At 32.0% G+C, this 125,115-nt stretch overlaps 6 protein-coding genes across 8 annotated transcripts in view; 3 read left to right on the top strand and 3 right to left on the bottom strand.

Annotated features, from left to right (window-relative positions):
- LOC139513587 (bcl-2-like protein 1) overlaps positions 1-17,671 on the bottom strand; it is a 23,333-nt gene extending 5,662 nt beyond the window's left edge. Inside the window, exons 1-2 of one of the 2 annotated variants that reach the window (XM_071302223.1) lie at positions 17,416-17,671; positions 13,413-13,877 (exon numbers count right to left, since the gene is read on the bottom strand). In XM_071302223.1, coding sequence (XP_071158324.1) covers positions 13,413-13,877; positions 17,416-17,439 — 489 coding nt within the window. In that variant the 5' untranslated portion in view covers positions 17,440-17,671. Of the gene's footprint in view, positions 1-6,265; positions 7,349-13,412; positions 13,878-17,415 lie in introns of those variants that run through there. The other variant, XM_071302224.1, reaches the window with a different exon arrangement.
- Positions 17,672-46,519: 28,848 nt separating this feature from the next.
- On the bottom strand, positions 46,520-57,863 carry LOC139513586 (ribonuclease P protein subunit p25-like protein). 2 transcript variants are annotated; one of them, XM_071302221.1, is made up of 7 exons: positions 57,747-57,863; positions 55,199-55,348; positions 54,550-54,642; positions 52,315-52,349; positions 48,914-48,955; positions 47,894-47,968; positions 46,520-47,136 (listed from the first exon to the last, which is right to left on the bottom strand). In XM_071302221.1, the coding sequence occupies exons 2-7, from the start codon at positions 55,337-55,339 to the stop codon at positions 46,908-46,910; spliced, it is 615 nt and encodes a 204-aa protein (XP_071158322.1). In that variant the 5' UTR covers positions 55,340-55,348; positions 57,747-57,863; the 3' UTR covers positions 46,520-46,907. The 2 variants fall into 2 exon arrangements, with proteins under 2 accessions (XP_071158322.1, XP_071158323.1); XM_071302222.1 differs by lacking the exon at positions 48,914-48,955 and having other exon boundaries at positions 46,786-47,136.
- Positions 57,864-58,181: 318 nt separating this feature from the next.
- LOC139511100 (uncharacterized) lies at positions 58,182-61,628 on the top strand. The gene has a single exon (XM_071297672.1). It carries the CDS (start codon positions 58,182-58,184, stop codon positions 61,626-61,628), a length of 3,447 nt encoding a protein of 1,148 aa, XP_071153773.1.
- A 5,499-nt stretch (positions 61,629-67,127) lies between these two features.
- On the bottom strand, positions 67,128-89,426 carry LOC139513585 (general transcription and DNA repair factor IIH helicase/translocase subunit XPB-like). Its single transcript, XM_071302220.1, has 21 exons — positions 89,225-89,426; positions 84,769-84,864; positions 84,197-84,318; positions 82,447-82,527; positions 81,863-82,018; positions 80,581-80,655; positions 79,971-80,090; positions 79,421-79,623; positions 78,798-78,869; positions 77,884-77,990; positions 77,649-77,752; positions 77,123-77,195; positions 76,345-76,464; positions 75,932-76,134; positions 74,577-74,642; positions 73,616-73,752; positions 71,800-71,896; positions 71,350-71,467; positions 70,797-70,945; positions 70,190-70,300; positions 67,128-67,565 (listed from the first exon to the last, which is right to left on the bottom strand). Exons 1-21 carry the CDS (start codon positions 89,250-89,252, stop codon positions 67,446-67,448), a joined length of 2,358 nt encoding a protein of 785 aa, XP_071158321.1. The 5' UTR covers positions 89,253-89,426; the 3' UTR covers positions 67,128-67,445.
- A 159-nt stretch (positions 89,427-89,585) lies between these two features.
- LOC139513584 (protein Loquacious-like) lies at positions 89,586-108,698 on the top strand. Its single transcript, XM_071302219.1, has 7 exons — positions 89,586-89,649; positions 95,580-95,742; positions 97,027-97,126; positions 97,692-97,864; positions 102,838-102,971; positions 103,963-104,218; positions 106,358-108,698. Exons 2-7 carry the CDS (start codon positions 95,580-95,582, stop codon positions 106,492-106,494), a joined length of 963 nt encoding a protein of 320 aa, XP_071158320.1. The 5' UTR covers positions 89,586-89,649; the 3' UTR covers positions 106,495-108,698.
- Positions 108,699-112,230: 3,532 nt separating this feature from the next.
- LOC139511099 (protein Loquacious-like) lies at positions 112,231-120,628 on the top strand. The gene is made up of 4 exons (XM_071297671.1): positions 112,231-112,557; positions 115,124-115,294; positions 116,288-116,543; positions 118,296-120,628. The coding sequence occupies exons 1-4, from the start codon at positions 112,231-112,233 to the stop codon at positions 118,430-118,432; spliced, it is 891 nt and encodes a 296-aa protein (XP_071153772.1). The 3' UTR covers positions 118,433-120,628.
- The last annotated feature ends 4,487 nt before the right edge of the window (positions 120,629-125,115 follow it).

Below are 125,115 nucleotides of genomic sequence, written 5' to 3'. Positions count from 1 at the left end.
TTTTGATTGATGTGAAGATTACAATTATGATACTGGAACTAAAGTTGTCAGTATTTTTAGATACCAACAGTATCATGGTGCCAGGATTCTGATTGATTGTTGATGTTTTACCTCTCTTATTGTCTACACAGTATCATGGTGTCAATGTTGGATATGGTGTATGTTGCAGGAGAACAATTAACTTTGGCAGGGAAACTTACAATCCTAGGTAATTAAGAATGGAGTCAAAAATTAAAGCAGCTGTCACATAAGAGTTCTAACTCACAGCTTCACTGTTGACAGGCTTGTGGAACATCAGATGAACATAATCGGACTACTTTAAAATAGAACACTTGGTCACTGCTGATGGGAAGCCAATGAGAACCCAAAGGGAACTAAATATAAATATACTCTTGTTGTTGTCACAATTTTTGCATATTCTATTTACTGTAAACCAACTTATTTTTGCGGATACTATATTTAGCGTTAAGTCCTTTCATGCCAATTTTGAAATTTTTCAAATTTACTTGATGTACTTCAATAAGAAAAGACCAAAGTTTTACAAGTTTGCCACGATTTATATTCTATTCGCGAAAGACATGAAAATAAATCGCTCGTAAAAATTTGTTGGTTTACAGTATACACAATTTGTATGTTCATAAACCATTAAAAATTAAAAAAAAAAATCTATTTCAATTGTTTTCAATTTGATAAACATATTCTGAAAATTAAAAAAGGCAACTAAAATGGTTTTTATCCAGATAGAATCATGATAAAATGAGCAAAATAATTGTTTGTATTTAATATCAATCAGGAAAAAGAACTACTGTTTGTTTACATATCTTTAATCAGAAAATGAAAACCATGGCATATCTCCAATATAAAAATAGTGTGCACTAAAATCAATTTTTCAGTTAAAGAGTTTTCACAGGAAGGATAATTCTGACGCCCACACTCACCAAATAACACATCAGGAATATTATTGACTCAAAGCTAATGCTTGATAATTTTCCCTACAGTCTATTGAACTGTTATTGATTTTAGATTTTAAAAACATTCAATATTATACACAAGTATATTAATCAAAATCTGAATCTCTTTCCATTTAATTTGGTCAACAAGTTTTAATAGCTACCCTTATAAGATTGTAAACATGAAGATGAAATGTACAATCATCAGATTCCTGACAGGCTACACTTGGTAATACATGTAGCATGATACATGTATGACTAATTAAGGTATGCTGTAATTTCTGGTGTTTGTCACAATTTTTACAATCCAATATAAAAAAGAAGATGTGGTATGATTGCCAATGAGACAACTCTCCACAAGAGACCAAATGACACAGAAATTAACTATGGGTCACTGTATGGCCTTCAACAATGAGCAATGCCCATACCACATCCTTAATTGACTTCCATGTGCAACAGTTTATTTGTACATGTATATAAAAGATGCATTAACAAAAAAGTGTTACAGTATTCATTTACTAGTACATGTAACAAATTGTACTTTGAACTTGAAAGTTAGAATTTGCATTAGATAGATACATTGTATTTGTCCCTTTTATACATATACTTGTATAATGATGTACTGTAGCTTTATACATTGTTATATATAGCTATATATAGTGTAAACTACAATATTAATAATGTACCGTGAGTCTGCAAATTAAAAATAAGTTTGTGACCTTGACCTTCAAACTAAAGTATACCCTAATGACCTGACATTAAAAGCAACATCAAACTAAATGTTGTGACCTTGCACTTTAGGCTATATATTCCATTATCATTGATGATGACAAGCCTAGTGATGGTTAGTAACCAGGGAAAGAATCATTTTAACTAGTCCTCTAGATATGGAGTTGACATGATTTGTAAGGTATCAGTTTATATAACCTTGACTTCAAGCTAGATTTCATCTTACTTCAGAGGTACTCATGATATACATGTACAGCATGCATGATTCATGAGGGCAGAAGCAGAATTTGGTCACTTTAAAAATTCCTTGTAGATGGGTCCTTGTAATATATCCAGTTCATACATTATGCAGTGACAACAATGAAACGTGAGACAAATATGTTATATGATATCTACAGGCTGTGTACAGATCTTTATATTACTTTTATCTTCAGAAAAAAACTAAGGGTAGTTTGTATAATTCAATGACATGATGACATCCCCAACAGTGGATAAAATTACATCCAGATAATAATTACATCATACATAATTAATGTCAGATCAGAATTTCCCTTTGTCCAACTATGTAAATAAGCTGGGATATTGATTCTTTACTATTTTGCACAGACATGCACAATAGGGATTGTCTTCAAAAATATATATATACATGTACAAAGTATTCCAAAGATCATAGATGCCCACCTTAATATCAGTTGATCCATGTAGAACTGGTAAAACACAACTACTGGTACATGTATGCATGTATTTACATCAGTGTTCCAGCTTGCATCTCAGGGCAGAAGGGTGCTAGTTGTTTGAAAGGGCACAAATTAGCGGATCTTAAGTGTTTTCATGTAGATGGTCTTTAGTCTTTTTCTTAACATCAAATTTATACAAGAGACCAAAGAGCTTACACCTATCTACATTTATTATTCCTATAGGGCACACAACCATTAAATCGCTTAAACATTGGCAGCCATGTTTGGTTGCCTTTTGAGTCATCAAACATGATCGAAAAGGGAATCATACATTTCTCATGTACAATAATAAATTTTAAAAGACCAAATCAAAGCATAACACTTAATGTTGGTCATTGATTGAGAAATTCAACCTGAAAAGTTTATATTATTAAGGTCAATTTGACTTCAGTCAGCTGGAGAGGAAATTAACACATTCAAATCAAAGTAAGAAGCTGAAAACTTAGAAAGTGTGAGAAAGATGTTGATTACTGAACTGTGACAAAGTCGAGGTCGGGTGTTTTCTGCCAAAAATATATTTATGAACACAAGAACACCTTAAACCATCATTCTGTAAATCAAATATAGTATGCATGTATTTTTCTCGGATTGTAAATGAAAATTTAGTTGAAATTCAACTTCAGACTTAAGCTTGTAAACATCTGCCTCACATTGTGTGACTTATACTAGAGGTTAGTGAATAAAACAGGCAGATTTTCAATTAGATCTTGTATGTGCATAGACAGGCCCTTCAATAAAATGGTATCTGGTAGTTTACCCTTCTACACTACCAATAAGTAATACCTATATACTCCGGAATATCAAGATAATTTATATAATAGAGTGAATTGTTCCTAAATTATGATAAATTTTGGTCATAAAATTTTAGGTGAAAAAAGACCAGAATATTTCTCGTTTTAGTCCTAAATACATGTACAATGTTATTGTATTTTTCTTTTCTTTTTTCTGACCGGTACCAGAATCAAATTTTTGGGAGCTTAAGATCCATCAATTTAAGCATAAACATGATAAATGTAAGCATAGTTGTTTCAATACTAGATACATGCATGTACATGTATCTTAGGATAGTCACATTGCACACATGAAGACATCCCTTGCTTAATGTTGGAAATGGATGGTTATATTATATTAGAATATAATACTTCAAATGAAATGACTTTTAACCAACTTTATTTTCCAAGTTCCACCCTCTATATACATAATCTGGAAAAACCTTGTACATAGATATTTTATTTGATCTTTAATCAGGAATATATTTAGAAGTTAAGAAAGTGTACTAAACATACATCAAACTTAGATAGGTAAGACTAAATAATTATGTGAATGCCAATGTCATCAATTTAAATCAAATAGAATGAATGGAATTTAAACCACAAGTCAGACTTAGGCCTGCCATAGTTTTTGAGCTTTTGCCAAAAAAATAACCTTTTCATATTTAGAAGTATATACAAATTTTACATTTCATGTATACCAGTATATCATGGTATATAGTATATTGTGACTCATTGAAGCATAAATAAAAGAAGCGAAATTGTAAGATTAAATATCTTCACCACCCACTCAGTACTGAATTATACCAATACACTTATGTGTGTAGTTAATAGTGATGTGTATCAGTTTCTATCAATGAACTTTCAAGTATTTTTTGGGGGTCAATATGGACAAAGTTTTGCGTATATAGAATAACCTTATAATGGACCAACCTTTTTGAACAGAATTTGCATATAGGTGCTTAATTTTTTCAAATTTATTACATACATTTTAAACTTTGTACATTGAAACTACTTGTTGACCCATGTTATGTTTTAAATGTTTAAACTGGATCAAGTTTCATATGTTTTATATTTTAAGCATATTAAATTTCCATACAATATAATATATGTAATGAATGGAACATATACTTATAAAGATAAGAATGCTAGCTAGCTGACCACAGGTATTCTGAAGGCCCTACCTTAAATACTATATATATCATGTATATACAGCTACATACCATAATACAAAGGACAAATTTATAAAGGGAGAAAATTTTGAGGGTTACATGTAGTATACATGTACATGTAAACTTGTAAAATCACTATGAAATTAATTAGAATTATATATATGTACAAATGTATAATGCAAAGGATCAACAGAAAGGCTGCTAATGGTATACATGTACATTTGTACATGTTGATAAAAAGAATTGAAATATAAATTAACAGGTATATTTAATTTTCCATTTAAACTCTAAATGTAAACAGAAAGTAACCTATTTCCGCTTGTGAAGCCAATCCTTATTTTTTGGCCTTGCCATATCCACTGATGTCTTTAAAAAAAAAAACAGCTGACGTCACAACCCTCTTCATTAAGTGTTTTGTGTGACCAGCAACAAGATAATATGATGCAATTCTAAATTTAGTAGAAATGTCATATGAATGTTCCATGCATGTATAAACTGAAATTACCCAAGGCAATTAAACAAATTCTTTTTTGATGATTAATTTATATTTGTTGATGAATTAACATGTTTGTTACACTGTCATAAATCACATGTTATTAAATATGTTTGTACCTTTGATCCATGATTATTAGTTACCCAGTTTCATATTTACAGAAAGTCCATATGGACATACAGTATCACTGTATTTTGTATGCATATACATGTACCTGTATCAAGAGTGAAACCATTCTGGTTTTTTAAAACTATTTGAATTGATTTTAGAAAATGAATTATTTATCTAAATAAAAGAATGTCTTTGGAAAACAGACCCCCTTGTAAATAGGCAGGTCACATATATATATATAGCTTGCATAGTGTTAATGACAGTTCTAATTCAAACCTACATGTATAGACCTTTTGTTTTCCTTTGAAAAATTAATGACATTTGTTTATTGATTGATCAGAGGTCTGTGGTGTGGTGGGGGATGTTTGAGAGCTCTCATTGTTCAATAACAAACAGTTATGGAATTACTCCAGAAAGGTGAAAGTAAAAAATATGCCTACTAATAATACAGCTTTAGCTAGCTGCTTATAAATTTGATACATGATTTAGAATGATACAAGTCAGTTTCAAACTAACTAAAACTAGATGTATTAAGCCACTATTTGATTTCAGAGTTTTAATATGATGTTTGAGGAAAGAGATGGTAGATATGAACAGTACATGAATGTAGAAGTTAAAATTAATCTGCAATAAATATTGATGACCATGGCCAGCTATATTGGAGAACTGCCAGGTACAATGTAGCAATTGATGCTGATTAGGCAAGTTGCCAAATATTGATTGTAATTTACTACATTATAGTGTTTGATAAGTTTAGGCATGCAATGATCAGAAAAAAAAGAAGACAAAAAGCCATTTGTTGAAGGCTGTATACATACATGTAGAGTAACCTACACATTTTACTAGTATTTTTAGACTTCTCTGTCATTTTGTCTCTGGTGAAATGTCATCTCAACTGCTCAATGGCAATCATACCATATCTTCTTATTTCTATATATAGCTGGACACCTGTGATCTTTTTCCATGATGATAATAAATTCTTTAAAGCATTTCTTTTAGTCTGTTCTTATCATTCTTACACACTATTACCATGACCAGGGATTGTGAAATATAATTACTCTGGTCATCTATACCCCTAAGCAGTAAATTATAAAATAAAACGTACTGTTGTATGACATGTTCCATATATTAATGTCAATAAATCTAAATCATTTATTTTAGATGTTTTAAAAGATGTTCAATTTATTGTTTACAAGGAAGCATGTTATTGAATGGTCGATCAACCGTGATGACAAAGGTGACAAAGGAAATAAGTGGGGTCTTTGTTGTACATAGTAGGTTAATCAAAGGTGCTAATACCTACCCAACCACCGTTATCTGTAATCCATTGCTCTAAACTATTACACAAATAGGTAGATACCCAGTCAACAATTGAATCCACAAGTTGTGGCATTCCTCTTTGTACACATTTCACTGACAAAGACCCACCAAAACCAAAAAGAGCCACAATCCTTCCCCAGTTAATATTTCCATCAATAAATAATTCCTGAACAACTCTTTGAAACGTTGGATATGCAGTAGCCTCAGTTATGTGTAACTGATTGACCATATCGTCAAACTGAGTCTGAAATCTTTCTTGGAATTCATCTCCAAGTGATCGTAATTTGAGCTGAATTTGTGATGGTGGCAAGTCTAACGTAGGACAGTTGTCCCATCGCATTCCATGTTTACGAAGTCGGTCATTAATAAAGTCTGCCACTAAATATCGTGAACTAAACTGGTTCATTTCAATGTTATAGTTTAAACTCGTCGTTTACATCCTTCATCTTGATTTAATCCATCCTTCTATAGATACAACCCGATATAACAACACTACGTCTGCCGACACGTTCGGATCCTCTCGTTCTTATCAATGAAAACTGTTACCGGCAGTAACAATTGATGTACGTCACAATCAACTAATTATCTCTCTTATATCTGTCGATAATGTTGCAGTTCTCATTGCACGTTTGAATCCTTTCTACATAAAATCAAACATTCGCCCTAACAATAGTCAGTGTATTAAATTGTTTGATCACATTCCAGACATTCCCACTCAGGCTTAATCTATGTTAAAGTTCAAAGTTCATTTTTCATTCATTGATTTCTACGTAAATAATCAGCTGACTATCAGCATTTTTCGCGGTTTTAATACGAATTTAAAATTTGAAGAGAAATAAAACTGTAAATACACTATCAATCAACTACTCTTTGATATTGATCATTATAATAAGTAATGACAGATACCAGAGACATATGTATGTCTCTGCAGATACATAATCATTATATATATACATATGTCTCTGGTATAAAGTCACAGCCTCCGGTAATGGTATAATTACAGATATTACCATGTACAATATTACATAGAAAGTTTACTTTCTAATGGACCAGGTAATATAGTAGTAAAAACTATTTATTTTTAAAACGCAATTTATATGACTGTCTCGCCATCCTTCTTTTCTTTTTTTTAAATTCTGAATGAATATGATTATCATCAGAGGCGGATTTAGAGGGGGGCCCAGGGGGCCCGGGCCCCCCTTTTTGGGAAAAAATTTGGTTGCTTATATAGGGAATCATTGAAGCGTGACTGGAGCGGGCCCCCTCTTAGGTCAGTCAGTGGGCCCCCACTTATGAAAATTTCTGGATCCGCCACTGATCATCATATATATATATAATATGACCAGACCGGGCAGTCTTGAACTGAGATCCGCGGCGCGTCGATTACGTTTAGCAAAATACAAAATAGTTCGAGGTTTGTAAAACTTTCATGAACTCAATTTCAGTTCGGATGCCCGTTCAAGTACTACCTACATTGATAAAATAACTCGCCCAAATTAGAATTATGCACCTTGCTCCTTATTTACTAGTATATTATGAATGCTCAGCTGTTTGACGCCAGCAGCTATTGAAAGTTAAAACAACGGCGAAACTGGCGGAATAAGCGCTGATATTGGAATGTGTTAGGAAAATAACACTGAAACCATGGAAAAGGAAATTACCTACGTTTCACCGAGACTGCAATGATCACATGTTAAATGTTGGTCTCTAATTTTGTTTTTGCTACACATTTCTGACGACAAATTTTTGCGTACATTATAGTAAAAAGGAAGTCTTGTCCAATTTATAATAGTGGTTTTTTTTTTGTTGCTTTAATCACTGACACACATTGAATATCTCTTATTCACATAGACATTAGACATTAGACATTAGACATTATTTTATTTTTCCAATCATGGGCCCTTGTCAGGCAAGATACAAAAACATCATAATACAATGATTATATAAACATTAGTGAAATACACAATAAGTAATACACAAATAATAAATTGATAATATGAGTAATGTAGGATATAATTATAGTAAGAGACATTGAGTGCAATGAGGCCAATTTAATATTAAGAGGATATGATATTAAGTTTATTTTAAAATACGGAAACTAAAAAATAGCAAAAATAGAACCGGGAATATAGTATCTCAATCTGCAGTAGTTCTCCTCATGACCAGTGCACAGTAGTGAGGGACTTCATCACAACAATGCAAAGGTCATCAAGGGGGGGATCCTTCAGAACTAGCTACAGATACATGAGATTACTCCAATAGTGATTCTCCTCATGACTAATGCACAATAGCAAGGGTTAACATTGCTACTGGACAATATTCATCAAGGGACGGTGCTCTAGAACTCACTATGGAGAAAATATAAAGTTCAAATTACAAGTAGTAGAGGGAAATAAATCCCATTAAAACTTTTCATATTTCTTAATGAACATGCATAATTCTGATAATAAATTCTCATCTTCATTATTCATTAACCATATCAGTTTTTGTTTAGGGTCAAGATATTGAAAATTCTTGCAGCAATTATTTATCATTGTTATCATGTCTTTCCTTTGATCTGATAAACTATCACAGTTAAAAAGAAAATGTGTTTCATCTTCGACCTCATTACTACAACATCTCTTACATACTCTATTGTGTCGGGGAGTATTACTATATCTACCTCTCTCTATAAGTAAATGGTGAGCAGATATGCGAAATCTTGTTAGACTCCGTCTATCTTCAAATTTTTTAACAATATCAAGATATTTTTCACAACCAAAATTTGCTTTAAACGTAACATATGTGCAAAGTTTTCCTTCTGAGTGAGTTTTGAGATTCTTTTCCCAATCTTTTAACATGGCAATTCTTAGTTTTCTGTTGTCAATTGGTTTAGCCATGTCTGAGGATATTTGATAATTATTAATCAGTGAAAGAAGTTTTTCAGATGACATATACCATGATGGTTTCTTTGACTCATACAATTTCTTTGATTCTATAAATGCATTATATAACAATGGAAAGTTAGTGTCTGACTTTTCTAATCTGTAATAGTATTTAGTCATTGCTTTAATCATGTTAAAATATATTGGTAGTCTTCCCAACTCAGTTAATACTGCAAAATTGGTGCTTTTTTTTGGAGCTCCAAGAATAAATTTACAGAATTTAGTATGAAGTTTTTCAGCAGGTAATTTAGAATAAATATGGTCAAATGAAAAAATTCCATTTCTATATTTAGACGACATAGGATTAAAGGCACCCCATATCTCACAGCTGTATAGCAAGATGGGTTTGATGGTATGATCAAAAACATGCATGCTTGTTTTGACTGAAGGATGCAAGGATAAAAAATCTTTAGATAACTTAAAATAGGCTTTTAGAGCCTTTTTATACAATTCATCCTGGGCTACTGTAAAGGAGCCAGATGCACAAAAATGTATACCCAAATATTTATATGTTTTAACACACTCTAGTTTTACACCATTTAGCATAAAATCATATTTGTTAATCAATCTACCTGCCTTGTTGAATATAAGAACCTTTGTTTTGTTTGTATTCACACTTAAGCACCAATCATTGCAGTAATTTTGCAAAATGTCCAATTTTTTTTGCAAACCATTCGGAGATGTTGACAATAAAACAATATCGTCAGCATACATAAGGCAGTGTAAATCTTGATCATTTATTGAAACTGGGTCTTCAGAGTGTTTTAAATAGTTTGTCAAATTATTAATAAAGATCTTGAAGAGGTTTGGACTCAGATTGTCTCCTTGTTTCACCCCCAGGTGCGTTGAAAAGGAATTTGTTAAGTTTTCATTTACCTTTACACATGATTTACTTACTTCATACATGCTTTTGATGATGTTGTAAAAAGAAGATCCCACCCCAATATCTAGTAGTTTCAATTTGATTCCAGTGTGAATAACAGTATCAAAGGCCTTTTTGAAGTCAACAAAGCAGGCATATAGTCTACCACCAGGGTTATTACAATATTTATCAATAATTGTCTTGATTACAAACATGTGGTCAGAGGTCCTAGCTTTTTTTGTGAAGCCAATTTGGCAGCCATCAATTATTTTGTGTTCGACTAGAAATTTGTCTAGTCGGGAATTTAAAATAGAATTAAACAATTTTCCTATTGAACTAGTTATGGTCAAACCACGATAGTTATTAGGATCAAGAATATCATTAGCCTTATGTAAGGGTGCTATATATCCTTCTGCCCATTTTTCAGGATAAATGCCATTACTCAAACAAGAGTTGAATATTTTTTTGAAGCAACCAACTAAAATACTTTGGCTGCATTTAATCATATTATTTGTAATATTGTCCAAACCAGGGGATTTATTCCACTTTAATTTTGAGATGGCAGTGATAATTTCATTATCAGTTATTACAAAATCTAATTCATTAAAACATTTCGGGGATATCTCTGCAGATTCTAAACTCTCCTCAAGATGTTTAACCCTATCTAAAAAATTATCATTAATCTTATTTAAATCTTGAAAGTGATGAAGCCAATCAGATGGTGATATATTGTTAACTGAAGAATCATGATTTTTGTCCTGTAACTTATTAATCAATCCCCAGTATAATTTTGGATTGTCCTCATGAAGAGTTTCTAACTGTTCTAAAATATCTGCCTTAAAAACTTTCTTTTTGTTTTTTCTGCATTTGTTATATTCCCTATATAATTTGTAATAATGATTTTTAACCATTGGATCTTTCGGGTTAGAAGAGTAAATTTTTCCATAATTTATAAGATTCTTTCTCATTGAGTGCAAATCAGAGTCAAAGAAATTTTTGTGTTTCTTTTTGTTTTTCCTATATTTAGGTGTTTTTTTCAAAGATTGTTCAGCAGCCTCAATGAAAATGTTAGTTAGTTTAACTGAGGCTTCATTTATCTCTATTTTGGAAGTAAAATGCCCTTTAAGTATGAAATCTGATATTTTTTCAAGTACAGATGGAGAAGTTAGAGCCTCCTGAAACACTGTAACTGAGTTCTCTGACCACATGTATCGAGAAGGCATAGTATGCAAATCATGATCAATACAATCATCTCTTAAATTAGCACTAAATTGGGCTGACATTTCCCATTCAATTTTACAATGACAATCAGATAATGTAGGTACAAATTCAGCAACTCTGAAGTACAAAATATAATCAAGGGCACTCTCCGACACAATAGAATAGTCTACAACACTTGCTCCATTAGGAGTATAACAGGTAAAATTACCATTTAAATCACCAAGTGTACGCCCATTTAAAATTCTAAGCTGATGAGAAATACAAAATTCACATAAATCTTTCCCTCTACAATCAAGCTTTTTGTCTCTGTTTTTACGCAACATAATATTTTTATCCAAAGGATATGTATTGTATAAAGGAAGAAAATCTATTTCATCTTGTATAATTAAATCAGGGTGTGATCCAGCTCTGGCATTAAAATCACCACAAAGAAGTATATCTGCATCTTTACAAAATAATGTGATATCATTTTCTAGACATTCAAAAAGTTCTATGCCCCCTTTCTTTGTGTAAGTTGATGTTACAGGTGGGTAATAAATAACACAAATATATAGGTCTCTGTGAAAGCCAAAGAATTTTTTTTCTAATTTAACCCATTGATAATCAGTGTTAGAATTTTTCAAAATTTTCACATGATCTTTTATGTGAGGTTTTCTCAAAATGGCTATTCCACCATAATATCTATTGTTAGCCTTAGTGATAGGTCTACATACAGGATAGTAGTTAAAAGGGCCCACATTTTTAATATTGCTATTATAACCAACATGGGTTTCTACAAGGAATGCTAGGTCATATTTTGAAATTGAGTCTATAAAGGTTTTATCCTGAGTTTTATCAATGTCACCAGAAAAGAGCCCTCCAACATTCCAAGTACACATTTTCAATGTTGAAAATAACATAGTCATGTCTTAGTCTGTAAAAAATATGTATAACAAATAAAACAAAATAAGATACAGAAAAAAACCTTCAAGTAGTTGTCTGCTACTATAAAAAACTAATATTTATAATATTACTTAAAATTATCACCAGTAGTTTTTAGAGTACAAAAATATTGGTATTGATAAACCAAAAAGAGTCAATGTTCAGTTAAAGAGGAATAACTCCAGTATATTAATGAGTCTCATAGATTTCACAGCACACTAAAAGTAACATATGACTGATGGCCACTTAGTTTCCTAAAAGTTATTATGCATGATTGACCTGTATCCTTACACCAAATTCTTTCAGTGTATTTGAGGCTATTCATAACCTTCCTTATCCTGACATTGTTATTTACGTATATGTAACTTAGTACTGAACACAAAAACTTGATAAATACAACGAATCGTATTAAATAGACCAACACATATAATTATAGGATTGTTTGTCAAATCGTATGATCTATCTGCGATAAATGGAGCATATATAAACCAATAATTGAAATGACCTACATTTTTTCTCGACACTAACTGGACACATCTTTAACGCTATATCATTGTCAATCACTAAATATCCCGGATGATTAAATTCGAATTTCAATATGTCTTCGTACCATGGAATGTAGGTCACAGTGACCAATTGTTTTTTTTTTCTGGGGATATGTAATGCCCTCAAGATGCATCTTCATGTCTATATAAAAAAAGAAAATGTTGTATGATTGCCAATGAGACAACTCTCCACAAGAGACCAAAATGACACAGAAATTAACAACTATAGGTCACAGTACGGCCTTCAACAATGAGCAAAGCCCATACCGCATAGTCAGCTATAAAAGACCCCGAGTTTTTAAAAATCTTTATTTAGTTGTAGTGTAATCGGCATTTGAGAACGGTTCAGTGATACTTGAATTAATATAAAGAAGTGAACCCTCTGACCCTCACACCAAGTAAGATATTCGTAGGTCACCTATATAAACAACAGACTTAATAATAAATGAAAATCATATCGGAATGTCAAATCAAATGCAAATCAATGAAGCGTAAATTGTAAGTCACAGAACCTAGTTGTGGTATTTGGTATTATTCTCGTAGAAGAGAACACTAAGGGTATACCATAACCCCCATTTGAATTCCATACGAAGTTAAACCGTACCCACGAAATACAAAATTTAAAATAAGATAAACATTCAATAAGATAAAACTTACCCATCCACCGTGTGTTTGTATCCAGTGGGATAGATTTTTTTCTATATAAAGTGTTATCCATTCTATTACAGAATCTATAAGTTGTGGTAAATCCCGTTTCATACACTGTGTGGCTAATGATCCTCCAAACGAAAATAAGGCTACAATCCTCCCCCAGTTAATACCCCCCTTAAATAGTTCCTCCAATACTTTACAGAACATTGGATATGCAGTGTTTTCTGTTATATGTAACTCGTCTATAAGATTTTGGAACTCATTTTTGAATCTTTCTTCGAATTCGTCTCCTTTTTTTCTAAGAGTCCTATGCACATCGAGTGGTTGGGGGAGGAGTGAAGGACATTGATCCCATTGAACCCCGTTATTATTAAGTCTGTAGTTTATATAATCCACAACTAAATACCGGGTCCCGGTTTGGTCTGTATTATTTTCCATAGCAAATGACGTCCGTTCACCGAATATGTATTCCTGTGAAACAAAATATAGTTACATAAATCCACCGTTAAAAAAACTTCACTGAAATTTCATTGAATATTCACATGTTTACACAATAAGCAGGAAAATGTTTACACACCTTCTAATATCATAAACAAGATATTGAATCACCTGACTGGTTTTAACTATAAAGTTTAACTATGTATATACGTGTGTGCTTGACATTTAAGTTAATATATATACATACAGTAAAACTTATGTTGTATATTGATATACATTAACCTTCATAGCAAATGAGAAGGAACGAACTCTCATCATCATATTTGATTTTTAGCCAACTTTGCAGCTTTACATAATTATATTCTGGACAATAATTCTGGATATCCGACAAAAGGTTTAATAAAACTTTAGTATAACAAATTGTACATGTATACATACAAAATTGCAAAAACATATTTAATAATTGTCAGTAAAAGAACAAAAATTTACCAATTATCCTAAACAAAATACAAATAGTAGTTGATAAAGACTTGGTTGCAAATTTGCGGGTTTTCAATTAAAAATCTGCAGATAAGTTCGCGAGTTTAAACGATTTGTAAAAGGTGCAACAATTAAGCAGTTCCCTTTTATTGCTGACATCGTATTTATTTACTACATAAGTATGGATAGGGGTGCCATATTTTACATAAAATAGTTGCCACTTATTGAATGCTAAAATCTTTCTGTAGAATATATTTTCAAACGACCCTATAAATCCTTGAAAACGATTAATATCACCTTATAGACGAATGCATACACTTCAATTTTACCCTTATATTTCTTCACATTTTGATATATATTACCCTTTTTGTTTTACAAATTATTTTTTGTTTCAACAGTTAATAACGATAGTTTTTTTGTTTCTATTGCTTTACAATTCTCATTTCAGAGTTTTTTTAGTGAGAAAAATTTAATCTTATCAGAACCTAACTGAAAGACCGGTTACTCTTTGCATCATAAAATTGTCATGGATAAAGAGCAATGTTCTGTTAAAACATCAATGAGACAGTAATTCAGCAATGAAAGAACATAAAACATAGACGGTCTAGAAGTTAAAATATAAAATTGAGAATGGAAATGGGGAATGTGCCAAAGAGACAACCATATACAAGCTTAGAAACAATAGGTTTCAACTCCGTGAGGTAGATTGCTCAACCCGTATGTAACATATCATTTCGATTTTTTTTTTTATGTTCTTTGACTTCGCATTTTATTTGACTATTCCATTTGTATTAATTTGAATGCCACCGATGACACTTGACTATTCGAAACAAACATTTGCGGAACAATTACTTAAAAATAAAGATGTAAGTCTGGTATCTCAGTTGATGAATTTTTAGACGATGGATGGATTTCGGGTTTTAAATAAAGACAATGTATGGGCACTAGTTCGCAGGAAAATACGGCGATTCCAATTTGTTAATGTCTTTTAATCATTTTAAGCGAGGGTATGTGTCAACAAGGATTTATATGGCAATAATTACATTAGATGTATGTTTCATTATAATATTTTATTCTGATTGGCTAACTGCACATCACGTGTTATTCAGTAAGCAGTTGCATTGCTCAATACAACTTTTCATTCATGATAACACGTGCTCCAACAATAAAGTGCACAGGTGAATTAAATAATAAAATATATAAAATTCGTGTTTTCATGATCATAGCTAAAAAATGTAATTATAAGTATTGAATGCTTCTTTTTGTAACTTTATAGGGTTGTAAAAGCGTTGACCGTGCGTACATTTTAGAATGAAGCGCTTCCGCGCTTCATACAAAATGTACTTCGGTCAACGTTTTTACACCCCAATAAATTTACAAAAAGAAGCATTCAATTCTTAAAATGAACTTTTAAACATTGGTCACACTGACATATAAACAAGGATAAACCGAGAAATGACGTGCAGGAAATAAAATAAAATAAAATTTTTAATTAAAACAATGGTTTTATAAGATTAAATAATTAGATATATACGAGTAATCGAAAGTGTGACTTTTAATTCAAGTGTATTTCAAAGAAAAGGACAAGGAAATGACTTGTCTGTACTCTTATCAATCAAATGACTATCGTGGTCATCCATATCTCATGTTAAGAATTCTTTATTATACGTATTTAATGTTTTAAACTGAAGATAGATATGATGAAACTCACATCATCTATTTTTTGGCGACCACCAGAAAAAGAAACATGTTTACTAAAGAGCAACATAGATAACTAGACGATGACATAAAATGTATAAATATATCTTGTCACTAAATAATAAACAATTTTAAAAGCTTAAACATAAAATTTGAAAAGTGGTTTAAATATGTAATTAGTTCCAGCTATATTCATTTAAAAATGTTGTACTGACGTAATTTGTCGAATCAAACAACGTAAAAACTTTAAACTTCTTGGAATATATCCATGTATATTTTTATAAACATTTCATTAAAAGGTATATTGACTCCGTTTAGACAGCGGTATAGATCGTCTTATAAAAACTATATAGTTATACTGTAGCGTTTGTACTAATGTACTAAACAGAAAGCTTAATCTTTCCTTAAAACCTTGGCGTCGTTTAAAATTTTCAATATATCTCATATATACGCACTGAAATCTCTAAAACATAGTGGGTTTATTTATATTTTGCCTTATTAGTTTTTTTTATCGAGAAAGGTGTACTATATACGGTATGTAAGTTATCAACTATACAAAAACTTTTTATCGGCATCTTTGTCAATCTACAACCAACGTCAATACTTTTTTGTTGGTGTCTATGTTTGTTTAATTTACATAATTTGTTTCAGTCTATTTTAGTCAGTTGAGTTGCATGTCTGTGATGTATGTTTACATAGTTTTGGCTGCCGGATCTAAACTATTGTTACATTAATATGACTTAAGAGGTTAAATTGAAGTTCACATGCATACGGATTCAATGAGGTCGAATTATTCACTTGCAAGTGAACAATTTATCATCAATGTTTCTTAGCTTATTTTGACATAATTGGACCATACTGGCGGCTTAATGCGATAAATGTTTTCACTATTTCACTTTCATTAACAATTGAAAAAAAAAACTATTTTATATTTTTTTATATATCTCGTAGCTAGTGACCCTTTAAATATTACAATGCGATGCACAAAACTGGCATCTCATCCTCGTGCATGATGCAGCCGGTCAGGGACGGATTCAGAATTTTAAGTTATAGGGCGCAAGATTAAATTTCACGGAGCGGAGCGAGGCGAAAACATTTTTGTGGTAATTTAGAATAGTTTTGAGTGTTGTAGCGATACCATTTGGGCACATATAGTTAAATGGAATAAGTATACACGTTTCTCGCTTTTCTTCCACGGTCAATGGCCCGTTTCGCCAAACCTGATCAAGCCTAGTATTATGCATGTATACCAATCCACCGGTTTAGATATATGCAAATATATTTTATAAATACTAAGATTCACACAGCAATATCATCATACTTATAATTTGGGAGATGTATACCCCATTATAACCAGTTACTAAGAGATAAATATAATTGCAGACTAACTTACCAGTAAAATGTTAAAACAAAACATCTGTTTCCCGTTTATGTCGATATCTTCAATTTAACTTTATTATTCAATCTACAAGGTCAAGGTTGAAAACGAATTTATTTATGCAGACAGAATAGATCAGAATAAGTATTATAGATTGTGGTTTTATAATCCAAGGGTGGATCCATAACGTCATCCGTCAAGGGACACAGAGAAAGTTATTAAAACCACCATCTTCGGCACTTCAGCTGCGGAAGTCGGAACATTTTTTTAACTTGATGGGAGTGTATCGAGATTTTGCCGTCTTTTCTGCGTTCGAAGAAAACATCGATTGAGATGGTAATTTTTTGTGTCGTTTTTTAAACTGATTTGATTCTTATGGTTACAAGGTTAATATTTCGTGCATCGATGTCCGGTTACGAAACAGATAGGTACACATTTTGGACGTGAATGGCTTATGCTTTTATGTTAAAGTTTTATTTTCTTGTTATTTTTTCAAAGTTATTGTCTATGCTTTTTTCCCAAACGTCTTAAGAACTTTGCTATTTATTTTCGCTACCTTACTACTTTGAAATGGATTAAGCTGCTCGCGAAATACTTTTTTATTTCTTTTACAGCGGCATGTTTTTTTATGTTGCCTAAGGATTGATTATTGTTGTTGCTCCTGTTTCAGACAACGATAAATAGAAAATTAGGAGATGTGGCAATTAGATAACTAACTACCCACACAAATTCAAATGACTGAGTGGATATTAGCCACTATAGGCAACTGTACAGCCTTCAACAATGAGAAACAACCCATACCGTATAGTCGACTATAAAAGGCCCGACATTAAAAATATGAAATATTATTTAGAAAAACTAATGGCCTTATTTATATATTTTTTTAACGAAAAACAAATATAACAGACATTGAACCAGTGACAACCACTGAACCACAGGCTTTTTGACAAACACACAAAGAATAAGGCGGGGTTAAACATGTCTGTAAGCAATCAATCCTTTCTCAAACCTACAGGAACAGTAGTGTCACAGCACAACCTAAGATAAAACTATAAAAATCAGTTGAAAAAGACTTAAATCATCAGATCTATACTAAAGTTAGTTTCACGATGACTCTTTTCTGCTTCAGTCGTGTTCATCAGTCTTATTGGGATTTTGAGCTATTTGTGCTGCTTCTATTTCAACAACACACTTCCTATATTCCATGGATTGGTTCCTTAGACATCTTGCAGTGGCGTTGATCATCTTGTGCATTGAATTGCTGGCAATTTGTTGCACGTTTTAACTAATCTGTTTCCAATTTCGAATTTTGTTTTCAAAATGTATCTGGCTGCTCTCGATATTTTCAGATTCTCCAGGCTTCTCACAATCTTTAAAACAATGAAAGAACAGCAAACCAGGTAACAAACATCCAGAACAAGGATCATGGTAGCAAAAGATCCTTTTTTACCGGATTTCAGAAATTGAACGATAGGAAAGTAAAAAGAGTATTTTGGAGAGTAAAGCAGGAAAATCGGACAAGCGAAGCACAAACCATAAACTGACCCAACACTCTGACCGACCACGCATCATTTTTGAGCGAAACCTGAATATATATACTATATCTATTGTCTGACATATGTATATATATATATATATATCTATTAGTCAGTTAAAGTATTGAAGTCCTTGTTTACAAATTAATTAATACAAGTATGATGTAATTGAGGCGATTAAAACAAGAAGAAAAAGAACGTAATTGGTTTGTTTTTTTGGTATAAATAATGAAAATTTGCCATTTAATTTATCGATATATAACGAAAAAACAGAAATAGGTCCGGAATCTTTAAGAGGAAAAGATTAATTCATTCTCTAATACAATATAGTACAGGTTTAATCAAACTTTCTAATCCGACTGATGTGACCAGTCAGTACATCACAAGAAATGATTACGTGTACACTTCAATCTGTCTCATTGACAAGTACAGTAAGGCGGAGAATAAATCATTCACCACACATCTTGTTCTTACCTCCTTAGACTTTTAGTCTAGTGGATTTTGGTCTTTAAAATTGAAATAAAGAAACGATTAACGCGTGTGTTAATAAAATTCATTGATAGACTTACTGAAATAGGGTTGGCATTCACTTAAATGGGATCGTTTTGTATCTTTTGTATTTTCCAGTTTGTTTACACTCTGGATGGCACTTCGATCTGTTCCAACGGTACAACACAAGTACAAACAGTACGTTGATATACATTTCACGTAGTAATTTGTATTTTGTGGAGCTTTTTATAATCACGTCTTTTATTTTTTATTTTTCATTATTGTAAAATACAAAAATACCCATGCATAAACTTTTTGACCAAACCGTCTTGCGTCCTGTATTATTGGTAAAAAGAAGATATACTTAAGTTTACATGTTACCCGTTCCGTCTGATCGTTTGACCAGATTGTGTTTGACTATATTAATCAATATCACAAGGATCGTTCATAGGAATTACAGAATCGTACATATTCACTGATGGTGTTATTCAAAGAATCATTATGTTCCACAGCTTGTTGCTTCCATCTATGCAAATCCTATTTTTTTTTATACTAATTTGTATCATTTTGTCAAGTAACACAAAAGTGATGAAGGTGTAAAAATAGCTTTTGCTGGACATCGTGTCAACAAAGATAGTATATAGCGATCAAAAGTTATTAACGTTTAAGTCATCCACGTAATGTCAGTGAACGTCTAAAGCAAAGTCAACAACCTATATTAGATATAACATTATACATTTAAAAATTCGACATTTTTTTTATTGTTTGTTTGTATTAGATAGACATAAAGTTTTCCTTTCAAGGTTGTAAACCAGTGTACTGAGATAACTATTAAAAGAATACAAATTTTATTCCGTGGAAAAAGATAATTTTAGAGATTTCAGCTACATGGATATAAACTTACCGTATACTTCGTGACGACAAATGAAACACGTTAAATATTTTAAGTTCGATTACACCCTACTAGTTAGTTGGGTTACCCACGTTTATTTTAACTGTCACTCCTGTAAGAAGTATACGAACAATACAACGCAACACTTCCTTAAATAGAAAATCAAATTATTGAAATGGTATTGCTAAAAATAGTAGAGTCTCTGAACAACATAGAAAACTAAAGAATAAACAACACGAACCCCACCAAAAACTAGGGGTGATCTCAGGTGCTCCGGAAGGGTAAGCAGATCCTGCTCCACATGTGGCACCCATCGTGTTGCTTAAGTGATTACAAATCCGGTAAATAGTCTAATTCGGTAGGTCATATTCATGAAAGGGAAGGGGATTGTAGTTACGACGTAAGGAACATATCCGATATCATTTGTGAAACGGTTATTCCATAACGGTCAACCAACTCGTGATGGCGTCCGTAAAATTTACGAAGGGATGATTTCAACTTCACCATTTGGAACTCTTGGTTTAATAGCTTCCTTGTGAGCAGCAAACCTGTATCAAGAAAATCATGATAGGAAATGCAAGCACGGTAATATCGTATCAATTGGGAGATATATACCCCGTATGCAGGTGCTGCTGGAATGTTGCTACTTAGAAATGGAAAGTTCACAATTGGAAAGCTGAAATCATCTCTTTTGTCGTAAAGTTTTGTTTTCAACCGACCCTCATTGTCAATTTCTAGATGTAAGTCAAGATATGAAGCCGACTTAACTGTATCTGTAGTATCCTTTATCTCTAGTTCGATTGGATAGATGCGTTCCACATAGTCACCAAATTTTGAATTATTTAGTGAAACAACCTTTCGGGTTACTTTTTGTGGGAAATATTATATTGCTATGCAATAAAATCGATTGGTCGATACAATTACGTAGTAGAGGGGCTGATGACTTCGGACGAACAGGTACAACAGTAACATACATGTACAGTGTGTCGGGGTTGATTGTAATTTTGAGCACTCTACTGTCAAGATGACAATAGATCTGTAATTGTTCTACTTCACCATAGACATTTAAAAAAAACCCAGATATCTTGAAATCTGGAAATTTTTACATTATCTTTTAGAACATCGTTACATATTTCCCGTACAATTGAATGTATTGTTCTATGAAACGCCTATCTGTGCGAAGTGTGACGACGAAAGCATGATGGAATTTACGTCTAGGTTTTCTTCCTCATGAATAAAAATAGATGAAAATTCACCTATATTTGTATTTCCAATTAAAGTATTCGTATTTTTACTACTGCTGTTATCTTGTTTTATGTTTTAAATTTTTTAATACAGTTCTTAAATACAAGAACTTATACTTTTTATTACATGTTTATTGTATCAACTTCTGATTTTCTTAAAACCATATTTTCAGAAATAATATTAGGTTGTATTGACTATTATTTCTAATTGACTAGCCATTAACATGAACTTGTTTATTATGATATGAAGAACTTTGATATATTCAATTTCTGATATCAAACCTTGATAAATTTTCGCTGGATTTAGTAAAAGATTTTTACTTTACAAATGACGATATATAGAAAAACACTTTTGGGGAAATTATTAAACATAATAATAATGACTTGGTAATACTTTGGTGTAAAACTGATTCACCTGTTTACGCAGTGTTTTGCTCTTGGTGCAAATCAAGTGCTGTTAAAAAACACAGTTTTTAAGGAAAAACTGACCGTCGAACACAGGGAATTAAGATATAGCATCTGAATTAAATCTAAACGAAGATTGGTTCACAGTCAAAAACATATGTATGTGAAATGGTTATAAGCAACAATAACTATCAAGCTATCAAAACTCCCTATCAGAGGAACTATAAGCATCAATGTAATACGTTGAGTTTATAAACAGTCAATAAAAATCAAATGTCTACAATACCTTTATATCGTAAAATCGTTTTCTTACACAAGCAAACAGTTATGTAATATTTGTAATTTACGATTTGTTCTATTTATACATTTCACCATATATATGTCAAGGGGTAAGCTATTCATCTTTTCAAAGAAACCGAAATAAGTCATTTGCAGTCTGGCCTTGATTTTCCTTACAGGAAATCCCAATAGATTGTAACGTATATGACTATTTGAACAGTTTTGTTATACTGAAACTGAACATTTATTTTATATAACGAGAGTTTGGAATATTTACTAAATAAATAGCATCGAGTCATAATAAAGTTAGTTTTAAACTAAAAATATAAATCCGAGTGTGTCAAATAAAGTCTGGATGAATGGTTAAAGTAACCTATTTCTAGATGCAAACAAGTGCAACCTAAATTGTTAACACTATGTACTAGTAACCGTTCTCCAGAGTGTTTTCTCGTTTGATGGTCATTTCGCCAGATAGTAGTTATATTAGATCAACAGTTCTCCAAAGACTAACAAATCAAATCAAAAGGTCTCCATGGGTAGTTTTGGATTAACAGTTCTCCAGAGGGTGGTAGAAATAGATCAACAGTTCTCCAGAGGTTGGTTGAATTAGATCAACAGTTCTCTAGCGGGAGGTTGAATTAGACCAACAGTTCTCCATAGGTTGGTTGAATTAGATCAACAGTTCCCCAGAGGTTGGTTGAATTAGATCAACAGTTCTCTAGTGGGAGGTTAAATCAGATCAACAGTTCTCAAGATGGTGGTTGAATTAGATCAACAGTTCCCCACAGGATAGCTAAAGTAGATCAACAGATCTCCAGCTTGATGTTAAATTAGATCAACAGATCTCCAGCTTGATGTTAAATTAAATCAACAGTTCTCCAGAGGGTGGTTGAATTAGATTAACAGTTCTCCAGAGGGTGGTTGAATTAGATAAACAATTCTCCAGCTGGATGCTAAATTATATCAACAGTTCTCCAGATGGAGGTTAAACTTTACCAACAGTTCTCTAGTTGGAGGTTAAACTTTACCAGAGACATATATACACATGTGTACATATGTCTCTTACTTTACAAACAGTTCTCCAGATGGAGGTTAAACTTTACCAACAGTTCTCCAGAGGGTGGTTAAACTTTACCAACAGTTCTCCAGATGGAGGTTAAACTTTACCAACAGTTCTCCAGAGGGTGGTTAAACATTATCAACAGTTTTCCAGATGGAGGTTAAACTTTACCAACAGTTCTCCAGAGGGTGATTAAACTTTACCAACAGTTCTCCAGATGGAGGTTAAACTTTACCAACAGTTCTCCAGAGGTTGGCTGAATTAGATCAACAGTTCTCCAGAGGGTGGTTAAACTAGATTAACAGTTCTCTAGGAGATGGTTAAACCACTGGCACTTGTCTCAGAAAAAATGTCCTATATACCTTAACATGTTATATTAAGGTATATAAGGTGGGGGGGGGGGGGATCTGAGACAAGTGCCTGTGGGTTAAACTATACCAACAGTTCTCAAGCGGGAGGTTAAATTATATCAAAAGTTCTTCAGAGGGTGGTTAGCTTACTTAATTGATTCTTACTTAATATAATTGTCTATGTGGTAGATATCACATAAGAACATCTTGAAATGTGCACTATTAAACTGCGCATCTTTGGTACCTTTAATGATATCACTACCACTGGGTGGATACCTCTGCTGTTGGACTGTTATTCCCCTCGAGTAACACAGCCCTGTAGCCAGTACTTCATTACGAGCATAAACATAAGGATATAATGTTTTATTTAAATTGGCTGTTTTCGAAATAATTTTAGATTAAGGAATGTATCTCTCTGATGTATTTTATTTAACCTACTCTTCATCGTTTGTTTGAGTTTTAGACTTAAATATGTTGGCCTCGGACATCACTAAAGAGTTGCGATTGGTATCATTGGTGTAATTGGAGGGTGCAACGGAAAGGTAGTGTAAAGAATGAATTCTACTAAATATCGTAATACTGAAAGGCCAGTGGACATTTCTATTCAAGCATTTAGTTTTTATTTTAATTTTGTATACAATATTAACATTTCCTTTTAAAGTAAAGTTTATTAGTTTTTAAAGCTTTTATTTTGAAATCTATTATTAGACATTGTGTAAGATTACATCCTGGGTAGGATATAGTTTACACGACTTTTGGATAGATGACATACCAAAATTTAAATTTTAGAATGCCTAAGCAGATAATATTTCTAAATCTGTGGCAGTAAAACCAGTAATTGATGTTTATACCTTGAGGTATTGACCGGACATTGAATCTTTTCTTTGTTTATGTGGAGTAAACCAATTTAAAAAAGTTTATTTTTAATGTCATATGTTCGTTACATACTAACGGTAAACGCACAACCTCGAAGCAACCAATGGTAGTTTTACTCAATTAGATGTTATTACTGTATTTTTCGAAATCAGTCATGGTATCACCCAATACCAAGTCGAAAAGCTTATACAATTAACTTCGTCAAAGGTACGGAAGTAAATAGCGCCATACATTTTTTTTCTTCCTAACGCAAACCTTTGCGATTATCGCAAACCCTCGCGATATTACGCAAATATCTTGATTTCAATTATTTATTAAGTTTTGTATATATGTCCGTCTGTCATTCATTTCGGATGTGATTTACTAGTAGATAAAAAAAACAAAAAACATATATTTCACACCACATCTTCCTATATCTATATCATTATAATAAATATGCATAGGAATAATGGAATACTTGAAGTGCAATTATACATAAATTAAGACTGATTTGTGCATCAGAAAAGTATATAATTTAACAAGAAAATAGATATAGTTTAGTATATAGTCATATTTAAATTGAAAGATCAAAAATAATGTCATACCATTGTGAAACCTCCAAGTCAAATAGACAAAATGATCTTTCTGCTTTAAAATGAATTATTAATAAGGAAACATTTTTTAAATCTCAGAATATGATAAAGATTCTTTGATAGATAGTCATTGAATTTTCATTTCAATATAATGAAGTATTTTTAAGATGTTTGGGTAGCAATTTGAATAGAGAGAACATAATTTTATTATTAAAACATCTTCATTATGGTTATAGCTATATTAGCAGGGTTGATTTTTTTTCTTCGGTATAACCTCAACTTACTCAATTTTCTTTGTAATATATATACTAGTAGTAACATGGATATCGTTTTTGGGGGCCTTTATAGTTTGTTGTTCAGTGTGATCCAATGCTCCGTGTTGAAGACCGTACTTTGGCCTTTGATGGTTTACTTTTACGAATAGTGACTTCGATGGAAAGTTTTCTTATTGGCACTCATACCACATCTTCTTATATTATTCTGCTCATTATTAGTCAATAATATGATCTAATTATTCACGCATTTTACTTTGCAATGACTACCAAGGTGATAAATTTTAATATATACAGCCTCCTCCATTAATAACTACTGTTTCCTTTGAATCTTAAATAAGAAATAGGACACAAAAAGGTTTGCGTTATATCGCAAAGGTTTGCGTTGTAACGCAAAGGTTTGCGTTTTAACGCAAACATAGTGGAAAAAATGTGTGGCGCTAATACGCTGCCGTTCAAAGGTTTCTTCTGTCGAACACATTTTAATATCGCATTATAGAAAAGTCACGCACATATCTGAACAAGTAGGGTTGTGAATATATCGTGCGCAGATTTGTTTTCTTAAAACACGTTAGATAACAGCAGACGTATTTTACATAGGATAGACAGCAGATAACTATGCAGTTGACCCAAAATAAATAAAATCAGTCAGTAAATACATGAAAAGTCCCCGTAAGTAACCTTTAACTTTGGGATCGATCTAGATGACAATCCTTCTCAGTCAGTTTACGTAATCCTTCTCAGTCAGTTTACGTAGATCTGTTAATATTATACAATTCGATGGGATGTTACCGGTTTTGTTAGGGGTAGGGATGGGTTGTATTCGATGGGATGTTACCGGTTTTTTTAGGGGTAGGGATGGGTTGTATTCGATTGGATGTTACCGGTTTTTTTAGGCGTAGGGATGGGTTGTATTCGATGGGATGTTACCGGTTTTTTTAGGGGTAGGGATGGGTTGTATTCGATGGGATGTTACCGGTTTTTTTAGGGGTAGCGATGGGTTGTATTCGATGGGATGTTACCGGTTTTTTTAGGGGTATGGATGGGTTGTATTCGATGGGATGTTACCGGTTTTTTTAGGGGTAGGGATGGGTTGTATTCGATGGGATGTTACCGGTTTTTTTAGGGGTAGGGATGGGTTGTATTCGATGGGATGTTACCGGTTTTTTTAGGGGTAGGGATGGGTTGTATTCGATGGGATGTTACCGGTTTTTTTAGGGGTAGGGATGGGTTGTATTCGATGGGATGTTACCGGTTTTTTTAGGGGTAGGGATGGGTTGTATTCGATGGGATGTTACCGGTTTTTTTAGGGGTAGGGATGGGTTGTATTCGATTGGATGTTACCGGTTTTTTTAGGCGTAGGGATGGGTTGTATTCGATGGGATGTTACCGGTTTTTTTAGGGGTAGGGATTGGTTGTATTCGATGGGATGTTACCGGTTTTTTTAGGGGTAGGGATGGGTTGTATTCGATGGGATGTTACCGGTTTTTTTAGGGGTAGGGATGGGTTGTATTCGATGGGATGTTACCGGTTTTTTAGGGGTAGGGATGGGTTGTATTCGATGGGATGTTACCGGTTTTTTTAGGGGTAGGGATGGGTTGTATTCGATGGGATGTTACCGGTTTTTTAGGGGTAGGGATGGGTTGTATTCGATGGGATGTTACCGGTTTTTTTAGGGGTAGGGATGGGTTGTATTCGATGGGATGTTACCGGTTTTTTTAGGGGTAGGGATGGGTTGTTTTAATTATCATTTGTGTTTTGTATGATATCTTTCATTCAACTTGGTAACTTATCAACAAGAAGCTCTATTTGTTTACTATGAACTCCAAATTGTACAAGTGCTGATTTATCATAACATTTGATGTGCGTTTGTTTTACTATAGTCTTCTTTTATTTATCTGTGAAAATATTTTTTTATTATTTTTTTTAAATGATACCACCCATGATGTTATTTCGTAAACTCTTGAATTAGATTTAATGTACCTGTGTTAGTTACTGTGAGTATTATAAATAAATACTGTTTGACAAAATTTGTCAGTAATGCTTATCACGCATAAAGTAGGGTTTTCTAGCTAAATCATATTTTCAAATAAATAAATTTAACACGTCAGACCAAAATGTAAGGAGATGAAACTTCACTTTGCCTGTGGAAGTTGGGCTTTCAGCTCTAAGTTCACATCCCTAATAAATACAATAATAATAAGAAAAAATAATAAGGGGTTCCACGGAACACCGTTTCCCGCCTGCGATTGCTGCTGTCAGTGTAAAAGTGTAATGTTGACTTAAAACGTGAGTCAATGCATCGGCAAAATACAAATAAAAAAAAAAAAAAAAAAACAAGAGTGCACTCGCTGAAATGTCTCGCATGTTTTACTGACAATTTAAAGTATGTTGAAAGTTTCCAATAACTTCAAGATAAAGGTTTTACTAAGCAGTTACAAGTACTGTTTCACGTAAACTTAACATTTCTAAGGATCCATAGAAATGACGTCAAGGACAAATAAAAACTGTCACTGAAACAGACGTGCTCACCTTACAATCATTCCACACACCTCATATAGTTGACCCATTGCTTATGGTATTGGTTAAACAGATTACAACACAAAAATATTAGTGTTAATCAATAAACCATGAAAATGAGGTGAAGGTCAGATGGACTATATTTATATATATATATATATATTAGCGGCAATAAGTGAAATTAGGCATTAAGCTTAAATCCTAGGCAATAAGCTAACGCCTAGGCAGTAAGTATATTGCCTAAATGATGTTAGGCATTAGTCTTAAATCCTGCAAAATTTGTGCAGGCTGGCATTAAGCTTAATGCCTAAAATAGAAATGCGAGTTAATAAAAGACATTTATTCATTTAAATAAAAATATATTTGTTACATAATAACATTATGAGAAATGGAGCCTGTTTATCGAAACTATCCTTAGATTGGTCCTACAACATATTCTTAGGACAGAAATTAGAATAAGTTGGGACCGACTTACGACATGTCTCAGCATGCACATCGAAGCTATCTGAAGATTATTTTTGCTAGGATGTTCTAACCGTTCTATACCTAAAGTATTGACGTAAAAGAAAATAGCAAATGAAAAATTGAAATATTGTATCCAATTTAACCAACAACTATAATTCAAAAAACAATTCATTATTAGAAGGGTAATAATAATAATTTTGATATAATTATATTTGTACATTTTTAAACCTTTTGAAACAAGAAAATTAGTCAAAAATATAACTTTTTTTATATTAGAATTGAACAAACTAATCGTAAATAGTTAAAATTAAATTTATAATCGTGCATCTTTCATATAAATACTTCAAGTACTTCAAATATTTTATTTTATTTTATTACTGCAATTAACATACGTTTGAATATGAGCAAAAGAAAACAATCTAATTTTACTGATGCAAAACTACAGAGCTCAGTTTCATCCTGAATATGAAAAAAGAAGATGTGGTATGATTGTAAATGAGACACTGAACTGTCCACAAGAGACCGGAAATAAAATCGCTAATAAAATATGTGATTTATATTAAAATGCATCAATTAATAATTTAAAATATGAAAACTTTAATGATAGAAATTGTGTTCGAATCATTTTGTTGTAACAAGTTGTGAAACTGTTATCAAAGAAAATTTACTTATCCAAAATAGTGTGAGCAAAACATCATATCTTAATTTTGTCTACTTTTGACCAGTTCAAACCAGCTCGACTAGTGAAGTGTTCAAATTTTTAAATAAATATTATGATTATGCTATAGAATCCCCCCCCCCCCCCCCCCCCCTTATTTTTTGTATTACCTTAAAAACATGAAAAAAGTATGAGTTAATTCTGTTTTTACTTTTAAAATGACTAAATAAACTTACTTTTGAAGTATATTTATACATGCATTATTAGAAATATAATAAAGAAAGGTCTTTAAATCAAGAATAAATCACCAAATATGCATAAATTCCAGAGTTAACGTATTGCCTAAAATTATGTTCGGCAATAGGATAAATAATCATCATCAAATATCAGGAAATAAGCCTAATGCCTGAAATTTCAAGCAATAACTTAATGCCTAGGCGTTAGCTTATTGCATAGGATTTAAGCTTAATGCCTAATTTCACTTATTGCCGCTAACATATATAACACAGTCATGTATCACCATCATTGATGGCGATCCGATGGATACATCTGTTGTAAAGTTGTCACTGACTCAGACGTACTTATAATATAATCATTTTCTGTGACTGTATATTACATTAATTTGTAGGATCCTTTACTATAGATAATTTAGCTGATCTGTAACAATAACATCTTCATGCCTTATATATCATGTACTGTAGTACGCCGCTAGATTAAAACTGACGTGGAAAGGTAACACATGCCCACCGAAAGCTCTTTTATTTGAGAGCCCAGGTGGTCGTGTGGTCTAGCGGGACGGCTGCAGTGCAGGCGATTTGGTGTCACGATATCACAGTAGCATGGGTTCGAATCCCGGCGAGGGAAGAACCAAAAATTTGCGAAAGCAAATTTACAGATCTAACATTGTTGGGTTGATGTTTAGACGAGTTGTATATATATATATATATATAAGGAGTAAGAAAGAGACTGATCCACAATCATGGTGATGTGTCCGGGTGGGTGACATATATATATAGTGCCTAGAAATATATATATATATATATTCCAGTGGTCTGTTATATGGTGAAATAGCACGTTAAATATATTGCTCAGTGTGGTAATTTAGTACAAAGTAAAGTTCATATTCTCATCATATTTTAAACCTGTTCTCAAACAAAAATGCGTAAACTAGTTGTTACTGAACATAAAACACAAATCCATACTAACTTTTGACTTTGTTGTGATGGAATTAAAATTATTTGTTTTGGGGATAATGAGTCATATTGCAGAACATTGCCTTTCGTTCTTCTACATCTTACAGTTTATTCACCAGTAGGATAATTGTACTGAACAGTCATGTAATACACCAGTAAGATAATTGTACCGAACAGTCATGTAATACACCAGTAAGATAATTGTACTGAGTCATGTAATAGTATACACCAGAAATAATTGTACTGAACAGTCATGTAATACACCAGTAAGATAATTGCCCTGAACAGTCATGTAATACACCAGAAATAATTGTACTGAACAGTCATGTAATACACCAGTAAGATAATTGTACTGAGCAGTCATGTAATACACCAGTAAGATAATTGTACTAAACAGTCATGTAATAGTATACACCAGAAATAATTGTACTGAACAGTCATGTAATACACTAGTAAGATAATTGTACTGAACAGTCATGTAATACACCAGAAATAATTGTACTGAACAGTCATGTAATACACCAGTAAGATAATTGTACTGAACAGTCATGTAATACACCAGTAAGATACTTGTACTGAACAGTCATGTAATACACCAGAGGCGAAGTTGGTCTTCATATTAGATTTGATCTGAAACTTCTACCAGCAACTACTATGTCAATTTCTATAGTAGTTGTTGCTTCATCGTTTAGCATTTGACATTTATGATTAAGAGCAAAGACTGGTCGGCTTCTGAATAAGTCATATGTCAGGGTATGGGCATGATTGGTGATATGTCCTCATGTGGACTTTTTCATTGTGAAATAGCACGTTGAGAAGCCGGATGAACGTGTTGGTCTAACCTGTCTCATATAATCATATCACATTAACATCTGATTGTTCTGATAAGCATGTACTATTTGCCACTGGACGTTGAATACCAACCAATCCATCGTGATCAAGCACTGGTTGCTGGCAATTGACTTTTAAAGAGTTGCAGGTTTTAATTGGGGTGCTTTTCCAGCACTCGTATTAGTTTCTGTATTGATAAAATTGAGAATGGAAATGGGGAATGTGTCAAAGAGACAACAACCCGACCAAATAAAAAACAACAGCAGAGGGTCACCAACAGGTCTTCAATGTAGCGAGAAATTCCCGCACCCGGAGGCGTCCTTCAGCTGGCCCCTAAACAAATATATACTAGTCCAGTGATAATGAACGCCATACTAATTTCCAAATTGTACACAAGAAACTAAAATTAAAATAATACAAGACTAACAAAGGCCAGAGGCTCCTGACTTGGGACAGGCGCAAAAATGCGGCGGGGTTAAACATGTTTGTGAGATCTCAACCCTCCCCCTATACCTCTAACCAATGTAGAAAAGTAAACGCATAACAATACGCACATTAAAATTCAGTTCAAGAGAAGTCCGAGTCTGATGTCAGAAGATGTAACCAAAGAAAATAAACAAAATGACAATAATACATAAATAACAACAGACTACTAGCAGTTAACTGACATGCCAGCTCCAGACTTCAATTAAACTGACTGAAAGATTATGATTTCATCATATGAACATCAGGCACAATCCTTCCCGTTAGGGGTTTAGTATCATACCATCATAACATATATGAGAAGAACATAACCCGTGTCATGCCAACAACTGTTTTTAGAATAAATGTGTTTAGTTCCGATGCAAAGACCTTATCAGTGACTCAATATTAACGCCAAAATATGCAATCTTTAATGACTTGACAACAGTATCGTAATTATATCCCTTCTTAATAAGTCTATTCAAAGGTTTTGTAAGTTTCTGAGGTGAATACTGACACCTTTGTGCTTTATAAAGAATATTTCCATAAAAAAATGGATGTGAAATACCTGAACGTATTAGAAGTCTGCATGTTGAGCTATATTTACGAATGATGTCTTTATACCGATGATAAAATTTAGTAAATGTTTTGACTAGTTTGTGATATCGAAAACCCTGGTGTAATAATTTTTCAGTAATACATAAATTTCTCTCGTTAAAATCTAAAACATTGTTACATACACGAGCGAATCGTACAAGTTGAGATATATAAACACCGTAAGATGGTGACAAGGGAACGTCACCATCTAAAAACGGATAATTAACGATAGGAAATGAAAAATCATCCCTTTTATCATAAATTTTAGTATTCAGCTTTCCATTAGTGATATAGATATCAAGATCGAGAAAAGGGCAGTGGTCATTGTTAGTATTAGCTTTATTTAAAGTAAGTTCAACAGGATAAATTTCATTAATATACATACTGAAGTCGTCATTATTGAGAGCCAAAATATCATCCAAATATCTAAAAGTATTATTAAATTTGTTTATCAGATGTTGTTTCGATGGGTCTTTGCTTATTTTTGTAATAAATTGTAACTCATAACAATACAAAAACAGGTCCGCAATAAGTGGTGCACAGTTAGTCCCCATTGGAATTCCGATAATCTGACGATATACGGAATCCCCAAAGCGAACAAAAATGTTATCTAGTAAAAATTCTAGGGCATATATAGTATCAAAGCATGTCCAATTAACATAGTTTTTTTGTTTATTGCTACTAAAAAATGACCTAAAAGAGTTTGAACATATATATTCACATTCTGATTTTTTGAATGCCCATTTAATTAGGTGTGTGAATTTGTTCTTAATGATAATGTGAGGCAATGTGGTATACAGGGTAGAAAAATCAAAACTTTGAACAGATTCAAAATCACCAATATAAGCATGCAATTTATCAAGTACTTCCAACGAGTTCTTGACACTCCAAAAGTAATTTATTCCACTATTTTCGAAGGCCTTATTTGAACAATTTATTATCAGGTTTTTAATTGTACCAAGTATAGTATATATTTTTAGTATTACATTTTTGTGAAGAAAAATTTGTAAGGGTTCCGTGGAACCCAGTGTCCCGCCTATCTTTGCTGTTAAACGCAGGCTCAACAAAAATGAGGAAAAAATTTGATAAAAATATTCCTCTCGATACCATTATTTTATTGTAAGAAGCTTCTGTCCGAGTTTGGTAAAAATCTAGGATAGTTTATGAATCTAACAAATGATTTTAAAACTTTAACTGCACTGTTTGTTATTGCTAATTGGAAGAAAAAATTAAGTCCATTTTTAAGTAATAATACCGAAAACAAGGAACAAAATTTTTAATACGTTTCCTTCTAGATAATAGCTTTTGATCATAAACAAGCTTCTGTCCAAGTTTGGTACAAACCCAGGATAGTTTAAGAAAGTTATTAAAATTTTACAAACTGTCACCACAGAGTGAATGTAACGTTTCATGGCAGAAAAACTGGTAAGGGTAAGATGAATGGTTTAGGCGAACGTCTATTTTTTTTGGCAAATCAATATTGTTGTATCCCTTAAGGCTTTCTCGTATAATTGTATACACACATGAACAGCACCTAGGGTTGTGAAGAATTTATCAAAAATGGGGATCCTCAAATACCTAAAAAAAAATTAAAAGAACTGCAATTGAAACAAAGTACAAGTTAGTTATAAAACAAATCTATATAAAATAATATCAATATTACAAAACACTTATGCTCACAATTAACATTACAAAAGACAATTAAAACATGGTGTCCTCAAATACCTTAAAAAAAATTAAAAGAACTGCAATTGAAACAAAGTACAAGTTAGTTATAAAACAAATCTATATAAAATAAAATCAATATTACAAAACACTTATGCTCACAATTAACATTACAAAAGACAATTAAAACATGGTCATCTGATTGTGAGTGGATTATATGACAGTCACTCCCGTCACAAGAGCTAGCGGATCATGGGATTATTACAAGTCATTGCATCTTATGTGTGTGTATTAATATATAAAAAAATGTTCCTTCTGTGTGGAAAGTGCATGCCATACATGCATGCATATCCCTGTCAGTCTAAGTTGTGGAGCAAATGAGCATCACTGGCCGTCAAAGCCCTTTCAATTGTCCGATTTTTTTTCTTTTGAAAGTGACAAACAGCTAACCTTCATAATTTTTTTTTTTATAAGAAAGACATATATTATTCACATTTCTTTACCTATACACTATAATAAGGGTTTAAGGATAGGTCGATCAGCATATGGTGTTTATTTTTGATCGAACTTTTCTGCTGTCAAGTAATACCTTTAAATAAAACTATAAATTTATCAATGGAGACTTTCCCACTAACTACTTTCTTATTCATAAAAATATAACATATTGATTGTATAAGAATTGCAATCTTGACTTTTAAAACGAAAATTTCCAAAAAGTTATGGAGTCTAAAATGTTCGTAGAGATGTAATTAGTAGGTTGGTTTATTGGTGTATTTTGGGAACATCATTTGGCTGGGCTTAAAATCTCATGTACAGTAAGAACCAGACAATACAAACACCAACTGCAGAAACTGCTCTTTCTGTACATCACTTTCCTATGCCTTTGATCATCCTGTCCGACATTTCACCCAAAATAAACGTTTAACAACCAAATATTTGTGCACACCGGTCTACTCAATGTATGAGAATCTAGGATATAAATGTGAATATAACGAATCTGGACACATTCCCCTTTTCCATTCTCAATTTTATCTTCATGTTTTAGTTAAAGAAAAGTCACGTACTTTTAATGGTCCATTCCATTATATTCACAACAAACTGTCCTTTCCGAGACTTAGATATTTTTTATTAGGGACGACATCAAAAGTTCAATGAAGGATAAAAAACTTAATTCACATAGTTTTTTCAATGAGAAAAAGCCTAACTAAATGATTTGAGATTTCCCCTATTTTACTCAATCTACGACTTTCTTACGAATAGACGTCTCTTTCAAACATATTCAAACTTTTAAAATAATTGAAAGGTTCAAATTTAAGTTAACGAATTTCTTAATCGTGGTACCTATAATGTCGATGTTTACAAATTTCTAAATTGTGCATTACTAGTAAGCATTCGTGGTATTCAGACAACAGTTTGGCCACAATATGTTTTAAAAGTTAAGTTATCTGACCCATATTTTGATTTTTCTTTCTTTGTCGATCGAGTTTGTTATGAGGTTAATCAGGTTTAAAGGATACGTTGATGATCTCTTATCGTCCAGTGGCGAATATTTGTGACAATCAGTATACATGTGCAGTCTTTCCCCCCGTTTTTATTTAGTATTTTTAGTTATTTAGTAATTAAATTTAGCAAGAAAGCATTCAGATTGATTTTTTTCGATTGGATCGAGAAACGATCTTCAAGAAATGGTATTTTCTCAAATATATATAGCAGAATATTGATTAAGTTTATATGAGTCTTAAATAGACTTAATCAATATATATAAAGATTAACAACAAAGCTATTTTCAAAGTTGAAACTGGTGCGTTCTGGTATGCAGTTTATGAATGAAACAGGATTGTCGTATTCATTTAAAACAACAATGATAAGCTTGCAAGACAAGGTCGTCATGTCTATACAAATGTGTAAAAGCTATATCTGAAGCTTATGTTACAGAATTGTGAACGACGCGTCAATTGTAAACTTCGTGTAGAATAAGAGCCAATCTTTCGGCACTTTCAAGAAATGATGCAACAATATTTCAGCAAACTGAGTTCGGTATTTCTGTTATTTTCTTTTAAGTGGTCTGTCGCAAGAACAAACCCTCTTTCTTCATATACACCAATTTAATTTATTGCCACCTAGTTACTACTGACATATTGTAAAATTATTAATAGGTTCTCTCTCAAAAAAAATTGTGACTGGAGTTTCAAAACATTTTTCTTCATATATAATCTGAGAACATTGCACAAATTGGTAATCAATTTGATAAGATATTGGTGAAAATTGTTATTCACCCACCACTAGGTCACAATGTGTCCATATGTACAGGCCGATATTAGTTTACGTTCTCTAAAGTTTGCCATAACTAAATGTTATGCTCTTATACACACCATTTTGTTTCCACCAAACGCAGATCTTTATTTTGTCACAGCCAATTGTTCTGAAAATTGTACACAATGCTTATTACCACCAGACTGTCTCTATTAACACCAAGCACAGACCAAGTTGAGTTTGTGTGGCAAAACCTTCGCCCCTCTGGAGTTATGCCCTTTTATAAAAAGGAACATGATGCTCCGCAGGGCGTAGCTGTATACGACCACAGAGGTCGAATCATGAACGGTTGGGGCAAGTATGGATACAACATTCAAGCTGGATACAGCTCTGAATTTGGATTGTGATTAAATAGTTGAAACAGCAAAGGTTTCTGACACAGAATGAATGTGGTCTAATGAAGTTAATTTTTTTTTTTGGCTTTTGAGCAATTATCTATGCTGTTGAATATTAATCCTCTCAAAGAAAAAATATTTGAAGAAATTTTCTTTTTAAATTCTGAAAAATAAAATGAGAAAAAAAAATTGACTCCCACCCCGATTTTTTTTTCACTTCCCCATTTCCTTATAAATCAAAAAATGATCTCAATTCAAATTTCTAATGGAGTTTGCAACAATAATTACTCATTTAAATACATTAAATTGTTCAAATAAGGCCTTTGAAAATAGTGGAATTAATTACTTTTGGAGTGTCAAAAACTCGTTGGAAGTACTTGATAAATTGCATGCATATATTGGTGATTTTGAATCTGTTCAAAGTTTTGATTTTTCTACCCTATATACCACTTTGCCTCATATTCTTATTAAGAAAAAATTCACATCCCTAATTAACTGGGCATTTAAAAAGTCGGAATGCGAGTTCATATGTTCAAACTCTTTTAGATCATTTTTTAGTAGCAATAAACAAAAGAACTATGTCAATTGGACATGCTTTGATACTATTTATGCACTTGAATTTTTACTTGATAACATTTTTGTTCGCTTTGGAGATTCCGTATATCGTCAAGTTATTGGAATTCCAATGGGGACTAACTGTGCACCACTTATTGCGGACCTGTTTTTGTATTGTTATGAGTTACAATTTATGACTAAAATTAGCAAAGACCCATCAAAACAACATTTGATACAAAAATTTAACAATACTTTTAGATATTTGGATGATATATTGGCTCTAAATAATGACGACTTCAGTATGTATACTAAAGAAATTTATCCTGTAGAACTTACTTTAAATAAAGCCAATGATAACAATGACCACTGCCCTTTCCTCGATCTTGATATCTATATCATAAACGGGAAGCTTAATACAAAAATTTATGATAAAAGAGATGATTTTTCATTTCCTATTGTTAATTATCCATTTTTAGATGGTGACGTTCCCTTGTCACCATCTTATGGTGTTTATATATCTCAACTTGTACGATTCGCTCGTGTATGTAACAGTGTATTAGATTTTAGCGAGAGAAATTTATGTATTACTGAAAAATTATTACACCAGGGTTTTCGATATCACAAACTGGTCAAAACATTTACTAAATTTTATCACCGGTATAAGGAAATAATTCGTAAATATAACTCAACATGCAGACATCTTATACGTTCAGGTATTTCACATCCAAAATTTTATGGAAATATTCTTTATAAAGCACAAAAATGTCAGTATTCTCCTCAGAAACTAACAAAACCTTTAAATAGACTTATTAAAAGGGGATATAGTTACGATACTGTTGTCAGGTCATTAAAGATTGCATATTTTGGCTTTAACATTGATTCACTGATAGGGTCTTTGCATCGGAACTAAACACATTTATTTCTAAAAAAACAGTTGTTGGCATGACACGGGTTATGTTCTTCTCATATATTTTATGATAGTATGATACTAAACCCCTAACGGGAGGGATTGTACCTGATATTCATATGATGAAGACATAATCTTTCAATCAGTTTAATTGAGGTCTGGAGCTGGCATGTCAGTTAACTGCTAGTAGTCTGTTGTTATTTATGTATTATTGTCATTTTATTTATTTTCTTTTGTTACATCTTTTGACATCAGACTCGGACTTCTCTTGAACTGAATTTTAATGTGCGTATTGTTATTGTTTTACTTTTCTACATTGGCTAGAGGTATAGGGGGAGGGTTGAGATCTCATAAACATGTTTAACCCCGCCGCAATTTTGCGCCTGTCCCAAGTCAGGAGCCTCTGGCCTTTGTTAGTCTTGTATGATTTTAAATTTTAGTTTCTTGTGTATAATTCGGAGTTTAGTATGACGTCCATTATCACTGTACTATTATGCATATTTTAGGGGCCAGCTGAAGGACACCTACGGGTGCGGGAATTCTCGCTACATTGAAGACCCATTGGTTGCCTTCGGCTGTTGTTTGCTCTATGGTCGGGTGGTTGTCGCTTTGACATATTCACCATTTCCTTTCTCAATTTTATCATATAATATTAAAATATAAAATGTCATACAGTCATGGTAAAAATTAATATTAATTAATAGTAACTTCTATAAATGGTGAAAATGTGTTCAAAAGGACACAGATGATGCCCCTGCTAGCATATAACGTTATAAAGGAACATAACTCAAGAACTGTAAAAGTGAAGCTGCCAAAAATTGAACTTAAACTGAGTTTAGAGGTTATACACATTTCATTAAATTTAGTTGAGACAAACTTAAGAGAACAGAAACGAAAAAAATCTTCAATTTTTCCACTTGTAAAGGGGCATAACCCTAAAATGGTCATCAAAGTGCTTGTAATCACTGATTGGTAAAGATTGCTTTAATTTATCAGTTGGTAGTGAAGTAAATATTGCATTGTATATTGTATATATCATTGATTTAAGTTGATTCAACTTCTATTCTGGACAAAAAAAGATAACTCCAATTTTCAAAGAAGATTATATATAGCATTGGTTTTAGGTGATTCAACAACCATTCTGGACAAAGAAAGATAACTCCAATTTATTGACTTGAAACTACAAAAATGCTTGTTTTTGGCCTTTTTGGCCCTTTATTTCTATACTGTTTGCCCCATAATCCTTAAAATATATCTCAACCTTCTACTTATAGTATTGTGGTACAACTTCAGAACAATTGAAATATTTATACACAACTTATTGTTCTGACACTAGATAAATGCTATTTTGGTCCCTTTGGGCCCCTAATTCCTAAACCTTAGGAACCATAACCCCCAAAATCAATCCCAAGTGTCTTTTTGTGGTTATAACGATTGTGTTAAAATTTTGTTGATTTCTGTTTATTTATACTAAAGTTATTATCCGGACACTATCCCTCTTCGGACGACGTTGACGCCGACGTGATACCAATATACGACCGTTTTGCGGTCTCAAAAAATTGCGAATTTGCTGTTTTGTGCACTGAAAACCTATTGCAAACTGTAAAGACAACACACAGAAACAAATCACATTTAACTTAACGTAAAAGGAAACACAACAATAGGGTTGAATTAGTACATTAACTCTTGCATATTTACAAGCGAGAGCATCTGTGTCCCCTGGACACTTTTTTTCTCTTATTTCAGATAATTTTAGCTTTGGATTTATTTGCTTTAGAACAAAATAACCATCCACATTTTTTTTTTTTCATCTTGGGACATTAAAAAATATAAAGGTAGTATGTATGCTGCTCTACTGAGTTTGTAGTATATATGTACACTGTACACTGCATCAATACCCATATCAGAAGCCTACCAACCCTCTGGACTTACATATGTATAACAGCTCATTTATAATCTATCAAATGGTGAAATTGAGACATCATTTTTGTTTGCAAGCTTTTCCTCTGAGCATCTTTTCATCATATGATATCTATGTATTATATGATAATTTATAAGTCAGCTGAAAATAAATATGTGTGTCAGATGAATCACACAACATCCTCCCATCTGTTACCTGCCTACAGGTAATAGGAAACATGCTGTATAGGTATATCAAGGTTATATATACAGGATACATATTTATATACATTTTTAATTTATAATGATTTAAATAATTAACTTATTTTTATTACATAAAATGATGTAAGATTATATTTCCCAGAATTAATACCTATTGTTAGGATGTCAGTATTATTTTTCTATTCAGTCTACCTATCTGAATAATTAACTGATATTACATTCCCTATTGGCTATTCTTCAAATTGCATATAGTCATCGTATAGTTAGCCTTAAAGTTTCCTATAATAGGTTTTGCATATTAAATATTATGGCAGATCTCTCTTTATCCCAAATAATTCTCTTCACAACTTCTCTAGTTTTGAGGTGATTCAGAGCTTGATATTTGGTATAGATATTTTGATATTTGTTTACTTTTGAATACAAAGTTCAGATATTGATGTCTTTCAAATTTGATTGTGCTGGTGAGATGCTTTTCATAGGAATGTATCCCTTCTTTTATTCACAATATGAAACATTTGACATGGGATGTAAGTAAGCAAACCACCATTTAATCAATATTGTTATCAAGCTGCCAATACAAATATCAAACTTGTAGCTGCAAAACTGTTTTAATAAAATTTAGTTGTGTTTTAAAGTGCCTACCCTTTCATAAATAAACATGGTTGTGCCATGAAAAATACTGATTATAAATGATTGTTTTGTCATTAGGCTTTTGTTTTCTTTGTTTATATTTTCGCTGTGAGCAAAGTGATAAGTAAAACTTGATATATGATTTTGTTCCTTAGATGTTCTTGTCTACAGAGTACAAAGATTAACATGTACTTTTATTCCATTATAACATGTTTTGTATGTCAAGGTAGAAAGGTCTATACTTATGTGTCTAAATATGCAGTGAATATTAGAAGATAGAAAGTAAGAATATTAACATATGACCAGTTTAAGTTGTATTATTCAGGAAGCAATTGTAGCAATGGTTGTCACTTATTTTTATCTCATTTACAATGTTTTCCTAATGTAATCATAAGACATTGTTTGCATGAAAGTTCAACCACACAATTACAAAATATAATCATGTATACAAAGATCACCTTACAAAAGCCTACATTTAACCAATTTAATCATAGAAAAAACTGTGAAATTAACAGCACCTCCAATTGTCCAAAAGTTTTTCTCCTTTGACCTTTAAAAAATGATTTATTTTCTATGACCTTCAAATAATGTTTTATTTTCTATTTCAAATATTTAAGAAAATTGTTCTCTTGTGTCTTCTACAGATCGAACAAGGCAAAGTACAGATAAAGTTTTCTTTATGTTTGTTAAAGCTTGTAACATGTGGCCTTTATAGAGAATTTGTATACATTGGATTCTACAGACAAAACTGTCACCATTGTTGTACATAACTGTGGACTTTACGACTTCCCAAAATAATGACGACTGGCAGTGTAAAGTATATCCCTATCAATATCTGGTTAAGCCATCCATCCATCAAAGAAATTTCACATAAATATATTCCACATAAGGAATTTTTTAATAGTCTTTTCAAATTGTCTTGGTAACTATTTCTATTACTTGACAAGTGTTGTAAGTTTGATGCATTTCAATGGACAAATCATGAATGCTGGAAATTTTACCCTTATACTTCAACTAAATTTATTCACAACATTTTGCAACTTAAGGTGATTAAGAACTTGATATATTGAATAGGTATCTGTCTACCGGTATTGATAAACCTCTTGATAAAAACTGTATATTGACTCGACTGTCTTTTGGGATGCTATGTTTATACCTACAATATCTTTTTATTTATATTCAAGTAAGTATTTGTAACCATTGATACAAAGATGCTAGAATAAAAGGAGATACAGTCTGACATATGACAATGAAAATAGAACACAACACAAATAAAACCGACAAATTGAATCATACATTCTTCAAGACATCAGAATTATTTTTTCCCATCAGATATTTTCATGGTATGCAACTTTTTTGTAGCCTCAAAATATTTCATAAATATGCTTTAATAGGTGAAACACCTTATACTTATATAACTCACCATTCATGCCATTAAAACTTAAGAAAATTGTTTTCCACTTGAAAATATTTCTAACAGTATTTAACTTGCTTCTGAAAACAACTTGATGAATGGGTTCAAACAATAATGTTTATTAAATGTTACGGTTACAAAAATTAAAAAAATCTTCTTGTAGCAATACAAGTTTTAAGCATGAGATATTGTGACAATTTAGACATTTGGCAGGAAAGTCATAGGCCGGGTAGTCATGTCAACATATACTTGTTCTGCCTAACAGAAGTTCCACTGGAAACTTTGTTATAAACAATGCCGTAATACCTGTTCCTTTTGTATCAAATATTCTAAACCATTTATTCTGTTAGGAACATTTACTGTACACTGACTTTCCAAAGGAAATAATATTCCAGAATATTTTTACCATTTGGAACTAATATTATGAAGGAACTTCTATTTCGTGACAGACTATTCAATCTTGAGGACAGGCTGTTCCAGCCCCCACTGTCTTCTAATGACAGACCGTCCATCTTTAGGATGTTAGATTGTATTAAATTTGATCATATATAAAATTGAGAATGGAAATGGGGAATGTGTCAAAGAGACAACAACCCGACCAAATAAAAAAACAACAGCAGAAGGTCACCAACAGGTCTTCAATGTAGCGAGAAATTCCCGCACCCGGAGGCGTCCTTCAGCTGGCCCCTAAACAAATATATACTAGTTCAGTGATAATGAACGCCATACTAATTTCCAAATTGTACACAGGAAACTAAAATTAAAATAATACAAGACTAACAAAGGCCAGAGGCTCCTGACTTGGGACAGGCGCAAAAATGCGGCTGGGTTAAACATGTTTGTGAGATCTCAACCCTCCCCCTATACCTCTAACCAATGTAGAAAAGTAAACGCATAACAATACGCACATTAAAATTCAGTTCAAGAGAAGTCCGAGTCTGATGTCAGAAGATGTAACCAAAGAAAATAAACAAAATGACAATAATACATAAATAACAACAGACTACTAGCAGTTAACTGACATGCCAGCTCCAGACTTCAATTAAACTGACTGAAAGATTATGATTTCATCATATGAACATCAGGCACAATCCTTCCCGTTAGGGGTTTAGTATCATACCATCATAACATATATGAGAAGAACATAACCCGTGTCATGCCAACAACTGTTTTTAGAATAAATGTGTTTAGTTCCGACGCAAAGACCTTATCAGTGACTCAATATTAACGCCAAAATATGCAATCTTTAATGACTTGACAACAGTATCGTAATTATATCCCTTCTTAATAAGTCTATTCAAAGGTTTTGTAAGTTTCTGAGGTGAATACTGACACCTTTGTGCTTTATACAGAATATTTCCATAAAAAATTGGATGTGAAATACCTGAACGTATAAGAAGTCTGCATGTTGAGCTATATTTACGAATGATGTCTTTATACCGATGATAAAATTTAGTAAATGTTTTGACTAGTTTGTGATATCGAAAACCCTGGTGTAATAATTTTTCAGTAATACATAAATTTCTCTCGTTAAAATCTAAAACATTGTTACATACACGACCGAATCGTACAAGTTGAGATATATAAACACCGTAAGATGGTGACAAGGGAACGTCACCATCTAAAAACGGATAATTAACGATAGGAAATGAAAAATCATCCCTTTTATCATAAATTTTAGTATTCAGCTTTCCGTTAGTGATATAGATATCAAGATCGAGGAAAGGGCAGTGGTCATTGTTAGTATTAGCTTTATTTAAAGTAAGTTCAGCAGGATAAATTTCATTAAAATACATACTGAAGTCGTCATTATTGAGAGCCAAAATATCATCCAAATATCTAAAAGTATTATTAAATTTGTTTATCAGATGTTGTTTTGATGGGTCTTTGCTTATTTTTGTCATAAATTGTAACTCATAACAATACAAAAAGAGGTCCGCAATAAGTGGTGCACAGTTAGTCCCCATTGGAATTCCGATAATCTGACGATATACGGAATCCCCAAAGCGAACAAAAATGTTATCTAGTAAAAATTCAAGGGCATATATAGTATCAAAGCATGTCCAATTAACATAGTTTGTTTGTTTATTGCTACTAAAAAATGACCTAAAAGAGTTTGAACATATATATTCACATTCTGATTTTTTGAATGCCCATTTAATTAGGTGTGTGATTTTTTTCTTAATGAGAATGTGAGGCAATGTGGTATACAGGGTAGAAAAATCAAAACTTTGAACAGATTCAAAATCACCAATATAAGCATGCAATTTATCAAGTACTTCCAACGAGTTCTTGACACTCCAAAAGTAATTTATACCACAATTTTGAAGGCCTTATTTGAACAATTTATTATAAGGTTTTTAATTGTACCAAGTGTGCTGGTAAGAAGAATAGACAATTTAGTAGTTGAACAATGGCTTGAAGACGAAATAAATCTATATTTGTAAGGGGTTTTGTGTAGCTTCGGAAGCCAATACATAGTTGGGACTTTCATTGTATTTGGCTCTGCTTGTAAAGCGGTGGCTAGAAGTTTATGTTTGTTACAGATTTCGTTTTCTGAAAATGGAGTCAGTTGGAATGTTGGTGAATTGGTGATTTCCTTTTTCAGAACCTCAATGTAAAATTTTCGTCAAACAATAATAATATTATTAGCAGCTTTATCGGCCGGGACAAAAACAAATTCCTTGGCTAGTTCTTTTAGTTTATGTTTGATACGAGAAATAGGTTTATTGTGGTTATTGTTAATAGTAAAATGTTATTTAAAATGTTGAATACGTATATCAACTATCTTCATTACTGAATTAAAAAAACAGTCCAAAGATTTTTTGTCAGCCTTTTCCCGTTTTATCCATTTCATACAGTAAGTATGGAGAGAGTCGTGGATGATATTACGACACTCATTCCAATTAATAATTGACGGGGGACGATATTTAGGTCCTTTACTGAGGAATGATTTTAACTCTCGGTCTTGAACGATGTTAAGATCTCCTGTTATAACATGGGACATGGGTCCATAAATATATTCGGAATTACTGCAATTGTTTGTTGTTGCTTTATATCTAAAATTGAGAATGGAAATGGGGAATGTGTCAAAGAGACAACAACCCGACCATAGAAAAAAACAACAGCAGAAGGTCACCAACAGGTCTTCAATGTAGCGAGAAATTCCTGTACATAGTGCCAGTGTGAATATTTTAGTTTGTTATACATGTACTTAGTTATAGAATTTGGTATTGGTGTATTGTTTATGGATAGCTTGATTCCAAATATTTACTGGAATGATTGTTTATGGATAGATTGATTCCAAGTATTTACTGGAATGATTGTTTATGGATAGCTTGATTCCAAGTATTTACTGGAATGATTGTTTATGGATAGATTGATTCCAAGTATTTACTGGAATGATTGTTTATGGATAGCTTGATTCCAAGTATTTACTGGAATGATTGTTTATGGATAGATTGATTCCAAGTATTTACTGGAATGATTGTTTATGGATAGATTGATTCCTAGTATTTACTGGAATGATTGTTTATGGATAGCTTGATTCCTAGTATTTACTGGAATGATTGTTTATGGATAGATTGATTCCAAGTATTTACTGGAATGATTGTTTATGGATAAATTGATTCCAAGTATTTACTGGAATGATTGTTTATGGATAGCTTGATTCCTAGTATTTACTGGAATGATTGTTTATGGATAGATTGATTCCAAGTATTTACTGGAATGATTGTTTATGGATAGCTTGATTCCAAGTATTTACTGGAATGATTGTTTATGAATAGCTTGATTCCAAGTATTTACTGGAATGATTGTTTATGGATAGATTGATTCCAAGTATTTACTGGAATGATTGTTTATGGATAGCATGATTCCAAGTATTTACTAGAATGATTGTTTATGGATAGCTTGATTCCAAGTATTTACTGGAATGATTGTTTATGGATAGCTTGATTCCAAGTATTTACTGGAATGATTGTTTATGGATAGCTTGATTCCAAGTATTTACTGGAATGATTGTTTATGGATAGCTTGATTCCAAGTATTTACTGGAATGATTGTTTATGGATAGCTTGATTCCAAGTATTTACTGGAATGATTGTTTATGGATAGATTGATTCCAAGTATTTACTGGAATGATTGTTTATGGATAGCATGATTCCAAGTATTTACTGGAATGATTGTTTATGGATAGCTTGATTCCAAGTATTTACTGGAATGATTGTTTATGGATAGCTTGATTCCAAGTATTTACTGGAATGATTGTTTATGGATAGCTTGATTCCAAGTATTTACTGGAATGATTGTTTATGGATAGCTTGATTCCAAGTATTTACTGGAATGATTGTTTAAGACATAATTGGCTTACTTTAATTCCTAAAATAACTTATAAAGTATTACAATATAAAATCATCCTCATTCAAAAATATGTGGCATAAAACTCATTTCAATCTATAACCATGAAAAAATATCATGTTATCTGACCATATTTTATTTAATAACTAACTTCTCAATTCAATTCAACTTCGTATTCAAATTTATAATCAGCCACATTTTTCTTATGTCTTTAAATAATTGCTGTTTCCTTAACAAAATACATTACTATATAAAGCACCTTTAGAAACACCATTCTAAGGTATTGATTTGATTTGAAGATAACAATATGTACAAATATGACATGCTGTACATTCACTAGAAAATTAAGAAAACATTATTCATTGTTGTTAAATCCTCAAACATCAACAATGTGTTTCTATACTGGTGATGTGTCTCAGATTTTGAGTCCATATGTTGCACTTGACACATTGAAACTTATAAATAGATATTTACTGGACAAGTCTGTAAACCTAAAATGTATTTATTATCAACTTGACTGCTGGTTTACTTTTAAATTTTGGCTGTCCTTTTTCATTTTTGGATTGTCTTGTTTTTCTCCCTGAGATTTTTGAAAGTCATTTTTCCTTTTCTTTTCTCTTTTCTTGAAGTTGTCTCCCCCTGTACCACTTCTTCCATATGAATACTTTTTAGCTGGCTTGTCAGTATTCTGTTCATCAGATTTCCAAAATGCATTGTAGGAACCAGGTGCTTGATACCTGTGAAAACAATGTCAAAATAATAATTATGTATATGACTTCATTATCAATAAATCCATTATAAAACTTAGTAAACAGTGTTTGTTTTACGTTTGCTCTAGTATCATTTATAATGAGTATGTTATATTGCCTGCAACCCATACTTTTATGGAGTAATCATTACTTTCCTATGTGACTGTTACAGCTATATAACATACAAATAAACATGGCTCTAATATTAAGAATGCATAATCAAACAATTTCTTTCTTTCTTTCTTTTTTTATCATATATCATAAATTATTTTTATAAAATTTGTAAACAGACTATATTATGAAAATAAGGAGATGTGTTATTTTTATCATTGAGACAGCTATCTACCAGATACAAAGAACAAGAATAAATACAACTACTTGTCTCATAACAGAAATTAATAAATATTCTGTAAAAAGATGATATATTTGCAGCTTATAAAAATCATATCAAGAATTAGGACAATATTTCACTAGAAAAAAGAGTTAACTGTAATTTTATTAAAAACAAATTGTGTACAGCAACCATAACAAACTAAAACAATAGTCAAATTGATTAAAATTCTTATAAGATCTGAAAATACAATAGTACTTATCATATTTTTATATCTGTATAGAAGTATGACAAAAATGAAGAAACAAAAAAAAACCAGGAAATTAAGAATGGCCTAGATATTTATTTCTTGGCTCATATTTCAAGGAAGATAAAAAAAGATGTAATTTGAAAATAATTTATTAATATACTTACCCAAGTTCTGTGGAATCCAATGGTTCTTTAGATAACAGTATGCTAATAGCTGGTATATCTCTATTTACTTTTAATCTAAATAAAAGACAAAATGTATGAATTCAAAATATAACAAAACATTTATTGTACTAAACAAGATACATGTTTCATAAAATATTGTCTCCTATAGGTACTTGCAATTGAGACCAAAATATTTGTAAATCCAAAACCGAATACAAATGTTGGAGATCTGATCAATGTCTGTATAACACGTACTGTTCCTCATGGCATTTGTAACAGTAGAAGGGAGACAAATCTTAATCAATTGTATATCTGGGCATGGTGAGCTCAAATAATTCTTTAAACTTTTAGGTGAAACATTTTACTCCATGTGTATTAGCATATCTATATATTTAAACTTTTAAGTGAATCATTTAACTTAGTCTTAGTGTATTCTGAAATGAATTTGTGAGGAAATGTCCACATGCAGTATACAAGTAGTATAAATTCCAAGAGAGTGTTGATAATTCACTCAGAGGTATCTCTCTTATGATTCACTAGATATATGATAACTGTTGTTATTGCTATTTTACAAAATTTCCCTTTGATCTTACTGACTGATAATTTCCTTTCTCAGCACAGAAGTGTTTTATGAATAATTATCACTAGAAACTAAGGGTGCATGTGCCGTTGTCAATGTAAACATCATAGGCAAAATAGCGATAAACAGATTATCATTGGTCATTTCAACTCTCACTTTGGCCATACCAATTTAAGTGAGAAAATCAATCTCGTTGAGATCACCAACCATAATCTATAATTATTTGCCTTCAGTCAACAGAAATCCCACTGATTCGCTCAACATCAGTAAGAGTAATGAATGACATTGCCTGTCCCCAGTGCATGTCCTACATTTTGAAATTAATCTAGTTGTTAGTATAAAAAAGTATAAAAAAATAATGAAATAGAGAAATCTCTTAAACCTTTTTATAACTGCTTAGTTTTCAAGATTTTTGCATGGAAATAATTTAATGTTTATACCTTTCAAGTCCTTCTATTTTAGGTTCCCAGTATTCTTCAATCCTGAAAATATCAAGGTGGTTTAACTAAAAACAGATATGTATAAATTGTATTAAAAGTACAAAAACATCTTTATCAATATATCAATATACAATAACAGAAGGAAGTTTCTTAATCAATTTCTAAAAGTTCTTGTGAAATTGTCTTTCAATATAAAATACTAAACCTAGTTATATTAAGAAAAAAAGTTAAATGTCAGAACTTAATTCAAGATGTGTCAATAAACAGCTTTTAAAGACATTGTTAGTTACAGGTACAATTTCAAATAAATTCTTTCAAATTTTTATCACCATGAAGTCATACTGTAAATTTTGAATCTATTTGCTATGGAAAATTATCTTTGCCTATTTATTTCCTTGTATAAGATTTTTAAGTTATATAAAGTCATATTCCAAAGCAATCAAACTTAACATCTGGAAATTATCTGGTTTATTCACACAGCAATCACTATATGCTTCAAAGAAATAATTGAATCAGCCAATAAGTTGACAAGAGATTTTACTGTCAAATAGGTCAAATATTGGTTGGAAGTATGTCTTCAAACAAATAGGTCAAATATTGGTTGGAAGTATGTCTTCAAACAAATAGGTCAAATATTGGTTGGAAGTATGTCTTCAAACTAATAGGTCAAATATTGGTTGGAAGTATGTCTTCAAACAAATAGGTCAAATATTGGTTGGAAGTATGTCTTCAAACAAATAGGTCAAATATTGGTTGGAAGTATGTCTTCAAACAAATAGGTCAAATATTGGTTGGAAGTATGTCTTCAAAACATTTATATATATTCAAAATTTAAACTGATCAGGGTAACTATTTTCAATACTACAACAGTTATAATATTCAATCATCAAAGTCATTTGAGATAAAGGTATTTAACAATAAAAGTGACATATTTTGTGGCTTTGGTCATTATTTTAAAATATGTCCATTTATCCTAAATTACTTATTCGTAGTACACTTAACTGCGGCCAAGCTTAGCGAAATGTAGTGCGAATTAATTAGTCAAACAAACTTTATTAGATTAACTCGTAAAGGAACGATCGTTTTCATTGGTCAATTCAAACCTTCGACCTCACACCTGCGAACTAGAACACACCTACTGTAAAGTTGAATGGACTGATCAGTTTTCATGTAGCTGGTCAAGGTTGTTATAACCTTCCATCGCCGTAAGCACATACATGATTGTGTGCTTGATAATCCCAAAGCAATTCTTACTTTTATACATGTGCATGTAAAATTCATTGATTTTATAATTTTGTGTAATAGTAAAATTTTAAACTTTAAAATCATAACACTTTTCACGTCAAAATACTTAATTCAACTGTCTCCTCTCAGTTGGTTCTGAATTAAACGATCTACCATTGGGTTGCTACCATTTTATTTTGATGGGGGGAGAGACTTGGATGAAACATTTCATTTTTTTTTAGTTGTAATCTCAGTCCTGTCTTTTTATTTTTCAGTCTGTTCGGTTCTGCCTTGTTTTTATTAGTATGTCTGGATTTTTTTTTAACATAAATCGTCATCCTGCCTTTTATTTTGCCAAGTTGATAATCCTGTCTTCATATCTTTCGCAAGTTTTACGTATTTGACTAAAGATAGTGTGATTTTTTTTGATTCAGTTTACTTGATTTTGAGGGGAAAAAAACACGAAATTTAAGTAAATTCAGAACATCTAACCAACCATGCTTTGTTTAGAGAGACGGCAAACAATAGCACCGTGGAAGGAAATGTACTTTATAAATTCCAGCGATAAATTTCATGAATTTTATAAATAACTGTTTTGCTATTCTCAGTTGAAAAACGAACGTAAATTATATATTGTAAATATTTAATAAATAATTACTTAGAAAATAATCAGTTTTTAAAAGGGTGTTTATTATAATAATAATAATAATAATAATAAATTCTTTATTTAAAGAGGATAAACACAGTTAGTTACAATTCAATATTCAATACATGTATTGATAAAAAGATGAGTTCCTTCTTGCGCATGCATTCAGTCATCGTTAATTTCTTAATATTTCGTGTATCAGTTTATTACACATAGATATAGGAAGATGTGGTATGAGTGTCAATGAGACAACTCTCCAACAAAATTACAATTTATAAAAGTAAACCATTATAGGTCAATGTACGGCCTTCAACACGGAGCCTTGGCTCACACCGAACAACAAGCTATAAAGGGCCCCAAAATTACTAGTATAAAACAATTCAAATGGGAAAACCAACGGTCTTATGTATTTCATTTTGAATACGCATGTATACTACACGTCACTTTGGCGGATAGTTCAACAATGTTATGCAAATCACTATTCTTACGGTATGAAATTAAAAGATAAGTTTTCATCCAATTAAATTCGAAAACAGTACATTTATATTGTTCCTTATAAACTACAATATTTCTCACCAGTATTTATTTATTTTTTTGGTTCCAAACATACAAAAGAAAACATCTTCGCCAATGTAAAATTTTAATCCTTTTTCCACTAACATGCCTGAAGTCACTGAATTCATATGAATTTCATGGTGGCATATTACGTCTTCATTCATGTGCACAAATGATAACGTATTACGATTATTGTTGTTTTGTTTTTATATTTCAGAGACAATTTGCTCGTTTATGATACATAATTTCTGAATGACCAAACGCTTAGCTACGGTGTAATGTTATGTGTGTTCGTTTTATAGCTGAAAACACCAGAAGAGGAATGTGCAACCCATCATAAATTATTGTAAATATTGTAATGGATCAGTATTATGAGATCCTGATCATAAGTAACTACGACATTGACAGAAATTAAAAGTGGTTCATTATCCATCCGTATAAAAGCGGCACATGTATTTTTATTTTATCCTTATATTTTTCATAATGCGGTACAAGATAATTGTGTTGCTGCAGTATAATATACCGACAGAACTATTTGAAATTCACAAAACATCTATATAATTCTTATGACTAAAGATTTGTAAACCAAACAAATCCTTGTTTTTACATTCGTTGTAACATAGTACATTCCATTGTCAGTCACCTGTGTCAATTCAAGTGCACACTACTGTTGTTGTTTTTGAATCTTTCGGCCAATGAAATGAGACGTTACAAGTTGTTTGTTTGTGATACGCCAGAATGTTATCAATCGCTAAACTTGACTGCATTTCAGTGTAATCAATGGCATTGTTTTCGATTGTTTAAAGTCATGTCAGGTTAACATGTATTTACAGGTATAAATCCAGTTGATATATCTAAATTGTTTGCGTGTACAGAAAACTGCATTTGTATTAGCAAAGATATACCTCCTGCGAAATACATGAAAATATATACACTGTGAATAAAGTATATATACAGCTTATAAGTGTATACCAACCTTCTGTAGTAAACCTTTGAAATCTGATGTAGCCCCTTAATAAAAAAAAATATACCAAAATGTAATTAAAATATTTTAATAAAACAGTCAACAATGATATCATAATGTATTCTACAAATACTTATTTTTATACAATAATATGGGAGGTAAATTTAAACATTCTGAGCATTCTTTTCCTGCAACAGTTTTAAGATACATGAATCCTTATGAGTGGTTACATTTAACAGTATTTTCTATTTTTAGCCACGACAAACATATTTTTTTAATTGTATTTGTAATTGACTTCTAAAAGCAAAGTTTGGTCCAGATGATTTCATGTGAAAATTTTAAAAGCTTACAATGACAATGAAGATGGAAGCCAAGAAGTGGTGTTAACTCTTAAACAATAGGTGAGCTAAAAAGAGTAAGGCCACAATTAAAAATATTTTGGTTTGCCCAAACCCTACCCAAAGGTTGACACAGTGGGTAGGTAGGAAGGCATTTTTTTTTCCAAAAGAGAAATTGAAGTATCGGGTGTTTATTAGTCTTCATGCCTATCTGATTAAAAAAAAATTTCTTCAAATCAGGACAATGAAAGAAATTGAGTAGGCAGCTTTTTTCTGGGTAGGTAGCGTTTGGGCAAACAAACCTATTCTTTTTTATGGCCTAATCAAAGAGCATATAGCTCTGAGGGATACGATTGCCATTGTTTTCATTGATACATGTATTAGTATTATTTTCAAAAATAATTCAACTGCACGTGTAAAATACTCTTAAAATGTAATTAACGTAATCTGAATAGTTATTCAACTTTAAAAATAGCCAATCCTCGATACAAGTGTATGGACAATGTACTTATTGTGTTTTATTTTTGTTCTATCAATTCCAAGTTGACTTTCCACAGCAGTAACTGAGAGTGAGAGAAGGTATTTCACTTCGTACCTTATCACCTATTTTCCTACGTGAATTCTAGGTGGAACCCCTTTAAATATTTAATCCTTTGGGTCAGTGGGCATGACTCCTTTCTGTACACATTCCTCTGTTTAAATTGCGATCGGTTTTAATATAATACAACGTCTATCGACAGAACGAGTTAATTTTTCTCGACATATCTTCTTTTGACGAAAGTTACGTACGGAAGGGAGACAACTCGAAGCAATAATATGGAAGACTCCATTTTGGCTGAAGGGGTATTCTAGTTACACCTTTACGTTGTGGACTACATTTATTTTAATTTAAATGATGCATATGATTCTAAATTATGCAACAACAATAACACTCAATAGCAGACAGACATGGAAAGGATCTCATGAGTTTCAAATTAATCAATGGAGTGGGGAATCCAGAGCAACCATTCAATCTGATACCCCTTCAAGTCAAGAAAACTATATGCATGCGCACAATTACCTAAACAAACCCTAGACTTGTGATTTGTAGCAAGGCTGTATATTAAATGTTAATTAAAAGACCTTCATTTCTTTATGGAAGTACAATATCAAATAACAGTTTTATAACGGTGACATATAATTTTATAACGGTGACATATAAGAAAACTCCACTTCAGTTTTTATATGACAGAAATAGATTTTTATTTATTGATCGGAATTCAGACAACTCTCCCATGTTATCAAAACTGGGGAATTCCCTCTGAAGTGTTTCTAAATTTATAAAAACACTAAATATAAATACTGCTTAATTCTGATTTTCCGTTTTGTTTAAAACATGCATACAAGTCAAGGGAAATATCGAAACATGAAGATTATGAGAAAAACATTATAGGACAGTTGTTTAAATTCAATCTTTTTGTTTTTTATACCATTTAAAGCAAGACAATCTCAAGAATCTGAGAGGTTCCTTGATGTTTAGAATAAAACTGTTGACATGAGGGGATGGCCCTGAGTCAATGGTATAAGTCTACAGATTGCTTAAAAGCAATCTTATCCCAAAAACCTCTGTATCAACAATTAAAAAGATATCAGATTTCAGAGTCCTTATAAGATCCAAAATTTATGTAATAATTGAAAAAAGTAAATAAAGTTATCTCAAACAATAATTCAAATTGTTGAACTTTTAATGACCAAGTTAAATGCACAAAATACGATTGCTTATCTGTAAATTATCAATACCAAAAGGGATCTTGCCTGTTACATTTTTGTACCTTATTGGTCTTTTCTGGTATAATTATGTTTAATGTCTCATTGAAACTCACACATCATTACATTGTATATACATCATTAATCCTAAATTTATTCTGACCTTTGTTTTTCTTTTCATAATTTCTGCACAAGATATAGCTTTATTCATAGCATTCCCAGATCCATTCCAAGTCATCTGTTTTATTGTTGGTTCCTTCAAAAAAGCAAAACAAAACTGAACATGAATAAATCAATATCAATACATATATTTTAGACTAGTACAGTACCAAACACAGCACTATGTGTAGGGTCCATTGTACATGTTAACCATTTGACAGGCTGCTTGAAGGATTTAGACTAGTAGTACCAAACACAGCACTATTTGTAGGGTCCATTGTACATGTTAACCATTTGACAGGCTGCTTGAAGGATTTAGACTAGTAGTACCAAACACAGCACTATTTGTAGGGTCCATTGTATATGTTAACCATTTGACAGGCTGCTTGAAGGATTTAAAATTTGCAATTCTTGATAAAACCACCAGCAGGTTTTCTTTGTAATACACTAGACAAAATGAATCATCTAATAAAGGCTTGTTAAACCTTATTGGTTTTTTTAATGTGTGCATCTATTTTTTAAAACTTTTAAAGACATCTACACCATTTTGTTCATCAAAACTAAGTTTACTAACTGTGTGATCATGGAGTACCTTATATTAAATTACCTGTATTTTGAAAATGTTATATAGATGTAAATAGATTGACACAAACCTTCATTTTTTTCATAGCGAATCCCATGAGATTACGTATTTTACTTCCTGCATTAACTTTCATTTCAATACCAGTTTCATTCAGACTAAAGATAGAAGGTGCTTCCACCATCCTGACTTCTCCTTTATCATACTGTTCCATTTTACATCCCTGAAACATAATGTAATAAAAATAAAGTGGAAAGGTTTTTCACATACAATCTTTAAAATTGCCTTTGTGATTCTTGTATCATTTTAATTTTAGTTCATTTATTTGTTTTGGAGTTTAGTCTGACATCCATTTTCATTCAAGTAGAACACATTTTTATTTAAAATCCAGTTGAACTTGAAGACTGCTTCCTAATACAGATTTTTCTTACAGTACGGCGTTATAGACGCATGGTGGCCTTTGGTGGTTGTTCTCCTCTTTGGTCGGGTTGTTGTCTCTATGACACATTCCCCATTTCCATTCTCAATTTTATTTTGGGTATATTTTTACTGTATTTTTTTTTGAGTGAAAATGCGTGCCATAATCATGATAATGCGGATAACTTAAAGTATTATGTCTTAAATCATGTAAATAACTGAATGTAGACTAGAAAGGCATCCCCAATGCCCATCAAATTATCATTCTTGAAATTGGAAACAATTGGTTTTCACTTGACTGTAACTGTGTTTGTTAACATTTTCATAGAAAAACTGCATGAAAGTACCGCTATAATCAATATCAGAAATGTTTTAACCTTTTATTAACAAAAAGAGTGCACACAAGGAAATGTCTCGCCTTCTTTACTTTACCATGATTGAATTCATTTTGAAAGATTTTACAATGTACTACAACTTAGAACAAGTTTCAAATTAACTAAACATTATTAATGATCTATGCAAATGAGGTTAAAATCAGATGAACCCTGCTGGACAGACATGAACACACTACAATCAATCAATTACACCAATTATAGTTACCATTTTGCTTATACATGTAGTATCTGAGAAACAGACCTAATTATGAATATTGATAATTGCCAAATGGACCATAAAAATGAGATCACGGTCAGATGTTCGAACCAAGCCAGACAACATGTACATTATACAATTATTCCATGTAATACACCAAATGTAGTTGACCTAAATGTATTACTTATATCATCTGTCAGATAAACTGACAAGCAATACAAACTTAACACTGACCAATGAAGCAGGAAATGGTCAGATAAAAATTGCAAGACAGACACACAAGGTCAAGTATTACAGTCAGAGCTATGACAAAAGTAAGTTAGAATCTTCCAAGAATAGTAAAAGTCAGACTATGCTTTTATAGAAAAATTTGCATACAAGTGACAAAGTATAAATATATCTTTGTCTATGGTCCTCACATGTACAGGTAAAGATGATTTGCTGCTTCCAAAAACATGTTAAGGATGTCTGCTGCTCTAATTTAAAATAACAAGGATTTCATGTGGTTGCTTAAAATGAAAACAACTTTGATATTTAAACAAAATAAAGTAATAAAATCATTAGTCTCGTGTGTAGTTTTCAAAATACGAGACATTTAGAAAATGGCGGGAAAAGGGTTTTCTTCAGACTTTACTATTTGTTAACATTGGAATTGTTTTTTACCCTTTAAACCAAGAAAAAATAACAAGGATTTCATGCCGCCGGATCACTAAATCTGAAATGATCTATTGAACAGATTTATGAAGACAAAAGTGGGGTGTCGTGTAAAAAAAATTTAATACATTTGGATGGATAAAACCTGAGAAAATCGAAAATATGACAAGAATTCAAAAACATGACCAGCAGACATCCTTAAATCCTGCTACATTTTGAATATGCCTGTCCCAAGACATTGACCTGTACATAGCTGAACAACATACATGTGCATTAATCTTAATTTAGTGCCTTGTTCTTGTAGTAAGCTGGTACCCAAGACTAAAGGCCAGTTCCAAGATACGGTTTTCAGACAAATCTGTCATGTGACTTCCATCACCACGTGACAAAAATGTATGCATAGAAATTTCCAACACATGTTGAGCAAACGATTAAAAAAGTTTTATCACATACTGCACTAAATATTTGGGAAATTAAAATCTAAAAGACAAGGGTCACCCTCCCTCAGTCCTACGACAATCACGATTATGAACTTACGGAACATTAATTATTTCTATACTACCCTACATAATGACGTTTATGAAAAGTGCTGGAAAGTTTCAATAGAGCAGGGACATAGGCGTGTCTTCTATCTGGTAAATGACGGCATAAAGGTGTGCGAAATTGACCATCTTTTCCGGTGAAAAACATACAGGTTCCCGTAAAATTTGGACGTTGTAATACAAAATATCTGACGCCACAATAGAAAAGTGATAAAATTTGTTAAGGTGTATAGTTCTAGCTATTATAGTCAGTCATTCCTACGGCCCCATCTTGTCTGGAAAAACAGCCGTTGGACATATAAATCAGGCATTTCATCGCCCATGTTGTCCGTTCAAATTATTTATTTTAGTTACTATGCCATTTTTGGGGTAGGTGAGTTATAACTGCTTGTTCATTTTTTTCTTTTTGTTGTTCACCTTTTAACTCTCCATAATCTTATATTTCATTTTTCAATCTTTCTTCATGCCAAATTATATTTTCGGTGTCAAAATATATTTTAAATGAATAAGGTGTATTTCACAATTCGTCAAACGTTTGAAAGAATTAGATGATAATAATATCAAAAATAATTGTGTACAATAAACAACAAGATGTATGACCAGGTATGCCTATTTAATTGTAATATTACAGTACTTTTTTAAACAGTCAGAGTTATGCCTCTTTACACACATTTGCAACTTTATATTATTAATGACAATTTACACACACAAGTGAAATATAAAAAAAATTCACACCTTTCATTACAACTTATATGATTGATGCTTGTTTATACATAATGAAAATGCTAATCAATGTCATCGGGTCTCACAAAATCAGTATTGTGGTTATGTTTTAATATATATATACATAAAATGCTTCAGCTAGGATGCTGGAATATAAATGGTTTCTCTAGTCAAAAGTTAAATGATATAAATTGTAGTAAATTTGATATTTTTGGAATAGTGGAGTCATGGACCCACGGCGAGTCATCGATATCTTTTAAAAATTATACATGCTTTCACCAACCTGGAATTAAGAAAAAAGGTAAAAGAGGACGAAGATCAGGTGGAATCATTCTTTATTTTAAAAATGAATTCAAAAAAAGTAATGCTATCATTAAAATAGCCCAAAGTAAAAACTACATCTTTATTAAATTAGACAAAGATAAATGTGGTCTTACACATGATATTTTTTTAGGCTGTGTATATATAAATCCAAGGGCAAAGTCAGTATGTCCAGAAAACGATAAAATTTTTGATTCATTATCTAGTTTAGTGAATAAATACTCAGAATTGGGTAAAGTTATAATCATGGGAGACTGTAATAGTAGAACTGCTAATTTAATAGATTATATAGAACTTGATGAGACAGACTACCACCAGAATTCTGAGGGCAAGTCCAATTTACCTACAAATTATACATCAGATCTAATTTTACCCAAAAGAAACAACCTTGATCCTGAGATAAATGAACAGGGAAGAATGCTAATAGATTTTTGTATAGAATCAAAGATGAGAATACTTAATGGTCGAATTGACGGTGACTCGCTGGGGTTCCATACCTACTACTGTCCAAGAGGAAGTAGTAGTATTGATTATTTTTTAGTTTCTGAAGATATTTTTCATGAATTTGTTTATTTACATGTCTTTCCACCAAATGAGCTTTCAGACCATAGTTTATTATGGACTGGTTTAAAAAACAACAGTAACTATATATACTCACAAATTAACAACAACATTAATACTAAGGATTGTGATCTTCTTCCAGGTAAATACAATTTGGAATCAGGCTCAAGAGAAAAATTTGTAGAAGCCGTACAAGATTCAAAACTTTTAATTGATCAATTTTTACTAGAAGTCAATAATCCTGAAATGGATATAAATAATTTATCTGAAAATCTGAGCAATATAATTTTAGACTCAGCAAATAAAACATTTAATTTTAGACCATTCAAGGGGAAAAGAAAGAAAAAGAAAGGAAAACAGAAATGGTTTAATGGAAATTGTAAATTTTTTAAAAGGGAACTTAACAATCTTGGAAGTAGATTACAACAACATCCTAATAATCATGATTTAAAAACATCATACCACCAGTTAAGAAGGGAGTACAAAAAATTACTAAAAGATACAAAAAAGAAATTTATAACAGATATAATTGATAAATTAGATTCTCTTCATGAAGATAACCCTAAATTATTTTGGAAAACCATTAATAATCTGAAGAAAAATACAAATAGAGAAGAAAATCCTATACCTCTATCTGAAATGTCAAATTACTTAAAAAAGCTTTATGAAGAAAATAATACTGATTTAGATATCTCGAAGATAGAAATTGAAAATATTAATAATAAACATTTAGATTATGCATTCATTTGTAAAGAAGTCAGAGATGGCATTAAAAAACTTAAGAAGAATAAACAACCAGGAATAGACCTTATATATAATGAATTCCTTTTATATGGAAAAGACCTATTACTTTTACCTATTGTTAATTTATTTAACAGAATTTTATCAAGCGGAAAATTTCCAGATGCTTGGAATTTATCTTGTACTTCCTTCTTACACAAAAATGGTGACATAAACATATGCGATAATTATAGATGTATTAGCCTTACCAGCTGTCTTGGCAAGCTTTTCACCTCATTATTACAGAAAAGACTGCATAAATATATGGAAGAAAATAATCTTTATAATCCCTTTCAAGCAGGATTCAGACCAGATTATAGAACTGCAGATCATATTTTCACTATTAAAACTTTGATAAATAAATATTTACACAAATTAAAAAAGCCTATTTTTGCTTGTTTTGTAGATCTCTCTAAAGCTTTTGACTCTGTTTGGCACTCAGGATTACTTAAAAAACTATTAAATCTTAAAATTGGAGGAAATTTCTATAAGATAATTAAACATATGTACTCTAATTCAAAGTTTGTGGTAAAAAAAGAAAACTTTATTTCAGAAGCTCATAGAGCCAATAGGGGTGTTAGACAAGGTGATGGTCTTAGCCCTCTGTTATTTAATATATACACTAATGATCTGCCAAAAATATTTGATTTTTCAAAAACATTTCCTGTGTCACTCATTACAACACAATTTAATTGTTTACAATATGCAGATGATTTAATTCTACTGTCAGAGAGTGAAAAGGGTTTACAAGCTTGTCTGGACAGCCTGGGAATATATTGTAACAGATGGAAGTTGAAAGTCAATATTACTAAAACTAAAGTTATGATTTTTAGTAAGGGCAAGAAAAAATCTGCCATCAAATTTAAAATTAATGGTCAAAATATAGAAACAGTCGATAAATATAAATATCTTGGAATGCTGATTTCATTTAATGGCAATTTAAAGCATGCCGCAGAACATATGTATAATAAAGCTCTTAAAGCAGTATTTAGTCTTAAATCAAATATTCTAGATTATAATTACTCTGGTACCAAGCTTAAGCTAAAGTTATTTGATTCTCTAATTAGACCTATTACAACCTATGGATCAGAAGTTTGGATATCCGATTTTACTTTAAAAGATTTAAATAAAGATAATATACCATTTGAAAAAATACATAATAAATTTTGTAAATATCTACTTGGAGTACATAAAAAGGCATCAAATTTAGCCTCCAGGTGTGAATTAGGAAGATTACCAATTATTAATTTTATTACTAAATTGGCTTTTAAATATTTCATAAGACTGCAACAACTTCCATCTGATAGATTTCTTGCTGAAGTGTATAAAGTAGATAGAGGACTTTTCAAAGAGGGGTCAAAATCATGGTATTCATTTATTGATTATAGTTGCAAAAAATTTAAATTGGATGTAAAGAATTTGGAAAATGAAAATCTAGAATTGAAAATACACGATCAAACCATCCAACTAATTAAAGAACAGCTTCAAAATTATTCTAATTACAATTCTGACTCAAAGCTTAAATATTTTTCATTTTGTTACACAAATTTTTCTCTTCAAAAATATCTTGACTTTAATATTCCAAAAGCACTATGTAAAAATTTGACTAAGTTAAGAATTAGTGCACATTCTCTTTTAATAGAAAAAGGTCGTTATCATAGACCAAAAATTCCGCATAACTCAAGACTTTGTCAGACTTGTGATTTATTAGATGATGAAAAACACTTCATTTTATACTGTAAAAAGTTTTCAATTTTAAGACAAGATCTCTTCAAAAAATTAAATATCGACCCCTCGGATTTAAATAAAAGGGAAAAGGAATCTACTATTCTACATAACATTATGTATCCTTTAAATAAAATTGATACAAAAGCTATCTGTACTTTTATTGAAAAAGCTTTTCAACTATATTAATGTTTTACAACTTATATTAGCTCTGTCCAGATATTATTTCTAATGTATATGCATTTATTTTGTATTAATTGTTTTAATATCTGTTCATTGTGTGGAAGACATCAATTGTGCACTGTACATATATATTGATTATCCAATAAACATATTTGATTTGATTTGATTTGATATTCGGATCCCAATCCGTTCTACAAAAAATTTATAACCTGAGTAATCTAATAACCAGAAATTTACCATTATAGCATCGACGCGAAAGTACCACAATACAACTGTACCCAATTTGATAGTTATTCATTTTTAAACCATCACTAAATAAGACTTTTAAAATTATCCAGTTATCAAGTTTTGGTCACTCTTTTAAATTATATAAATATACGGAATCAATTTCTTCTTTTTTCTGGAGGGGAGTTTTTTCTTTGTGTGGATTAGTTTTTGCCCCTCAATATTATAACAATAATTCTTATGAAAGGGATGCGAAAATAAATTTGTGTTTCAAATTAGCGCAAAAAAAAACACTGTTGGAGCAAATCCCAAAATGAAACACCTGTGAGTGCATTCTCGATAATTTAAGTATATAGGAGTTAGTAACATTTATACAAAAAAAAACTAGAGGCTCTAAAGAGCCTGTGTCGCTCACCTTGGTCTTTGTGAATATTAAACAAAGGAAGCAGATGGATTCATGACAAAATTGTGTTTTGGTGATGGTGGTGTGTTTGTACATCTTACTTTACTAAACAGTCTTGCTGCTTACAATTATCTCTATCTATAATGAACTTGGCCCAGTAGTTTCAGGGGAAAATGTTAATAAAAATTTACAAATTTTATGAAAATTGTTAATAATTGACTAGAAAAGGACAATAACTCCTTAGGGGGTCAATTGACCATTTCGGTCATGTTGACTTATTTGTAAATCTTACTTTGCTGAACATTATTGCTGTTTACAGTTTATCTCTATCTATAATAATATTCAAGATAATAACCAAAAACAGCAAAATTTCCTTAAAATACCTATTCAGGGGCAGCAACCCAACAACGGGTTGTCTGATTCATCTGAAAATTTCAGGGCAGATAGATCTTGACCTGATAAACAATTTTATCCATGTCAGATTTGCTCTAAATGCTTTGGTTTTTGAGTTATAAGCCAAAAACTGCATTTTACCCCTATGTTCTATTTTTAGCTGTGGCGGCCATCTTGATTTGATGGCCGGGTCACCGGACACATTTTTAAAATTATATACCCCAAAGATGATTGTGGCCAAGTTTGGATTAATTTGGCCCAGTAGTTTCAGAGGAGAAGATTTCTGTCAAAGATAACTAAGATTTACGAAAAATGGTTAAAAATTGACTATAAAGGGCAATAACTCCTAAAGGGGTCAACTGACCATTTCGGTCAAGTTGACTTATTTGTAAATCTTACTTTGCTGAACATTATTGCTGTTTACAGTTTATCTATATCTATAATAATATTCAAGATAATAACCAAAACCAGCAAAATTTCCTTAAAATTACTGATTCAGGGGCAGTAACCCAATAACGGGTTGTGTGATTCATCTGAAAATTTCAGGGCAGATAGATCTTGACCTGATAAACAATTTTATCCCATATCAGATTTGCTCTAAATGCTTTGGTTTTTGAGTTATAAGCCAAAAACTGCATTTTACCCCTATGTTCTATTTTTAGCCGTGGCGGCCATCTTGATTTGATGGCCGTGTCACCGGACACATTTTTTAAAATAAATACCCCCAACATGATTGTGGCCAAGTTTGGATTAATTTGTCCCAGTAGTTTCAGAGGAGAAGATTTTTGTAAAAGATAACTAAGATTTACGAAAAATGGTTAAAAATGGACTAAAAAGGGCAACAACTCCTAAAGGGGTCAACTGACCATTTCGGTCACATTGACTTATTTGTAAATCTTACTTTGCTGAACATTATTGCTGTTTACAGTTTATCTCTATCTATAATAATATTCAAGATAATAACCAAAAACAGCAAAATTTCCTTAAAATTATCGTTTCAGGGGCAGCAACCCAACAACGGGTTGTCCGATTCATCTGAAAATTTCAGGGCAGATAGATCTTGACCTGATAAACAATTTTACCCCTGTCAGATTTGCTCTAAATGCTTTGGTTTTTGAGTTATAAGTCAAAAACTGCATTTTACCCCTATGTTCTATTTTTAGCCATGGCGGCCATCTTGGTTGGTTGGCCGGGTCACGCCACACATTTTTTAAACTAGATACCCAAATGATGATTGTGGCCAAGTTTGGTTTAATTTGTCCCAGTAGTTTCAGAGGAGAAGATTTTTGTAAAAGTTAACGACGACGGACGACGACGACGGACGCCGGACGCCGGACGCAAAGTGATGGGAAAAGCTCACTTGGCCCTTCGGGCCAGGTGAGCTAAAAAGAGTCTATCTGAAATTTCCTTATGCACTTTTCCAGTGTGTTCATATAATCCCAATCAAAGTTCTTGTAAGAACTGAAAGGTAAAGAAAGGAAGTAACATTTAACATTGCATTATATGCATTGGTTGTAGTTGATTCAATGATTCAACTACAATTATGGACAGAGGAAGATAACTCCAATTTTGAAGATTTTATTAACAATGACATCATTGATATTTTTAGAACAGATATTTGATTTCCTGCACCTTGTATAAGTTGTGTACTTTTCTTGAAAAAAAACCATTGCGTACGTCGATATTCAAGATAATAACCAAAAACGGCAAAATTTTATTAAAATTATCAATTTAGGGCAGCAACCCAACAACGGGTTCTCCGATTTATTTGAAAATTTCAGAGCAGATAGGTCTTCACCTGATAAAAAATTTAATTCCACGTCAGATTTGCTCTAAATGCTTTGGTTTCAGAGATATAAGCTGAAATCTACATTTTACCCCTATGTTCTATTTTTAGCCATGGCGGCCATCTTGGTTGGTTGGCCGGGTCACCAGACACAATTTCAAAACAAGATACCGTAGTGATGATTGTGGACAAGTTTGGTTAAATTTGGCCCAGTAGTTTCAGAGAAGATTTTTGTAAAAGTTAACGATGACGGACGTCAAGTGATGAGAAGAGCTCACTTAACCCTGTGAGCCAGTTGAGCTAAAAAAGGTTATCCCTTCAAAAATCATTTAGAAATTTATATTTAAAAAAGAATGTGTCCATAGTACATGGATGCCCTACTGTCACTATCATTTTCTAATTTCAATGGACTGTAAAATTGGGATAAAAAATCTACTTTGGCATTTAAATTAGAAAGATCATATCATAGGGAACATGTGTACTAAGTTTCAAGTTGATCCGAATTCAACTTCATCAAAAACTACCTTGATCAAAAACTTTAATCTGAAGTGGGGCAGACGACAAACGAAAGGATGGACACAGAGACAAGAACCAACCTGTTTGTTGGTCTTTGTGAAAAAAGAATAGTACATTGTCCTTTAAATGATTTAATATTGAATACAAAAATAAAATATATTACAACAAGTATTATGTCAAAAAATTAGTGAAAAAAATACTATCTATTATCTTTATGGTAGTACTGCATCATTGAATTTTGCCAATCAGCCATGCTTTTATCCTTAAGCTGTGTAAAAACCTGCTTGCAGATGAAAATTCACATGCCATTTTCACAATTTTACAACTACTCCTCTAGATGAAAACAACACAAGTTCAAAATCTAGCATGTTAGAATAATCTTCAGAGAAAACGTTTTTAATTGGCTTATTAATTGATCATGAGAAACACAGAATTTGATTGGCTGAACAAGATTGTTTTACCTTGGGAACAAAATAAGGAACAGATGATTTTCACTAAATTGTTTTTTAGAATTTTTTAACAATACCCTTAAGGTAGATGGGGTGTCTAAATTATAATCCATAGAATTTTTTAATAATTTGCCAAAATGAAGTTTATATTATGCTTTTTAAAAAAAAGTAATAAAAAAAATGGGTCACCGGGCTGTTTTTCATGCTACACGGTGTTCAAAATTGTCAAATTTTGTATAGATTATGCATGGAAACACCAATTTTCTGCAATAAAGCGTTAACTACACCATAGAATTTTGAGATATTATATGAGAAGATAGCTTTAATAGTATGCTTTCAGTTAAGAAAAAGAAAAAATGGGGTCACCGGACCTGTTTTCTTGTTACATAATAAAATAGAGAAATTCCTAACACATTCTATTGTAAAAATACCTTAATCTGAATTATCTGCCCTTGCATTTGAGTTGCCTCCCCTTATGTGGCAAAGTTGGAAAAAAATTGTTCAAACAAATAATTTCTGTTTTTTTGTAAAATACAAATCATAAATATGATAAAACATATCATTTTCTATATAGAAGTGGAATTTCTTACACATGAATTATCTACTTCTCTAAAAATTTGCACATTCTATTAAAGATCTAGACCTTGTTTTCTGGTATTTAGAAATCCAAGATGGAGGAAGACCTACCTTAATATTAATATTTTTTAATAAATGCAAGGACATATTATAAAATGTCCTTGGTAAGAGAAAGGGCGACTGAACTATACGTGCGAAAGAACTCAGGACGAACAGACCGAGGGCGAACATGTAAACAGGACGAGTTGTCCCGATACCAAATTCACACATGCGTACTACAAATATCTATAGTAAAAACATCTGGTTACAAGTAAACAAATAACGTTTATGTAGATGAGATGAAATCTAATAATTTATATAAATAAAAGGGTACATATTTACGATAGTGATTGTTTTTCAATTCTTATTTACAAATTAAATGATTCAGATGCTTAATCATGTGTATAAATCGGTGTCAGGAATCGGAAGTTGTTATGAAATTGTAATACACAGAAACGAATGCGGCATACAGAGGTTCAATGATTTTAAAGTCGGGCACCATTGGCCTTCAGAAGACTTGAAGTCTTCTTCCACCAAAAAATCTGTTCAATTATTTCATTGTTTCTCTTAATGGTAATTTAGTAGACCTAGATTGAAGCAAATATTTTCTGATGCTCTGGAGTCAAATGCTCTTTTATATTATAGATCAGAGGACTGTTCCACTCTGAGGAGACGGAATGAAGAAAAGGGCTGAGTTGTCTGCCTACAGCAACTTGTTGAGCAACACATCAGATGTTTATGGAAACATGTTTCATAGAGAATGTATAGACTCCCCTTGCCTGTCTCTCTTACATATTTGAATTGAGTGAAAGGGATATTATTATACAGATGACCAATAATATTTCTCAAGGTCAACAACAGAAAAATATCATGTACCGTAATGAATCTTATCCAAACAAAATAAGGAGAATCTAATTTTCTATGAATTCAAAAACTTTTTAGCACATATTATGTCCACAATGAAAGGTAATCAAAGATACTTTGAGAGCAACATACATGTTATTTGTGATATTTCATTAAATAAGACAGAATTAAAATGGTTGTTTTTTCTTCATTCAGGATTAGTTATCATAATTTTTTACTTCATCCTTTTGAAAGAAAACAGCGAAAAAAAATAACACAGTTTTACATTTATTCTGTTTTCAACATACTAAACAACATCTTCATAAATTCTTAATGAATGCATTTGATTTATGAAATTGAATATTTAAACAATTTTTTTACATTGACAAATATGCTTTTAATTAACGTTAACAAAGCTTTTACAGTAAATGATGATTTGAATTATTTTTCGTTTTATAACACTATGATTTCAGAATGAGGCTTTGACAGTTCACTGACATTGTCAAAAAAAACTGTTCATATTGTCAACTCTACATGATCATCACAAGTGATTATACAATTAAAAGTTATCAACTGATAAATGTTTTGTTTCACTATCTGAATTTCTTAAACAATGGATGGTTATGTTCCCTGTTCTTTTTAGATCTGTATTCCATATATAGCCTGTCGTCTGCTCCTGACATAGAACTCATACTGCCAGGCCTCCTCATCATCTACAAAACAAACCATATGGTTATGTAAATACAATTATCATATGTTATTGATAAAAAGTTGTACCTAACCTGTGCAAAAAGGAAGGATTGTATTATACCAGTTAGCAAATTAAGCATTAAATTTGAACTAAATTTCAGTAATTTTGAGCAATTAGCTAATCATTGTAAAATACATTACATAAAGTTAATTGTCAAATCCATTTCTTTGTTTTAGGCCAAGAATTAAGACCATTTCCGTTTAAACCAGGTGCTCTGCAGGGCGAAGCTTTATACAACCGCAGAAGTCGAAACCCTGAACAGTTGGGGCAAGTATGGACACAACATTCAAGTTTGATACAGCTCTGAATTTGGATTGCGATCAAATTTTTGACATAATACGAGTTTCTGACACAAAACAAATGTATCTAGTTTCAAGACAAAAAGTTGTGAATTAGTACAGATTTCTTTTTTTAACTTTTCAAAAATTTAGAATTTGAGAAATTGGAAAGAAAAAATTGAAAACAACTACCCCAACCCTTTTTTAGTCCAAAACCTGACATTTCTTTATACATAATGTAGTGTAAGGGAGGTTTATATGAACATACCCAACATTGTATGTTAAATGCTTTAGAATTACCTCATTTACACTGCTTTTAAATTGTCTTAATTTCCATCGACCAGAAATACCTAGTTTTTCCCCTTTTTTGCCCCTAATTCCGAAACATTTTGAGCCATAACCCCCACAGTCAAAACTAACCATTCCCTCATGGTATAGAAACTTGTGGTTTAATTTCAGAGAGATTCATACACTTAAGGTAGATACATGGTATACTGCCATCTTGGATTGTACAATCACAGTAAAAAATCAATCTAGTTATTTGACTAAATCTGCAAATTTGGAGACAGACTTGCAATTTAAAGGTTAGACTGTTTAATCATATAAAGAAAACTTATAATCCAAAATATTTTAACAAATATATTTATTTTTGCTTTTAGAATCATTTTTTTCAAATGAGCCATTTTAGGGAAGATAACTCTTTTAGTAAAAAAATTATACTGGACTGATAGGGAATTTTTTTCTTTTTACTTGCAGCAAGAAAACAAGTTCGGTGACACCATTTTTTCTTTTTATTTTCTTAAATATTTAATTATGATCTACCTTAAACATAAGTTATTGTTTGAAAACTACATAAATGATTATTTTGGCCCCCTTTTAGGTCCCTAATTCCTAAACTATTGGGACCATTACCCCCAAAATCAATCACAACCTTCATTTAATGGTATTGAACCTTGTAAAAAATTATACAGATCCATACACATAAACACAAGTTATTGTCTGTAAACTAGAAAAATGCTTCTTTTTGGCCCCTTATTCCTACATATTCGGAAAAATTTACCCAAAACTAATTCCCAGCCTTCACTGTGTTATATGGAAACTTGTTGTACAATGTCAGAGAGATCCATACAGTTACACACAAGTTATAGTCTTGAAACTAGAAAAATGCTTGTTTTGGCCCCTTTTTGGCCCTTAATTCCTAGACTGTTTGCCCAATAACCCTTTAAAATAAATTCCAACCTTCTACTCATGGTATTAAACATTGTGGTACAATATCAGTACAATTGAAATACTAATACACAGCTTTTTGTCTTGAAACTAAATGCTGTTTTTGGCCCCTTTGGGTCCCTAATTCCTACACCTTTGGGACCATAACCTGCAAAATCAATCCCAAGCTTCCCTTTGTGGTTATAAACATTGTGTTTAAATTTTATTGATTTATTTCACTTATTCAAAAGTTATTATCCGGAAACAATCCATCTTCGGACAACGTTGACGAAGCAGACGACCACGACATGATACCAATATACGACCAATTTTTTTTAATTTTTGCGGTCGTATAAAAATAAAATGAACATGTGAAATTTTCAGAAATCATTGTATTGCAGTTCCTGACAAAGATGCAACGAAAATTTTCAACTTGGCTATCATGTGTGAAATGAGACAAGTGTTCTGTAAACAAGTTTTTGAGTGATGAATCTGAAAATATATCACAAGGTATAGCTGACTATAACCCAGAAACCAAATTTTAAAAATGCTTATGATGTAGTTTTTTAGAAAGATGCAAGGAAAAATATTTATAGGACAGATGGATGGACAGGCAGAGGTAAACCAGTATACCCCCACTTTTTTTAAAGCGGGGGTATAATCAGGTCAACTTTAAATGTTTACAATGAACAATTATATGGTGAATATACCTGCTACTTTAATGACACACCTGAGATTCAAGACACAGAAAAAAGAACAGTGTACAAATATGTTTGAGTCCTAAAATATCAGGGATCCTTGAATGTACAAATATTGTGCACATCTAACATTATGATATGGGTTATTGATGAAGGCTGTACAGTGACCTTTGATAGCTTTTGTTCAGATCCTTAAGTCAGTGGTGGTTAGTTGTCTCATAGGCAATCATACCACATCTCCTTATTTCTTAGTGAACGAAAATGCACATGTATGCTACTCCCCTATTACATCTACACCCAAGTTTCTGCAAAAAATAGAGTGAAAATGTGTGTACCACCCTTGACACACCTTCACCAACATTTCCCTAAAACACAGTGTACATGTGTGTTACACCCTGACATACCTGAGAGCCAGGTTCTCCACCCTTCTCCTCCTCTGCATCCTGTTCTGTGGCAGCTAGAACTTTCTGTAACAACTGTACCTGCTCATCTTTAGTACCGTAGTATAAATTTTCCTGTAAAAAAACATCCAAGTTATTTATAATATAATTTTTATTAATCAGAAATAAGACTTTGAACAACCTATAAGTTCCCACGTTTTAAAATTATTAACATTGTTTTGAAATAACTGCTTCCAAGTTATGTTTTTTTTTAAACAATAGTGCATTTATTGATCCTACTTGCATTATATTGTATTTCACCTTTTCCTGTGTTTATGCACAAGAATATGCCTTTTACCATCCACAGTTAGTTTTTGAAGTGACTGTCTTTAAATTTATAGCAAAAGAACAAATGAACTCAATTGCAAATATTTAAATAAACTATCCCTAAGATATTTGGTGTAATTAAACAGATTGTTCATGTTTAAGATACTAGAGGTATGAGAATATATGTAGTACCAATGTTGAGAAGACATTTTTGTCTTCCCTCAACTGGTATTTTTAACACAAATACCCCTCTTGAACTCAAAATATCTGTTCTAAAACCACATACACTGCACATTTAATTTACCGTTTCCATGCCAGCTAGTTTAGTGATGACTTTGTAACTGTATCCCTGATTGACTAGAAATCTTTGTCTCTTTAAGGAGTAATGCACTTCTAGTGTATCCTGGGAGACCAGTGTATAGAAAAAAGCATTGTATTCTTCAGCTATAGCACCTGGTAAAAGTAAAATTAAAAATATGACTATTGTATCAAACGATCAATTACATTATTTTTGGAACTGCATTCTATAAATAGTATTATACAAATATTGTTCTGTTATTAGAAAATTCAGAAAAGTTCTTTCAATAAAGAAATCAAAATTCATTAAAACCTAAAGACCCCTCCCACACTTTTTTAAAATGCCACCAAAACATAGAAAATGCCTTTTAAAAATCACCATTTTGTCATGTTTGGGCCTTTTATAGCTGACTATACATTAGGGATTTTGTTCATTGTTGAAGGTTGAACGGTCACCTACTGCTGCTAAAATTCACGTTATTTGGATTCTGTTGGGTGATTGTCAAATTATATACAACATCTCCTTATCAAATATTCTTCAATTGAATGTTAAAACCAACCTTTTTTGGCTCTGAGAATTCTGCCCATTCTCTGAGCTTCTTGTCGACGTGAACCACCATGTGCTGAAATCTGTATCAATACATTGGCTTCTGGTAAATCAAATGATGTGTCAGCAACCTATCAACAAAAGCACACTTGGATATAGCTAACTAAAACAACAATTTAAGAAATCAACAATACATCTCGATAACACTTTTCCCCAATTATATTGAAGCCTACATTTTATCTTGTATCAAAATATGTTACAATTTGGAGATTAAGTTTTTTAATATCTAATAATATAATTAACTGAGATGCAGAGTATGTTATTATCAATTATGTTCTGTTTTGAAAAAGCAATATGTTTCAACCATGTACCAACATAGAAAATTTAAGACATGAGTAGTTTACAATTTGTAAATGAAAAAAGGAAGTATACTGTATACCTAAATGTTACTGAATGTACATACCTTTGATACAAATATTGTGTTCACTTTGGGATTATGTACAAAATTCTGTAAAACCTGCATTCTCTCCCCTTGGGATGTAGGTCCATATAAATAAGGTCTGAAATCATAAAAAAAAAAATATAAAAAGGAGTAGATTCAGTAAGACCACTTTTTGGCCCCAAAATATAGCAGTTTTACAAAATTGTGAAATTGTAATCATTTAGCTATTTATTGGAAAGTAGAATGCTTCTGCTACATAAAAATAGGCTGTTTTTGAGAATATAATGTACATGGATCGGGTACTAGCATCATTAAGTCATGCTAAATTACTGAAATCTTAACAATTTTCACATTTTAGTTAAATTTTAAACGGTTTCTGTCTTAAATGAAAGTGGCCGCATTCGTGTTCATTCATAATATTGAAATGTCAGTTGTATTTGATGATAATACATAACATATATAAAGGTTGAGGATGAACACGGATGCAGCCACTTTCATTTTTGACAAAAAACATCTGAAAATGATGTTTTTTGGCATATTTGATAGATTTTTCATATTTAAGCTTGAATTGGAGCATTTCTTATTGACTAAATCACTTAAAATCTTTCACAAAAACTTATCAAATCAATTGAAATAGACACTAAAGTGTTTAAAAAGTGTTCAAAATCTTTTAAATGAACCTGAAATTTGAGGTCAAAATAGGCCCTTACCGGATCTACTACTTTAAACAGAGGAGAAGAATACCAAAGGGACATTCAAACTCACAAGTTGAAAATAAACTGACAACAGTTCACAAAACAACAACATGAGTACCACATGTGGCACTCGTCATGTTGCTTATGAATTTACAATCCCAGTGATATGTCTCAATCGGTAGGTCACATTCGAGGAAAAAGGACAAGATTGTAGTTACAGCAATGTTAAACAGATATTCTATAATGGTCAACCAACTCATGATGGTGTCTCTAGAATTTTGAAGGGATGATTTCACCACTTGGAACTCTTGGTTTAATAGCTTCCTTGTGAGCAACAAGCCCTGGAATATTGTATCAACTGGGAGATATAAACTTTGTACGCAGGCGCTCCTGCACTGTTGCTACAAAGAAATGGAAAGTTCCGAATGGGTAGCAGATATCATCTCTTTTGTTGTAAAGTTAGATTTGTCTGTAAACGACCCTCATTGCCAATGTATGTAATGAGAGATATTTTCAGAGATACTATTACTGCATTGAGAAGGTGTAAGTTCAACTTTTTTAATTAGGTGCTTTCAAATACTTTGGATTCATAATAATTCGTTGGATATGAATTTTCACAGATACAGGTAAGGGACGACATCAAAAGTTCAATGTAGGATAAAAAACTTAATTCACATAGTTTTTTCACTCCCCCCCCCTCTTAACTTAATTTGGGAAAAATTGATTTACCAATAGGGATATATGTAAAAATTGATTTCAGATATTTTTAGATATACAAAGCTTGCAGAATTTTAACCCCCCCACCCCCAAACTATTTGATTTAAGTTTTTTTTATCCTACATTGATCTTTTGATGTCGTCCCTAAACCAATTGATTAAATGTTCAATGAATAATGAATTTTCAATATTCTGGTATGCAGACTTTGACTAAATCATGAAATCCATTATCCATGAACATGTTAGTTTTCCTTAATCCACCTAAATTGGTACCTAAGAAAATAAATGAATCCACAGTACTCACTCTGAGATCCACTTTTATTTTGGTGTTAAATTATTTTCAACATATCTAAATGTCATTTCATCCCTGAAGACATTATCTAAACATAAAATGTTGAGTTTGATTAGACATAATTTAAAACTTACTTGTTGAGTTTAATTGCATAACTTTTTAATGCAAACACATTGTCAGAAAACACAATGATTTTATCATTCCTTCTTTCATGGTATTTGATCAAGAACTGACAATTTCGAAACTTGTTAGGATTATTCACAGCCAACAACTGAAAAACAATAACATCAAATATTAGAACCTAAAAGATTTTTCAATGAACAATCATTATAAACAGGACCAAAACAAAACAATAACAATTCCTTTTTAAGTAGAGATGTAGAGAGGAAGGTACCCTTTGATGTAAAAGACTTTTAAAACAAAATCTGGTCTCATAGAGGTTTGTGAGCAGAGGTTTAGAACAGCCTTCCTTGTTGACCACTTGGCTATATTATATTTGTCTCTAAATTTGTTTCTAGAATATATTTAAACAATTGTTTAAGGTGGTACCTAACACTACAGGGAGAAAACTCTGTAAAGTCAGCTTAACATTTTAATTACGTTGTGTTGTAAAGAGAATATTAAGCTTCTCAATGATCAAAGTTGGTGTTTGTCAAACTGCTTTATAACCAGTGTAATTTTTCTGACAAAACGGTTGGTTCAAAATTTTAATATTTTTGTTAAAGGGTCATAGATACTTTGTCAAATTTTATGAAAATTAAACGAGCCAAATTAATTTTAGTGAGTGTCGGGTACCACCTTAATGCAATGAAAACTTCCAAACTATATACATCAGTAAAAAAAAATTGTGTATAGTTTTAGGACTGTATTTAAATTGGAATGTAAACTAGAGGCTATCAAGAGCATGTGTCGCTCACCTGTGTCGCTCACCTGTATCTGCTCTGTGTTTACAAAGCATGTAAAATGAGGTTAAATTCATAATAAATTCATGGTAAATAGTATTAGATACTTTCACTTCTTAATTCTAAATTCTATATGAAATATATTTAAAATTGTTTCCCCCTTTATTCTATTGCTTTTTACTGAGGTACTTACTAATTTCTTCATTGACTTTGTATTGAGATATTCCCTGTAAAACTCAGGATTCATTGGGCACCATACCTATGTATGAAAATAATGTGTGCAATTTTACTAATAGCTTATTTATATAACATGCATTAGAAATAAAAATTATGAGCAAATTAAATTGAAGACAGAAGACCAGTAGATATCATTAAAAACATTATTACAAAAATTGTAAAAGATCAATGGAACTCAAGAGTGAGTACATTTAACAGTCAAATATAGATTTTCTTAATAACCATTTTCTTTGTCAAATACCTAATCTTGAAAAACTTTATGCCCAAGTTTCATTACATTCTATGAAGATTTAAGTTTTTTAATGTAATCCCTGACTGTATGTAAATGTTAACTGGGAAAAACCACAATTTATCAGTAAAATACTGAACAAAATTGCCCATGATGAAATTTTTAAAAATTTTAAAATTCTGCAGGTTTTGTATATCTAAAATCGATTTTTACATATATCCCTATTGGTAAATCAATTTTTCCCAAATTAAGTTAAGAGGATGGGTGGGGGCGTCAGTGAAAAAACTATGTGAATTAAGTTTTTTATCTTACATTGAACTTTTGATGTCGTCCCTAAATGAGGTCAAGATATGACGAACAAAAATATACACCATACAATCATTAAATACACCAAATATAAAACCCTACCAGACAGGCAAGCACACATTGCAATCATTTCATGCCTCAACAACTATAGGTGACATATTGGTTATAGCGTCTGAGAAACTGACTTGACCGCAAAAAAATATGCTTGATCACTGCTTCATGAAAGAAGGCCAAGGTCAGATGAACCTTGTCTCCTTTTCTGCAACTTTTGTTGACAAAAATCATATCTCTCAGATCTGTACTTTCTTTTGGAATTTTGTTAAAAAGGTTTTTATATGTTTTATATCAATCTGATGAGTTAAACGAACTTAAATCCTTTTCAAATCATTTTTATAGTTTATTTTATGTTGCAAAAATGTTTACCTTGCCACATTCAGTATTCGTCTTGTCCCTGGTCTGAATCTTTATATTCAGTGGTTGTTGTTTATTGATGTTTATCATGTTTATTGTTTGTTTATTATTTTGTACATAAATCAGGCAGTTAGTTTTTCAGTTTAATTACTTTACATTTGTCATTTAATTGCTTACTATGCCGTATGGGTTTTGCTTATTGTTCATGAAGGCCAAACTGGGACCTCTAGTTGTAAACTTCTGTGTTATTTGGTCTCTGGCGGAGAGTCGTCTCATTAGCAATCTACCCACATCTTCTTATTTTTATATCTAAAATGTAACATATACAAAATTTTGTCTTACAGAAACATGTTAATATAATATACCTCTGCACACTGAACTCTTGCAATATATCCCTTATTTTGTAATTCCATCCAGTTAGCCTCATACAACTTTGGTCCAATTAAGAAGTTAAGGTCAGCTATCTTGTCATCTTCTCTGACCAGTGTGGCGGTCAGACCTAGCTTTGTATGGGCATTTACTATTGTCAACACCCTCCTGAACATTTTAGCTGGAATGGTTTGTACCTCTGTAAAGACATATAAATATTTAGTCAGTTGTATTTCAGAGCTTAATTGTTAAACATTGTATTTGTACTAAATGTAAAATAAAGAAAATATTTTTTTCTTTTACCATTACAGTTACAAAGATTATCTGTGCTTTCTTTTCCTTAATTGAAGTCAGAAGAAAACTTTGACAAAATGTTTTGTTAGATTTCATTTATGATATAAATACAAACCATCCAGAAGCATAATTCCCCATTCTTGACTTTGCATCCATTCCATGACACGTTCAGCCTCCCAGGATCTCTTCATTGAATGAGCCAACATAGAATATGTACTGATACATATAGAACATCCTGAAAAAAAGGAGATTTATTGCACCGTTTATTTGGTCCCATAATTAGCAAAAAGCATCAATCCTTGGGGCAGCAGGAAGGTTTATGATAACAATAATTTTGCCACATTATTTACAACAGAAGGCAATCTTATAAGTAATAGGCCTAGGATATTTCTAGAACAAGACATCAATAAAAGATAAAATTCTTCTATGGAGAGTGTTTTGTATTAGAAACTGTATGCATGTACTGGACACATGTATTTACATAAAATGGTTCATTAGGTCTTGTTATTTGTAACAAGTAAATATCTTTCAAAATCTTTTCAAGGGATTATATTCAGACTACCAGTATATTCGGGCCTTCCATTCAAGTATTCAGAACAATTATTACTAGAACAGACCTGGAAAGTAAACATCATGAATTTGGTAAACATGGAAAAATTTGAGAAACTTCAGTTAATAATTGATTTTAAGAATTCAAAAAGCTTCTTCCTGTTTTCATGTTTGAGAAACATTATGTTGTCCAAATAATTTCACCAAAATAACTTTCTTCTGCTTTGATCTATTTTATCAATAACTATAAAAATTTGGCTGTTCTATTTATTTTACTCCAGATACCTTACTTTTACTAATACAGATGCTAATTCCCTTCTTTTTTTTTTTTTTTTTTCAGTTACCTATTGGTTTGTCTTTAGCATCAGAGGTAAATCTACATATTATACTGTCATCAGCTGTTGACCACATCTTAAACTGAAAATGACAGATAAACAAAATCATATATTACACGGTAAAATATTCTACAAATTCAGAAATTATTGCCAATAATGCCACATGGTAGGTATCATAACAATAAGAACACGCTTTGGGATATCTATAAATCTGTAAGTGGCTTTTCAAAAATTCACAATAATTAATCTCACAATTTTGTTCATTTTTCAAAAATTGCAATAATATTTGCATGCAATAAATTCTCAATTCTGAATTCATACGATATTCATAATTTCCCTGAAACCTCCATTGTTCTGCAGAAACTAAAAAAAAATGATATTACTAGACAACTGCACTTACTCAAGATTTCCAATGCCCTAAACTACATTGCTCTTCAGAAACCTTCAGATAATGCAAGAACTGAACATGTGTATCTACATTAAATCTCAACTTATCTACAAAAATAACTTAACACTGGCTAGGCTATGTACCTACCTGAGATCTCCACTGTTCTACAGAGACACCAGATGTTGCCAGAACAAGACACCTTTTTCTCACTGTACAGGCTGCTGTAACTCCTACTAAAGTTTTCCCAGCACCTGTATAGAGATATAAGTAGACATCAAATATGACACAGAACTATAATATAGCCACAAAATTACATAATATCCTTAAATAAAACATCTATCACAAAAAAAGAATATTATTTGTATCATTAAATCAAACTTACCACATGGCAAGACAATGACCCCTGACCTAGCTCGTCCATTTCCAAACATCTTTCTCAAACTTTTTTCTTGATATGGCCTCAACACTGTAGACGGTTTCAGATCAATACTGAAATAATATTTATAATTTGGAAAATGAGGTTATTAAGTCTTAAAGGATTTAAAAATACAGCTGCATAAGAACTAATGCATTAGAGCTTGAAAAAAAAAAAAAAAAATAAATAAAACCAACCCCATGAAGGATCCAGGTTCAATGATGTCAAGTCAAAACATAGTTGTCATACAAATGAAACTCTGAAGCTGGAGATTATTCCTTTAAATGAAAGCTCCAAATTCAGAAAAAATCTCACTGAAATCATGTTTTGATCTTCCTGAAACAGGGTAAATTAGAACAGCCACATAAACAGCATACATTCCTTGATTCAGTTTTTAATAATTACTGCAATTGTCCTATTAGAATCATATTTCATGCAAGTAGTAAATTTTAGTTGTATTCATTTATTTAAACAAATAAGAGACATTTCCACTACATGTAACAGCATATTTGACCTATATGAAATGAACCACTACAAAAAAATACCATTATTTTTTTTGCCATGGGAAAACCTAGATTTACCCAGCAAATTTCATTTATGCATAAATGTTTTTCAAAAAGGTCATCCAGAATTTTTTGTGCTGTTGGGATTCTGTCTCACTGACATATACCCTAAAACTGCTTTTAGTGGTGCTGATGGCTGTTACTTATTTCTATTCAATCCAATCCTTTTAATAAATCCTACATTGAACCAATTCTTTTAATAAATCCTACATTAAACAAATCCTTTTAATAAATCCTACATTAAACAAATCCTTTTAATAAATCCTACATTAAACCAATCCTTACATCCGACCTTGATAAATTAGTGTGACTACTTACTTGATATCAGGATTTATGGTGTCATTTTTAAAGTCATATTCTGCCAGCAGAGGGAACTCCAGCTCTATACATCTGTTGACAAACACAAATTTCAATTAAATCAATTAAAGTCCAAGGAAACTTTATTTATCTGTAGAATAAAACAAATTTTACTAAAATCCACCATAATATTCAATGAAGAACTGTTATTCAAATAAAATTCCAAGTTGATGTAACTTTAACTTCATCAAAAACTACCTTGACCAAAAACTTTAACCTGAACTTTGCACTATCATTTTCTATGTTCAGTGGACCATTAAAATGGGGTCAAAACTATAATTTGGCATTAAAATTAGAACGATCATATCATGGGGAACATGTGTATTAAGTTTCAAGTTGATTGGACTTCAGCTTCATCAAAAACTACCTCGACCAAAAACTTTAATCGGACGGACGGAGGAACGGAGGCACAGACCAGAAAACATAATGACCCTCTACTATCGTAGGTGGGGCATAATAAGGTCTTAGAAACTGTGAAAAGGTGAATTTTTTCCATGAAATTTACTTTGTACAAAATTTTTATTTTGGAAATGAAGACAACAGAAAGTGTAATATATACAATTGAAAATTAAATCAACAATGACCTTTTTTGCATAGTTTCTATGTGTTCAGCCTTAACTTCAAATGACACAGTCTTCAAATCTTCTGTTTCATCTTCATCCTCTCTGTCCATCTTGTCGTAATAATCAAATATGTCTGATGGTACTGTCGGCTGTTCAGCACCATCTGTGGTTCCATCAGCAGACGTACCTGGCTGGTCAGGGTTTCCATTGGCTGGTTTATTTAACTACAGATATAATTTATATTATAAAAATAAAAAACACATACAACATATTCAAGAAATGCACTTACTGTAAATATACACATTTATCTTGAACTCTATATTCTGTTATAAATCATTTTTGTAAACAAGGACTTGAACATTATACAACTTAAAAAGAATATATGATAATTTTTTTAACACATTTCACATCAATCATTGGCTTTCATGTGGCCCCCTTTTTAAAAATCCTGGATCCCAACCTGATGTTACATTTATAAATAGCTAAAGTTGGCATATAAGATGTTGACACTTGACCAATGTACACTGTGATCTTACTGTAAAACCGATTTATTGGACACTAAACCACTTACCTGTAAGGCAGATTTATTGGACACCTGACCTTCTACAATGCCCCCTTCACTTTCCTCAGCTGACAACCTGAATCTACATTCTTGTATTACAGGATCCTTTAGTAACTGTTGAATTACTTCCTGTTTAAACAATATCAAATACAATGTACAATAACTGCATTATATATTCAGGTTAAAAAAGACAGAATGTATGTATACAAGAAAATGCTAGAAAGTTAAAATATGATAAAACTTTATCACATTTACGAAAGATCAGAAAGTTTTCGAGAATGAAAACAATAAAACAGTGAGTTTAAAGCTGGAATACTGTGGATATATTAACATGGGAATGTGTTTTTATTGTTGTACATCATCTAGAGAGTTGCTTGAATGTCTTCAACCATGAACTCTAGAGCTCATATTTTACTGCAAGACCAAACAATTCTTAGCATTGACTTAGGCAAAACTTTATTATATTCACTGCCAACTGATATATATATAAATATATACATGTCTTTGAAGGAACAAATATGCATTGCACATATGACGTTCAGAAATATATATGCATTATAGCAATGCTTATCAAACATGTTTTAAATAAGACAAACAGATTTATCCATTATATACTTACAGGGTGCATGCTTTCCACATAATATTTGTTATGTTTCAGTACTAGCTTCACTTTACCATAACTTAATGTACAAAGCTGAAAAAATAAAAGGTATCTTTTACTTGGATATATCTAAGGTCTGAAATTCACATATAGAAAATAATGTGTCACTACTTACACAAATATTGCTATTGTACTTGGATACTCTAACTGCTAATTCAGATATCAATGTGTGCTTTTATTATTTCAATTGTCGATCAAAAGACAAAGATTTGGAATTAATTGACAAAATTTCAAGAAATATTGTATGCAATTATTAAAACAGTGTTGAAATTATGAAGTTACATAACCTCATCTGAAGGATTTAAAGTTTTTTTCTTTTCAATTAATTTAAATCTTTAGATATGCAATTTTTCAACTGTAATATATATCTTACATAGTAACTCAAGAAGTAGTATATATATTTCAAAAGTTATCTTCTTTTTCTGTGAGTGCACTTATAAACTTAACATAAATGTATTTTATTTCGTTTGAAATAGGGTTTTTCCCGTTTGCTATTTGTAGTATTATTTATAGATGGGAACTAGTATAACTAGTTCGGATACTGGTTTTGTAACAGTATGTACTATTTATAAGTTTGATGTTAGGTGCAGGAGGCACGAGGAAAGTATTGGCGGTTTTTATGGGTGGGGTTTAAAGGTACTATATAAAGTTTGGGATTTAAATGTATTAGTATCGAAGGTGCTTGCAGTTACGTCGAATTGAAGTTGGTCACATAGGTATATGTGCAGTTGCTGCTATGTTTATTGTACGTACAGGCGTTGGAGGTATTAGCCAGGGGAAAAGAAACGATGCGAAAGAGGAACAATGTTATTTGTCATGTGTTTATATATTGTTTCAATCGAAGAAATATGTACAATAAAGTAAAATAAAATATTGTATCGCAAGAGAAAATAATATGTTACTGCGAGCAACTAATCCTATATCTGTGTTTGTCTTGTTTATAGCCTATTGAATTAGAGATTAAATGCTTTAAATTCGGACGAGCAGGGCGAGGGAGAATTTAAAAGTCCTTCAGAAAATTTTAATTTATACATGCAAATGCCATAGTTTATTTATCATGATGTACAGCTATTTTGTTTGTTTTGTTTGTATTATCATTATTATAGGATTAAACACCTTTTTTCTCCAGGTTATTGATGTTATATTACAGAGTTAACATTGAACATTTAACTGTTGTATAAAGTTTTTTATAATCTACATTAGGCTAACTAATATCATGATGTCATACACACAGTATTACCTTAATGAATTCTTCAATTCCATTAGGTAGAGAAGTTTTACATAATCGACGTAGATATTCTATGATATCATTTGTTTCAAGTCCTACAGATACTGCTGCATATAAAGAATAAGCTGTCAACTTGTATTCATGAACAAACTGAGGACGACAGACAGGCTGCAAAACAAAAAAGTTATCATTTAGTTTTCAACAGAAATATTGGTGTTTTTTTCAGTAAATATGTTTCACTGCTTTCATTTCATACTGGACAACATTTAAACACATCTCATCTAGACAAAATGTTACTTTTTCTTTTGAAAATTTGAACGAACAGTAGCATAAATGTTTATAAGGAAACAAAAATTTCTCTTTAATTTGCCATCCAGCATACTAACACAATAAAAAGCATTATATACGATATGCACCAGCTGCGACTTTGAAGTCAAACATATTAACTTGGGCCATGGGCAAAAAGTGGGTACAGTCTGTGCTTAAAAGAGGTATCAGAAAAGTTAACTCTATTCTAAAACAATGGTACTTGTGTTAAGATTTTCTGGGTTGACCGTGATATGTTCTTCTACAAAAAAAGAAAAATTAAATCTTACTTCAGATATGGCAATCAAAAAATCATGTGCATGTTTGTAGACTGGAGAAAATGATTCCAGAAATATGTGTCCATTTGGAGCCTGAAAAATAAAGATATAAATACTTTAATAAAAGGTATGGATATATCTTATTGCAGTGCCAACAAAACTTTAATACCCATGACTGGATACTACAATGTATGTCATCACTTTGTGTAAGCTGTCTACACACAGCAAACCATTCTGTAGCATTATAAAGATATTGAAATTTCTCTAATTCTTTATCAATTTATCCCTTTCTGCACCCATTGTGTAAAAAAAAATAATCAACCTGTGGATCGTTTGATCTCCATTCTTCATTGGTTTAAATCCTATTATGATGACAAATTTTCTTGCTTTCCTCTGAATTTCCTATTGTGACATAATGAAAAAAGGCCACCATGTCTGATGACGTCACATAGAAAGAACACATCTTTTTGCAGATCATTCAAAAAGAAGGAATAAGTTTGCCTGCATATTGATTGAAAATCAAAAAAGGGAAACAGTTTCCACCACCAAATCTCGTGTAATACAATATTTATGCAATCTTAACAGTTAAATATTTAAAACGCAGCCTCACGTTTTAAATTTTTAAATTCAAGTGTCTCAAGCAGATAATTACCATACCACACTCGATGCAGTGGTAAAATCTATATTTATCAAAACTCTGATTACTGGCTATAATTTCAATTTATGTTTTATCTTTTTGCTTTAAAATTAGATTTTTCATCTCTGAAATTTTCTTTTGTTTAAGGGGGTAGACCTTGGTTCAGGGAGATAACTCTTTAAATCAGTTAAGCGTTTGTAAAAGTCAAGTTCATCAATGTTTTTTAAGCATTTACCTGAAACAGATTAAAAATAATCTATGTAACCTAGAAGCTTAGAATATGTTTTTGAAAATGGTTGACACAAACGTACTGATGATTTTAAGAGTTATTTCCCTTAACCTAGGTCTACCTCCTTAAGACAACACAGTGATATTGTTTGCCTTAAATTAACGGAGAATAAAGGCTTTTTCCCCTGGAGAAAATTCCCAATTTGAAAAAAAATGGCTGAAAATTATTCCCAAAAAGACAACTATTTTCCCAAACAGTGCAATCTCATTAGTAATTGTGCATGGAAACAAACTGAAAAACACTCATCTAAACATTTTTCATGCCTAAAATGACTATATGTGCAGATTGGAGAGTCTACATGTACATGTATTTATGTATCATCACTGTTGAATTTAATAAGGGGTCTTATTTCAAATGAGGGTCTGCAAATTGAAGTTCCGGTCAAATTCATGGTTTGTTATAAATTTCCCAATTTGATAAAAATGACGCATATTTTCCCAATAAAAAAGGGTAGAGGTAGTTTTGAAAAAAGCCAACAATATCACTGCAACAGGTCATACATGTACAGAGCATTTTGCCTTTCTTTTATTTATGTTCAATTTTGACAGACAATTTTTGTTCCATTGTGACAAGGCACTTGCATGCTTTAACTATCATTCAGACAATGATTAATTGTGAATTTGTCTTTCAAATAGTGTTCCTTCCTTCAGCCAGCTTACACATAAATAGATTTCAAGCTGTTTATAACTTGTATTTACTTCCTAATTTAAAAAAAATAATCAAAATAAACCCTTTATAATGCTCATATAAAATCTTTAAATATTCATTTACACAAGTTACAAAAAACAAGTGCCTACATTTGTAGAACTATGATCATTCTTAAGTTCATTACTTACAACAAACAATGGCCTAGAATTATGATCATTCTTCAGGTCCAGTGTAGTTCTGTAATCTTTAGCACCAAATTCATCTTCCTTTGCTGAATCATCAACCTGTCGTGTGGCAGATTCTGGTACAGCTTGGTACAAAATAGAAATATTTGTGCAGTTAAATAATCATGAACATAATATTAATATATCTCAATAAGTTTTGATAAACAGGTTGTGAAAGTTTCAAAACAATGAACTAGAATGAAAACTGTGCGTAGTAATTTTGAATTCCTACAACTAAGTCATTTGAAAGTTCCATCAATGAAGTATAACTTGGAGTATGTGATGTTTACCTGATTTTACATCAATAAAGTAGGTCATGTTTACCTGATTTTACATCAATGAAGTACAAATGTAGGTCATGTTTACCTGATTTTACATCAATGAAGTAGGTCATGTTTACCTGATTTTACATCAATAAAGTAGGTCATGTTTACCTGATTTTACATCAATAAAGTAGGTCATGTTTACCTGATTTTACATCAATGAAGTAGGTCATGTTTACCTGATTTTACACCAATGAAGTAGGTCATGTTTACCTGATTTTACATCTTGTGGAGACTCTTCCTCAAAGTCATCATACTCTTCTGCTGCCTCTAATTCTACCTTCTGTCTTTTCTTTGCCTTTCTTTCTTCTGAAAAAGAGAGCAGTATGCAAACTCTATCTAAAGATGTATATTACAATGTATGAACACCATCATACATGTATTAATTATTCTATTTTATTCTTAAATAATTTAGTGAAGAATTTCTCTTATTAAATTATATAAATTGCATATCTCTGCATACAAATATTGAACTCTCTCAAGCTCAATATGTCTGCCAAGACAGGTCAGTCAAACTTGTATCAAACATTTTTTATCATCATAAGAACATCATAACATGTATGTTTAGTTTTCCTGTTTGAATGGTTTTACAATAGTAGTTTCTTTGGACCATTTATAGCTTGCCGTTCACAGTGAGTCACAGCTCACTGTTGAGTGGCTCACTGTTGAAGACCGTACCTTGACCTATAATGGTTTACTTTCATAAATTGTGACTTAGATGGAAAGTTGTCTCATTGGCACTCATGCCACATCTTCCTATATCTGTGGCATGTATGGTCATTATTAGTATGATAGTGCATGTATGATCCCTACAACTAATCATATAATTGAAATATTACAATAGGCTTAGTAATGTATTAGCATATTGTCACATTATAAACATGATAAAGGGTTGGATATTTTTGAAAAGTCAGAAGGTCCTTACTTTAGAAATAATTTTGACAATGTTATTGACAATATCATAGTGTACACAATATCTTTCAAACAGAAGTACCATTTTTTCTAATAGTTACATGTATCAAAAAAAATTCAGAATGGGAATGGGGAACATGCCAAAGAGAAAACAACCTGACCAAAGAGCAGACAACGGCTGCAGGCTGTCAATGAGTTTTCAACACAGCCAGGAAATCCCATACCCAGAGGTGGGTTTCAGCTGGACCCTAAACAAAATTAAGGTGGCTCGCGGGTCTAAATCAAATTTTTATTTAATATAGGATTTCCCTATATTTTTCTACAAATGAACTTTATCTTATACTTAATAGAAAAATGAAAGAAAAAGATGGGGTCACCGTTCATTTACGCCCACAATCTGCCTTCGAAAGAAACATATATTTTTGTTGATGTCATTTTTTTCTGTTGAACTAATAGGAGAAATAGCGGTAATATCGAAATAAAAAAAGAACTAAATTACAGAAATCGCTAAAATTTTACCATTTTTTATTTTATGTACAGCTTATTTGAAAACAACAATAAAAAATATAGGTCACCGATGATTTAAAAAAGATATTTCAATTTTAAAGCTAAAAATTGGCATTTTTGAACCAAAGGGAGATAATTTGGAGCTTTTTCAATAATATGTACATTTTAAAAGTCACCTGGGGCCAACACAAATTGATTGTTTGGAATGATTTTTGTACCATATGATGAAGTAACCACTACTTAAGGTAAAAGATAAAATTTGTAATGAAAAATAAATGTTTCATTTTTTTCTGAAAATCTTATACCCGCGAGCCTCCTTAAGTACTAATTCAGTGAAGATGAATGTCACACTAAACTCCAAAACATATAAATGAACTAAAATTAAAAAAAAATAAACAGGACTAACAATTAATGCCAGAGGCCCCTGACTTGGGACAGGTGCAAAAATGTGGCCAAGTTAAACATGTTTGTGAGATCTCTACCCTGCTCCTATACTTCTTACAATGTAGAATAAAGAAACACAAAACATTACAGTAAAAATCAGCTTTAATAAAAGAAACCCTACTCTGGTGTCAGATTGAGAAAGTAACTGAAAAAACTAAGCAAAATGACAATGATACAAGTTTGCATATGATTAGTTTCCAAATTTTTCAAGTGTTTCTATTTCAGACAGATGCTTCTGATAGAGGAAGATACAGACTTGAAAATGTGGACGTGTTTCTATTTCAAACAGATGCTTCTGATAGAGGAAGATACAGACTTAACAATGTGGACGTGTTTCTATTTCAGACATACATTACATGTATGCTTCTGATAGAGGAAGATACAGACTTGACAATGTGGACGTGTTTCTATTTCCAGACAGATGCTTCTGATAGAGGAAGATACAGACTTGACAATGTGGATGTGTTTCTATTTCCAGACAGATGCTTCTGATAGAGGAAGATACAGACTTGACAATGTGGACGTGTTTTTATTTCCAGACAGATGCTTCTGATAGAGGAAGATACAGACTTGATAATGTGGACGTGTTTCTATTTCCAGACAGATGCTTCTGATAGAGGAAGATACAGACTTGACAATGTGGACATGTTTCTATTTCAGACAGATGCTTCTGATAGAGGAAGATACAGACTTGACAATGTGGACGTGTTTCTACTTCAGACAGATGCTTCTGATAGAGGAAGATACAGACTTGATAATGTGGACGTGTTTCTACTTCAGACAGATGCTTCTGATAGAGAAAGATACAGACTTGATAATGTGGACGTGTTTCTATTTCCAGACAGATGCTTCTGATAGAGGAAGATACAGACTTGACAATGTGGACGTGTTTCTATTTCAGACAGATGCTTCTGATAGAGGAAAATACAGACTTGACAATGTGGACGTGTTTTTATTTCCAGACATATGCTTCTGATAGAGGAAGATACAGACTTGACAATGTGGACGTATTTCCAGACAGATGCTTCTGATAGAGGAAGATACAGACTTGACAATGTGGACGTATTTCCAGACATATGCTTCTGATAGAGGAAGATACAGACTTGACAATGTGGAAGTGTTTCTATTTCACACATATGCTTCTGATAGAGGAATATACAGACTTAACAATGTGGACGTGTTTCTATTTCAGACAGATGCTCCTAATAGAGGAAGAATCAAGATACAGATTTGACAATGTGGACCACAAAAAGTTAACCTTGATCACTAATCCATAAAATGACAAAGACATGCAAGATCTAATAAACCAAATAAATTAGTCATGATTGTTAATGATAAATTCAAGCAATTGCAAAAGCAATGAACAGCTGCAAGATGAATGAATGAATGATTAGCCTCCAGTGGCAATTTAAATTCATATTCAGGATGAGCACTTAAGTTAATGTGATATAAATAATACTGGAACGAAAAACTGAGCTAGATTTTCATATGATAGCATTTCTCTTTGACATGGTGTCTTCCAGAGAAAGACAGGCTAATAAAATGAAGTTCTGACTACTTAGGGTGTAGCTACATGTAAACAAAAGAAGTCAGACAAAGAAGCGCTGAAAGTTTAAACAATGATAAAATAATTAAAGATATAATCATTATGAATAGAATATAGAATATTTTTATTTCCCAAATTACAGGGCCCATAAAGGGCATAAAATCAGATACAATTGATTTACATAATTGGTAACAACAACAATAGAGGCATGACAGTGAGAAACGTCCGTGAAAATTTCAGTCTCATTGGCAGAAACATCGCCCTTGGCTCAAATTTACAGGGCGTCAAGTTAAAATTTATCCAGATCCTTTGTAGAAGCTTCCAGAATCATGAGCTTTCATGTCGATCTGGCCTAAGTCAATCCGGCCCAAAACCAAATAAAAATAAATATCTTTATAAGGAATAAAAATGAAGATATATGTTATATTATGAGTTGTAAATCACTGATAAAAGTTTATGAAATTAATAAGGTTATAAAAGGTGACGGTGTAAGGTAAAAGAAGAATATTTTCATTAGATGAGTTTATAACAACTATGTTGTTTATGTTTTTATTACAAGTTTTCAAGATTATTGAGTATAATTATAATAGAAAAAAATTGGCAAGTAACACACTGCCCACACTAAGGACTATATTCGTGGACAACGAAAATCGGACAACAAAAATCAAAGGACAATAACTGTGTACTCATGGAGTAATATTGAACGTAACTAAAGATACATGTATCATTGTAATGTATTTCATTAGTGTAACAAGATTAGTGATGAATTTCATTACATTTTGCATTGTACTTCTATTGAATATTTTCAAGCACAATATTTGAATATTATGCACAGAATTAATAAACTGAGGAACATATATTGTTAGATATATTGTTCCCAGATATACTAAAGTTTTAAAATACAAATAGAAAGATACCTTTTCAAAACTGTAATTTGTGCAAATTGATTCTGCCCATATAGAATATTCATAATGTTATGATAGGGCCAGAACAACCTGATACCACCTGTAAATATCGTATTTAAATACAATCTACTAAACCCACTCTGTCTCTGATAGGCATGGTGCTTTAGGGAGAGAAACACAAAATATTAAATTGATCCAATCAAAAGTCAATGTCTGGACCTTTTATCATAAGGCGTGGACCTTCCACTTTACTGTTGTAAAGGTTCAGGAATTTTCAGTGCAATAGTTCATTTTCAACACCTGCATGCCATCATAATTTTATCAACAACAAAAAATAAAACTTAAAAGAAATAACCTTTATCTTTCTTGTCCCGTTTACCCATAGCTAAAGCTACAGAAAGGCGATGATTTTGTGTTTAAAAGGTCACATGGCTATTATAGAAAATAATCTCTCATGCAGTTACAAAACTGAAAATGTGAAAAAAGAAGAGAATGCTTTTACGACTCGCTTTAACAGCAAAATTTTGCGGGTAAGTTTACGGCAAATATTGCACGACAACTTATTTTAGGTTACTTTTTTTTTATTAGTGAAAAAAACATGTATGATTTGATTAAAAAAGTACTTGGAATGATAAAAAAAACTTTTATTTTACTAACTGAATGTAAATTCCGTTTATATTAAAAAAAAGAAATCCTTTTTTCATATTTTACGACATATGTCAAATTCACTTCCTGTCATTCTCCGGCTTGTGCCATAATTTTTTAATTTTGCATTTTAAGGTAAAAAAGAAGCCTTTGAAGGTTTCCAATAAAATGTAGGGGTTATACTATGCAAATAAATTTCCTGAATCATACGTTACAATTTTCTTTGAAAAAATGCCCTTATTGTCATTGAACACAAGCGTACAGATAAATTATTCCGTTTAGAAAAATTAATTCATTTATGTTATTTTGACAGTTCAGTGTGGGACCAACTCAGAAAACCTTCCATACTATCGCAAAACTGTTGACTGGCTGAAATGACATTTAGCTGAACGATTTTAAGGTCAAAACGTCTCTAATAAAGCTTCTATCCTGATCTTGAACCTAAGGTCAATATTTAGTTTGACACAACTCAGTCAGCTGGTCTCAATGTGCTTTCTTGTTTCTACTCGGTACTGTAGTTTTTCTGAATAATGTCACATTCTATACTTGAGTTCGATTGTTAAGGCGAAGGAATCAGAATCCCGCAGGGCTTAGTGTTTTTTGGAATCGCCCTGAAGTCTTTAAATATTCTCCTTTTATATTCACTGTTCTTTTTTCCTTAGTATGGGAAAGGCTCTGGTGCTGTAGTCATGGTAGTCTGTCTCTTTATTTGTTGGTGCTAGTAGTGTCTGGACCAGGGCTCACGCTACCAGGCGACTTGGGCGAAGAAGTCGCTTTCCCGGCCGTCACTTTGCTTTCCCCGACCCCCAAAAGCGAAAACAAGTCGCCCTGTTCTTGACGAACAGTAGCAGGTTATTTGATAAAAATACAACTTGTTATCACTTTGTGCATTTCTGAAAGTTCCGGTGCTTGTTACTCGAAAACGTACATCAAACTAAATTTTGGCGGCAAAATAAGTTTGTTACTTCATTTAAACAGTAAATGTTTAATCCATTTATTGCCATAAAAACGTCATGTTCTTTTCCAAAAAACTTGTCAAACATCGTTTATTTTTGTAAATTTTCTTGCATTCGTCCGCCATTGACCGATTTCTAAACTACGGATCTCAACCGGACCAGCTATGACCGAAATCCTTACTTTTACAATAATTACTACGGATGCACGGATGGAACAGCTGCCAGAAGAATATTGATCCCAAAGGGAAAAATTACGTATTCCACACGAATTAAGAGACTTTTGATAACATCTAATTGATTGGTGTATATAATTCCCTATATTTTTTATGGATTGTTTCAAACTATTGATTAAAGTTGCTTAACTCTGAGACTATTATACTAATATTAATATATTATGGCCCAGCTTAATAACTTTTATATTTTTTGATGTGAACACTGAATTTCATACACAAGATAGTTTTGAATTAAATTGTAATTGATATATTATAATTTCTTTACATTTTTTAAAATAAAAAAATATTTTTTTTAGTGCTAGATACTAAATATCTAGTTGGTAGTTTCTCACAAGAACCTTAGTAAAACTTAAACAACTTTTAATATGAAATGTTACTTTAATATAAAAAGAACATTATTTACATATGACCCTTTATACTATAGCAAAATCCAAACATTGTAGTGCTCTGCGCGAATGAGCACTTCTCTTTCAAATCTCACCACTTCTCCCTATCAGTTTCAAAAAGAGAAGTCACTTCTCCCTATAATTCTGAAGTAGTGTGAGCCCTGGTCTGGACATCCCGTGGGATGTTATGTATCTCCAGATTTTTATTTCTTTTTGTTCTTGGTGGTATCTTGTATGGACTAGTGGAGTTTAAAAGTGTTCTGTTCTTTCTTCTTCACCACATTCGCATTATGATGTGAAGGATCTGGTGGCTGTATTTATTTAATCTATTTCAGCCTGTTCTAAATTCCTACATGAATGATGATTCTCCCTATAGCTAGGATTAGGATCAAGTGGATGGGTCTTACCTACAACTAGAATAAATGCATAAAGTTGTCTCCCAGTTTCGCTTCTAGTCCATCTATTTTGCCATTTAAGTTTTGTTGACATCTTGACAGCACTTTTCACATCTGACATTGTTATGACATTGTGCTGGTCATTTAGACTTGAGGCCTCCTGTGTTGCATATTTTGCTAACTGGTCCGCTGTCTTGTTCCCCAGCTATATTAGCATGGCCTGGAATCCAAGATAGGGTAGTTTGTATGCCGCCTCTCAGAAGGGTTCCAATGTTTTTCTAAATGTCTCCTAAAACAATTTTGGTTTATAGCCAGTGGGTAGCTTGTCAACATTTGTAGTTTATTTTCGTCAAATGAAACATATTATGTACCTATTTATGTTTGAACTTTCTTTTCCCTCACACAATGATATATGTATTCATATATCCAAGGCCACACTTAACAATATTTTGGTTTGCCCAAACCCTACCGTAAGGTGGAAACAGTGGGTAGGTAGGTAGGCATTTTCTTTTTTTTTTATTTCGACAGAGAAATTGAAGTGTCAAATGTTTTTATAGGACCGCAAAATTTGAAAAATTTTCGTCGTATATTGCTATCACGTTGGCGTTGTCGTCGTCGTCGTCCGAATACTTTTAGTTTTCGCACTCTAACTTTAGTAAAAGTGAATAGAAATCTATGAAATTTTAACACAAGGTTTATGACCACAAAAGAAAGGTTGGGATTGATTTTGGAAGTTTTAGTCGCAACATTTTAGGAATTAGGGGCCAAAAAGGGCCCAAATAAGCATTTTCTTGGTTTTCGCACTATAACTTTAGTTTAAGTAAATAGAAATCTATGAAATTTTGACATAAGGTTTATGACCACAAAAGAAAGGTTGGGATTGATTTTGAGAGTTTTGGTTCCAACAGTTTAGGAATTAGGGGCCAAAAAAGGGCCCAAATAAGCATTATTCTTGGTTTTCGCACAATAACTTTAGTTTAAGTAAATAGAAATCAATGAAATTTAAACACAATGTTTATGACCACAAAAGGAAGGTTGGTATTGATTTTGGGAGTTTAGGTCCCAACAGTTTAGGAATTAGGGGCCAAAAAGGGACCCAAATAAGCATTTTTCTTGGTTTTCGCACCATAACTTTAGTATAAGTGAATAGAAATCTATGAAATTTAAACACAAGGTTTATGACCATAAAAGGAAGGTTGGTATTGATTTTGGGAGTTTTGGTCCCAACAGTTTAGGAATAAAGGGCCCAAAGGGTCCAGATTTAAACTTTGTTTGATTTTATCAAAAATTGAATAATTGGGGTTCTTTGATATGCCGAATCTAACTGTGTATGTAGATTCTTAATTTTTGGTCCCGTTTTCAAATTGGTCTACATTAAGGTCCAAAGGGTCCAAAATTAAACTTAGTTTGATTTTAACAAAAATTGAATCCTTGGGGTTCTTTGATATGCTGAATCTAAAAATGTACTTAGATTTTTTATTATTGGCCCAGTTTTCAAGTTGGTCCAAATCGGGGTCCAAAATTAAACTTTGTTTGATTTCATCAAAAATTGAATAATTGGGGTTCTTTGATATGCCAAATCTAACTGTGTATGTAGATTCTTAATTTATGGTCCCGTTTTAAAATTGGTTTACATTAACGTCCAAAGGGTCCAAAATTAAACTAAGTTTGATTTTAACAAAAATTGAATTCTTGGGCCTCTTTGATATGCTGAATCTAAACATGTACTTAGATTTTTGATTATGGGCCCAGTTTTCAAGTTGGTCCAAATCAGGATCCAAAATTATTATATTAAGTATTGTGCAATAGCAAGAAATTTTCAATTGCACAGTATTCAGCAATAGCAAGAAATCTTCAATTGCACAGTATTGTGCAATAGCAAGAAATCTTCAATTGCACAGTATTGTGCAATAGCAAATACCGGGTATTTTCAATTGCACAGTATTGCACAATAGCAAGAAATATCTAATTGCACAATATTGTGCAATAGCAAGAAATTCGAATTGGATTTCAATTGGAGTTATCTTTCTTTGTCCAGAATAGTAGTTGAATCAACTTAAATCATTGTTTTATACAATATACAATGTATATTCACTTTTACTACCAACTGATAGATTAAAACAATCTTTACCATTCAGTGATAACAAGCATTTTTTTTACATTTTAATATTTTATGATGTATTTAAATGAGTAGTTATTGTTGCAAACTTCATTAGAAATTTGAATTGAGATCAGTTTTGAAATAAGGGAAAGGGGGATGTGAAAAAAAAATTGGAGGGTCAATTTTTTTCATTTCAGATTTCATAAATAAAAAGAAAATTTCTTCAAACATTTTTTTGAGAGGATTAATATTCAACAGCATAGTGAATTGCTCAAAGGCAAACATTTTTTTTTTAAGTTCATTAGACCACATTCATTCTGTGTCAGAAACCTATGCTGTGTCAACTATTTAATCACAATCCAAATTTAGAGCTGAATCCAGCTTGAATGTTGTGTCCATACTTGCCCCAACCGTTCAGGGTTCAACCTCTGCGGTCGTATAAAGCTGCGCCCTGCGGAGCATCTGGTTAAGTCATGCTATTCTGATTGATTTAAATAAAAAACTTTTAAATCAAGGCAATAAAAGATTTTGAGTAGGCAGCTTTTTAGGTAGGGATAGGGCAAACAAACCTATTCTTTTATATGGCCCAAGGGTCCAGAACGGTCAATTTGCCATATATGACCAAAACTAAAATCTATATGTCCTAAATGACAGATTGCATTGGGATTTGAGACAAATTAGTTTTTTTTACAAAAAGAATTTTGGTCATTTCTTTCAGATCAGGTTTCTTAATCGTCATTTTGAACTTTTTTTTGTTTTGTTATCACTTTCCTGTAATAAAACTGCCACTCCAGTATACTGTTATAATCCTGAGGGCCCTCCTAATAACTATATTAATGTCTCTAGGAAATATTGAATAATGATCGCTAATCTCTTTACCAGTGTTTTTTAATTCACACCTGACTATTGATCACAAGCTCTGAACTAATATTACAAAGAAATTAAAATTCCATTATTTAATTACTTTACAGCTAAGACAATTGTCAATTCTGATTTATAATTAAAAGAAAAAAGTAATATGTCATTGCTAACACAATGCTTTGTTTACTTTGTAATACACATGTGTAAAATTCTATTCCCTGGAAGAGACACTAAATCGTAAATTCTAAATAAAAGAGAGCAGCGATTATCATTAATATTTAAACACTATCAAAGATAAAAATTAAAAAGCCTATAATTTTCTGTCAATTTGATAAACAAAACTAATCCTGGAAATGAGTCTGGAATTACTCATTTAAGTATTGTCGCAAAACATCTGATTTTAATTTTGTCTTCAAAATCTTAAGAAACGTGAATTTTATCATTTTGTGTCCTTAAAATCGTGTCATTTTTAAACTTTTGCCTTCCCTGAACTGCTCTTGAAAGATTTTAGAAAAATGATAAGAAAATTCATGAGGTAAATGCGATGCAACAGTTAAAACAAGTTTGTTGATGCTATGAGTATGAGCATACTCAGTAATGTGATTTTGACAATCTTTTTTTGAAAAAGGACACCAACTTTGAGTTGTCTAAAAATGACTGAAATTAGGTAAAAATTTTCTGGATTCTTGCAATTTTAAATGCTTATTTTGCATAGCCATTTTTAATCTTTTTGTGATGACAATGACAACAATACAGTTCTCCGGTGATATCCATACCTCTAAGGTCTATTTGAATATGTTCAAATGAACTGTACATGTTTGTTCAATTTATATAGATATAAGAATATGTGGTATGAGTGCCAATGAGACAACTCTCCATCCAAGTTACAATTTATAAAAGTAAATGGTCTTCAATATGAAGCCTTTGCTCACACCGAACAGCAAGCTATAAAGGGCCCCAACAATAGTTAGTGTAAAACCATTCAAAAGAGAAAAACAATGGTCTAATCTATATAAAAAACAAGAAACACTTATGAACCACATCAGCAAATGACAACTACTGAACATCAGATTCTTTGTAGTTCATATTACAATCATGAATGTATCTACCAATATATCTGCTTCATGTTTTAGATGGCGATTCCAGCAGGTAAAACGCCCATCAGTTACCTTCAGGAATTATGCACCAGAAGAGGCATCACTCCCCAATATGATCTGATGGCTAATGAAGGTGCTGTGCATGAACCAATATTTATCATGAGTGTAACTGTTGGGGATATAGTCTCCACTGGAAAAGGTAATCACAATCAAATAAATGTTGTTATTGTTTTTAATTTTTGTCTGAAAACCAACTAATCAACCAACTTAGCAGTTGTATCAAAAGTACATCTTGAGGACCTTCAAATGTTCAAAAGAGGCCTTAAGCTCAGAAGCAGTAATGTATGATTGTTTACAATATGACTCTCTGTGGACCTGGATAATGATGATATTCATACATTTATATGAATAAGGATAAATTTCTGAGATTTTTTATCAGATTTGTCCCGTTCACTACAAGTTTTACAATTATATGGTGTTTTTTTTTGTAACAAGGGTAATTTATCAGGGTATATTGATCCTTTTTTTTTTTACTAAAATAATAAACTGAGTCATTATTTTTTTTCTTACGATATTTTAAGGCATTGATCAATAATGTTTGTTTCATTAATTAATATTTTTTAAGAAGCAAATGTCAAGGTGCCATGTTGCATCACTCAGTTTGATAGTCATTTATAGCATAAAACAGTTATAATATAATTTATTATTTGTAGTAAAAATTGATGGACTAAACATTTTTAACCGGATTTTTGTGTCAAAAATGTTGGTTATTGATTTGGGGATGTACAACGGGCAGGCGGGGGGGTGGGCTTCAACCAAATGTTGTCCATGCATTTATTTACTTATGAAGCGTTCAACAAACCTTTTAAAATTTTAATATGTTGTTACTGACAACAAAATGGAGGTCAAGTTCAATAATGACGATTATGACTTTTACCGTTCAGGAGTTACGGTTCTTGAAAGTTTAAAAAAATGTCGTGTCCGTGCATTTACTCATGAACCAGTCAACCAAACCTTTTAAAATTTTAATATGTTGTTACTGACAACATAACGGAGGTCAAGTTCAATAATGACGATTTTTACTTTTACCGTTCAGGAGTTACGGTTCTTGAAAGTTTAAAAAAATGTTGTGTCCGTGCATTTACTCATGAACCAGTCAACCAAACCTTTTAGAATTTTAATATGTTGTTACTGACAACAAAATGGAGGTCAAGTTCAATAATGACGATTTTGACTTTTACTGTTCAGGAGTTACGGTTCTTGAAATTTTAAAAAATGTTGTGTCTGTGCATTTACTCATGAAGCGTTCAACCAAACCTTTTAAAATTTCCTATTAGGAGTTTTGGTCCTTGTAATGTTGATAAATGCCAGAACACAAATAAATGTTAAAGAATACGTTTTACTTTCATTTTGACAGCTCTTGTTATATGTAAGTTAGTTTGTGTTTGTTTTTATTTACCAAGTAATATCTGTTAATTTTCAGGATCAAGCAAAAAGAAGGCTAAGCATGCAGCAGCCCAAGCAGCATTAAACAGAATACTGGGATTACCTAACAATGAAACACCTGAAGTTGTTCCTGAAAAGTCAGTGTACCTAGAAGACAATATTTGAAAGAAATTCACAAATTTGAAATAAGTTGATAAAAGTTTATAAAAAGGCCCTGTAATTTGACTTCAAATTAACATTTTACCCTACACAATGTCTGTTCATCTCTCCAGAACTTCAAATTAACATTTTGCTCTAAACTAAATATGTCTTTTCATCTAATGTTACTATGTCTACCAAGAGAACATTTCATCCTACACAATGTTTCAGAATACTATTGAAAATGAATTTTCAGACATTAAGAGATCTATTTATGTATATTTTTGTTTTAATTGATTTGGGTATTTTGGTCAGTAATTGATTTACAGATGTAGAGCTTGATAAGAAATGTTTTCTTAGAATTCCTGTCAATCATCTACATTGTCTACATCAAACAACAATTCATCAAATCAGCATATCGATGTCGTCATTTATCAGTTGTACCAAAATTTGTTTCAGGGAAAAAAATGTGGAAAGCAAACTGTAATATGAATTTAAAGATTTTGTAAAGTAAATAAGATTACTCAACATTTTTCCATAAAATTTTGTTTTTTGTTTTTTCAGTGACACTAGCAAAAATGACGAAGATGGTCCAGGGAACCCAGTAGGTGAACTACAGGAGTTTACTCAGAAACGTCTCCTGAAACCACCTGTGTATGAGTTCTCCAGTGATATGGGACCACCACATGCAAGGGAGTTTTCATGCTCAGTTAAACTTGGAAAATACTCTGAGAAAGGTAAGAGTTTAGTGCAAAAATACTCAACTAAGAATATCCCTTTTGCCCTTTTTTTTTTGTTGAGCCTGGGACTTTTGTTGCAGAAAGCTTGACATAGGGATAGTGATCTGGCGGCGGCATTAGCTAACTTCTTATAAGCTTTATATTTTAGAAGGTGGAAGACCTGGATGCTGCATACTTTGTATATAGATGCCTCATGTTACGAAGTTTCTGTTAGGCACATGTCCAATGTCCTGGACCTTATTTACATGGTTCAATGACTACTTGAAAAAAAGTTAAGATTTTTTGTAATGTTAAATTCTCTCTTATTAGGAGTAGTAGGATAACTAAATTTGATATGTGCGTACCTTGCAAGGTCCTCATGCCCGTCAAGACAGTTTTCATTTGACCTCAACCTTTTTTCATGGATCAGTGAACAAGGTTTAGTTTTGGTGGTCAAGTCCATATCTCAGATACTATAAGCCAGGGTTTCCGCTGGCGGTCGCCATTTTCGCAATTTGCGAAAAAATAATAATTGTGGCGATAAAAATTTGTCATTTGCGAAAAAATTTGGCGAAAGAAATATATAGAACGATTTATTTTCCTCCATCTTGTTTATTTACTTTTTTCGAGTTTCTCGGACTTGACCTATCAGACAATACTCGGAATTCACTTTGACATCATTAAGATTTGGACAGAAAATCAATAATCAGCTGATTGCATTTTATAGCTATCGACAACAAAGGACTAATTAATAAAGGTGTTGATTGAATTGTTTGACAAAATGATATGGTTAAATGGCTTCCACTAAATGTCACATACAGAATTTATTTACCACTTGCGACGCACGTGTTTGAAGCAAACTTTTGACGTCTCCTCTCTTTTTAAAGATAGTTTAGAAAAGAAAGCTGTTGTTGTTACGAAAAATTTGTCATAGAAAGCTCGACATAGGGATAGTGATCTGGTGGCAGCGGTGTTAGCTTACTTTTTAAAAACTTTATATTTAAGAAGGTGAAAGACCTGGATGCTTCATACTTTGTATATGGATGCCTCATGTAACGAAGTTTCCGTTAGTCACATGTCCAATGTCCTTGACCTCATTTTCATGGTTCAGTGACCACTTGAAAAAAAAGTTCAGATTTTTTGTAATGTTGAAATCTCTCTTATTATAAGTAATAGGATAACTATATTTGATATGTGCGTACCTTGCAAGGTCCTCATGTCTGTCAGACAGTTTTCACTTGACCTCGACCTCATTTCATGGATCAGTGAACAAGGTTAAGTTTTGGTGGTCAAGTCCATATCTCAGATACTATAAGCAATAGGGCTAGTATATTCGGTGTATGGAAGGACTGTAATGTGTACATGTCCAACTGGCAGGTGTCATCTGACCTTGACCTCATTATCATGGTTCAGTGGTTATAGTTAAATTTTTGTGTTTTGGTCTTTTTTTCTCATACTGTATGCAATAGGTCTACTATATTTGTTGTATGGAATGATTGTCAGGTGTACATGTCTAGCGGGCAGATGTCATGTGACCTTGACCTCATTTTCATGGTTCAGTGGTCAAAGTTAAGTTTTTGAGTTTTGGTCTTTTTATCTAATACTATATGCCATAGGTCAACTATATTTGGTGTATGGAAATATTTTATGATCTTTATGTCAGTCGTGCAGGTTTTATTTGACCGTGACCTCATTTTCACGGTTCATTGCACAGTGTTAAGTTTTTGTGGTTTGGTCTATTTTTCTTAAACTAAGTAATAGGTCAACTATATATATGTTGTATAGAAGCATTGTTAGCTGTACATGTCTGCCTGGCATGGTTCATCTGACCTTGACCTCATTTTCAAGGTTCATTGGTCTTTGTTTAGTTATCTTGGTTAATGTTAAGTTTATGTGACAGTTGTAAAAAAGCTTAGCTTTATACTTAGGACTATCAACATAATATCAATAATTAGTATAGAAGGCGAGACATTTCAGCATGTGCACTCTTGTTGAGGTTTAGTCTTTCTTTCTAATACTATATGCAATAGGTCAACTATATTTGGTGCTTGGAAATATTTTATTCTCTACATGTCAGTCACGCAGGTGTTATTTGACCTTGACCTCTTTTCATGGTTCATTGCTCAGTGTTAAGTTTTTGTGTTTTGGTCAGTTTTTCCTAATTTATAAGCAATAGGTCAACTAAATTTGTTGTATGGAAGAATTGTTAGCTGTAAATGCCTAACTGGCATGGTTCATCTAACCTTGATATCATTTTTATGGTTCAAAGGTCAATGTTTAGATTTCTTGGTTTATATCAAGTTAATGTGACAGTTGTAATAAAGCTTTATATTTAGGACTATCATCATAATATGAATGATTAGTGAAGAAGGCGAGACATTTCAGTGTGTGCACTCTTGTTGAGTTTTGGTCTTTTTTTCTTATACTATATGCAATAGATCTTTCTATATTAAATTGGTGTATGGAAAAAATTTTATGATCTATATGTCAATCACACAGGTTTTATTTGACCATGACCTCATTTTCAAGGTTCATTGCTCAGTGTTAAGTTTAAGTGTTTTTGGTCTGTTTTTTCTTAAACTATAGGCAATAGGTCAACTATATATGTTGCAAGAAGAATTGTTAGCTATACATGTCTGCCTGGCATGGTTCATCTAACCTTGACCTCATGTTTATGGTTCATTGGTCAATGTTTTTTTTTGTTTATGTTAAATTTGTGTGACAGTTGTAATAAAGATTTATATTTAGGACTATCAACATAATATCATTGATTAGTAAAGAAGGTGAGACATTTCAGTGTGTGCACTCTTGTTTATATGTTATACGATCTCTCCAGATTCCAAGTTATTTTTTTTATATATAAAGGTATAGAATGGAAAATTAGTAATGTACAATATAGTGTTTACATGGTATATGACTTGCAGAAAGAACAATGTATAAAACACCACCTTAAGCATTTACCACCAAGTTTTCACATGTAATTTGGTTATATATCATGTATATGGTAAAAAGTGGAACCAAACAGCCCAAATTTTAAATTAATACATTGGCATAAATAATTTAAATTTGACTCCAAATCTATATGATAATGCTCTTTATTTAAAAAATTAAATAAAAATGCAAAATATCATTTTGAAAAAGGTGATAGGAAATTATGATTGCATTTTATCATCAGCTTATACTGTTTGAAGCAGTGATCAACCTATTGCAACTTTTTCAAAATTCAACCAAATTGCAATTTGTTTTATTAAACCTAACTGTTCAACTGGACAGAAAGAAATTTGAACAAACTGCTCAGTTAGTTTTCCAAAAGAAAAAATTAAATTCATCTTAGTTTGGAATTTTTTATAGCAATTCAAAATTACTTTTTTTTTTTTTTTAACAACATAATTAAATATTTATTTCAAATATTGGCTTGTTACAATATCCTTCAGGAGTCCAAGCTCCTCCTGATGTTCCCTGTTACAATCCACTAATCACTCAGGGTAGTGAAAAGTTGTAAAATACATATTACATTTGTATAGCAAATATATATTAAATATAATTACACCTTATATAAGAAAGCAAGATTTTGATTGGTTGATAGCCAGTGTATTTTTCGCATATTCTAATATGTTTTCCTCATTTCAAACGAATTTGCCTGTTTTTCACCACTGCCGGTGAATTTGCCTCAAATACCATGGTATTTGCCATTTTGGATATTCCTTTTTTACCCTCGCGAGCAGCTTCCCGCCAAAAGATTTCGGATATGACGTTACATAATGAAAGCGAGCTAACGCGTATTAGAACATGTATAATTCCCGCGGTTCTATGATAATATCCACTTATACCCTAAATTATGCATAAACATGTTTATGAATTGCAGCTTGATAGTATTTATCTGCACATGTACAGAGATCGAGTTTCAATCCAAATCTATTCGGTGTAATTAAACAGATATATCATGTTATGGAGGGGTATTTGCGAAAAATACCAGTCTTGGGACAGAATTTCCCTCGCCTGGCGGCTCGGGAAATTTCACAGTCCCTTGACTGGTATTTTTCGCAAATACCCCTCCATAACATGATATATCTGTTCAATACACTTAGTATGACTATTCATATGTTTTCTAATAGTTGCTAAGAAATTACTTTTTATATGTAAACATACTCTTCTATTGAACTCATTGAGAAAAATTGAGAAAACATTGACATTTTTTGTCTTTTGATCAGATATGTAATAGGATTTGTAAATTGAAAAACCAACAATTGTTCAAAAATAGCAATTCAAAATTACTACCTATCACCTTTAGTATGGTAATGACTATATTATATCTATACAAACTGTTAGACTAATTTTTTCACATCAACATATAAGTGGAATTAAATATCTTACAGGATTGCAAGTATACTTTATTATATCATCTTGCACTTTCACAACTTGACTGGGTTTCTACAGCAGTTTGGTCAAACTTCTGACCAGTTGAACAGTTTGATTTTATAAAACAAATTGCAATTTAGTCAGAATTTTGAGAGAAATTCTAACAGTCAAGTCACAGTAATATACAAAAAACTTATAAACCTCCATCAGAGATCAAATGACATACAAGATAACAACTATAAGTCACGGTACAGCCTTCAACAATGAGCAAAAACCACAAAGTCAGCTATATAAGGCCCCAAAATGACAAATGTAAAACAATTTAAAAGGGATACGTAACAGCCTTCATTTGTGAAGATAGCTGATCAGATGAAACACATGCCAGCATTGATGATGCTTAAGAAAAGGACACACATCTAGAAGTTTTAAAACCCTGCAGTTTAAATTTTTTTTAAATGCAGTGAAAAAAGTTTGAAAAGTTTGTGAAATTAAAATTTTTTATGAAAAGGGTTTTGACAAGTTGGAAAATGGCTTTTGATGACATTTGGCTTTGATTATTTTTAAGCTCTTTTGTAATGACGAATTTAATAATTAGAATAATGATAACAATAGTGTTTATATTTTCTCTCCAGGAACAGGACGATCTAAAAAGGAAGCTAAAAGGGCAGCTGCTTTGGCCATGTTGACACATATAAGATCATTGACACAGGACGGAGAAGAACAGGCAGTAATTGAAGAGGAGGAGGAGGAAGACGACATCCTCCTGGTAAATCTTATATCCTAAGAGGACCTTTATCAGGACTTAGGGATCCGGTGTTTTTAAGTTTTTAAGTTTGGGATTTTCGGGATTGACCCTCTCTGGATGTCGGGATTTTAATTTATTCAAATTCTGGACCTTGGGATTTCGTGTTTTTAAGCCCAGGATTTTGGGATCGTGACCCCTTCTACACCTCCCTCCCCCCAATGCTCTTGCTTCTTGTAATGAAAATAAAACAGATTAGGGGGTGGTTAGACAACAGTTATTCCAACTATGATTAGCGATTAGGGGGTGGTTAGACAACAGTTATTCCAACTTTGATTAGCATATATATGACAATCAACAGCTATAAGCATGGGTAGTACGTTAATTCTTTGACAATTAGCAGATGACCATTTATTTTTCATCAAAGAAATATGTTAGCAATTCTATTGAAAACTTATAAGTTGATAAGATGATGGATGACAAAATGATATTTACCTGAATTCCAACATAAGATGAATTATTATAAGATTACTACTACATTTTTGAAGATCTAAGTTTATTTCGAAAATTGTTTAATTTGAACCATGAAATCAACCTATTTTTTGTATCCTCAATACTCATAAAAAATGTATATCCATGAATACAATCGAACATCATGGCATTTAAATGAAATTAGCTCATCAGTTATAGCTTTCAGTGGTATGTTATGAAAAATTATATTAATTTTATTTCATAAATTATTTATAGAGATTTCAGTGGTATGAAATGAAATATAATATTACTTTTATTTCATAAATTATTTAACATCAACATTAATTGATCCTGTCTATCATATTGAATATGATATACCAGATAGAATTATGTTGAGGTTATATTTGTTTATACATACGCCTAATACACCTTCATAACATGTACTTTCCATTGAATGAAGTTTTAATGAGTTAAAATTTATATCTTAATATAAAGTGTTCTCTTAAGAGCCTATTGTTTGACAAGTTTGTTATTTTTACAACAGAGTGCCACAGAACTGAGGCAGTCATACACAGCTCTGAAAGAGGGCAAGAAACGTGTTCCTATTCCAGCTGCCAAACAAAACAAAGAAATACAACAGTTTTACAACAAGATTGCCAAAGTTGACAAGAAAAATGGCAAAATAAAAAATGCTTCGCTCACTGCCCCTTCAACAAACTACTGTCAGATGTTACAGGAGATTGCTGAAGCTCAAAGATTTGAAGTCAATTATTTAGACATAGAGGAAACTAGTCATTCAGGTAGGCTGTGAAGGATTTCTGAACATAACTTTAGTTACAAATGAGGAAAGTTGGACAATGAAATAAATGTCTGTGCAATAATTTAAAATAAAATTTTAAGAAAACAAACTCCAAGGGTGACTGGGGTATAGAAATATGGTCACTTGGTCTTCTTCCGACCGGCAGTAAAACGCTTGCCGAAGTGGGGCTTCCGTTTAGCTGTGCTGGATGTATAAAGTTCGCAGTCACGTCCGGTCAGAAGGGGGACGTTAAATCTGATGCCTCGTGTAAAGAGAGTGCCACGCTCTTTGCACGATAAGAACCCTTGCAACAACTCTTTGAGGGGTCCGTAGGTGGCCTGTTGCAAGGCAAAATTTCTGTCCCTATCCAATAAACCTTCATTTTCCAGTGGCAGTCCAAATTTCCCTGACCATCATCCCAGATGGCCTCTCTTGTATCAACCTACCTATTGTATTTATTGTGAACTTTTTCTCGTCCTGAATATGCATGAAATATTTGCCACTGGACATTAAGCAACCAACAATCAATCAATCAATTAAGAAAACAAAACGGCTCAATTTCACAAAGTCTTGAAAGTCAATATTGGATTATCTATGAAAAAATCCAGCATATCAAGATGACCCCAATAATAAAAAGTGACTACACCTTTATTATTTCTTCAATAATAAATACTTACAAAAGAGATCAGAAGTAGATATAACAGACCTTAAATTGCTGTCCTTGCTATTTATTTACATGGCTTATTGTGTCACAGTACTGTACTGGTTTCATTCTTTTATTATCCTTTTGAAATGTATAAATAAACATAGAAGATGTATGATTGCCAATGAGACAATTCTCCACCGAGACAAAATGACAAAGAAGTTAAGATAACTTTCTAATAAATCTACCAGTACCCATTTTTCTAGAACCTTTGAGTAAAGTTTTATAATAAGGTGATTAAATATTGAATATTGAAAGTTGTCACATTAATCCTTTAACCCCCAATCCCACCTGTAGGCGTGATGGCGACAAGCATTCTTTGATGGCCCGTATGACCTTCCATTCTTTTCTGCCCCATATGTCTGTTTTTGAAAATATGGCACTTTGAAAGCCGTTGAAGAGTTCAAAATTGGAAAAACGTGAAAAGTAGCAAAAATCAGGTGGGGGTGGGCATCTTTTGATGGCCACTACATCACTTGAAGTCATTGTAGGTATAAACTATTATCGTAAATGCATGCATAGGTGGTATAGGAACACAAAGAGGTATAATATGGCCAATAGGAATCTAGTCTGTAAAATATGTCACCGTCTTGTCAAAAATTCGTAAAAACGGAATTTAGGCAGACCTGACTTGACAATTATAATTCGCCAGCAAGACACTGAAGTCCCATATACTCCCAGTTAGCATGAATGGACTATAGGGTAATACTTGAATGACAAAGAAACAGTCTGGTCAATGTTCACCTCTCAAGGTTCGTTTTAAAATAGACGGAAAGTTACCATTTTTCAGTGGGGTGGGTTGAAACCCACAAGAAAATCTTCCACCTCCAACCCCACCCATGCCATCTGCCCCCAAATCTCAATACATAGTTTAATAGATGAGCATCAGTCACAGCATCAAGAGTCTACTGATATGCATATAATTTGCATATGATTGCAAATTTTCGAAAATGCCTGATTTTCCAGAAATCTCTTGGGGTTGAATGAGTTAAAAAGAATTTTGTGTAAATGGAGATGAAAATTTTATAATATGGGGGAAAAAATTGTGTGTTACATGTAATAAAGTATATACACTAGAGACAGTTTATACAATTACTATAGATAAGCGTAGTCCTCAGCAGTAGAAAAATATGTCAAACTCTAAGTCAGTCTGAAAAATTGTGTAAATTTTAATTGAGATTACCAAAGGTCTGCTATGAATACTAAGTACATGACAATAATAAACAAAACTGTATCAAAGTGTGAATGAAACAATTAATTCAAAATACTTTCCCTGTTGGTATGACTAAACTATACAGTCTTGAGATATTTTATAGAGATGGCAAAAAGAAGTTGAAAGATAACATATAGGTGTGTGTGTGTATTATGCCTATTCTATTTATTTGCTGTTATTCCTTGTGTTATAGATTAATATATTATTTTGTTGTATTATTTTAGGATTAAGACAGTGTCTTGTCCAGTTATCAACATTGCCAGTAGCTGTTCTACACGGGTCAGGCCAGAATATTTATGATGCTCATGCTCATGCAGCCCACAATGCATTGCAATATCTCAAACTTATGATCAAATCGTAGCGATGAAACCCAGGTTGTCCCATAGCCTCACTGTGGATAAATAATGTCTTTTGTTATTGCTGTGCTTATTTACCTTGTTACTGCTTTATGAAAGCATTTTGTGTTGATATTTTATCTTTTATAATGCATGCCATGAAATGACTTATGAACTTATGGAGAAGGTGAAAGATATGTATAGGAAAACTATCTTTTAGCTCCCACAACTACATGCAAAAAGTTGAAACATATTGTTGTAAAAGATTATTGGGTAGAAACTAGTGTTTCAACTTGGATATATCAACTCAAAAACATACATTATGTATATATAAATTAAATTATTATAAATTTCATTATTTTTTATGTGCTATACATTTCTTGGCTTGAAAAGAAAACAGACAATTTCAATCTTTTGAAAGTTTGGCTATTGTGTCCTTTGAAAAACATAAAGGAAACTGTTTTTGAATTGTAGCTGAATTATTTCAGAATATCCTATTTCAAATTTTTTATGCTATTTGTACTCAAGTTTTAATACATAGACTTAATATTTCTTAGGTTGTGTTTAGAATTGCTTTTTAGCATAAATATTTTTTACATTTCATATTTTTTTAGGTATTTTGTTAGAAAATAATTCATGTATATATATGCAAAAAAGTTCGTTATTGTTTCTTGTGCATTTTAAAGTTTGTACATTCTTTGCTAGCCTTTAATACATTGTATCATTCTTATTCTTGTAGATATGTGTATCTACAGAATCAGCCTAGTTTATTTACATATTACAGTAGACATTTCATTGACCATCAATGTTTGCTCAAGTATTTTGAGATAATGAAGAAATCAAATGTTTACAGTACTTATAAATGGAGGGATTGAATATCGTTTGTATTGCTTTATTAAGTTCATGTGGAAGAATTTAAATTAAAACTTATTTATTGTGTAGTATAGAAAAGTCTTATGGTGCTGAATTCCTGATAAAATAAATTTAGATCATTTTATCATCAACTGGCCATATTTACAAATATGCAGTTCATTCATTGTATAAATTTTACAAATATTTCAAGTTGTTTTTTTAAAAGGGCATTTTAATTTTGTGTAATAAATTGTTTTGATTAAAAGTCATATTAGAGCTCAGGTAAAGAGACATGTTTAAATGATAAACCAATAGGATTAAAAGGAGTTGTGGTGTATATATCAATGAGACAGCAACTTACAACTCAAATAATTAATTTGCATCCATTGATATTTTTTATCACAACTCTATAGCTAAGTAGTCTTTAATTTGTCCTCCATTTTTAGATCATATGCATTAAAATTCTTATCTTTTATATTACACTGATTTTTTTTCTGTCTCCATTTAGGTCCAAAAACTCTATGACTGAAATTTCACACAGATACCTAGACAGACTTTTCTAAGTTTTGCATTTATTTAGTTCCTAATTAAGAAATCAAATGCCACTTTTAAAGGGAGGGCATTAATTATGTTTTACACACAAACCATTTAGTTTGAAGACATTCATAACTTTCTCAAATTTAACATTTGGGTTAACATTAGAGCCAAACCCTAACTTGTACATTTATGCAAAAGTAAAAATCTGTTTTTTGCTATATGCTACAAAATGAATTGTTATTAATTCAGTGAGTAATAACAAAAAATCCCCTTCTCTATTGCAGTGTCTGTTTTTTAAACTATCTTTGTCAATAAGCCATTTAGTAGCCAAAACATTTTAATTTATTTCTTGAAAAGACTTGGTTTAGATACATTAAGTAATAAAAAAGTTTTTTACAAGAGCATTTTATTTTTGAAAATATATATATCTCCCATCATTTAGAAAATGGTCTCAAAATGATTTTTTTTTAGAACACATGCATATATAAATAAAAACAATCTCCTCTTAATGAATTGAGCATTTTTTTTATCTTGTTGCTTGGAGATTGCTACCAGCATTGCTGATCCATTGTTTTGTATTATTATATATTAATGTAAATTATTTGTACTTTATGCTATTTAGCAGTATTTACATAGTAACTACTTGATGTAATATTCTGAGTCTTAGATCTTTGTAGGATATCTGGTATATGGGTACCAGTGTTAACAATGATCCAAGGTTCAGTGCTTTACACATAAACATGTTTGTTGTATATTTAACATGAGTGAGGTTATGTCATATCCTGGGAAGAAGGAGATTTATTTTCTATGTTGTTATGTAATAAATGTTAAAAAAAATTTAGCCTGTTTTATATTTATATATTTTCCTTACACCCGTATTATAGGATCAATGCAGGTGCAACACAACACAAGTGTGAACCAAATTTAGTGATGAACATATGTTTTGACCTAATTGAGAAGTACCTATATCCCATGTCAAGATGAAATTAATTACATTGTTATTAAGGAAGCCCCAGGTTGGATCCAGTCATGTTTAGAAAAGGGGGGGGGGGGGGGTGGATGGTTTCCAACCATATGTCCCAATTCAAAAGCATTGATCATTAAAGAGTTTCAAACCTCAGATCCCCTCCCCAATCTGTAAATGAGCCCATGTACAGTTACTTGTAACCTTCCTTTACTATGATATAGTGTGTGCAGATCTGGAGCTATTAATGAGCTTATTTATAGTTACACTGAACCTTCCTTTACTATGATAGTGTTCAGATAATCATCAATAATCTGTTTTTCAGTGAAATCAGTAAAAATGAAAATAAGAAGGTCAGATTTGGTGCCAAATTAGTCTCCACATGATTTATACATCCAATGAAATGTGTTAAGTTACTGTTAAATCTATGAACTACAATAAAACATCCATATACTGGTTTGAAACATTGGTTCAGGGAAAATACAGCTTTGTAGAGATAATGAATTTGATTAAAATTGAGACCCTACGGATGCAATGCAATAATAAAGAGCATAGCCCAACAGTAGACTGGAAACTATATAATATGTCAAGTTCACCAGAGTCTTTTCAAATTTTGTTTTGCCTGCTTCTTTTAATACTACAAAAACGGATTACAATCTAGGGAGAGCATACAGTATTTGTATAAAGATTTATATTTCAGTTAGAAGACCTTGTATGCAATGCCTTGTGTTCCTTAAGAAAATTCCAACATTGATATGTCCATACTTGACATCATTTTCATTGTTCAGCAACTGTTTGAAATAAAATAAACAGTTTTTTGTCATATAAAGGACTCGCTTATATGAGTAGTAGAATAACTACATGTATATTTGGTTTATGGGTTCATTGTCCGTTAGACAAGATTTACCTGACCTTGACCTCATTTCATATACTAGTATTAACAAGCATGTTGTTTATGTGGTTGTCCTGTTGGTGACCCTCTGCTGTTGTTTTTTATTTGGTCGGGTTGTTGTCTCTTTGACACATTCCCCATTTCCATTCTCAATTTTAATATCTGGAATATTGAAGCAATAGGTCAACTGTATTTATTTTCTAGAATGATTCATTGTAAGGTGTGTGTATGTTTAAGAAGAACTGGGTTGCTCTGACCTTGACCTTATTTTCATGGTTCATTGGTCAATGTTAAGTTTTGAGTTGTGTGGGTTGTAAATGATTGTACGGCGTATATGTCTGTCTAACAGATTTTATTTGACATTTACCTCACTTTCATGGTTGGTTGGTCCATGTTCCATTTTCTTGGTTTTTGTTAATCAGATTCTACAATCACAGCCAGGTCAACTATAATTGACTTATGGAATGATTGATAGGTGAACAATGCTATCTGTCGTGGATCGTCTCATCTTTACATAAGTTTCATGGTTCATTAGTCAATGTTCAATTTTCGTGGTCATTTCCGTTTCTCAAATGATCTCAGATACTATAAGCAATTATAGGTCAACTATATTCGGTGTACGAATGATTTCAGGGTGTTCATGTTGGTCTTATTTGTGTGGTTCATTGATCATTTTCCTAATTTGGTCTTTTTGTCAGATACTATAAGCAATAGTCTTAACTATATTTAGTGTATGGTATGTAACTTAATCATATTTACAGAAGCAAGTCGAACCGCTTTTCGTTTTAATTGTTTTCATTTTGTCATTTTTGGGCCTGTTATACCTGACTGCACTAAATGTATTGTGCTCTTTGTCAAAAATTGTACGGTGAGTTTTAGTTGTTAATGTCATTTAATGTCATATGGTCTCAAATGAATAGTTGTCTAAGTATACACATCTTTGTGTTAATATATGTTTATGGATAAACTAGCCCTTGAATAATCCTTCCTGATCCTATGGTCAATATTATTCAGTTGACACGACTGGTCTCTGCGTGCTAACTTTTTTCATCTTGGTACAATAAACTGGACATGTTAGGTTATAAAAAAGAAGATGTGGTATGATTGTCAATGAGACAACTATCCACAAGAGACCAAAATGACACAGACATTAACAACTATAGGTCACCAAACGGCCGTCAACAATTAGCAAAGCCCATACCACATAGTCAGCTATAAAAGGCTGTGATATGACAATGTAAAACAATTCAAACGAGAAAACTAACGGTTTAGGCGCAAGATCGGAATTCTTCAGGGCTATAAGTGAATCTTGAAATCTCACTGAACTCTTTAAATATTCTCTTATTATATCTGCTGTTCTTTCGTATGTCTTTTTCTTTGTTGGTGTTAGTATTGTTTGAAGATCTATCTGATGAAAGTGTTTATTTTTTCTATTGGTCTAAATTCCAACATGGTTCGCCCTATAACTTGATTCGAATAATCAAGTGGATAGGTCTTACCTACAATAGGAACTAATTCGTGTAGTTTTCTCCTAGTTTAACTTCTAGTCCGTCTTTGCCATTTAAGTTTTAATTGTTAACATCTAAACTGGACTTTTCACATCTGACATTGTAATTACATGTACGTTGAACTGATCATTTATTAGACTTGATACGCTCCTGTGTTGCATCTTTTGCTAACTGGTTTGTTTTCTCGTTCCCGGCTATATTATAGTGGCCTTGAATAAAAGATAGGGTCAGGCGGTTACAAATACTTTCTTTGGTTTCTGTGATAGTGTCGATGTAGTTATTTGACATCTAGTTAAGAGTAAGTCAAAAGCTACCTGGCTATTTGATAGGTTCCAAATACTTTCTTTGGTGTCTGTGATAGTGTCGGTGTAGTTATTTGAACTCTAGTTAAGAGTCAGTCAAAAACTACCTGGCTATCTGATAGAATCTTTACTTCAATGGACTGTTCTCTAAGTGGGTAAATGCACTTCCAAAACCATAAAGATAGCTACTAGTGACTGTTCTTCTAAGAGTATGAAACCTATGTTAGCTACTGGTCCCTTTAAACTAGTTCTTTTGCGGTTCTCAGTAGATATTACTGCTCCTGCTCCATATGTTTTATGGTCTTGGACGAAGTTGATTTCCCTGAGACGAGCCATCTGTAAATGCGATAGCTGTTGAATCTGAGCAATCTCCTATCAGTTGTGTACAATGTGTTTGCATTGGGCAGTTTGTTTTTGCGGTTCTGTTTCTCGAACTTCCTAGTCGGTTCCAATAGTTTGATGCTCTCATCAGCATAAAATCCGCTCTTGTCTTCTAGGTAAACTCTGGTTTTATAAGTTTGTGTCTGCTTTTGCTGTTTTTGGCCTGAAATATAGCATTATCAAATGGAGATTCTTGTCGCTCATATGTATATTTGGTGGTATTAAGATAGTCCTCCATCTATTGTTTGATTGGTTCTGTTATGGGTTTTTATTGGATTTTTGCTATTTATAGGACTGGAAGAAGTCAAGACATCATATCTGCATATATGAGTGTCCAATCAGTATTGTCTCTTCTGGTCGAGGTTAGAGAAAATGTTGATTGCAAGGTTCTTGCTTGGTATGAAGAAGCTGTCGTCATGGGAAAGGAGCATGATATCGTGCCTTCTGTACCCAGAACATGCAGTAGGCAACGAAACCGCTGTAATGTTCCTGGAGAAGCACCTGATGTTTACTTTCGACGTGCACTCTGTATTCCGTATATTGATGAACTGATCTCTGGCATTATTAATGATAGATTTTCTTCTCTTTCTAAATCAGCTGTTATGGCGCTTGTTTTAATTCCAGAGATGACTATCCAGAAACAACACGCTCATGTAATACTCGAGAACATTGAACCGTTTCTTGATTTTTTATCACTCTGACTTGCCTAGTCCATTTGGAATTTCTTCGGAAGTAGATAGGTGGTTGCATTTCTGGAAACATACCACAGATACATTGCCAAAGTCAGCTGCTGAAACCATTAAAAAATGCAACAAACTTGATTATCCCAATATATATGCAATTCTCAAAATTGTTTGCACAATGAGTCAGTGTAACAAGTTGTGAATGTGATCGTTCGAATAGTGAGCTCGGGTTACTGAAAACATTTTTACGTACAACAATGGGCCAGGACCGACTAAATGGACTTGCACTGATGCACGTGCATTACAATTTGGAGTTAGAACTTGATGCCATAGTTGACATGTTTGCACGCAGGAATCCAAGAAAAATGAAATTGGAATCAATTTTATAAATAATGTGTAACTTTTGTCTTCTATAGTTGTAACTATTTTCATGATACCAATAAAAAAATTGAATTTTAATTTAAGATTTCAAAAGGTGACCACCCCCTAATAAATTCCTGGATCCACCCCTGCTATACCGTATAGCTTCCAGTTTTTTCATATTTTCCGTTGATGTTATCTGCCAAACTGGACATGCATATTCAATGATCTTTCCATGGCTGCTGTGTATGATTATATATTTGAAGTAGTTTTAAAGAAAACAGTATAGAGGGGGGCAAGGGGGTCCCAATAACAGCAAAACAGCAAATTGATTTGGCTTATAACAGATAACAAGGAATTAAAATGGACAAAAACAGATAACAGTAAATGAAATATTAAAATAAGTCAGTTCTTGGACTGATTGAAAGATTATGTCTCCATCATATGAAAATCAAGCACAATCCCTCCAGTTGCTGAATGTTTCCATTAATTATAACACATAACAATACAGAAACGGGTCTGCAATTAGTGGTGCACAGTTAGTCCCCATTGGAATTCTGATAACTTGACGATATATGGAAACTCCATAGCAGACAAAAATGATATTTTGTAAAACAATTAAGGGCAGTTATGGTATCAAAGCAGGTCCAATTGACATAGTTCTTTTGTTTGTTATTACTAAAATATGACCTGAAAGAGTTTGAATATATATATTCGCATTCTGATTATTTTTAAATGCACGTTCAATGCATGAGGTGTGTGTGTTTTTCTTTCTTAATAAGACTATGACCACAGAGGTATATAGGGTAGAAAAATCAAAAGCACCAATTATAAGCATGCAATTTATCAAGTTCTTTGAACTAACTTTGAAACTCCAAAAGTAATTTATTCCACTATTTTCAAAGGCTATATTTGAACAATTTATTATCAGTGTTTTCAGTGAACTAGTAAGTAGAAAATATAGTAAAGTAGTGGAACAATGGCTTGAAGACGAACGAAATCTTTGTTTGTAATGAGTTATGTGCAGTTTCAGAACCCAGGACATGGTTGGAACTTTTATTGTACAATGTATTTGGTTCTGCTTTGAAAAGAATCACAGATCTGAGTCTGTGTACTTTATTGTATGGTTGTAAGGACCTAGTCCTTAATTGACATCCTCATCAGATATCCCTGGCCATATATTTCCTTTTTGTCATATTAAGAATTGTTCGAATTTAATATTTACGTACTGGAAACGAGGAACAATATCCCCATACAAAAAAATTACTACATAGAATAAGGAAGATGTGGTATGAGTGCCAATGAAACAACTCTCCATCCAAGTAAAAAATTATAAAAGTAAACCATTGTACATGTAGGTCAAAATACAGCTTTCAACACGGAGCCTTGGCTCACACGGAATAGCAAGCTACATGTTCATAAAAAAATGGATTTTATTACAAAGGATAATCATAAGATATACTGGAGTTGTCCTGGACCTAACCGTTCTATCCATATGTTTATGTGATGATCTGTGATGGGTATATGTTTAATATGGTAATGACTATATATATATACAAACTGTTAGACTAATTTTTTCACATCAACATATAAGTGGAATTTAATATCTTATAGGATTGCAAGTATGCTTTATTATATCACCTTGCACTTTCACAACTTGACTGGGTTTCTACAGTAGTTTGGTCAAACTTCTGACCAGTTTGATTTTATAAAACAAATTGCAATTTAGTCAGAATTTTGAGAGAAATTCAAACAGTCAAGTCACAGTAAGATACAAAAAACTTATAACCCTCCATCAGAGATCAAATGACATACAAGATAACAAGTCACTGTACGGCCTTCAACAATGAGCAAAAACCACAAAGTCAGCTATATAAGGTCCCAAAATGACAAATGTAAACAATTTAAAAGGGATACGTAACAGCCTTCATTTGTGAAGATAGCTGATCAAATGAAACACATGGCAACATTGATGATGCTTAAGAAAAGTACACGCGTCTAGAAGTTTTAAAACACTGCAGTTTAAATTTTTTTAAATGCAGTGAAAAAAGTTTGAAAAGTTTGTGAAATTAAAATTTTTTAAGAAAAGGGTTTTGACAAGTTGGAAAATGGATTTTGATGACATTTGGCTTTGATTATTTTTAAGCTCTTTTGTAATGACAAATTTAATAATTAGAATAATGATAACAATAGTGTTTACATTTTCTCTCCAGGAACAGGACGATCTAAAAAGGAAGCTAAAAGGGCAGCTGCTTTGGCCATGTTGACACATATAAGATCATTGACACAGGACGGAGAAGAACAGGCAGTAATTGAAGAGGAGGAGGAGGAAGACGACATCCTCCTGGTAAATCTTATATCCTAAGAGGACCTCTATCAGGACTTAGGGATCCGGTGTTTTTCAGTTTTTAAGTTTGGGATTTTCGGGATTGACCCTTTCTGGATGTCGGGATTTTAATTTATTCAAATTCTGGACCTTGGGATTTCGTGTTTTTAAGCCTAGGATTTTGGGATCGTGACTCCTTCTACACCTCCCCCCCCCCAAATGCTCTTGCTTCTTGTAATGAAAATAAAACAGATTAGGGGATGGTTAGACAACAGTTATTCCAACTATGATTAGCGATTAGGGGGTGGTTAGACAACAGTTATTCCAACTTTGATTAGCATATGTATGACAATCAACAGCTATAAGCATGGGTAGTACGTTAATTCTTTGACAATTAGCAGATGACCATTTATTTTTCATCAAAGAAATATGTTAGCAATTCTTTGAAAACTTATAAGTTGATAAGATGATGGATGACAAAATGATATTTAACAGAATTCCAACATAAGATGAATTCTTGTTGAAAAAAAATTATAAGATAACTCTTACATTTTTGAAGATCTAAGTTTGTTTCGAAAATTGTTTAAGTTGAACCATGAAATCAACCTATTTTTTGTATCCTCAATACTCATAAAAAAAATACAATCGAACATCATGGCATTTAAATGAAATTAGCTCATCAGTTATAGCTTTCAGTGGTATGTTATGAAAAATTATATTAATTTTATTTCATAAATTATTTATAGAGATTTCAGTGGTATGAAATGAAATATAATATTACTTTTATTTCATAAATTATTTAACATCAACATTAATTGATCCTGTCTATCATATTGAATATGATATACCAGACAGAATTATGTTGGGGTTATATTTGTTTATACATAAGCCTAATACACCTTCATAACATGTACTTTCCATTGAATGAAGTTTTAATGAGTTAAAATTTATATCTTGATATAAAGTGTTCTCTTAAGAGCCTATTGTTTGACAAGTTTGTTATTTTTACAACAGAGTGCCACAGAACTGAGGCAGTCATACACAGCTCTGAAAGAGGGCAAGAAACGTGTTCCTATTCCAGCAGCCAAACAAAACAAAGAAATACAACAGTTTTACAACAAGATTGCCAAAGTTGACAAGAAAAATGGCAAAATAAAAAATGCTTCGCTCACTGCCCCTTCAACAAACTACTGTCAGATGTTACAGGAGATTGCTGAAGCCCAAAGATTTGAAGTCAATTATTTAGACATAGAGGAAACTAGTCATTCAGGTAGGCTGTGAAGGATTTCTGAACATAACTTAAGTTACAAATGGGGAAAGTTGGACAATGAAATAAATGTCCGTGCAATAATGTAAACTGAAATTTAAGAAAACAAAACAGCTCAATTTCACAAAGTCTTGAAAGTCAATATTGGATTATCTATGAAAAAATCCAGCATATCAAGATGACCCCAATAATAAAAAGTGACTACACCTTTATTATTTCTTCAATAATAAATACTTACAAAAGAGATCAGAAGTAGATATAACAGACCTTTTAAAATTGCTGTCCTTGCTATTATTTACATGGCTTATTGTGTCACAGTAATGTACTGGTTTCATTCTTTTATTATCCTTTTGAAATGTAATAATAAACATATAAGAAGATGTATGATTGCCAATGAGACAATTCTCCACTGAGACCAAATGACAAAGAAGTTAAGATAACTTTCTAATAAATTTACCAGTACCCATTTTCCTAGAACCTTTGAGTAAAGTTTTATAATAAGGTGGTTAAATATTGAAAGTTGTCACATTAACCCTTTAACCCCCAATCCGGCCTGTAGGTGTGATGGCGACAACCATTCTTTGATGGCCCATATGAACCCTCCATACTTTTTTTTAACTGCCCCACCTGAACTGTCATGATAGCAGGGACTTCAACCAAGCAGTTCATGGTCCATAAACTCTTCTCAGACGTCTGTTTATGAAAATATGGCACTTTGAAAGCCGTTTAAGAGTTTAAAATTGGAAAAACGTGAAAAGTATCCAAAATCAGGTGGGGGTGGGCATCTTTTGATGGCCACTACGTTACTTGTAATCATTGAAGGTATAAACTATTATCGTAAATGCATGCATAGGTGGTATAGGAACACAAAGAGGTATAATATGACCAATAAGAATCTAGTCTGTCAAATATGTCACCGTTTTGTCAAAAATTCTTAAAAAACAGACATTTAGGCAGACCTGACTTGACAATAATAATTTGCCAGCAAGACACTTAAGTCCCATATACTCCCAGTTAGCATGAATAGACTGCTGTAACTATAGGGTAATACTTGAATGACAAAGAAACACAGTCTGGTCAATGTTCACCTCTCAAGGTCGTTTTAAAATTGGAAAATAGACGGAAAATGACCATTTTTCAGTGGGGGTGGGTTCAAACCTACGAGAAAATCTTACACCTCCCACCCATGCCATCTGCCCCCAAATCTCAATACATAGTTTAATAGATGAGCATCAGTTACAGAATCAAGAGTCTGCTGATTTGCATATAATTTGCATATGATTGCAAATTTTCGAAAATTGCCTGATTTTCCAGAAATCACTTGGGGGTGAATGAGTTAAAAAGAATTTTGTGTAAATGGAGATGAGAATTTTATAATATGGGGGGAAAAATTGTGTTACATGTAATAAAGTATATACACTAGAGATAAGTGTAGTCCTCAGCAGTAGAAAAATATGTCAAATTCTAATTGTGTAAATTTTAATTGAGAATACCAAAGGTCTGCTATGAATACCAAGAACATGACAATAATAAACAAAACTGTATCAAAGTGTGCATGAAATAATTAATTCAAAATACTTTCCCTGTTGGTATGAAATCATCCCATCCTAAACTATACAGTTTTGAGATATTTTATAGAGATGGCAAAAAGAAGTTGAAAGATAACATATAGGTGTATGTGTGTATTATGCCAATTCTATTTATTTGCCATTATTCCTTGTGTTGTAGATATATTATTTTGTTGTATTATTTTAGGATTAAGACAGTGTCTTGTCCAGTTATCAACATTGCCAGTAGCTGTTCTACACGGGTCAGGCCAGAATATTTATGATGCTCATGCTCATGCAGCCCACAATGCATTGCAATATCTCAGACTTATGATCAAATCATAGCGATGAAACCCAGGTTGTCCCATAGCCTCACTGTGGATAAATAATGTCTTTTGTTATTGCTGTGCTTATTTACCTTGTTACTGCTTTATGAAAGCATTTTGTGTTGATATTTTATCTCTTATTATGCATGCCATGAAATGACTTATGAACTTATGGAGAAGGTGAAAGATATGTATAGGAAAACTATCTTTTAGCTCCCACAACTACATGCAAAAAGTTGAAACATATTGTTGTAAAAGATTATTGGGTAGAAACTAGTGTTTCAACTTGGATATATCAACTCAAAAACATACATTATGTATATATAAATTAAATTATTATAAATTTCATTATTTTTTATGTGCTATACATTTCTTGGCTTGAAAAGAAAACAGAAAATTTCAATCTTTTGAAAGTTAGGCTATTGTGTCCTTTGAAAAAATAAAGGAAACTGTTTTTGAATTGTAGCTGAATTATTTCAGAATATCCTATTTCAAATTTTTTATGCTATTTGTACTCAAGTTTTAATACATAGACTTAATATTTCTTAGGTTGTGTTTAGAATTGCTTTTTAGCATAAATATTTTTTACATTTCATATTTTTTTAGGTATTTTGTTAGAAAATAATTCATGTATATATATGCAAAAAAGTTCGTTATTGTTTCTTGTGCATTTTAAAGTTTGTACATTCTTTGCTAGCCTTTAATACATTGTATCATTCTTATTCTTGTAGATATGTGTATCTACAGAATCAGCCGAGTTTTTTTACATATTACAGTCGACATTTCATTGAGCATCAATTTTTGCTCAAGTATGTTGAGATAATGAAGAAATCAAATGTTTACAGTACTTATAAATGGAGGGATTGAATATCGTTTGTATTACTTTATTAAGTTCATGTGGAAGAATTTAAATTAAAACTTATTTATTGTGTAGTATAGAAAAGTCTTATGGTGCTGAATTCCTGATAAAATTTAGATCATTTTATCATCAACTGGCCATATTTACAAATATGCAGTTCATTCATTGTATAAATTTTACAAATATTTCAAGTTGTTTTTTTAAAAGGGCATTTTAATTTTGTGTAATAAATTGTTTTGATTAAATGTCATATTAGAGCTCAGGTAAAGAGACATGTTTAAATGATAAACCAATATGATTAAAAGGAGTTGTGGTGTATATATCAATGAGACAGCAACTTACAACTCAAATAATTAATTTGCATCCATTGATATTTTTTATCACAACTCTATAGCTAAGTAGTCTTTAATTTGTCCTCCATTTTTAGATCATATGCATTAAAATTCTTATCTTTTATATTACACTGATTTTTTTTCTGTCTCCATTTAGGTCCAAAAACTCTATGACTGAAATTTCACACTGATACCTAGACAGACTTTTCTAAGTTTTGCATTTATTTAGTTCCTAATTAAGAAATCAAATGCCACTTTTAAAGGGAGGGCATTAATTGTGTTTTACACACAAACCATTTAGTTTGAAGACATTCATAACTTTCTCAAATTTAACATTTGGGTTAACATTAGAGCCAAACCCTGACTTGTACATTTATGCAAAAGTAAAAATCTGTTTTTTTGCTATATGCTACAAAATGAATTGTTATTAATTCAGTGAGTAATAACAAAAAATCCCCTTCTCTATTGCAGTGTCTGTTTTTTAAACTATCTTTGTCAATAAGTCATTTAGTAGCCAAAACATTTTAATTTATTTCTTGAAAAGACTTGGTTTAGATACATTAAGTAATTAAAAAAGTTTTTTACAAGAGCATTTTATTTTTGAAAATATATCTCCCATCATTTAGAAAATGGTCTCAAAATGATTTTTTTTTAGAACACATGCATATATGTATAAAAACAATCTCCTCTTAATGAATTGAGCATTTTTTTTATCTTGTTGCTTGGAGATTGCTACCAGCATTGCTGATCCATTGTTTTGTATTATTATATATTAATGTAAATTATTTGTACTTTATGCTATTTAGCAGTATTTACATAGTAACTACTTGATGTAATATTCTGAGTCTTAGATCTTTGTAGGATATCTGGTATATGGGTACCAGTGTTAACAATGATCCAAGGTTCAGTGCTTTACACATAAACATGTTTGTTGTATATTTAACATGAGTGAGGTTATGTCATATCCTGGGAAGAAGGAGATTTATTTTCTATGTTGTTATGTAATAAATGTTAAAAAAAATTAGCCTGTTTTATATTTATATATTTTCCTTACACCCTTATAGGATCAATGCAGGTGCAACACAACACAAGTGTGAACCAAATTTAGTGATGAACATATGTTTTGACCTAATTGAGAAGTAACTATATCCCATGTCAAGATGAAATTAATTAACATTGTTATTAAGGAAGCCCCAGGTTGGATCCAGTCATGTTTAGAAAGGGGGGGGGTTCCAACCATATGTCCCAATTCAAAAGCATTGATCATTAAAGAGTTTCAAACCTCAGAACCCCTACCCCAATCTGTCAATGAGCCCATGTACAGTTACTTGTAACCTTCCTTTACTAGAATATAGTGTGTGCAGATCTGGATCTATTAATGAGCTTATGTATAGTTACACAGAACCTTCCTTTACTTATATAGTGTTCAGATAATTATCAATAATCTGTTTTTCAGTGAAATCAGTAAAAAATAAAAATAAGAAGGTCAGATTTGGTGCCAAATTAGCCTCCACATGAATTATACATCCAATAAAATGTGTAAAGTTACTGTTAGATCTATGAACTACAATAAAACATCCATATACTGGTTTGAAACATTAATTCAGGGGAAATACAGCTTTGTAGAGATAATGAATTTGATTAAAATTGAGATCCGACGGATGCAATTGCAATAATAAAGAGCATAGCATTAGCCCAACAGTAGACTGGAAACTATATAATATGTCAAGTTCACCAGAGTCTTTTCAAATTTTGTTTTGCCTGCTTCTTTTAATACTACAAAAACGGATTACAATCTAGGGAGGGCATACAGTATTTGTATAATGATTTATATTTCAGTTAAAAGACCTTGTATGCAATGCCTTGTGTTCCTTAAGAAAATTCCAACATTGATATGTCCATACTTGACATTATTTTCATTGTTCAGCAACTGTTTGAAATAAAATAAACAGTTTTTTGTCATATAAAAGACTCCCTTATATGAGTAGTAGAATAACTACATGTATATTTGGTTTATGGGTTCATTGTCCGTTAGACAAGATTTACCTGACCTTGACCTTATTTTCATGGTTCATTGGTCAATGGTAAGTTTTGAGTTGTGTGGGTTGTAAATGATTGTACGGCGTATATGTCTGTCTAACAGATTTTATTTGACATTTACCTCACTTTCATGGTTGGTTGGTCCATATTCCATTTTCTTGGTTTTTGTTAATCCGATTCTACACAGCCAGGTCAACTATTATTGACTTATGGAATGATTGATAGGTGAACAATGCTATCTGTCGTGGATCGTCTCATCTTTACGTCAGTTTCATGGTTCATTGGTCAATGTTCAATTTGTGGTCATTTCCGTTTCTCAGATGATCTCAGATACTAAAAGCAATTATTGGTCAACTATATTCGGTGTAGGAATGATTTCAGGGTGTTCATGGTGGTTCATTGGTCAATTTTCCTAATTGGGTCTGTTTATCAGATACCGTATAAGCAATAGTCTTAACTATATTTAGTGTATGTTATGTAACTTAATCATAAGTACAGAAACAAGTGGAACCGCTGTTGCTTTTCGTTTGAATTGTTTACATTTTGTCATTGTTGGGCCTGTTATACCTGACTGCACTAAATGTGTCTCTTTGTCAAAAATCGTACGGTGAGTTTTAGTTGTTAATGTCATTTAATGTCATATGGTCTCAAATGAATAGTTGTCTAATTGGCAATTATACACATCTTTGTGTTAATATATGGATACACTATCCCTTGAATAATCCTTCCTGATCCTATGGTCAATATTATTCAGTTGACACGACTGGTCTCTGCGTGCTACCTTTTTTCATCTTGGTAATATAAACTGGACGTGTTAGGTTATAAAAAAGAAAATGTGGTATGATTGTCATTGAGACTATCCACAAGAGAACAAAATGACACAGACATTAACAGCTATAGGTCACTATACGGTCGTCAACAATGAGCAAAGCCCATACCGCAGTCAGCTATAAAAGGCCGTGATATGAAAATGTAAAACAATTCCAACGAGAAAACTAACGGTTTAAGCGCAAGATCGGAATTCTTCAGGGCTAAGTGAATCTTGAAATCTCATTGAACTCTTTAAATATTCTCTTATTATATCTGCTGTTCTTTCGTATGCCTCTTTCTTTGTTGGTGTTAGTATTGTTTGAAGATCTATCTGATGAAAGTGTTTATTTTGTATATTGTTCTAAATTCCGACATGATTCGCCCTATAACTGGATTCGGATAATCAAGTGGATGGGTCTTACCTACAATAGGAACTAATTCGTTTCACCTAATTTAACTTCTAGTCCGTCTTTGCCATTTAAGTTTTAATTGTTAACATCTAAACTGGACTTTTTTTCACATCTGACATTGTAATTACGTTGAACTGGTCATTTATTAGACTTGATACGCTCCTTTGCTGCATCTTTTGCTAACTGGTTTGTTTTCTCGTTCCCGTCTATAGTATAATGGCCTGGAATCCAAGATAGGGTATTTTGTATGCCACCTCTCAGGAGGTTCCAAATACTTTCTTTGGTGTCTGTGATAGTGTCGATGTAGTTATTTGATTTCTAGTTCAGAGTCAGCCAAAAGCTACCTGGTTATTTGATAGGTTCCAAATTATTTGAATTTTAGTTAGAGTCAGTCAAAAACTACCTGGCTATCTGATAGAATCTTCACTTCAATGGACTGTTCTCTAAGTGGGTAAATGCACTGTTCCAAAACCATAAAGATAGCTACTAGTGACTGTTCTTCCTAGGAGTATGGAACCTCTGTTAGCTACTGGTCCCTTTAAACTAGATCTTTGGTGGTTCTCAGTAGATATTACTGCTCCTGCTCTATATGTCTTATGGTCCTTGAAAAAGTGGATTTCCCTGAGAGGAGCCATCTGTAAATGCGATAGCTGTTGATTCTGAGCAAACTCCTATCAGTTGTGTACGATGTGTTTGCATTGAACAGTTTGTTTTGCGGTTCTGTTTTTCGAGCTTCCTAGTTGGTCCTAATAGTTTGATGCTCTCATAAGCATAAAATCCTCTCCTATCTTTATCTTCTTCTGGTTTAATAAGTCAGTGTCTGTTTTTGCTGTTTTTGGTATGTTTATGGCCTGAAATATAGCATTATCAAATGGAGATTCTTGTCGCTCATATGTATAATTGGTGGTAAGATAGTCGATCCTCCTTCTATTGTTTGATTGGTTCTTTTATGGGTTTTTTTATTGGATTTTTGCTATTTATGGGACTGATATTTCTTCCAATCAGAGGTCGATTGTTAGCATATTGGCCCCCACTTCCATTGCTTCTCTAGCTGCTGTTCCTTGTACTCCAAGGTAGACTGGTAATCCGTTTCTTTGTATAGCTTCCATTTTTTTTTTATATTTTCCGTTGATGTTATCTGCCAAACTGGACATGCATATTCAATGATCTTACCATGGCTGCTGTGTAGGATTATATATTTTAAATATACTTTTTCACTTTTTTTGGTCTTTTGGAAAATGTTGTTTGTGCTGTATTTAGTCCCTTCTACAACGAAATTTGTTTCACATGCACACGTATAAAAATTGCGGTTTTTATCCAACGCAATCATAGGTTTGAACGTAGTTTTCAATTTAGACTTGTTTATATTTTTTCGTTTAGACTTGTATCATATTTTCCCTCCGGTTTATATGATCCGTTCATCCTATATTGACTCTTAAAATTCAAGAGTTGAGCGTTTTTATTAAATTATATGGCCTTCCAAATACCATTTCGATCTCTTACATCACTGAAGAGACATTTATTGTCGAAATCCGGATCTGGTGTACAAAAAAGATATTGACACCTTTTGTTTGTGGCATAACATCTGGGCCACAAGTTTATATTTTTCTGTTTAGTATTAAATTTAAATTAAGATCCATTTTGTTACATCTTGTGATCAATTTTATTTGGCAATCGCCAATGGCAGTCAGCAGGATTAAAGAACATCAGTTGTTCGACATATTAGTCAAATGCGTTTTGTTTAAATATACTTTTTCACCTTTTTTTGGTCTTTTCTTACATCGTTAGGTTGATTTTCTAGGCAATATAAGTGTATAAAAATGTAATTTTAACACACTTAAAATTGTTATAAAATTAGTTGTTATATTTTATATATTATTCATGCAATATTTCGCTAAACAAATTAGCTTCATCAGGCGTGTGCATCTATCTAGGTGAAATCGGATGCATTACAAAAAATATCTTTGTAGCTTGAGCTACACAAAATTCGTGTAAAAGATTGATGGTCTATATAAAACATATTTTTGCCGTTTATTGTACATAACAATTTTAAAATCTAAACAAATAGTTGTTTTAGTTAAATAGAATGAAATTCATGATTTATAATTGGTTTTGGGTAGAACTTTTTTCGTCCCTCTCATTAAGTCCATCAGGTTCAAGAGTACGTATCTGATGCACCCGGAACCTTTCTCTCTGTTTTCTCCTTTCGGAGTCCCAATTTTGGTTTACCTCAATTATTTGAAAGGTGATA

The sequence above is a fragment of the Mytilus edulis genome, chromosome 2 (genome assembly GCF_963676685.1).
Source record: "Mytilus edulis chromosome 2, xbMytEdul2.2, whole genome shotgun sequence".
Lineage (NCBI taxonomy): Eukaryota > Metazoa > Mollusca > Bivalvia > Mytilida > Mytilidae > Mytilus > Mytilus edulis.
The sequence above is the reverse complement of the archived record's forward strand: the minus strand, read 5'-3'. Positions and strand labels throughout refer to the sequence as shown.

Excerpts from the sequence above, each read along its gene's own strand:
- LOC139513586 (XM_071302221.1), bottom strand. The coding sequence starts at position 55,339 with ATGGAACAGTATGATAAAGGAGAAGTCAGGATGGTGGAAGCACCTTCT. Across the intron at positions 52,350-54,549 it reads TTATGAAAAGAAAAACAAAG|GGGCTACATCAGATTTCAAA; the intron begins GTCAGAATAAAT and ends TTTTTTATTAAG. Across the intron at positions 47,137-47,893 it reads TTGGATTCCACAGAACTTGG|GTATCAAGCACCTGGTTCCT; the intron begins GTAAGTATATTA and ends TTGTTTTCACAG.
- LOC139511100 (XM_071297672.1), top strand. The coding sequence starts at position 58,182 with ATGCTTCAGCTAGGATGCTGGAATATAAATGGTTTCTCTAGTCAAAAG.
- LOC139513585 (XM_071302220.1), bottom strand. The coding sequence starts at position 89,252 with ATGGGTAAACGGGACAAGAAAGATAAAG. Across the intron at positions 71,897-73,615 it reads TATGCAATTAAACTCAACAA|ACCTTATTTATATGGACCTA; the intron begins GTAAGTTTTAAA and ends TTATGATTTCAG. Across the intron at positions 71,468-71,799 it reads ACACAATATTTGTATCAAAG|GTTGCTGACACATCATTTGA; the intron begins GTATGTACATTC and ends TTTTGTTGATAG.
- LOC139513584 (XM_071302219.1), top strand. The coding sequence starts at position 95,580 with ATGGCGATTCCAGCAGGTAAAACGCCCATCAGTTACCTTCAGGAATTA. Across the intron at positions 95,743-97,026 it reads TATAGTCTCCACTGGAAAAG|GATCAAGCAAAAAGAAGGCT; the intron begins GTAATCACAATC and ends GTTAATTTTCAG. Across the intron at positions 104,219-106,357 it reads AGAGGAAACTAGTCATTCAG|GATTAAGACAGTGTCTTGTC; the intron begins GTAGGCTGTGAA and ends GTATTATTTTAG.
- LOC139511099 (XM_071297671.1), top strand. The coding sequence starts at position 112,231 with ATGAGTGTCCAATCAGTATTGTCTCTTCTGGTCGAGGTTAGAGAAAAT. Across the intron at positions 115,295-116,287 it reads AGGAAGACGACATCCTCCTG|AGTGCCACAGAACTGAGGCA; the intron begins GTAAATCTTATA and ends TTTTTACAACAG. Across the intron at positions 116,544-118,295 it reads AGAGGAAACTAGTCATTCAG|GATTAAGACAGTGTCTTGTC; the intron begins GTAGGCTGTGAA and ends GTATTATTTTAG.